This window comes from Gymnodraco acuticeps, unplaced genomic scaffold (genome assembly GCF_902827175.1).
Source record: "Gymnodraco acuticeps unplaced genomic scaffold, fGymAcu1.1, whole genome shotgun sequence".
NCBI classification, from domain to species: Eukaryota; Metazoa; Chordata; class Actinopteri; order Perciformes; family Bathydraconidae; genus Gymnodraco; species Gymnodraco acuticeps.
Genome location: NW_022992100.1, coordinates 649,477 through 757,511, shown reverse-complemented (window position 1 = coordinate 757,511; position 108,035 = coordinate 649,477). Strand labels below are relative to the sequence as shown.

General features: G+C 41.0%; 6 protein-coding genes and 1 long non-coding RNA gene across 12 annotated transcripts; 4 read left to right on the top strand and 3 right to left on the bottom strand.

The window, feature by feature from the left end:
• Positions 1-16,423: 16,423 nt before the first annotated feature.
• p2ry4 (pyrimidinergic receptor P2Y4) lies at positions 16,424-26,347 on the bottom strand. Of its 2 annotated transcripts, XM_034202869.1 has the most exons (3): positions 26,227-26,347; positions 23,857-23,990; positions 16,424-18,634 (listed from the first exon to the last, which is right to left on the bottom strand). In XM_034202869.1, the coding sequence occupies exon 3, from the start codon at positions 18,582-18,584 to the stop codon at positions 17,490-17,492; it is 1,095 nt and encodes a 364-aa protein (XP_034058760.1). In that variant the 5' UTR covers positions 18,585-18,634; positions 23,857-23,990; positions 26,227-26,347; the 3' UTR covers positions 16,424-17,489. The 2 variants fall into 2 exon arrangements, with proteins under 2 accessions (XP_034058760.1, XP_034058759.1); XM_034202868.1 differs by lacking the exon at positions 26,227-26,347 and having other exon boundaries at positions 23,857-24,168.
• Positions 26,348-27,136: 789 nt separating this feature from the next.
• On the bottom strand, positions 27,137-78,293 carry inppl1b (inositol polyphosphate phosphatase-like 1b). The gene is given in 30 exon segments (XM_034202898.1): positions 27,137-28,102; positions 28,487-28,602; positions 28,685-29,480; positions 30,144-30,225; positions 30,626-30,778; positions 31,262-31,349; positions 31,436-31,524; positions 31,605-31,718; positions 31,817-31,906; positions 32,967-33,048; positions 33,800-33,888; positions 34,060-34,159; positions 35,380-35,518; positions 35,616-35,712; positions 35,858-35,975; positions 43,554-43,666; positions 43,669-43,749; positions 43,855-43,957; positions 44,057-44,157; positions 44,249-44,363; positions 44,815-44,952; positions 45,172-45,249; positions 45,372-45,459; positions 45,644-45,784; positions 46,155-46,275; positions 47,008-47,146; positions 49,347-49,410; positions 50,739-51,910; positions 75,337-75,512; positions 77,976-78,293. Coding segments are annotated over 28 exon segments (3,666 nt in total). The 5' UTR covers positions 50,876-51,910; positions 75,337-75,512; positions 77,976-78,293; the 3' UTR covers positions 27,137-28,008.
• On the top strand, positions 30,610-33,117 carry LOC117537624. Its single transcript, XR_004567752.1, has 3 exons — positions 30,610-30,747; positions 31,798-31,909; positions 32,960-33,117. It is a non-coding gene; the product is annotated as an uncharacterized LOC117537624 (long non-coding RNA).
• Positions 51,095-78,519, top strand: arr3b (arrestin 3b, retinal (X-arrestin)). Of its 2 annotated transcripts, XM_034202900.1 has the most exons (19): positions 51,096-51,198; positions 73,187-73,341; positions 73,831-73,853; positions 74,836-74,866; positions 75,026-75,086; positions 75,182-75,226; positions 75,326-75,519; positions 75,680-75,739; positions 75,840-75,913; positions 76,043-76,178; positions 76,260-76,344; positions 76,530-76,602; positions 76,823-76,960; positions 77,083-77,160; positions 77,261-77,284; positions 77,391-77,440; positions 77,592-77,595; positions 77,706-77,735; positions 78,031-78,519. In XM_034202900.1, exons 3-18 carry the CDS (start codon positions 73,846-73,848, stop codon positions 77,716-77,718), a joined length of 1,074 nt encoding a protein of 357 aa, XP_034058791.1. In that variant the 5' UTR covers positions 51,096-51,198; positions 73,187-73,341; positions 73,831-73,845; the 3' UTR covers positions 77,719-77,735; positions 78,031-78,519. The 2 variants fall into 2 exon arrangements, with proteins under 2 accessions (XP_034058790.1, XP_034058791.1); XM_034202899.1 differs by lacking the exon at positions 77,706-77,735 and having other exon boundaries at positions 51,095-51,198.
• Positions 78,520-79,606: 1,087 nt separating this feature from the next.
• Positions 79,607-87,523, top strand: rab41 (RAB41, member RAS oncogene family). Of its 4 annotated transcripts, none has more exons than XM_034202896.1 (8): positions 79,607-79,854; positions 81,146-81,204; positions 81,556-81,609; positions 82,470-82,575; positions 82,897-83,008; positions 83,925-84,018; positions 84,796-84,862; positions 85,508-87,523. In XM_034202896.1, exons 1-8 carry the CDS (start codon positions 79,776-79,778, stop codon positions 85,570-85,572), a joined length of 636 nt encoding a protein of 211 aa, XP_034058787.1. In that variant the 5' UTR covers positions 79,607-79,775; the 3' UTR covers positions 85,573-87,523. The 4 variants fall into 4 exon arrangements, with proteins under 4 accessions (XP_034058787.1, XP_034058785.1, XP_034058786.1 ...); XM_034202894.1 differs by lacking the exon at positions 83,925-84,018 and adding an exon at positions 83,445-83,538; XM_034202895.1 differs by lacking the exon at positions 82,470-82,575 and adding an exon at positions 81,883-81,988.
• A 1,200-nt stretch (positions 87,524-88,723) lies between these two features.
• Positions 88,724-93,019, top strand: stard14 (START domain containing 14). Its single transcript, XM_034202921.1, has 6 exons — positions 88,724-89,066; positions 89,167-89,314; positions 89,863-89,966; positions 90,182-90,299; positions 90,397-90,449; positions 91,661-93,019. Exons 1-6 carry the CDS (start codon positions 88,914-88,916, stop codon positions 91,865-91,867), a joined length of 783 nt encoding a protein of 260 aa, XP_034058812.1. The 5' UTR covers positions 88,724-88,913; the 3' UTR covers positions 91,868-93,019.
• Positions 93,020-93,165: 146 nt separating this feature from the next.
• On the bottom strand, positions 93,166-98,691 carry pdzd11 (PDZ domain containing 11). Its single transcript, XM_034202922.1, has 6 exons — positions 98,582-98,691; positions 97,715-97,822; positions 97,321-97,461; positions 97,124-97,222; positions 96,790-96,850; positions 93,166-94,510 (listed from the first exon to the last, which is right to left on the bottom strand). Exons 2-6 carry the CDS (start codon positions 97,805-97,807, stop codon positions 94,476-94,478), a joined length of 429 nt encoding a protein of 142 aa, XP_034058813.1. The 5' UTR covers positions 97,808-97,822; positions 98,582-98,691; the 3' UTR covers positions 93,166-94,475.
• Between the last annotated feature and the right edge of the window lie 9,344 nt (positions 98,692-108,035).

The following is a 108,035-nucleotide window of genomic DNA, read 5'->3' as shown; positions in this document are numbered from 1 at the left end:
AGAATCAAATGGCGTGTTAGAATTAAATATGTATGCCTAAACATCATTCAATCTGGGGGATCAGTTTGGCAGGACTCGCAGAAAACAAAAGGTTTTTTTTGGTCGAAAAAAAGGGTCTTATTCTGGCCTTTGGGCCTGGAAAACAAAACAAACCAAAATGTAAGTTATATTTGCAAAGAGCTTTAAGGGAATTAAAATCCATTGAGCTCGACACAAAAACCCCATTAATCCCACCTTTGAAAACAGTTGAGTTCTCTGCATGTCCGCATCCTTTGCTCGGCCAATAGAGCTTTATGGTCAGACAATTTGAATTAATGACGGACAAAATACGCTCAACTTTAATATTATACGACTAGACACTGGCGTTGCATGTCTGCATGTCTGCCATTCAGCTGCAAATAAGTGCTTGTAATTTATGGCTTTTTTATTGCCTTTGTATCGTTATAAACTGCGTTTACAAGTTTTTTTATCGTTCTTTTTTTAACAATTTCCAAATTGGACAAAGATATTTTTTTACAATCGTAATCGCATATCAAACCCACAATAAACAACAATATTTTACGCGTCCATTTTAAACTCCACGACCCGCAGAATCAATAACTTTTTTGTTTCAGCTCAGTAACTGCGGACAAGGCCTTTGAGAAACAGTAATTAACAAAGAATGGGTTTTCAATTACAGCCACAATGGAGACTGTCTCATTAAGATTTGCATGATTTTTGGACCAGGAATGCAAATGAAGATGCAATTTACGCACGGTCTGCTGTTCCCATTGTGTCGGCGTGAATGGTTGCGTCCTCACAGTTCAACACAGGTAAAATAATATTCACGGGTCATTTAAAGGAATAAAAGTGATGCTATTATCACCTCTTTATTTTACAAAGCAGGGCTAGAACTGATGATGGTAATTTGACTTATTTGACCCAAAAATAGCTAAAAGTGTTTAATGCGTGTGTCTAATGCAGAAACATTTACTCTGACCGTCTTAGGGTTTTTACTCCAGACTCTTTAATCATCAATCATGGTTCATAATTGTATGGTAAGAAATTCTGAATAAAAACCATTATTTAAGACAAACATTTATTTTATTCCTGGATGCTCAGTTCAGAGAATAATATATATTAGCCAGTCCAGCAACAGGTACATCTGAATTTCTTAAAGACTGCATATAGAAAATCTTAGGACAGTCACCTAAAGTCAGTTTTAGTTTACTTACATTAACATTTTTTAAATAAAAGACTTTTCTCCAAAAAATAATGATATGAAAATGATTTTTCCCTCTGCACTGCATATATTTATGTTGAACTTTTATTAAAGAACAACCTCAATTTGGGAAAAAACAAAAGAAGGAAAAAAAACAAGAAAGTCCTTGATTTTTTATATCTAATTATGTTTCCCTAATAAAGATTTGTATTACTAAATAGGTCCAACTTGGGTCTGGATGAAAACCTCAAAAATTGTTATTGATTTGTTATAGATGGTGTGAATACTATTTACTCACTAGTATTGATCAGGACATTTTTGGATTCTTACTGCTGCCTGTCATCGTGTCCCCCATTTGTTGCACCACAGAGCAGCTGTATGGAGCTTAAGTTAGAGACAATGGAAAGGGATGAAGCGGGCAGGAAACTCACCAAATGTTGGGATGCAACCTGACGATCAGATTTTACTGTGGGCCCATCGGAGGCAGTGAAAGCATCTACGTTCAATCATTAGGTGGAGGGACTGTCACTCAAACCTTCAAAAAAGAAACACAACACACAAGGACAGATGCATCGATTTTCAGGAGAGCTTTGGTGGAGTGTTGCAAGTCTGTCAGGAGAACTCGAGGGCTAATGGAGAACGCTACATTTCTGCCTCCACTGTAGCAGAGTAATTTGTGTTTTCATTGTGGTGAAGGGGAAGTTAAGCCCAGGAGTGATATGTGTCCGTCACCTCGTTCTGCCCGGGGGAATGTGACTGTCTTGATTATTGACCTGGGCTTCTAAGACAACATGCAAAAAGCTGTTTTGCCTCCTGTAGCTGCCGGTGAAGAATGCTTCAAACTTTAGTCTCTTTTTCTCCCCGGCAGGCCAAGCATGTCCTTCCTCATTATGTTCCTGTGTGAGCAAGGCCAAGGCTGCTGACACAGACCCAGTGTAATCTCTTTAACCCGCCACTGTCATGAGCAGACAAGGCGTGACCACCCAACGCTCTGCTCCATCTCACTTAGCCAAGGGGAATAGTTTTTCACTCCATCACCTCACCCTCTTTGGGTTGTAGCCGCTTATCATTTAGGGATGCACATTTCAGACATATTTTATCAAGTATGCTCGACACACAAGTGCATGCAAAATTGCACACACTGCCGGGGTTAATCATTGTTACAAGACCACTTAATATAATCTTGTGCAGCAGTGTGCAGTTAAAAATTCATATACTCACTGACCCTTGGAGTTCCCATAATTGACACAAGCTTTTTTTCCTGCGGTTATTGACTAATGAAGCTAAAAGCCAATGAAATTATATCACAGCAGAGGACGTCAGTGGAAGCATTTTTAAATGAATACACAATGATTATGAGCTCCTCGAAGTCATTTCTTAGACAAAGACTCTTTACGTTTACTTGGCAGATTAGGAGGTACACTCATATTAAAACATTTGGTATATGATGCGTTAAATGAAAAATAAAATACTAAATTACTGTGAATTATAACCTCTTATCCATTGAAAGCTAATTTCAATTCAGTTTAAATTAGGCAGAAAATTTCAATAAATATGGTTTTGCTTCTGAGCCATTGGGCGAGGCTGGATTAAGCCATCTAGAGCGCAACATGCTCACTTCTGTGTTTGCTCAGGAACAAAGTCTGCTGCCTCAACTTCCTCAGCTAAAGCTCAGCTCACACTTGAACCTCTAATCTTTGCAATCTTCATTTATCCTATAGAGTCTTTGTATTACATCTAATTTGCCGGATTCAAGGGTTTGCTCTGCAGGCGTTTTCAGGATAAGATGCACCCTGAATAAAACCAAATGCTGTAAACGTGCAACACAAGAGAACTCAGTTAAAATTAGGCCTCCAGATGCTTTCTTTGCAGCCGCATTAAAAGTTATGATCAGTCTGTCAGCAAGCAGATGCCTGCCGCCTGTGAATGGCATTATCAAGCACCTCTATATGAAGATCATTTTAAATACTGTTATTGCCTGACTGGCTAATTACAGCACTCATTATTTTCCATGTATCTTTTGAATCATTGCCATGTTCAGTTTTTCCAAAAACAATGGAAACTTTCTCAGTTTTTTGTTTGGAAGAAACTGCTGAATCGTCACTTTTTGATTTGCGCCATGCCCAAGCAAGCAGCCCTCTTTTGTTTTAGCCATAATTGAGATCCCACTAATCTAGCCTCTTTAAAAAAAAAAATGAAACAGTCCCTTTGTCAAGCCTTCATTAGTTTAAGATAATATTGTGAGGATGCGCAATTAATTTGCAGTGTAACTTTAATTAATTAAATCCACCCAATGTTATAATATGATTAATGCCACCAAGTTGTTATCTGTATTCGCCTCCAAAATGAATATGTAACAGCGATACGGCACCACACATTAATTGCAGAAATTGGGGCTTTTAAGAAGCTAAAACTGGGTTAAGTAATTACCAGAGGTAATTTATTAAACCTTAAATAAAGAAACAAACAAGCATAAATTGATATATAAATCATGAGTACCATTGTGTGTAATCTGGCTGTAATTTGGGAGAAAATGACAAATCTTTGTTGCGTGCAGAGCACTTGATAAAGCAGATAGTGGTCATAAATGTAGCCCCAGTCAAGGTCTCATTAAAGGAGGCATAATTTAATTAAGAGTTAGCCATCGCCCTCTAAATATATTAATTACCTTGAGCATGACGAGATGAGTGCGGTGATTATTGCGTATTTCATTAGAGGCTTCGCGGGGAAGAGCTAACTAAGGTGGGAAGCTGACTGTGGTGACAAGGTAATGGATGGGCTGGTCTGAGATGAATTTAGTCACCTTGCTGTGGGCTGAGCTCAGAGGAGGTGAGACAGAGGACAGCAGGTCCTCCGGGAGGTCTTCGCTCTCTTTACTGGGGTTTACTATTTTCTCTGGGACTGGAAAAATATAGAGCATTCAGGTAAGTGTTTGAAAAAGGTTGGCCAAGTCAGACTTTCAATGATTTCTTACTACATTAAGTAATTAGTATATGAAGAATAGTAGGGTTTATGATAAAGCAAGCATAATAAAAATGTTAAGAATAAGTTCAGGGTAAATAATGATTTAGTGTTCAATGTGAAAAACCAATATTATATTACATGCGGGAGCTTTTACTTTAAAAGAGGTTTACATTTTAAATATGTTTCTATCAGACAGAAAATGCATCTATATATATAAGCTTTAGTGTCTCTTGTTGCTATAACCTTGCAATATGAAAGATAATAATAACATAAAAAAGATGTGAAAGCGTTACAAAAATAAATTGTGCATTATACTTGATGTAGCTACTGCCTCTTAGCAGCTCCATCACTTGCAGTGCATTGCACTCGTTTACTTAGAAAAATTGCTTATATCAACTTTCACTAACATAGATAACAAAGACGTACACCTTGGTATGCCACCTATTTGTACACACTCAGACACACACAGGAACACACACAAACACGCACCAGAGGACAGCAGTTGCGACGGCTCATTGCCCCATAGACTGATATGTCAATGAAACCTACAAGATGTTGCCGCTGCATTGGAGCGATTTCCAGCCTCGCTCCTCTCCTGGCTGACAGCGGGACAAAGAGCCTAAGCTACCATTATCTGGAAGCAAGCTCTCATTCTTGCTTTCATCTTTCTCTTCACTTACACAAACATAGATGTATGCGCTTGTGCAAACGCACCGAGCTCAGCATAAAGTCGCCGATGCATCCAGTGTGCATATCTGACAAACCTTTGGTATGGTGAGGGGTTTGAACATCAACGTTAAAGTATCAAAACGCTTATAGACTGTTTGGCGTTGTCATTTAAAAGAGGCCTAGCAGGATTTGCTGTCACTTTTGCACATTTTTGGTGCGTTACATGGGTTCAAATCCCAAAACTTTATTCTTCTGTTGTCATTTTTAATGATTCTGTCCAGATTGACGTATATGCCAGCAGGTAACATGATGTGTGATTAATAAAACATAATTTAGCTAAAGTCCGACAATGTCTTGACCAAATCATGAACAGAGACAGTAAACAGCTCCCTGCACCATCTCCCTGGACGCCCCCTCCCTCTTCTCTCCTCTCTTTGCTACTAACCTCCTCCCACTCTGGCCAGAAATTTGAGGAAACTCACCAGGGTCTGACTGGTCCCAATGCTGCTGCTGCTGCTCCCCAATCCCTCTGTTAGACACACCTTCAGCAGCTGGCTGTCAGCAGGGCCAGGAGCAGGACCATGGCCTGGAAGATAGCAGTGACATCCACAGCACAGAGCCTCAGCACACACTCCAACCACGGCCTTTCAGACGGCAGCAGCAGCACCATGGCAGCTCCCTTTGCAGCAGAGAAATATAAAGAGGAGAGAGCCGGGCAGTCGCTGGTGTGGTAGTGCACACTGCAGCCGAGCTCTCCCTGCTCTGGGACCCATCTCATTCAGCCAAGATTGCTTCATACAAAAGTTGACAATGCACTAGTCAAAGCCATTGTTGATATTCAACATTTTTTAAATAGCTTAGCAGAATAGACAACATGGCAGGCTGCAAAACTTGGCAAGGGAAACTGACCTGGAGCTTCCCGTTTGAAAGGGTTGCCACGCTGGGTGAGAGGAGAGAGGGCTATTGTGTTGGGAAAAAAAACCGAGAGGGAGCGCTGGTGTGAAAGAGCTAAAAAAACAAAACATCTCCCATCCCGAGAGAGCAGAGTACAATGCTTTCTGTGCAGCCGGAAGAGGACAATCACCTCGCATGGTCACAAGCATATAAGCATTACCAAGACAGGGCAGAACAATGAAATCAATGCAATAAGATCCATTTTTAAAACAGGATATTGTGTTTCCGACTCTAAAACCAAAGAAGGAAGCTCCATCCACACATAAGGCCCTAAACCTGAAAACACTGTGGTGTCAAACCCAACATTCAGACCCAACAGTAAAATGTCTCTAAGGTGTGAAGTCATTCCCTCAAAGTGCATTGGCTGGGCTAACGTCCAGAGGAATGTCTTCCAGAGGGCCATCTATTTCTCTAATGTTGCACTGATGAGGACGATACTGCCTGACGCTGGTAATGGTGTTCAGTTTCCGTCATTGTCAAGCTGACAAGGCTGCAGATTGATATGGATATTTAAGAAACCTTTAAGCTTACATTTGTCAGAACATCAGAGTGCCGCTCGTGCCTCAGAAGCTATCAAAACATCTCATGTTGTCTCTGTGTGTGTGTGTGTGTGTGGTGTGTGTGTGTGTGTGTGTGTGTGTGTGTGTGTGTGTGTGTGTGTGTGTGTGTGTGTGTGTGTGTGTGTGTGTGTGTGTGTGTGTGTGTGTGTGTGTGTGTGTGTGTGTGTGTTGTGTGTGTTTGTGTGTGTGTGTGTGTGTGTTTCCCTGAGGCAGCTCCCAGTGTTGTGTTTCGTGCATCCTCGTGTTTCTCATGGGGAAGCAGGGCGGGAGAGAGGGCCACAGGGAGGGACCAATGATTTTAAACCCCTGAAGGAAACAGCTGCAATACCTGAGACCCTTCTCATCCAGCACAATACACTCAAGTACATTCACTCATTTCATAACGTATCACAATACTGTAAACTCAAAGTGCACATCAAAAAAACTCCATGGAAGGATAACAAGTGCTTTTTGCCTGCTGATGAATCTACTGTTGCAAAACAAACCTACCAGCACTGAAACTGATGCAGCAAAGGCAACAAATGGCAATTCAAAAACGCAAGGGAATCGAAAAAGCTGCAAATACTTACTCCTGAAATGCCATTTTCTGATGTAAATGTTCTTAAATTATTAATCAATTATTTTAAAATAGACAAAGATTAGACTAATGAACAGGATAGATTGGGGTAAACGCTTCCCTAAAATCAGGTATCAAGACACTGAAGAAAAAAAAAATGTGGAGAAAAAAACAACATCCCAATAGACTTGGATTGGGAGCACTATTTAAAGAGTTCCATCAACTAAAACTCAAATAAAGGGCAGATTGTTTGCATTTCATCATATTTTACATCTGAGCTTTCTGCGAGCACAAACAGAAGTTATGCAACATTTTCTGTAGGGTATACCTAAATAATGAATTAAGATGTAAAGTGTATTTTTTGAGGTTGTAAACAAGAGCCTGATGTCTCCAGCATCAGGAACAGAGCATGAGGGTTAATCGAGTTATTATTTCAGCACTAATACTACAGTCTCATACACAAATGTGAAATGAAGGACTTCAGTAACAAAATCTGTCCGTCCTGTGAGAGAGACAAGAAGGCGCACAGAGAAACGAGACCGGTCTGGCCCTTTGACACAGGCAGGCCTGCAGTCGGAGATGTATAATTACATTGAGCGGGGAGAAATTACAGCTCTGAGGAAGAAGGCAGGGCCCACATAATCTCATAGGTGTGTCAGTGCTTGGCTGCAGGACAGAGAAAGGCAGAGAGAGAGAGAGAGAGAGGGAACCTGTGGCGTCTTTACTGGAAATCCACATCAGCGCCACCCATCACAAACTATTAGCTGCCATCAAAGCTCTAATTTTACTCTAGCATTACACCCCACTCCCTGTATCCCCCTCCCTCCCCTGCTGCTCTGGATGGTGCAGCCTGGTGGGAAAACGACATTCAATCCGCTGTCCGCCCCATTCAGGCCAAATTGGCAAATGACAGCTCTCCGCCTCTCAGGTTTCGGGAAGTAAAAGGTACCGCCACCACCACCACCACCACCATCCGAAGGTGGGGGGAGTATAGGGGGAGAGTGAGGACCGGCGAGGCCGAGAAGTGGACCGAGGTGGGTTAACAGCTTCCCTTGTCCTCCTCGATGGTGACGGTGCTGGACAGAGAACACAGAGAAAAGAGAGAAGAATGCCTACTCAGCAGATCAAAGGAACTTCCCCGAGACCAATGGGAAAAGTTGACCTAAATCCCCTAATCACCCACTTTACCAACTCGGGCAGATGGGAATACAGTGTTTGCCCTCATGGGGGTCAACAGTACTGAGAGGGCGGCACACACAGTTGAATTTAGAGAGATGCGCTGACTCTGGAGCACAAGCCTGCACTGTGCCTTAAGACCAGCTTTTATTGCGCACGTCATATTGAAATGTGTTTTATGTCTTATATAGATTTATGTTGTATTGTTACAGGAACCTATAACCCAAGATTTTCATTGCACAACTACACTTTAGCTGTGTACATGACATATAAAATCCTGCCGAAATAAGCTATAAACACAACAATACATGACATGTTTGGTCTGATAAGCTGCATAGGAAAAGAAACTTGCAAATAAAATATAAGGGACATGCAGCACAGCTCGACACATGTACCAGCGATAAGGTCTTTCATCAGCGTTTTACCATGACACACAGGAAAAAGACACAGAACATATTGTGTTAGACACTAACTGGCCGCCCGGCTGAATGGTACTCTTACTGCTAATTAAGTGCTAATGGCAGTTCCCCCTGCGGAGAATACTAATTAATGTTCCTTTCTTCTGCGGGCTGAGCGCGTACTCCAGCGCGGCCTAATGAGGGGAGGCAGGTACGTCTTCTCCCAGGCTGGGTTAATAAGCACAACACAGTGGGGTCCGAGTAGAGAGGGCCATACCAGGGGGCTGCTTCCTGTTCCCTAATCTTAACAGACCCCCCTCAGAACACTCACAATGAGCAACGGAGGTAATGAAAGGATTTGTCCAATAAACTCAGAAAATAGGCCACCTTGTTTGTCTGTGTGGAAAGCACCTCGGAAGTTTTGGTGTCTGCATTAATGCAACATTAGCGAAGAGGAAATTACTCATTTTAAAACAAAACAACTTGTACACAATGTGTGTCCATTTTTCACAGAGAAGGGTATGTAACTTAGTATATAACTATGAATGTATGTACTATTTGCACCCAGTATTGCGTAAGTATAAAAGTTCTTGAAAAACTGTTCCTTTAGTAAAAAAAAGCATTTTTACACTGAGTACCATTTCATATGGCGTATGTCTTCTTCTGTGTCTTCCTACAGAATTACGACCTAGAAACTGCTGATGTCTCTTAGAAAACAACTTCTATATAGTTCCCAGCTCCCCGAGAATATGTGCCACGGGAAAATAAATAAATACATTACCTGTTTGGATGCAGAAAGCCTGAGAATCAGATTCAAAGTGTTGAAGAATGAATGGATGTGCGAGCATGCGGGTGCGTGCATGAGCGTAAACATAGATTGAGGATGGTATTGGAATTACCTGAGTGAGATAATGGTGGTGCATTAGATTAACTTTCAGCCCTTAAATGCAACACATTTAGGCAATCTTGTCCCCAAAAAACATGTCAATGTCTGAAAGGCCTCCCTCTCGCTATCAGGAGCCTCTGGTCCCCCACACTGATGCAGCTGGCAAGGCGCTACCGACGACAGTCAAAACGCAGCGCCAGATCTAGTTATAAAATAATTGAATTTTCATATCAGAGGGGACCAGAGTCCCAGCAGACAATAGGACTGCTGAGTCCTCTCTGATATTGGCTCAGGCCCTTTGCCATGCGCATGAAATCAGTATGTTAATGTTCCAGGGTTTTCTTTTTTTAAGGGCACTTGTGCTCTCGCAATGTACTACCGATGCGGTTTCAAAAAATTGCAACTATTGATAAGTAGTCAGCCAGCAACCCCCTCGACCCCTCCTCCCAAGCAATATGCCCACCCCGCCTCCCCCCAACCCACCAAGGCTCTAGACGTTCTCGCACCCCCATCCTCCCCCATTATTAAAATTGTAATTTATTTTTCTAAATCAGAATGACAGCTTGCTTTCTTTTCTCTGCAGCAGGCAGTGAATCACCAAGCTTTAATTACTTTCGTAACTTCGCTGACCCTGTGAGCGTGCTGCTCTGCCAGAGAAAATGGGACCTCCAACAAAGGCCCTCCACAACCACAGCCGCCTCGGTTCATTCAAAATGCGGAAAATTGATCAAACTACGGATTTTATACGATTTTGTTAACATTTCACCTCCTATCTTTTTCACACTCTCCCAAACACCCCCGCTTGCAACAGTTCTGCACTCCCTCCTGGCCCACCTCCTGAAGAAACTCAGTGCATCAAACAACCTTTTCCAACTCTCCCTCTTTCCCTCTCTCCGTGCTTGTGTTGACTCAACAAGGTCTCCTCGGGTCAAAACGGCCAGAGGTCACACTACCATCAGTAACCCCCTCATATCCAGGCCGTGGCCCCAGCAGCAGGGATACAGGCAGTGCGGGGCCCCGGGGCCACAAAGCACAGATCAACAGGGATGAACGCCACATTTGATCACTTCCACAGATCTTTGGCCTGCAGAGATCAGGGTCAAGCTTTATTTAGCACGGCCTTCAGAGTCTATCACGCAGCTTTCCACAGCCTTTTCGGACCACAGGTCATCGCCACAAAGGAGTCGCTTCAGTGTTTAAAAGCATCCCTGAAACCGTCAGAAGGATCATGGCTGTGACACTGATGTGCGAGTGAGGCATGTGCGACTTTTAAGTCTATCAGGAAGACGGTTTAAGATACTGGCCTCTTCGGCTTTGTTGCTACAAAGTTCAGCCATGTTTCGTGTTCGCCAACAGATCCCTATTTGCTTGACATTATTCCCCACGCCTGACTTATTAAAGAAGCTAATATGTTGTAATCCCCGCTATCGCTCTCACCTTCTCGCTGGCACACCTCTGTTTTGGGCTGTGCCACTGTGTGAACCAGGGGTGCGCAGGCACGGTTGGTCTTTTGCTGACTGCCTGATAATTGAATGAGCGATTATCCCTCCCATTAATAGACAATGATACAGAAAGCACTGCCATATGTACGGAATATTAATGAGTGGCTGCAGCGGCCTAGATAAGAGAAGCGCCATGCGGTTGCTGTAATAGGGGTTAAAACAATTTGCTCCCCAACACACACACACACACACACACACACACACACACACACACACACACAACACACACACACACACACACACACACACACACACACACACACACAGCACACACACACACACACACACACACACACACACACACACACACACACACACACACACACACACACACACACACACACACACACACACACACACACACACCACACACACACACACACACACACACACACACACACCACACACACACACACACACACACACACACACACAACACACACACACACACACACACACACACACACACACACACACACACACACACACACACACACACACACACACACACACACACACACACACACACACACACACACACACACACACACACACACACACACACACACACACACACACACACTAACTAAGCAGGCTTCCACCATCATCCACCCCCCATGGCCTGGACTTGTACTTTGTGCTGACCTCACTGCTGCCAAGACCGACCCGCCATTGTGTGAGAATGTGAGCAGGGTCACTCGACAACAAAATGACATGCTAATGACGGGAAGTGGCGGGTGTTTAGTATTTATGTTATGAGATATTTTACAACAAAAGAGCTGGAAACACATGCAGCTAGGGCTGGAGGATATGGAAAGAAATATCAAATATCAGAGCATTTCTGATCAAATACCTAAACATTGATATTGAGATGATACTGTAGGGTTTATCATTGATGCTTTTGGCCCTTTTTTACACAATGAGCATTTTGTAAGCATCACTAATGGACTAAGTGGGTAAGGCAAATAAGAGCCACAACATGACAAGAAATTATATTGATTTATGGTCATTCTCATGGGATATTAAAATATCAGAAATCTAAGAAAATATCTATTCTCATATCACAATATCAATAAAAATATCGATATTATTGCAAAGCCAGGTTCAGGAAACTCAAAACCTCCTGTTGTTTTATTTTTTAAGTTGTCTCACTTCCTCTCAGTGTTTCTCTGCTGAATCAGTCTTCATCATCTTGCTGTCACAAGTATGTTTTCCTGATATTCAGCTAAAGTAAAGCTGCAGCTGATCCATCACTCCAGCATCACCTCCATCACATTTCATTAAAAGGTTACAGAGAATCAGGCAGGTTGGGGCACACTTCTATATGAATGACCATGCCAATCAATATCTAACATCTATTAGCATTGGAAAGCAATATTTCCCCTTTTACCTTGCAATAATTGTGCTTAATGCTGTGAAGTACCTTATCATAGGTCTGACGGCAAAAGAAAGGCCGGTTACCATGGTGACTGTGAAAGCCATTGGTTTCCTTTTCAGCAGAATAATGAACTTCTCTCCTCTGTGTGTCACTCTTCCACTCCACTCTCAGCCTCTTCGATTAAATTGAAGTCCACGCGTCCTTGAAATCCCTCGTCTCCGCCTTATAATTTGCCAAACAAGAGAAAAACACAAAAAAAAATGTTCCAAGGTTCAGCAAATGCATCGCTTTAAGCCGAGGCGTGGGTGTACCTCAGAAACACGGTGTATACTTTTTTTTTAAATGTTCATACAGGATGTCTTCCTAATAAAGATAATCTATATTTTTATGATAGAATAGGGTGACATCTCATTGACAGTGTTAAGGCTCTAAGATGATAATCATTTAATTTTCTATTAGAAAATCTGCATTCATTCTCTCAGATTAAACAGTCCAAATAATATTTAATAATTCCTATATAATCAGTTAAAATGGATTTTATTTTTAGGCTTTGTGTATTTGAAACTGAAATGCCTTAAACCCACCTTTTGCTGCAGGTAAAAATGTTATAGCCTACTGTAAATATATTTTACAGTCATCACACAAGGACAAGGCTACTGTCAAATGTAATAATGATGGATACATGGAGCTGAATAGACTTCTCAAAGTAAGTCTGAAACGTGCCCCACAGTCAGGTCAGTGTTTCTCTATTTCTATAGGAATACAAAAATAAATCTAATTGTTGAGAATCCGATCAGCAAGCTCAATCCACAGCGTCCTTGAGCCCATCCTCACTGCCGGAGGACATAAAGAGTTTTATTCAGCAATGATGTCTGCACGATGGTCGGAAATAATAAAAAATGTAGTCCTGCAAGTAATTCAAGTAACCCGAGACAATCCAGACACACAGATCCAATGCCAATTAAAATCTAGATTTGTATTTACGTTTTGTATTAGCTGAATATGGCAAAACATTATTTCGAAGTGATTAATACATTTGAAAACTTGAATGACATCAGCGATTGCTTTCTTTTTCACAGTGCAGAGGAAATGCAACTGGATTAAATGTTTTAGAGGAATATAGGTAGGTTTACCACATGGCATAAACAATGCATTCTTTCGTTTATTTTTTTCACGTAATGGTAATTTATGGAATGTTCCACCTACGTTACAACAGACAAGTCCATCTAATGCGTTGATTTAATGTTGTTTTCGATTCGTTTTTGGCATGATCATTATTTGAAAACTATGTTTATACAAATTAATCCTACTGCATTGCCACAATAAAAGTGACAACCGCTCCGCTAATAAAGTTATTGATCAAATAATCGCATCGTAAAAATAAATAAAAATAAAGACGTTTCATTAACATCTTATTATATATTTTTCCCGTTAAACTGCAAATGATAAACTCCTTAATGTAAATGATTCAATTAGCGTTTTCCCACAAATTCAACAAATAAACATGAAAACAGAAATACTGAAAAGGGCGAAAAATACCCGCGTTGCTGTCTTACAGGCGTGGGGTCAGGCCCGATCACAAACAACCCTGACATCTGAAACATAATCAAAGGAAACACAGCTACAGATCAATATTGACATAATCCTTAAACCGCTTGATGTGTGGCAGCAAATTAAGAACATATCGGTGAGTCGGTGACACTTTGAAAAAGGCTTCTCTTCGCTGTATCACCTAGCAATATTTTAGTCATTAAGAACATAGTAGCCTACATGGAAGCAGCAATATCAAGAGAACAATAACTTTCTTCTTATTGATAAAGGAATGTATAATCCGATCCTACAACGCACACAAGTGTTAACAACTCTGTTAGCATGAGAATGAATGAGACAAAGAGGTCTAATGTTGGCAATTTTTCAACGTAGGCTTTTAGTAGCCGAGTTGGGAATAAATTAACCTCCATAATATAACATACAAACTAATAAAAACAACAAGGCCTGGTTGTTTTGGCCGAATGGTCATGCATGTCAGTTTATTAAACTGTTCATTAGAGAGGGACTCTTCCTTCAGTATGACATACACGTTCAAAGTCACTAAAAAGTAATGTAGCCTAGCTCAATACTATTCAATTCAATCCAGATGCTTTTAATCCTTCAATGAGAATTTCCAAAAAGCTAACTTTTCTGAGATCAACACAACAAGGCCAAAACCAGCAAGTCAACCATACAAACTGAGAGGATGCAACTTGCTGAGAACAGTAATTCAACAACTTTGCACAATGCACCGATCAGATGAAGTTGATTAGAGGCATTCGCTAAGTAATAAAACATGTTTGCAATATCAACAATGCTCTGCTTTTCCTTGGTCATTTTAATCAGGGGTGGCCTCCATTGTAACACTCGTCACCTGCTCTAGGTGTCAATCGACAAATTACAAACACCACTCATAGCCTACCAGAGAAGGCCAGGCTCCTAAACTGCCCTCAGATATGCTTAGACTTAAAATAGAAACGAGTTTTAATATGAAATGTTGCATCCATATGAATGTGTTGCAACTTAAGCCCAGTCGATGGATGTGTCTGCGTGCTCTCATGAAGGCCTACATCTGCTATATTATGTTTCCATGTTAGTGTTTCAATGTTAAACACTTTATAACTTCACACATTCACAGCGTTTGTTCAGCAGATTAATAGCTTGAATGTCCTGAACATAAATCTTACCGTGTGTCTGAAGCGTTTATAGGCTACTTTCCTCTGGTCTCTGACAGCGTCCAGGGCCTAAATATCCAAAAGGGCACTTTTAGCGCACGAAAATGACGAGATAATGTGTTTGTTTTCCTGCAAAACGTTTTCTGATAATTTTTATTTCAGACGCTCAACTGAACATGTGAACTTCCATGACCTGAATGCAATTTCCTGTCAACACCCGCCACAGGGAGGCGCTCATGAGCTTACATGACAGGACTGAATGAGCTGCAGAGGCAAATGTGTCATTCGCAGTGAGGTCAACTGTTTAAAGGGAACAGAGCTGACATATGCAAACTTTTAAAAACCTTTATCTGGGGCTAATTGTAAAATTAATTATTTACAATTAGAGGATGTGTCAAGTAATCAGATCTTGGTCACTGTCTCCTTTTTCTGTTTTACATGCTAAGAGATGGTGGACTTGACTATGAAGTATAACAGTTGGATCCTGGTTAAAAGAACGTTTTGAAGGCTGGTTACTTATAGTAAAGAGTTTTGAGATACACTCAGTAATTAACTTCAGTTTTGAAGAGATCAGAAATGACTGGCAATGTAATTTGTGTCTAATCATCCATTGTTTGCAGACAATATGGAGCAGTATATCAAAACAGTCAACTCTAATGAAAGTTAAATATCTGAATTGTTTTGGTGTTCCGCATTGAACTATATCTTGTGTACATAGCACTGCATAATGCAATTGGCATTATCTCATGTCCTTCTGCTTTCGCATAACTCCCTCATTCTGACTGATTGAAGATTTCAAAAATAATTCTGCCTGCACTTCTCCAACATCAGGTACACTGCACCTATTCAGTAACAGCAAGCAGTAGTGCATGCAATACTCAGACCCTTTACTTAGTTTAACAAGTAATACCACAGGGTAAAAATACTCTACGAATCTTCCTGCATTTTAAAACTTTAAATATAATGAGGAACCAAAAATAAAAGTACTTATTCTGCACAACAGCCCATGTAAGAAAAGTATATATTATTTTATTGAGATATACTTATGGATTATTATTGTTATATGTTCTCCTATTCATCTGAATCTTAAAGTTAAGTGAAGTGATCAGATAAATGTAGTGGAGAAAAAAATACAATATTTCCCTTTCTGAATTAGTACAGTCCAAGAATATAGGACCAGGAAAGGGAAACACTTTAAAATTGTACTTAACGATAGTAGTACTGTCCTCAATGACAGCGAGCTGTGTTAGTTTCAGTCTGACTAAACACATGTGTTTAAGGTTTTCAGAACTGGCAGATATGATGCTGTACCCAAAATTCATAGATTACTTTACATCACTCTTTTCCTGAGTGCGAGTTATAGAAGAAGGAGAACTCAGATCTTAGTGATATCATAAGTGATTTTCACCCTGGCAAGAGAGGAAACAGTCGTTGCATAATGTGATCATGATACATTGCATACAGTACATACCAGTTACTTATTATGTAATACTTTATATTACATATCTAACTGTCATTACAAATACATCTTCAAAGACAGTGCTCACACCAAATATCACAAGCACAACATGTGACGCATAGCTTTATGAATACATCTGCTACACCATACAGTATGTCAACAATAAAAACCAGTGCAGAGGGAGAAATGCTCTGTAATTAAGTTTTGAACGCTGCTTTCACATGTTGCAAAACCATCAAGAAAAAAACGGGCTTAACATTCCATGTATCAATCCCAAAGGGAAAAGGGAAAATAGGAAAATCTCTTATCCCTTGAATGGGGCGTGGGTGGTTTGAAAAGATATGTCTCGTTCAGAGCCGTCTCTTTGCTTTTACTCCACAGTCAAACAAAAGACAGCTGTGAAAGTTGAAGGACAAAAACAGCTGGGACCCGGAGCTGAACTGACCAGAGCTGCAGTTTCTGGGTAACACACTGACATTGCTGATACAACAGGAAGGATTGACTCATAATTTCCTCATTTCTGAGGAAATAGCCAGACTGTCTGTCATCTTTGCTCAGACATTAACTTTAATATTAGATCAGTCATGGTCAAATTGATGACAACAATTCAGTTACTATAATTTACTTCAAGGCACCTGTGAACAACTAACAAAGTTGCTCAGTTTCTGTTCCCATAATTTAAAAGTAAAGATTTCTTCTGCCATTTTATACTGCTATTCTTTCTATCCTCACAAAGTACAGTATACAGCAGCGTGAATACTGTCTTTCATAAGTTGTGTTTTGACTTATAATCCAATTGTGGTAGAAGGGTTGTAAGTAAGGAAAGAGTTCACACTCCTTCTCACACAAACACAGTAACCTCAAAAGAGTGAGCGAAATTAAAACATGGTCTTTATGCCTGTTGAACACAGGCATTACACAACATTGATGAATTGAAAGCATATACTGTAAGTTAATGGTACAGTAAACGAATTGTCTTCTACATTTTTCAGTGCAAAAAAAAGGAAGAACAAACAGGCCACAGTTTGAGCAGTTACAAATGTTCGAAGACAAATACTTCAGATTCATGCAATAGTTCCCACTATTTCTCAGAATCTTCACTGGCTTTAAGAGCTGTTTTTTTATACGCCAGAGCGATGTCATGGTGATTTTTCGGCCGTGTTTGTGAACGTTCAGGTGTATGGCTGCTCGTCGTCTGTCTTCTTGCTCTCAGGACAGACATAATTTTGGACCGGTAGTGGTCCCCAGCCATGAAATAAAGGATTGGGTCAATACAGCTGTTGATGCTGGCCAGAGGCCTGGTGATCTTGTAAGTAAAGTTGACAATGTTGAGGAATTTACAGTCAAGATTCAACACACGGGAGGTGTAGTAGAGTGTCCGTGTGATGTGAAATGGAACGAAGCTCACAGCAAACACCACCAACACCACGATAATGAGTCTAATGGACTTCTGACTTGTGGCGGTGCCCTGCTGGCTGGAAGACAATCCCTGTCTGGGTCGGCACAGCGCCCGCGCCATCAAGCAGTAACACACCATAATGACCAGAAACGGGATGCCAAACAGGAGCACCATGACCACAGAGCTGTAGTCCACATACTTCTCAAAGGACCCTTGGCTGGTGGTGTCATGGCACAGGGTGTCATTGTCCCTCCTGGAGGTGGTGACGAAGATGAGGTTGGGCACCAGGCACACGCTCACCACGGCCCACACCATGCCGCACACCAGGTGGGCATGGCGGGACTTCACAAGGGTCAGCGCCTTGATTGGGTGGCAGATGCCCAGGTAACGGTGCACGCTGATGCAGGTGAGGAGGAGGATGCTGCAGTAGAGGTTTGCATAGAAGAGGAAGCGCACAATTTTGCAGGCGGCCACTCCAAAGGGCCAGTGACTGCGGTTGGCGTAGTAGTAGATCAAGGTTGGCAGGGAGAGGACGTACAGGAAGTCGGACAGGGCGAGGTGGAACATGAACACGGTGCTGGGGTTCCACGGGCGCATCTTCAGGAACACCCACAGAGCGGTGGCATTGAGCACGAAGCCCACCACAAACACCAGGCTGTAGGACACAGGCAGCAGGATGTATTTGAACTCCTCATCAAAGCGACAGCTCGAGTTGAATATTGTGGTGAACACCGACGACTGGTTGTGCGATGCAGGGCTGCTGATGAGTGTCTCCATTGTGATGCAACTTCTCAGTGTAGTACTTTCAAGGCAGCAGGTAACCGATCCTGCAAAGCAAGAGAAAAACTCTGTGACATCTACATTTCATTAAACTCAAGCAAGTATTCATGAGTGATCTGGTTCTTGTAGTTTTAAATGTGTGTTGTTCTGTCTGAGTTTTCTTGTTGGGTTCTGAGTTGTGTGTATTCATATAGGCAGGGCTGCACATAACTGGTGCACAGGTGCGCATGCGCACCTCCGCCAAAAAAAGAGCACCGGGTCATTTGAAACAAAGCGCATTTGCGTACCAACATTGAGAGGGAGAGAGAGAAGAGAAAATAGAGGAGAGAGGAGAGATGAGAGAGAGAGAAGAGAGAGAGAGAGAAAGATATTTGCGAGCTGCATATGAACCATGATATGAACTCAGGGCCGGCCCGTAGGACTGGTTAGATGTTCACGTAGGGCGCCAGATCTGGGGAGTCGCTGCGCTGGCAGCTCTGGGAGGGAAAACAACATTTTGACCGTTGGGGCTCATCCTAATTTTCGGCCTTGATGTAACAATATTCACAATTAAGTCAATGTAACACCCTTTTCACCCCGGTTCCACCTTTCATTTGCCCTGTACGATGGGCGCTGTAAGTGATGAAAATGGGGTATGTTGGCTTATCTGGCGCCCGCAGCTCACAGAGGTGAGGGAGGGTGGTACCAGCGCTGTTGTTATTATAATCTGGTGCCATGCTAGCTGCTCTAACAGAGATAAGAAGAAGATGTTTCTACAATAATGTGGAGGGAGAGTCCTCTCCAGTCAGACTGAGAGGCTGATAAGTTAACTACAGCTCAGTGAGGTAAAGGACTCTTAGTCTAAGTTCAAACGGTTTGGTCACAATTTATGTAAACACATATTTCCAAGGCACTGCTTTGTAATTATTGGGATAAACAGGTTTTAAATCATTCCAATGTATACTATAGGACAGTAACCAAAAATATCCTTAAAACTGGAGAGATCAAAAAAAAATGCATAAATAAATAAATGTTAAGGTAAAATAAGATATGAATGAACAACACAAATAAAATAAGTTACATTCATTTGTTATTGGCTATGGTAGGTTATTGGTTATGTTCACATACTTATTTGATTACATCCACTTGTCTAAGATGACAACAGAGACTTTCGACCCAAAACTAGCTGTTGACTTGTGGATGCAAGCAGCTAATCGCAGACTCAACCAGAGAGAAAGAAGTAGGCCTACATCATCAGCTACCATGTCTGACAGAGAGGAAGACAGTGAGGAGAACAGTCAGGAGGGTAGTGATGACAGCTTGTAGGATTACTGGTCGTGCTAATGTTGTCTTGTGTTCACCTCTGCATGTGTGTTATGTGTTCACCTCTGCACGTGTGTTCAGTGCCGTGTGTCTGGCAAATAAAGTCAAGACCCCCTCAAAAGTTATGGTTTATTTCATTTTAAGGATGAGCACCAAGCAACATCTCCAGGTGCTCCTTTGAGAACCAGGGCAACAAAGTTATGTGCACCCCTGCATATAGGTATTATCAGTGGTGTAAAGTAACTAAGAGCATTTACTCAAGTACTGTACTTAAGTAACATTTTGAGATATGTGTACTTTACTTGAGTATTTCAATGTTATGCTACTTTTTACTTCTACTCCACTATAATTCAGAGGTAAATTGTGCACTTTTACTCCACTACATTTATTGAATACCTTTAGTTACTTAAAATATTTGGATTAAAGGTGTGAACTATAATCAAAACTTAAATGAGACTATAGTTACACTTGGAGTAAATTCACAAGCTACCCTACAGCCTAAAAATTCATTAAAACTAGCTGCACCTTTACCAGCTTCGATAACACAGTAATGCATCAATAATCAAGACACAGCTCCGTACTATGGGAGACCGGGCCTTCTGCTCGGCTGCTCCCAGTCTGTGGAATGCTCTCCCCGACCAAATGAGAGCACCACAGACAGTGGAGGCTTTTAAAAAAGGCCTCAAAACCCATCTCTTCAAAAGAGCCTTTGCCTAGACCTTTTTATCACCCTTTTATTTATTTATTTATTTTTTATTGCTTTTTATTAATTCTACGGTGTTGTGTAATGTTTATTTATACTGTTCATGCTCACTACTTGTAGCACTTCGGGATTTGAAATCAAATATGAAGTGCTTTATAAATGGAACCCATTATTATTATTATTATTACATGATATATATTATAATTAAATGGACCAATCTGCATAATAAGTACTTATACTTTTGGTAATTTAAGCATATTTTGATGCAAATACTTTTGTACTTTCACTTGAGTAACATTTTGAACGCAGGACTTTTACTTGTAACAGAGTATTACTACACTCTGGTACTTTTACTCAAGTACAAGATCGGAGTACTTAATCCACCTCTGTGTATTATTGTACATGCCTATTATGTGATATTTTGTTTTGTCTCTTCTGCATTTGTTGTTAAGATGCAAGTTCTTGTAATAGAACAATATTATACTCACTTACTTACTTTAATAATATCATTGTGTGATTCTTATTTGCTAATGTTTACTACTTCTCACACATCTTAGCTAAGCTTGGGAACATTCCTTATTAAGAATATTTGTTGCAATGTTGTTAGTTACACTCTATGTGCACCAACAGTATGACCTTCAACTCAGGTGAACTGAGAACATCCTGATATGGCCTCCCTACCTCCCTAACTTCCAGAATGCTCCTTTCGGTATCACCAACCTCACCCCCTCCCTTTCTCCTCTCTCTTTGTTTAAATATGCAACCCAAACTCTATTGTCTTTCACTCTGCAGACTGTATGCTCTCTGTATGACTGACTCAACTTTCTTGCAAGAAATAAAATATGACAAAGACGGCTGAATGGTTTGATTCTCTTTCCACATTTGTCCGGCAGTGGCTCAATCAGTATGGGCTTGGACTGGAAACTGTAGGGTCGCCGGTTCAAGTCCCGACCAGACCTAAAATATGTGTGGACTGCTACTTGGAGAGGTCCCAGTTCACCTCCTGCCCTGCCGTGGTGCCCTTGAGCAAGGCACCGGGCACTGGACGCTCCCCGGGCGCTGTATAATAGCTGCCGACTGCTCCTATACTAGATTCCTGGATGGGTTAAATGCAGAGAACACATTTCACTGTGTGCTGTGACAACACACTCTCACTCCATAAACGTCCAGGAGGGTATGAGGGTTTTATCCCTCCCAAGAAAAAAAAGAAAAATCCCACCACAGTTCTTTAAAGGCAAATAAATGTGTAGGTCAAACATTTTTAGAATATTGGATCACTCCAATATTGAATGGTACTTTTTTGTGAATTTGTTTTTTTCATGTACTATTTTGCTTGATTATACATTTAAGTAACATAGTATTAAAGACAGTGTTTTTGTGGTTGGAAAATGCATCCTGTATTTAATTAAAGTAGTAATAGTAGCCACTGGGTAAAAAGACTATGTCATATCATATATCATATATCATATATATGTCATCATGCTATGTCTTTAATACTATGTTACTTAAATGTCTAATCAAGCAAAGTATTATACATCCACTTAAGCATATATAGTCCCATGGAGTGTTAATAAGAGTAATACAACAATATAGGAGGCTTGATATAGTCAGGGCTGCACATAACTGGTGCGCAGGTGCGCATGCGCACCTCCGCCAAAAAAAGAGCACCGGGTCATTTGAAACAAAGCGCATTTGCGTACCAACATTGAGAGAGGGAGAGAGGGAGAGAGAGAAGGGAGAAGAGAAAATAGAGGAGAGAGAGAGAAAGAAAGATATTTGCGAGTTGCATATGAACCATGATATGAACTCAGGGCCGGCCCGTAGCGCTGGCTAGATGTTCGCCTTGGGCGCCAGATCTGGGGAGTCGCTGCGCTGGCAGTTCTGGGAGGGAAAAAAACATTTTGACCGTTGGTGCTCATCCTAATTTTCGGCCTTGATGTAACAATATTCATAATTAAGTAAATGTAACACCCTTTTCACCCCGGTTACACGTTTCATTTGCCCTATACGATGGGCGCTGTAAGTGATGAAAATGGGGGATGTTGGCTTATCTGGCGCCCGCAGCTCACAGCCAAAATGCGAGGGTGCACCGGTACCAGCGCTGTTGTTATTAGAATCTGGTGCCGTGCTAGCTGCTCTAACGGATATAAGAAGAAGATGTTTCTACAATAATGTGGAGGGAGAGTCCTCTCCAGTCAGACTGAGAGGCTGATACTACAGCTCAGTGAGATAAGCACTCTTAGTCTAAGTTCAAACGGTTTGGTCACAATTTATGTAAACACATATTTCCAAGGCACTCCTTTATAATTATTGGGATAAACAGGTTTTAAATCATTCCAATGTATACTATAGGACAGTAACCAAAAATATCCTTTAAAACTGTAGAGCTAAAAAAAAAGCATAAATAAATAAATGTTAAGGTAAAATAAGATATGAATGAACAACACAAATAAAATAAGTTACATTCATTTGTTATTGGCTATGGTAGGTTATTGGTTATGTTCACATACTTTTTTGATTACATCCACTTGTCTAAGATGACAACAGAGACTTTCGACCCAAAACCAGCTGTTGACTTGTGGATGCAAGCAGCTAATCGCAGACTCAACCAGAGAGAAAGAAGTAGGCCTACATCATCAGCTACCATGTCTGACAGAGAGGAAGACAGTGAGGAGAACAGTCAGGAGGGTAGTGATGACAGCTTGTAGGATTACTGGTCGTGCTAATGTTGTCTTGTGTTCACCACTGCATGTGTGTTCTGTGTTCACCTCTGCATGTGTGTTCAGTGCCGTGTGTCTGGCAAATAAAGTCAAGACCCCTCAAAGGTTACGGTTTATTTCATTTTAAGGATGAGCACCAAGCAACATCTCCAGGTGCTCCTTTGAGAACCAGGGCAAAAAAGTTATGTGCACCCCTGGATATAGTATTCCTAATAGTTGCCATTATTATAGATGCATGTAAATGTAACTTGGTGCTGTAGGAGGTTATGTTGGAGCTATTCCTGTTTTTACTGTTAAATAACTTCTAACAAAGTGTAACCATTAACTAGCTCTAAAAGGAAGAAGTAAGAAAGTAAGCTAAACGTTTCCCTTTGACATAGTGGAGTAGAGGTACAGCGATAAAGTGAAATACAGCAGTAAGAGCTTCAAACGTACTTGAATAAATCAATACACTTTCCACCACTGTTTGTTTTTGCAAAAATCCTTATCCACCTCGGTCACACAAACATAGGAACCGAGTTCTCGTGACACTGCGGATACTCACCCCAAACGGGATCCTAAACACGGGGCTGGCGTCGGGCTGTTGTCGGTCCCGTCGCTCCAGAGAAGTCGTCTTCACTTTTCAGCCGGGATCCACTAGCTGCTCCTCTCCCTCTGTCGTCTTCGTCAGCCGTCCAGCTGGAGCACATTGGATATGCACTAAAAGTTATTTTTCGGTTTAAATCTTATGGGGGGGCACATGCAGCTCTACAATGAGCACAGAGAGCACTGTGAGGCTGAAATGGGAAGTTACATTGCCGAGTGGACAAAACTACCGCCCCAAAACAGCCTTGAGTGTGTAAATCACTTTCAATTTGGTGCACCTCGTATAACTGGTATAGGATTTACTCGTTAACACAACTCCCTTATTTTACCTGAGGCGTTTGGTTACTTGTAGCTGATCCTTGCGTTTTTCTAAAAACGACTTAACCATCAATGTATGTCCTTAAATGTCCTCATTCTGGATTAAAATGTGTGTTGCAATTCAAAGGTCATTTCACAGCAGTTCAGGTAAATATTATCCCTTTTAATACTATTATATTTTTAAACTTTGGGTTCATGGTATAATGCAACACTATGGAATAATCCAGCCAAACGAAGTATAAACTATACTCAATATAGTCTAAAACAGGAGGAACCAGCCCTCTACTATGGAGCACTGAATGCATAACTCCATTGTGATATTGTTACTTTAACTTAAGTACAATATGTGAAAACGTCACATTAGTGCCATTTAGGAGAGAAAAACGAGATGGCCAATCATAGGCATGTGGTGCCCTTTTAGTCCCGCCCCTGGCCCTTGGACAGCCTCAGTTCACACCTGCTTATTCCCTTGACAAGACTTAATGGTCCTCAATGCTATATAAATTATTCTTTGCACAGCTGTACAGTACAGCTGTAATTTAAAAAAAAGCAACATTTGCTCTATGGAGCTTTTAGGGATCTACTGAATCATTTCTCCAGTTATCTTTGTCTTCTCAGGCTTTTCTGTGAGATTCACGTGACAAGGCGTGGATTTATAAAGCCTGGTCATAAAGGAATAAAAGTAAGGATGAGCAATGATGGTGTGACAGATAAAAAAGAAAGATAAAGATAAACAGCTGTGATGTGATGGTAACTTAATAAGTTACCAAAAAAACTCAAGTTTGATTGACCCACAGTTGCATACAAGTTCCTATAAACACTCCAATGACCCAGAGACTATAAACACATAAGGATTGAATTACCCTTTTATGGTCTACATTCAGTTAGACAAAGTAATGTAAAATATGACTCTGTTCATGTGCAAAGGCATTTTATAATGGCCTATAGGACTCAAATGTGGAGGCTAAATACCATATCTAAAATACTTTAAATCATTTACCCTGTTCAAGGATGTAGCAAGAACACATGTGTATATGTGTGGGGGGGCGGGGGGTCTTAGTGGTACGTTTCTGTGCCGTGTCCGTGTGTTTGGGTTTCTGTGGTTGAGTTGTCAGGAATGTGAGTGGGCAACGGACAAAGCCTGTTCTTCATCTGTAACCCGCTCAAAGCACATTTGCAGACCCTCACAGTCTAAAATATGTACACAAACTACTTTAATCGGATTTTTAATGAAATTGTTGATATTAACTTGTTTTCTTAATCCCTGATTTGTCCTTCTGTCCCCTGCCTCCCCAGAATGAGCACATTATTACCTTACTAGGATGTTTGATCTCCATTTTGCAGAATGATGTGTGATTTGAAAACGAGTTTGTTTGGTCCTTTAGGTAACACCGAAAAGGGTGCTGTGGGACTTTGAAGTCACCAAGTGCACAGACCATAAGAATTACATTTTTACCATTTTGAATATACATATTTACATGTTAATCTATGCTTTTGGACTGGAGTAAGAAGGATGTGTAATTTTACTTTATGTTTGATAATTATATGACGAAGACTATTTTGAGGTCTGGAAAATAATATCAAGCTCAATAATCATTTACTAAAGCATGCTGCTGTTTAATAATGGACCAAATGCACAAGCCTCTGGAATCCCCTGCCTGTCAGCTCAAAGCACAGTCAAGCACTGGTAAACTATAAAAAAAAACTTGGCCAGAACAGTAATCATGACACCAACATTATTTGTGTACTTTAGTCAATGATTTAAACATTTGGTGTCCTTGTTTGTGTGTGTGTGTGTGTGTGTGTGTGTGTGTGTTGTCATGGATGCTTGTTTTTGCTTATTCTATTTACTGATATAACTATTTTAAACTAAATCCTTTCTTATATTACAAAGATCTATCTAGGGACTTGTTTGGGAAGTTAGCTCTGCCAACAGCCTCCTCTATGGTTCACCTGCAAAAATTCTCAACAAACTTCAATACATCCAGAACTCCGCCACCCGTCTACTCACCCACACCCGAATCCGTGAACACATCAAGCTCCACTGGCTCCCCATCCCCCAGAGAATTCAGTACAAAATCCTCCTAATGACATACAAAGCCCTCCATAACCTGGCCCCATCCTACCTAACTGACCTCCTCCACAGACACACTCCCACTCGCTCCCTCCCCACCCGGACCAACCTCAAGTCCTGGGGCGGCAGAGCCTTCTCCGTTGCTGCACCCACCCTCTGGAACTCACTACCCCAATCCATCAGAGATTCTTCCTCCCTCACAGCATTCAAAACATCACTCAAAACCCACCTGTTCAACACTGCATTCAACCACTGACCACCCCCCCCCCCCCCCTATTTTCTGTTTTGTTTATCTCTTTTTGTATTTTTTTTTATTTTTTATTCTCTGTCAAAGCGTCTGAGTTTCCTGAAAAGCGCTATACAAATCTCATGTATTATTATTATTAAATAAACAAATACATACAATCCAAACTGTCTGATCTACATCAGTAGTCAGTAAACCTCATACCTGCTGCCAGAACACAGAGGGATGTGTTTGGTCATGCCCTAATGAGTAACTACCTCAACTGAGGACTACAAGCAAAAACACAGACACTCCCACACTGAGTGGATTACAATACGTAGGAGGTATTTTAGAGCCAGATCAAGGTTGTATCATCTCTTTCTGCTCTGGTCTATATTTACCTGAGCTGACAAATACAACTTTCATGTTTGTTTATGGAGTTGGCCGTTATCTTGGTCACCCTCAGTCACAACTGTAGTCTTATATTTACACTGGGATATCATGGTTAGTAATTCAGTCTTTTAACTTTATTTTATAGGCATTTTCTAAAAATAACCTAAAAAAAAGCACTTGCTGTTAATTGTTAAAAATGTGGGTAAACCTAGCTAGTAGAAAAGTATATTGGTAATTGCATGGCTTTTATTGTAAAACAAAACCATTAAATAGGCTTCGCCATAGAGTTAGGTGACATTAAACAACATAGTATAAGCAGCATTAGTGCATTGAATTGGAACATATTTGAATTGTTTCTCTGTTTCCAGCCCCTGACAGCATGAAATAACACTTGTGATTGCTTAGTGACAGCCAAGAGTTGCTTTATGCACTTTACTTTAAAAAAGAAAAAAAAGAAAGGGGTGCACAAAACACGCACAGTGGACATTGGTACCGATTAAGTGACATGATAGCAACAGTAGGACACAGTAAACACACTTTACAGACAATGTTCCGGTAGATATGTACAGATATTGATTGTATGCTCCATAGGTTTAATAGAGGGCTTTTAGAAGGCAGGATCCAGGCTCAATAATAGCAGAGTAAAGGAAAGCACACAGTAAAAGGGATGAAGGTGAATGGTAAACACTAGCCTTGAGTGAACACTGAAAATTGAAGGACTATATTTTTATAGTCATTGAACATCCATTAAACATGAAATCAATACCATGATCAATATTGGTTTATGTGTGAGTAACTCGAGATACGTGTCAACGCTTCCTGTCATACCACCCACAGCTTTCTTTATGTGTCAACATGGATAGATGGCTATAAGCCGACTGTGCAATGAGTACTTTCTGCGTCATGTTCCCTTTACTGTATTGACAAACTAAGGTTACAGTATTAATCCAGTAAATAAAAAGGCCACAGCAGTGTGGCAAAGTCCAGCGGATGTGATTGATTTTTGATCAGTCTTTCTGTCCATTAAGATCTATAACAGTCATTCCAGTTTCTAAATGAGCGGACTACGAGGTTTCGTACCAGCAGTATTTTTTACGTGTATTTCAGTTCCAGTTTCTGGGCAGGTTGTCGAGGATCCTGCGCCGATGTGAAGGGTTTGTCACTCCTGCGGCGCGTAAATCCTCCTCAGTGATACCACTGCAGGGGGGAAAATGGCACAAAATCAAACCTGACTGAAACTTCAATAGTTAATTACTTAGTTCGTAAGGTTCCTGTAATCATGACCAGATTTATTTCCACATTTGTGCCTCAGTTAGGCTCTAACCGACATGTTCAGTCATCCTGACATGTTCAGTCATCTTACTTAAAATGAGCATGACTGCAACATGCACGCAGATCATTTGACCAGGCCTACAAGTGACTATTGCAAGTGTCTCATTACCACTGAGGTTATCTGTACGGACAAACACATCTTGCTCTGAGTAGTCACAGCCAGCCACAATATTTGTGTCTGAAGGTGAAATGCAGTAAATAGCCTACTTAAGTACAGCTTGGGAAACACGTTATCAGAAACAATTGTACCTGAAGTAATCCAGATCATCCCAGCCATTGAGGCTGAGTCCCAGGGTGTATTTCTGGAGACCCAGAGCGCTGAGAAGCTCCCGCACGGTTTCTGGTGCACATTGGAGGACCGAGACCTGCGTGGAGAAAGCAGACAGAAGTTTTACAGAGAACAAGCCACGTCTTTTAAAAAAACTGTCTTAGAGAATATTGACCTACTTCTTTCTCCCAGCTGTAGCCTCTATCTCCATGCATAGAAGGTCCATTCCTATAATTTGGCCTATGGTTGAGTATAGATGGGCCTCTCTGCATAGGGGGGAAGAAGTCAACTTCGCTGAGGGACTTGGCCATCTGCAGAGCAGTGAGCGAGTTGTCTCCTGAAGGTCCAGGCGGTTGCTGATCCACTATCCAGGGTACAGAGGCCTGAGAGTGTGCTGAGGCAGGGGGGGTGTAGGGGAACGCTGACGGCACCTTGGAGGCCCGGATAGGACTGGTTCTCTCTGGGAGAAGCTGATGATGATCCCTTCTGGTTTTTTCCCTGATGATTGCTGATTGGTTCATATACAAGTTCCTCAGGTTCTTGTCTGGCAGTACGGTGTCTTGAACGTTTTTCTTACATTGGTATTTGTCTCTGGGTTGTGAGGTCTGTTCCTGGTACTGTGACATGGTGTTGCCTGAGGGTGGAGGTATGGGAGATGGGGTCTTGGCTGGGAAGAGCTGATAGGAGGAGTTGGTTTGGGGTGTATGATGGTCAGTGGTTGGAGTGTACTGGGGTGGGATGGCTGGAATTTCAATCTCTGTAAAGTCTGATCTGCGACAGGGTCTTCTGTCGAAGCCCTGACGTCCTGAGATTTTTGGGAGCTGCAAGGCCTCATTTCCAGACCAGATGACCTGAGGGTCCCTCAGCTGAGGGAGAGCCTCCTCCACCTTGCGTGTCACTGACACACCTTCAAAGATGAAGTAGGCTGGGTTGGTGTAGCTGCTTGCAGTGAGTTTAGGAGGAACTGCCAAAGACCTGCAATGAAAATTAATACTTTTAGAATGTTTACGATTGAGTGTTTTTGTACTAAATGTGACCTCTATTCTCAATGAATGTCTTTGCATTATTTTTGTTATCTTCTCTGTAGTGATCATATAAAAAGTGTCACTGTGATAAAAAATTGATTTGGGCATGTGGCTTGAGTTACAGATGGAAGATGAAATACAATCAAAGAGTCATGCTTGAGTCATACGGCCATGATTTTAACACTACACACCAGCGTAGAAAAAAACAATGTTAACTTGAAAAACCATTAAAAGTTTGTGGTATAGTTTTGGAAATATATATTGTAACTATATTCATAGGATTTAGGAACTGAGGATTCTTTAAAAAGTGAGTCTATCTCACTCAAGTCTAGCTTGGGTCAGTGCCATTTAACACTGATAGTGGTGGCTGTGGCTTGGGGGGAGGGTAAGTGGGTGCCTACCAGGAGGTCAGTTGTTTGATCCCAAGCCCTTGCAATCAACATGTCAAAGTCTCCTTGGGCAAGATTCTAAACACCACATTGCTCCAGAAGGTCTAGGGTACTCAAGGGTATGTAAGTTGTGGGAAGTTTTAAAAAAAAACTTGGGAGAACTTTTCCTTGAGAGGCGTTCTGCTGCCTTACCCTGATGCTCAGAAACATTAAGAGGTGCTCACCTGTTTATTGGGACACGTGTAGATGCAGGAGACATGTGTCCTCTGGCAAGACCTTTGTCATTTTTCTCAAAGGAGAACCACTCTGAAAAAAGTCAAATCAGAGGAAATAAACACATTTCATAATCAGCCACACTTCCTTAAAGTCTGTTTGATGCCTGTAGGGCAAGGCCATGCCAGTTGCCAATCACACAGCATGGTGATGTTTGTTGGAGGGTCTGACCTGGTGACATACTTTCAACCTGCCCTGTCTCACTGTCTCAGGATGCATCTGTTCAGTGTCAGTCAATCAGGAGCCAAAAGAGGAAGCGTTCGAAAGACCAGCAAGGATAAAGTCAGGCCAGGGGTTATTAGGAAACCAAATAGAGGAAGCAATGGGAGACTCACGGGGGAGTCAAAGAAGTCAGGGACAGTGCAGATGACAGTTTAGTGGGAAGTGATAGTGCAAGCATAGCAGAGGGTAGGAGAGGTTCAGGTTGACGCACCATAGGTCTTCTCCCGTGTTCCCCGTCTCTCCTTGGGCACATGAACCCTGACGCGTCCTCTTATCGAACCCATCTCCTCACCTCGGTGACTCAAAAAGGTCTCGAACTGCTCAGAAGCACCGGTGAGTGAACGCAGAGCCACACAGCATTCCCCTATAAAACAACATTTATAGATTATTTATAAGATCAATATGACATTTCACACTGAAACAAAATGTAGAGTGCAATCTATTCTAGATGGTTGAGCGGGATTTTCTTAGACCTTGACTGACTGTTGTTAAACTACATTGAAGGTCAATCAAATTTGATTTGGAGCACTAAATCATATCTTTATATACAACACTTAGTGCCTCAAAATACAGTATTCCATCCACTTTAATCTGAACATTTCCTGCTTCTCGTATAGATGAAAAAACTCTCGGTAGGAAAAGTGATTTAAACCTTTAACAAATCAATGTGCCATTTTGAAAGATATTCAATACAACGTTTTGGAGGTCAAGTTTAAATTAAATTAGCCAAATGTATCAAAATCTAATTAAAATGTCTAAAATAATAGATAGCAATTGTGATAAGAGTGATAAAATAAGACAATTTCATGTTATGAGTTTTAGACAAAATGAATTTGCCGTGACCAACCGTATGACTCAAATCCGTCACATGACTTGACAGACAACAGCAGGTGCTGGTCCTGAAGATACTCCATGTCAGACTTGATTGGAAAAAGCTATGACAGACATAAAAACATCAAGGTAAGACATTGATTTAAAAAACAAACAAATATTTTAAGCCGTTTCCAAATGAGTCTCTAACCTTTGGCAGTTGTTTGAAGGACCAGCCCAGTTTAAGAAATCTGGGAACATCACAGCTCTGTGAGTCATTCTCACTTGATCGCCGTGTATCTGCGAAGAAGACAGGAAGGAATCTTTGCCACTGTGATGCATAATGGCTTTTCTATTTAAAAAAAACATTGTAACCATACCTTCGATGCAAGGAGAATGAAAATCAATGAAGAATTTGGCCTTGCTTGCCGTCTTCACAATGGCCTCGATGCCTTCAAGCTCTATCCAGGCCCTCTCCACGCCTGACTTTGTTTCTGTGCGAGACAAAGGCAGAACAACACTGTTCACTTGATGAAGGGGTTGAATCATAATCTCTCTGTTTGTGTCCAAAAGGCAACAACAATGACAGCACCTGTTTTGGAGCTGAACTGTGACGTGACTCCCACTTGGAACGTGGCAAAAACAGGAGAGTGATCGCTGGTGAATATGTCATCCGTGCAACCTGGTGGGACACAAATAGAACTTTATTATGAGAATTGTAATCAAAACACTCACAATATCTGATATGTATTATAGCTAAGCATGAGAGGATATTAAAATGCACATGTCGTAAATAGATAAGCCAAATAATTGTGATTCCTAATTCTGAGTATTTTTAATTCCTCACAGATTTGACAAAATCCTTTTTAGTTGAAAAACAAACAATCCAACCAAATGTGATAACAATAAATCATAAGTTATCCCTGCATATATACTGTATTAATGTTCTTTCTTACAAAATACTTTCTGTTTCTTTAAAATCAGGGTCCATTTTTTACACCCTTACTGTAACCACGAGATAGACAGCATTTTCAAGTCACTAATGTAAGGGTGTTAAAGATTATCCTGAAAATGAAAATGTATTTTAAGCACTATTGTGCTAGTGATACATTTCTATATAGTCGCATCTGTAACTAAAATCATATAAATTGCAAAGTACTGTAAGGCAGATAAGCTGTCAGCCATCCTGTTTTTCACAAAATGTGACAAATGGGGATACAAGTACTTTTGCTACTATGCAGGAGTTTTAAAGTTTTCATAGTTTTCTGAGGTTGGAGACAGAAGCTCGGGCAGAATGAGAGGAAATGACTGTGTTCCTCCATGGACCATTACATTACATTGCATTTAGCTGACGCTTTTATCCAAAGCCACTTACAATAAGTGCGTTCGACCAACAAAATACAAACTTGAAGAAAACAGAATCATATAAGTACATCAGGTTTCATAAAGCAAAAACATTTCAAGTGCTACTCAACTGGCTTTAGGTAAGCCAGCCCTTTATTAGACCACAGACCAGGATGTAGGGTTTGACCGTTGTTCTTTTAGGGTTGCTCTCAATTTGCAGTGGTACAAATAAAGAATGACCACAGATATCTAATTCGAGAGTGCTGCATCAAAATCTTTAGCTATGTCTAGACCTGTGCGCACTGATATCTGATGCACTTAGGTTATGCATGACTTAACTATTTACTTTTATATTAAAGCTTATCTGAGCTTGTTTTGTCCCATTCTCCAGGTCTTACCATACGCTGTGCAGAAGATGTGTGTCTCTGGGTAAGACTTCCACAGAATTCGATCACACCACGATGGCACATTGACTCGTACCTACAGGAACAGATTCAGCTATAAAACACCAATGTATTGTACAACAAATAAAATTGCCAGATGTAGAAATGGTATGCAAGGAATGGTGCTTTCATTCCTGTTATGTCAGACGTATCTTTTTTTTGACTACAGCTATTTTTAGGGATCATGGCAGCTGCTGTCAGTCACCTCTCTCTACAGATCTCTTAAATTAGATCAAGTTACACATAAAAATATCTTGAGGCAACTGTTTACGAATTGTAGAATTTAAACATTAGTTGTTCTTTGCTGGTATAGAATAAATTGTATATTTAGCATCACAGTCTAAAATCCTTTTGCTTTGTTTTAACTGGATATTAGCTTATCACGCTATTATGTTAAAGACATTGTGCTGCCATTGTATGGACACACTTACCGTCCTTTATAAAACAATAGACACACACAATAATTATGTTTTAAATTGATAAAAGAAACATTCAATCATTTGAAAACTCATGAGTTGTTCTTCATCGGGAACTTATTATAAACAAGTAAAAAGTTGTTAAGAAATATCAGTCGGGACCAAAAAGACAGACTAACAAATGGCTTCAAATCTAAAATCCTTGAATAGTTTATGGCTTGTGTGTCCAGACATTTTGCGTCGACTACTCAGAGGTGCGGATGTAGCTTTTATTATAGGCGTCTGTTCTCTTTCCTGAAGCTTAAATATTTTTTGATGGACATGTCATCCTGTTTTTCTGTGTTGCGTTTGTGTTAAAAGAAAATGACTCACTCCTGAAGTTTTGTACTTTTGCCAAAGGTAGCAGTCTCTGGAGCCCCGCTCATACCGGTAGGTGGGTGGGAATGCAATCTTCTCTTCCTCTTAACCACGATAAACAGGGATAGAGAGAACAAAGTCAGGTAAGCCAAAGTAGAGCCGACACAAAAAATGGCACTTATCAACATATGATTAATTATGGAATTGCAAATAGCTTTAAAGAGCATTATATATTTTAATAAAGAACAATGGCAAATTGCAAAGGGAAAACTCACTGAAATTGAGAAAGGACTTCCTCTTGTGTCTCTCTCGGGTCAGCTGGTCTGCACACATGAGATCCTCAAACTCCCTCTTAGAAACATGTTTCAGGATGTCCTAAAGTGAGGAACAGAAAGAAGCAGTTACATTAATGTCTGGGGATTTTTTAATAATACACCTTACACTAAAGTGGGGCATTGTGCATAATGACTCCTATTATTATTGACAATTCAAGTCAGTGATCTCCAAAAGAGGATCTGTGACAAAGGCTCCTCTGAGTTACTGCAGGGGTGCTGCCAAATTATGGTTTGATAATGTTTTAAAAACACATAACATTTACATAAATCCAACATATTATGCAATCTAGCAAAGGTAAATCGACATTGATAATAGGCTTACTGTTGCCCATGTGTTGTGTGGAATCCTTTAAACTAGCTTATTTATGCAAAATCACTTTGTGTCACCTATCCACAATGGAAAGCTAGTTAGATGGATACATTCAGTTTTATTATTTTAATGGCAGAGAATGTAATGCACCATAAAACTATATATTTACAGATTACAATTTAGGTCGCCTCACTTATTATTATATTACAGCTTAGTGATCCTTAGTCAAGGCAAGGCAAGGCAAGTTTATTTATATAGCACTTTTCAACACAAGGCAATTCAAAGTGCTTTACAAAAAATGAAAGAGATTAAGAAAATGGCATTTAAAATCAGTCATTAAAAGAAAAGCTAATAAAATAAACATTAAAAGAAAAGAAAAAAAAAAAAATACATGGCAGTCAATTAAACATTAAAAGAAAAAAGTACATGGATAAAAGTTACAGTGCAGTCTAAGATATGAATAGTTCAATTAAAAGCAGCGACAAAAAGAAAAGTCTTCAGCCTGGATTTAAAAGTAGTCAGAGTTGCAGCGGACCTGCAGGTTTCTGGGAGTTTGTTCCAGATATTGGAGCATAATAACTGAACGCTGCTTCTCCATGTTTAGTTCTGACTCTGGGGACAGAAAGCTGACCAGTCCCTGAAGACCTGAGAGATCTGGATGGTTCATAATTTAGCAGGAGGTCAGAAATGTATTTTGGGCCTAAACCATTCAGTGCTTTATAAACCAGCAGCAGTATTTTGAAATCTATTCAATATATTAGCCTACATTTTTTTTTAAAACCCCTAATTTAAGTATATTTTGATGCTAATACTTTAGTGCTTTTACTGAAGTAACCATTTGAATGAAGAACTGAGTACTTCTTCAAACACTGCCATTAAGTCAGTCTTCAAGGGTGCTAAATCAAAACAATTAAAATAGAGCGATGAATAATAAAGAAATAAAAACAGACCTGTACGTCCAAGTCGAGTCTGTAGTTGAGGTCTCCGCACCAGAAGAGATGGGAGAAGTGCAGGCTGAGGTCAAAGGCCCCGAGCTGTTTGTCCCCCAGAGAGAGCAGCCTGAGAATGTCCACAAAGTTCTGGTTCCTCCTGAACAGGACACACATCATAAGAGACAATTGTACTATTTTATGTAATACAAAGAAATTAAACGAGAGCACACACATTTAATGTTTGTCCACAATACCTTAGGACTTTCTCACTTCCAGAGGTCAGGTGGCAGTTAACAAACCCAAAAGATGTCCCGTTAAAGAGGAAAGACACACCGACTGCTCCCTTGTTTCCTGAAACAACAGAGACATTCGGTTAATATCACATTGTATTCTGTTAATCATGTACTTTTATTCCTGGCTGGCAGCACTGATACTGTACATTTCTGTGTTTGCTCCGAGTGTATTTGTACTTGTGAGATCATGCAGGGCAGTTTACCCAAAGTGTTTCCCAGGCCAGTCTTCACACTGGCCGTGTTCACATGGCTGATGCGACTCTCGTGCTCCGGCTTCACAAACACGGCCAGCCTCATGTTCCAGAGGGACTGTACTGCCACCTACAGGACAATGCTCCACATTACAATGAAGGACAGGAAACGTTTCCAACCAGTCAAATAAAACATCATTACTGACTTCTCAAAGGATGGGATCAATTTCTATAAAGTCAGCCTCCAAATCCAGTAGACACTGCCAGTGAAACATATATATACTCTCACATCATTCAAACAATCCCTCAAAACTCACCTTTTCACTCTTGCCTTCAACTCCTAATCAACTAACCCCTTGCCCTTATTCCTCCTAGCTTAGAACTTTCTACTTTTGTTGTTATTTTGTTTTACTTGCTTGTAAGCGCTTTGAGCACCAGGAAAAGCGCTTTATAAATGTAATGTATAATTATTATTATATTTATTACATATTTGTAATTAAAAAAATACCACCATATAAAATCTGTCGTTGAGGTGATATTTTCCAAGAATACTTAAAAATATCAAAAAAAATATCAAAACCGCTCATAATCCTTTCCTTTAGTTTCAGATGTTGCAAAAACATTTCATTTTAAGTGAACAATGTGGTTCACGCTTAATGCGCAAAATTGTCTTTCAGATGTAATATTTCAAGGTTAATCGTGGGGCTGGATTCCTTTTGAAAGGCTGAAGAATGTGTTTTTATCTTTTCACATGTACAAAACTAGAATGAATTAAGCACTGATTCACATAAGGTCAACATAATAGCAATCTCACACTAAAATATCAGGATTGACCCCACCATTGCAGAATGTATAACTTAATGCGGCAGTTTATATTGAAGAAAGCTAGCTCGTCCAACAGATTGCACAAATGAGAATAAATATTGTTAGAAAATCTTAACCCCATGATTTACCGTTCTCATTCATAACACTCCGTTCGATGTCTCACGATGGGATGCGCCTCAACGCGTATGCAAACAGAAGCATCAATCTCATTACGCCAATCCTGATTGGCTGGTGATCTTGACGTCAACGTCAGGGAATCCACCCACCCTTTAAGTAGCTTGCGCTACGTCGCAGCGTCATTCAAACACCTCTTCTTGCTTCAGAGCTCATCTCGAATATCAGTAGCCGGGCTAGCTTAACCGTCCACAGACTGAACCCAAGCTAACATTCGGTCGACGGGCGCTTGCCGGTTACTTTTTTGCTTTGCAGAAGAATTGAACAAATATTAACACACCAGTTAATATTGTAATCTGCCCCGCCGTTTTTTCTTTCGAAATAACGGTAAGGTTTGATTTTTTCTTCAAACAGTAACATACCTGTTGCTAGTTTATCCCTCCGCGCCGACACCACGGCGAGCAGGGACGGACTCTTCTCTCCCTCACACCAGAGGAGACGGAGATAAGAAAGATATTAACACACCAGTTAATATTTTTTGGAGAAAAAAATCTACCCCGTCGTTTTTTCCTTTCGGAATAACGATAAGGTTGGATTTATTTTCTCGTTAACATACCTGTTACTAGCTTGTCCCTCCGCGCCGACACCCCGGCAAACGAGGATGGACCCTTCTCTCCCTCACACCAGAGGAGTCGGAGGCTCGGCTCTGCGGCTGCGGGTTTAAGATCTCGAGCACGGACTCACACCAGGTCTGCTCGTCCTGCCTTGAGCTGGAACACTCCCAGGAAGCTATCGATACCCCCGGTTCGTGCGGGCATTGTGCTCGCTTCACCATCAAGAGCCTCCGCCGACGGCTAGCGCGCCAAGCTAGCCTGTCGGGACAGGACCCCTTCATGTCCGTTGATTCGCCGGCCGGCAATCGGGACATGGTGGCGACCGCCGCGGAGATTGAGCCCCGCGCTGTGTCAGGCTGGGGCTCAACAACGGCGGTAGCTGCGGAATCGGAGCCCCGCGCCGTGTCAGGCTGGGGCCCGGTGGCGGCAAGAGCCGCGAGAGCGGAGCCCCGCGCTGTGTCAAGCTGGGGCTCCCAACTGGACCTCACCGTGGTTCCACCCGCGGAGGATGTCCTACAGCTGGATTATATGGAGGATGCCTCTGAGTTCCTCTTATCCGACTCGGATGAGCACGAAGATGACATCTTCGTTTCATCTGCCCAGGCTGCCAAGCCGGAGGCGATGTCCGCTCCGCCGGGCGAAAGCACACCAGCTTCACCCTGCCTCAGTATGGACTTGCAGGCCGTGTGCCAACGCGCTGCGTCCAGGCTGGACATCCCCTGGCCTGAAGTGGCCAAGGAGACCTCCGGATCTCGCTATGAGGGGAAGAACTTGCCCCAAGCAGCGAGGATGAGGAAGCAGCTTCTCCCAGTCTTTCCAGAGATGCTGGACGAGGGTGTCGGTCTCGTGGATGAGACCGCCCTTTCAGCAACAAAGGCCCCAATCCAGGGTGCCTCCTCTTTGGACTGTGGCGGCATGGAGAAGCTCGGCCTGCTCCGCATGCCGCCCATGGAGCTGCTGGTGGCAGCCCACCTCCAACCACGGCTGGCTTCGGCACCAAGCAGGAACCCCACGCTACCGGCAAAGGCAGACCGCTTCCAGTCAGCAATAACCGAACGAGCCTATAAAGCCGCAGCTTTGTCCGCCAGGGCGCTCAACGTCTCTTCGCTGCTGACCGCCTACCAGGCGGAGCTCTGCGAGGACATGACGGTCAAACCTGAGCCTGCCGTGTGGGACGAAATCGCAGCGATCACGGACATTTGCCTCCGTGTGCAGCGCTGTGCAGTCCAAGCCACGGGCAAAGCACTGGGGATAATGGTGGTACAGGAGAGAGCCAGGTGGCTTACCCTGACGAACCTTCCAGACCGGGAAAAAGAGGACGTCTTGGACATGCCTATTGTTCCCGAGGGCATATTTGGCTCCGCTCTAGCTTCGATGCAGCAGCGGTGTGAATCCAAAAAGAAGGATGAGGCTCTCCAGCTTTGTCTTCCCCGAAGGGTCCAGCCGCCGCCCTTCAACGGCCCCGCTGGCAGTCCTTCGCTCAGGCTGCCTCACGTCCTGCCCGTTTCAAGATCCCGAAACAGCAGAGGCCACAGCCCGCCCCAGGTCTCCAGCCCAGACACGAGGCGAGGACGGGCTGGCCAAGAAAGTCTCCGGTTCCGGCAGCAGCCGCTCAGGCACAGCCGGCCCAGACTTTCAGCCACCAGGCGAAGAAGAAGAAGAGGGCGGCCTGACAGCCTCCTCTCCTCGATAAAAGAGCTGGAAGTTCCCTCTTCTCCAGCTCCAGAACACGTTCCAGTGTTAGATGCTCATGTGTTTCCGGGGTGCAACCATGCCCCCATCTTCCCGTCGCCTTGAGTGATGTCAGAACGTCATCCTCAAGTTCGCGCTATGAGGGAAATGGACTTAACATCAACGACAGCAAGCTCCGCTGCTCGTTTAAGTCACACAAACACATGTCATCAATATTGTCTTTTAATAAATCATTTTCCACTGTCGTTTCCAGGCTTAAAGCCAAGGGCGCAGTCAATAAAAATGAAAAGAAAGACAATAAAAACAATAAACAGTCTGACGTCTACCCCCCTTCAAAGAGTGGCTGCTACCTCTCTCAGAAGGCGGACGATGGACGGGGCTGTGAAGGCATCACCGCCACACGCATGCGCAGTGTCGACCGGGGTTGTCAACCTGGGGTACCACCGTGTTCAGACACTAGAGGGCCCCATAACACAACAAATAAAGACACAGAGGGCAGACGACAGGGATGTGACATCTCCACTCGCTTTGAGATGCGAAAAGTGGAGGATGCTCACAGATTCTGCTTGGGTTTTCAAGACAGTAACACGGGGCTACAGGCTCCAATTCGCTGTCACCCCCCCTCACTTTTCGGGCATTCTGCATTCGCAAGCCCGGGGAGAGTCGGCCCATATTCTAGAGCAAGAGATCCTCTCGCTACTAGACAAGAAGGCTATATCTATAATATCCTCCGAACAGAGTCAGAGCGGCTTCTATTCCAAGTACTTCCTCGTTCCCAAACGGGGAGGGAACGGGATTCGGCCCTATACTAGATTTGAGGGCTCTGAACAAATATCTCAAAAGATACAAATTCAGAATGCTCACTCACACATCTCTGTTGCGTCTCGTGCGCCAAAACGATTGGTTCACATCAGTCGACCTGAAAGACACGTATTTCCACATCCCAGTATATTATCCACACAGGAAATATCTGAGGTTCGCCTTTCAGGGTGTCTGTTACGAGTACAGAGTACTTCCCTTCGGTCTGTCTCTCAGCCCACGAGTGTTTGTACGGTGTACGGAAGCCGCAATAGCCCCGTTAAGACAACAGGGTATTCGCCTGGCAACTTATCTGGACGATTGGCTCCTTCTCGCACAGTCGGAGCAAGAGGCTATTACGCAGACGAATGTCCTCGTAAAACACCTGCTCGACCTGGTTTTCGTAATAAACACAGAAAAGAGCATGTTGTCCCCAGCCCAGACTGTACTCTTCCTGGGCCTACGCCTGAATTCGGTGCCCTTTACAGCCCGCCTGTCAGCAGAGAGAGTGAAAGCCTTCAGGGCTTGCCTCGCTCATTTCCAGCCACACAAATATGTTCTCTTCAGATCATGTCTGCGGTTACTGGGGCTCATGGCGTCAGCCATCCTGGTGGTACGACTGGGACACTTACACATGAGGGAGTTTCAGTGCTGGGTAGCTGCCCTCAGACTGGACCCTGTGCGTCATGGCGCGCGGAGAGTGATGGTCACTATGAAATGCGTAATGGCACTGCGCCATTGGCTGCACCCGACTTTTCTAGTACGGGGCGTGCCTATGGGTGCTGTCCTATCGCGGAAGGTGGTCACCACAGACGCATGTCTGACGGGCTGGGGGGGTATATACGAAGATCGACCTGTGAGGGGTCTCAGGAGCAGAGACCTCCAACGGTCACACATAAATTATCTGGAGCTTTTAGCGGTGTTCCTCACCCTGAAACGCTTTCTGCCTTTTCTCAGAGGACATAATGTCCTCGTGAGGACAGACAACACGACCACAATATCGTATATAAACCGCCAAGGGGGTTTGCGTTCTCTCCAGTTACACATGCTGGCACGCAAACTGATCTTATGGAGCGGCAGACGTCTCCTCTCTCTGAGAGCGACGCACGTACCAGGAGTGATGAACCTCGGGCAGATCTGCTGTCCAGAGGTGCACCACTATATGCAGACTGGACTCTACATCCAATAATTGTGAGTCAGCTGTGGGTGCGTTACAGCCGGGCTGCGGTGGATCTGTTCGCATCAAAAGAAAACGCTCAATGTCAGCTGTTCTTTTCAATGCGCGATTTAAACGCACCGTTAGGCGTGGACGCGCTCACGCACGTTTGGCCTCCGGTCCTTCTGTACGCGTTCCCACCCCTGGCTTTGATACCCCCAACTCTGGCCAGAGTGAGAGAACAACGCCACACACTGATCCTAATAGCTCCACACTGGCCTGCAATGTACTGGCTGGCGGAGATATATCAGCTGCTGTGCGGGCAGCCGTGGCAGCTCCCACTATGCAGGGACATACTGTCTCAGGCGGGGGGGACGATTTTTCACCCACACCCAGAGCGCTTGGCACTATGTGCCTGGCCCGTGAGTGGTATAATCTGAATACAGTGGGACTCCCTCAGAAGGTGATAAACACTATTCAGAGTGCAAGAGCTTCCTCCACCAGGTCCCTCTATGACTGTAAGTGGAGGGTGTTTGAGGAGTGGTGCCTTCAAAAAGGACACATCTCTTTTCAATGTCCTGTCGGGGTGATTTTATCATTTCTACAGGACCTGATTGATTAACACAGAGCTTTCTCTACGATCAAAGTGTACCTGGCTGCTATTGCTGCGTGCCATGTGGGCTTTGAGGGAAAGACGGCTAGCCAACATCCCTTGGTCTGCCGTTTTATGAAAGGGGCTCGCAGGCTCCTCCCTGTTTCCAGGTCACTGGTGCCCTTATGGGACTTGGCAGTGGTTTTAGATGGGCTCACTCGACCTCCATTTGAACCCCTGGAAGAAGCTGACATGAAACACCTGTCACTGAAAACAGTGTTGTTATTGGCTCTGTCATCTGCCAAGCGAGTCAGTGACATTCATGCGCCTGGGTCCCGTGTTGAGACAGGGTTCTACCTGTTAAGTTCTGGTTGTTTTGGTGATTTTCGAGATAAGCATGTCTAGCAATACAGGAGTTTCAATATCCCATAGTGAGACATCGAACATCGAGTGTTATGAATGAGAACTCTAGGTTACTTACGTAACCCCAGTTCTCAGAGTAACATGAAGTGAGATGTCTCACCAGACGGCCCTAAGGCGAAGGGTAGATTTTTTTCTCCAAAAAATATTAACTGGTGTGTTAATATCTTTCTTATCTCCGTCTCCTCTGGTGTGAGGGAGAGAAGAGTCCGTCCCTGCTCGCCGTGGTGTCGGCGCGGAGGGATAAACTAGCAACAGGTATGTTACTGTTTGAAGAAAAAATCAAACCTTACCGTTATTTCGAAAGAAAAAACGGCGGGGCAGATTACAATATTAACTGGTGTGTTAATATTTGTTCAATTCTTCTGCAAAGCAAAAAAGTAACCGGCAAGCGCCCGTCGACCGAATGTTAGCTTGGGTTCAGTCTGTGGACCGTTAAGCTAGCCCGGCTACTGATATTCGAGATGAGCTCTGAAGCGAGAAGAGGTGCTTATTTTGAATGACGCTGCGATGTAGCGCAAGCTACTTAAAGGGTAGGTGGATTCCCTGACGTAGACGTCAAGATCACCAGCCAATCAGGATTGGTGTAATGAGATTGATGCTTCTGTTTGCATACGCGTTGAGGCGCATCCCATAGTGAGACATCTCACTTCATGTTACTCTGAGAACTGGGGTTACGTAAGTAACCTATAGTTTTTAGCTTGAGGAGAAACCATAAATAATTTTTGAAAACATGTTTTATTTTAAGAGTAAGATAGCTGCATTAATTATTTAAAAAAAATGCATCTTAGTTCGAAGAAATGTGTCAAATCTATTTATTTAAAGTATATTAGTGGGTTTGGCTTCACTTTGGGATGTTTTCAGGATGGGCATATTTTATTCAATATATTATTTTTGCATAAACTAAAATTAATTACAAAATGAATTACATTAGTAACGTCTGTTGATTGGGTATATACATATGCATATACATCTTTTTATATACATTTGTATTTTGTATTCCTCCGGATTGTGGGAAACGATATTTCGATCTCTCTGTCACACACAAACTGAAAGATTGACTATAAAGTTGACTTTGACTAGATGATCCCCAGTGATGTAAATCTTATTTTGAAAATAAATGAATAATGTATCGTACCAGTAAACCTTTGCTCTTGCTTCAAAAGGCAACTGTAGGACTCACAATGAAGAATACAAAAATGAAAAAAGAAACAATTGGATAGTGAAATCTCATTAAGTTTACCAGACTTCACACTGGAGCCACAAAATGCTTTTATACATTTTCCTTTATGCAGTCGTACTCCCTGTGACCATGAAACATCCTTTGATGTGTTTCCTTTAACTATTCAATCCAAGTAATATTGTGAATCTTTCTTCTGTGAAATTATGGTAGCTTTATGGATAAAAGCACTCCAAAGATGTATTGTGCAAAGAGAACCTTTTTTGCTAAAAGAATTTCGATTTGAAGTGGAAAAAAGTTGGGGAAAAAATATGTACTTGTTTGTAGTCGATGTGAGTATAGCTGCGAAGAGTTGTTTTGACATGTTCAGTCCATTCTCTCTCCCCCTGAGGGTTTTCCTGAGTCCCCAAGGCGTAAATGTCATGAGGAGCAAGGCAGTGGAGGCGTCGGGGGTGTGTCCCAAACCGCAGCAGGTCACCCACGACTGCAGGCTGCGAGGAGGAGGAGAACCACCTGTGTACAAAACATAATACAATTACTATAGGAAATACAGTAAACTTCTCCCTCTAAATTCAACCCGTGTTGCCTGACAGTAAATTAGACAACATCTGTCGTTACCCATGTTCCAGGTGCCAACGAACACAGAGATCACATCAGGTTCACTCAGATGAGAGTGTCTGGTTTTCATCAGCTGCAGAAGTTGGCAGAAGGCGTCGCGTTTCTGAATGAAAGGAAAGCCACACAGTCAATTATGGGAAAAAGACAGGGGATTCCAGTCAATAAAGCCAAATATTCCAGGCAAAATTACTACTTTCCTTACCCGTGCACTCTCAAACGTCATCTCCCGTGGTGTGTTGTGGTGGCTGTCCACCACCATGCGTACCTTGGCCGGACTGCTTTGGAACTTGACAATCTGAAAGACTGGTACACAAGAAAAATGCCAGCAGGAAATTAGACGATATATCTGCACAATAGAGAAATGTTACAGGAGCTAAAGAGGATATTTTCTTACTTCTGTCATGTGAGACTCTCTCTATACCAAATGAACTAGCCTTTCTGTCAAAGAGCAGCACTCCTGTGTCCACGTCCACAGAAACCGTCTGTCTGCCATACCTCACCATCTTCACCTGGACGCACCAAGAAAGAAAAAAAAAATTACATTTACATGGTTAGAGGTATCGCTGCAAGTAAGTATTATTTGTATTATGGATTAATCTGCAAATTAATTTCTCGAAATATTAATCGTTTCATCTCTAAAATGTCAGAAAAAGTTTAAAATGTCCAAGGTGATATCTTTAAGTGCTTTCGTTTTATCAGTCCAAAACCCAAATATATTCCCTTCAATATGCTTTAAAACACAGAAGCGGAAAATATTCGTTTTTGAGAAGCTGAAAACAGAATGTTCTGCCTTTTTTGACTTACTTTAACACAATTAATCAGTTATCAGTGTTATTGCCAATTATTTTACTAATACATTGTTTTGACAAATCATTGCAGCACTGGTCAGTTGAATAATTTGTGTTAATACATGTCATATTTGATAAAAATATAAACTGTTACTTTTTCAGCGTGATTTACCTGAAAGGAGTGGACTGGCAGCTGTCTGGCCTGGTTCTTGACGGAGGTTACGATGATGGATGTCGGTTCAGGAGGGGGCGGGCTCGGCTGCACTGCCAGATTGTGATTGGTCACTGCATCTTGTAATGCTTTCAGTACCTTTATGAGCAAATAATTGGCAGTATTACAATCTAACGTGTTGTCCATCACAACCAAGAGTTATTTTTGTTATCTCTCACTATGAAAACATCACTATTTAATAACCACTGCCACTAAACGTTAAAAGAGGTGAGCCATAGTGTTGGTAGACATCACCGCATTATCATCCATGAATCCTGTGATCATCAAAAATATAGCTTTGTGCAATTTCAAACATACCTTTTTCTCCAATGAAGAAAGGAGGCTGACCAAAGCGGAAATCTTAAACAACACGCTGTCTATCTCCATCTCTTGGCCCTTATTAAAACAATTTGAAAAATAAGGCACAATGAGTTGACACATATGACTGCTGCTTTATTATTAGAAAGCACAGCTAGTTACAGCTCTTTGGAAAGCCTAATTAATGTTTTGTATCTTACCTGTGCTTTGGTTTTTGTTAAAGAGCAGCTGGGATGGTCAAAGACATTTGCCAGGGTTTCCAGACTTGAGAGAGTCAGGTCGATCTCACTGTAGATCAGATCAATACACACCTTTAGTTTGATGACTTATATCCATTTACAAACATCTATGTTTATACACTGGTACTGCAAATATTTAATAAAGACTCAAATCTATTATTGAATTATTGTTCTGTATCATCAATTGATACTATTTGTTTTAATATTCAGTTTAAAGATAAAAACATGCAAACCTGTTTAAGCCTTGGCACGCAGTACCCAGAGTACGCTTGAGGTGGCACAGCGTCGTTGCACCTTTGTGCACGTTCTCAATGTCAAGAGGCAGCTCACTGAAGAGGTAGTCATTGAGAAGACCGATCACCTCCCCCGCAGTACTGTAAACAGGGTTTTAAAAAGACAGAATTCAGACTGTAATATTTTAGATACTGTGCAAGCCACTTTCACTCTTTTGATATTATTGGCAAAAACCACACATAAGATAACAATCAGCTCTGTTTATTAATAGGGAGTGTTTTGCATGTTGCTTTATGCTTGATTGCAAACAGGTGCGTATTTAAATAAGACTTATTTTGTGAACATAACAGATGGCTAACATTAATGTGACACTAAATAAAGAGTCACATATATTTATCAATCCGATACTGTCGCATAATTAGCAGCTCTTTATTAGCAACACAAGCAGCACAGATGAGCGCTATACAGGATTATCTTCTGGCAAACTGCATGTATGGTTCTGTGTTGTACCTGGATGTGTTCACCTCCTGCAGTTTATCCAGGAACAGGGTATGAGGGGCTGGTTTTGCTGGTGGTCCAGTGGACGGTGTGGTGTGGACAGGGCCAGGAACTGGAGCCGGCTTCTCATCATCTGTGCATGCATGAAACATAAAATCAAACTAAATCAATACCAATACATATTGCAGAACCTGAAAGTAGCACAGATGTTAATATGTATGTATTTTGTTATTGCATATGCACAAATACACAATTCAGTGAGTCTGTACATGCTATACAGCAGGGCTGTCAAACTCAATTTCATCGCGGGCCACATTAGCATTATGGTTGCACTCAAAGGGCCGGTTGTAACTTTAAGACTATATAAAATATACATATATAAATACATAATATATATAAAATAATGTATTATATTACATAACTGCAAATAATTGCAAGTCTCTTCATTGCGCATGTCACAAAATGAGATGCATCAGAATCAGAATATTACCAGGTAGGTTTACACATACGAGGAATTTTACTTGTGTCGTGGTGCATACATAAAAGTAAAACAAGAATTAAAAACACAGGTAGAGAACTACAAAAATAGTCAAAATAATAGAAAATATTGTAAAAATATAACAGTATTTACATTGCAATGGAATGGAATAAAAAGGAATAAAAGATGGAATTGGCAGTAATACAAAAAAAAGAAGATTGTGGGACATGTAGTTTATCGGCAACGTGCTTCTGTTCAGCGGCATGTAACTGTATAATACATTTATTATATTATTTGCAGGCCACATAAAATGGGGCGGGCCTTGAGTTTGACACCCCTGCTCTACAGTGTTGGGTGATGTGCTATGACAGCAGCTAGAGGGCCCACCTGAGCTCTCATCCCCAGTGTCTGAATCCCGGGGAACAGCGTAGAGCAGAGGAGTGACCAGGCCCTTGTGCGGATGCTGGTACCCCAACACGAGATCCTCCACTGTCCGGAAACAGTTCACCTGCACCCCCTGTGTCGTCTGTGAGACACACGCACATAGACACAGGGCAGAAGTCATTGCATACATGTACAGTGTCACATGAGCGTCTGTGCTGCTTACAGTCTGTCATTTCTTTCAACAAAAACTGGAAAGACCACAGAAACCGTACACAAATGCACTGTAGATGATAGAGTCATAATCTACACACGCAATGCATGCACTGATGTTGTATGTAGAAACATTTTTGGATATAAATGTAGGGGTATAAATAAATGTTTTGCTTTTGATAATCTTGCTTTGTGTGTGTCTAAGCGAAAAAATACACGTGAGCATGGTCTGCAGTTTCAAGGCCTCGCTAAAAATGTTTGCAATTTCAATTCCTTATTTGTTCTCAAACTTTTTTTAAAACAGACCTAATCAAATTATTTCATATGAGGCTTTTTGAAACGACACTAAGAAGGCCTACTATGCTGTCATAGTATGTCTAAATATTATATTATCTAACTATCTATCTATATATCTATCTATTTAACTCTCTATCTTAAATTAACACAAATGCAAACTTGTATACTTTATGTGGTTATTATAGCGGATGCCAGCCCTCTCTCGGAAATCTTGCTTGATGGAACAAAACAGAAGCATTCATTTGCATGATAGAAAAAGGCATATGTAGATGATTTACTGTGATAAAAAGAGTCCCAGGGGAGGTTAGAATGCTCTGCCCTGCACCAAACAGGATAGGTGACATCACGGGTTTACTTCCTGGCTGCAGCAGATGTTGGCTGTCATTTTTTATTGTAGCTCAACATTCACAGTTAATCTAAAAAGCCATCAAAATAAAGATGGCAAGGAAGTTTCATATTCACATTCAAGCCACAATCACCTTTCAAACGTTCCAACAAAAACCTGAACACTTCAGTGGCACTCAAAAGCAGTAAAGGCAAAAATGAAGATTAAATAAACACACATGCTGTGCACAGGTGCTGCATGCATATATTAACAATGCTACTGGTCACATGCAAGAACATCAACATGGTTCACATTAGACCACACCGAGAAGGCTCTTTTCCTGTGCCCTCGTTTTAGACCGTTTTTGTTTTCATTTTGCGGTGAAAGAAACAGTTTTTTTAGCTCGAGCTAACCGTCTGTTTTGCCAGGACCTCTTCAAATAGTATTCTTTGTACCACAAGGATCTCTTGAAAAGCAATTAAAAAGAAATGACAAGGAAAGAGAGACAGTGAGAGACAAAATGGGCCCTAAAATATCTCCATAGCCATCTTGGAAAAGCAAAAAGGCAAGCATGTGACTTGTGAGTTAGTGGACCAAATCCAGGGAGGGAAAATACGTACTGAAGGTTCATTCTGATGGCAGTGGAAACACAACTGAAATAGCAACAAAATGTAAGGCCCTTCTTTTGAAAGCAAAGGATTTTCCAAGTCAGAGGCTTAAATACGACTGCCAGACAATCATTATTAAACTTGGGCTTTAGAATGCAGACATTGTTTATTTTTCTTTTGAAGCCGCAGATAATTTGTGGTTTTAGGCCCCGATATTGTTTATTTCTCCCCTTATATTTCTCTCTCCCTCTCTTACTTTCTCTCACCAACTGCGAGTGTGTGTGGTGTGTGTGTGTGTGTGTGTGTGGTGTGGTGTGTGTGTGTGTGTGTGTGTGTGTGTGTGTGGTGTGTGTGTGTGTGTGTGTGTGTGTGTGTGTGTGTGTGTGTTCATTTTCAAATAGTTAGATCATTTGCTGACTAAATGGCCCCCTGCTCAGAGTTTAAAAACCATAGTCATACCATCACTGTCTTAACGATGCCACATCCAACAGACTCATTATTTCTAATACAAACACCCCCATACATAACAAATAAGCACACCCAGTGGTCAATGACCTAGTGTGTGGGTTGCTGAGTAGGAATCTCTGAGACATTAAAACAATTTCTCCTCTGTGCTGCTCAGCTTAATGCTGCAAGCATGCAACCACATGGCACTGGCAGAGATGCCTTTCAAACAACAAGGCTACAGCATTCGCAACAGAGCCTGTACAGAGAGGAAACACAAACATTCCTGTTCTCCCTGAAACAGGCAATAACAAGCCATTGTTTGATCCCTCTAACTCCATCTGACTGGCTGTGTTTCTCTCTCTGTGTACAGTTTGTGCCAAGACATCGAATGTGTCTTTCCTCAGGTTGTCCTTGTCAGGCAGGGCACGAGGATCTGTGAAGAGATATAAACTCACCTGAACTGCTAGAAGGCCGTCTGCATCAGGAAGAATACGATAGGTGTGAACATGACGTTGAAACCTTAGGAAAACAAAATAGCTCCTATTAATGCCATGGCAAATTACTACATACGCTTCTGAGCAAACATTCAAAGGGAAAATATACTTAAATGTATTGTTTAAATACTGACCAGATGTCTAACTGTAGTTAAAGACATTGTAACTTTCTTAACAAGGCGCCAGTTGTTTTACAGATCACTAATGACGTGTTTTGGTTATTAAATGTGTGAGAGACTTCGATCATCATCTCCATCAATCACGTCAGAGGCAGTTATTTCAGGCAGCACGTAACAATGAGGCCATCTTTTACTAGTCAGCTACTGTATATGACCTGAACAAAAGAGAACCATGACATCTTGATGAGCTCATCAAATGTGTGGAGAAATGTAAGAAACTAAAAGAGGGGAATGACATATCAAGAAAAGAACGAAGGGAAAGAGGGTGCACTGCGAGCGGCCCGGCTCAGCTTTCAGGAATGTATCTGGCTCGGGCTGATGAGCAGACAGCGTAGTGCGGTCGCCGGGGCTCCCGCCCTCTTCAGAGGCCCCAGGGAAGAAATAGGGGTAAGAGGGGAAACAGGGAGTCCTGGGCCAGGGTTTGACAGGACAGTTAATCTGGAGAGGGTCTATGTGTGAGGTTGGCCCAGCCTGTACGCAACACTCGAGCCATTCTTTGCTGGCAGATGACGGTGAAAGTGATGGATATGACAATGTGAGTGAAGCTGCTGAATCCATTTACAGATGAAGACATTCGGTAGAAATGTTAAGTTTATGACTAGTTTCCAATCTTATACGCCAACATCTAAAGGTTTCACAAAATAATGTGATTGGGCATAGTTTTACACAAAAGAAGAGCTTTCTTATTCCTCTCTCATGGGGCAGCATTTACTACTTCAAGGCATCCTGCATGAATCATTCATTAAGTATTTTCAAGTGGGTGGAGCACATCAAATTCTACGTATAAAGTAACATTCAGTAACTTAAAAAAAAAAGGATTTCTAATGAGTGCAGAGAGTCAAATTCCCTTTCGTTTAAGCACGAATCTACTGTCAAGAGCTACATTGCTGACGAGAGGTGATTTACAAATAAATGTACAAGCTTGCAGGTGCTCAAACAGAACATACCATCTAAGATAATAATAGCTTGGTACCTTGGATTTACGGTTCATTGTGATTGGTAAGATATGTCGGTTGTTCTCTAAGTAATAAATGTGTGTGTGTGTGTGTGTGTGTGTGTGTGTGTGTGTGTGTTGTGTGTGTGTGGTGTGTGTGTGGTGTGTGTGGTGTGTGTGTGTGTGTGTGTGTGTGGTGTGTGTGTGTGTGTGTGTGTGTGTGTGTGTGTTTGTACTCACAGCAGGCACAACGCATAGGCTCCTGGCACAGACTCACTGTCTCTCACTAGGTAGCTGCCATCCCTCCCTGCCCGTGCCAGCAGATCCTCAGCATGCACACGGCTGATGTCACGATGATACCATGCCGCCGTAGCCATGGCAATCAATGACGGGAGATATGTTCATAAAAGTAATCCACATGAGGTGATGAACTTGACGTAACACAAATGTAGCCTTTAAGATTTACTGTCTGACTTGCTTAGATGGCATAACGCTGTCATTCAAGTTGTCAGCGCCAGAGTGTGTTGAGTGGTCGACCTCAGGGTTTACAACTTTCCCATGATCCTTTTCTTGCTAGTCAAAGTGTCAAGCCATCACTTTGTATATAGCAACTACCACTTCCTGGTCCTGGTTGGTTCCTTCTGGGTCACACATCCTGTTGAGTGGAGGAATAAAGAAGAAACATCCGGCTGATTGTGAGGTTAGTCCACTCCAACAATAGACTGCTCCTTGACAGAAGCTCCAGTCCAGTTTTCCGATAATATCCGTGAGTAGAGAGATCCTGTTTCAGTTTTTGCTTGCAAGTAGCTGCGCCCAGGTGGGTGTGTTGCTCCAACAAACACAGACCATCACAGCAGCGCGAGGGCGAGAGGTAGAGGAAAAATAGTGAGAGGTGCTGCTGCACAGTCTGAATGAGGCAGCCACCCCTGAGGCAATGACGGAGCCTGTAGCTTAACCACAAACACGAGTCCTCCTCTTGTCCCAAAACAAAAACCCCACACGCAAACAACGGGAAAAGAAGAACCAAGAATGGCAAAACAAACAAATCAAGCCGCACACACGGGGCCCACACACTCACACACGAACGCACAGCAGAGACAGAAACATACCAGATGGAACTCAGTCAGCACTAAAACCAGACAGGCATGCAACAAAAACCAGACTAATTCAAATGATTTCCCAGCTCTGTTGCCATATAAGGGAAAAGGAACAACCTCCAAAAAGTTCAGTTGATGACTGCAGTTGTCTTTGCTTCTTCCAGGCCCAGATTCCATTTAGAGTGTGTCTCTGAAGTTGGATGGGGGCTGCTCCGGGGGTCTCACTTTCATGCTGTATGTTTGTGTGCTGGCTCGTGTGTCTTGTCAGTAGAGTCCCGTTCGCACTGGTGTGGTCTCCAGCGGTTCTTCAGAGTGCTGTCAGAGCAGAGGGAGGGAGCAGAGAGGACAACCCTGTTAGAGCGCAAGGCAGACAGAGGAAGTGACTCGACATTCCAGATGGCGGACATAGCCAGGAGAATTCTTGCGAGGGGCTCAACTTCACCACCAGTGTGTGAAACAGCAGACTGCTTCCTTTCTTCTTCCTCTGTCCTCTCTTTATATCTCCCTCACTCAGCCCCTTTACTCAAATTCAAAATAGAAAACAGAGCATACTGCAGGTGAGCTGCCTGGCTAATCCCTCATTGTTTTCATCATCTTTATCTTCAGACGTTCCATCCTTTAGCGTGCATATTTACTTCCTTTTAACCTTCTTTCTCCCGTCCCAACCCTTTTCTTTTCGTCACCCTAACCCTAAACTGCTCTTCCTCTCTTGCTCACTCCTTCCCTCTCAGCAAAAAAACAGCCTCCATAGCCATATGGTTATGATCATCCTTCACTTTCTTATTTTTGCCCTCCTAGTACATCGCCCATGATTCAGCCCTCCTACTTCCCTCCTTCTCCATTAGCTGGAGCGTATAACTCTGTGGGAAGCTGTTTGATCCCATATTTACTGTTCTGCCTCTCGCTACTCAGCAGAAATGTGCCGGCCACCAACCGCAGGCCCCATAAAACAAATAGACATAAGTCCATCCCAATCTGATGACATATCAAGTTAACTCTTTACCCATAATCAGTTATTCTTAATATTGCTATGAGCTCTCAACAGCTTATACTTTAAAGACATATCATATGACAGGATGTCCAGCAGCGCTTTCAATTATTTAAATTAGCACCAAACACAAAGTACAGCTGAGGCTAGGAATATCATTTGTTTTGCTGGTATTTGGTCATAAATCCTACTTGGAATACCAAGATCATTAGGATTCATCCTTTGAGGACAATGGGTATCTGTCAAGGGGAAACCTCCATTCATTAAACCTGAAATATTTCGAATGACCAGCAGGGGGCGGCTCTGCTGGTTCCAACAATAAGTCTAAATTCATAGAAGTCTATGAGAGAATAACCCCTACTTTTGCCTTGATTTATCCACAACAGCAAGGATGATTTTGTATATAGTTTCTAAGTCTGTGTTTGTGTCATCATCACATGTCACGCAAGTTAAGTTAAAAAAACTTGGCGTGGTCTGAAGAAGGGGGGCTGAGAGGCCATTGACCCTCCCACCTTACGCCCATGGCTAATATGCCATCAAATAAACGTTAAAAGTGCGTAATTTAGATCAAAATCAAGGAGTAAACATTTTACCAATGAGTTTATGGTCTCAACTGTTAGTTTCAAATCTTCTTCAATACATATATTTGTTAATTTAAAGTGGACCTATCATGCTATATTTGAACAATATATTGTAGGGCCATACCTATATAAGGTATATAAATATAGTTTTTTTTTCAAAATACCAAAAAGATCCTGCATTTTAGCCATGCCTCATTTCACTCTATTTGCTCTTTCCAGCGCTGTTTTTGCAGGGGGCTGATTCTGTGAGCTGCAGCTGACCACGCCCCCCTGCAGAAGAGGGGAGCGTGCTCTGAGATCAGCTGCTAGGCTGCAGCGGGGAGAAGAGGGGGACAAAAAGAGATCTCCGTCCACCGTGTTTTATTCTTATAGAAGTAAGAAGAGAAGTAATGGGGCAGAAACCCTCCTTTTTACGCAGCGGTCCAGACATAGACATCAAACGGCGACACATATTCAGTTGCCAGTTACTTTGGCATTAGGGCAGGGATATCTAGATACTTTCCAAGGTTTGACATAATGAATTGTGCTACTTTTAAAGCAAGCAACGATGTTTTCAAATCTGTAATCAAAAAGCTCCTCAAAAACGCTGTCGAAGCAGTTCCTGCCGTTGCTACGTTAGTTCAAACAGTAACAACGGACTATTTTTCTTAGCGGATGGATGTCAATTTAAATCAATACAACTATTTTTTAAATCAATAAAATCATTTTCTAACTACAGCGCCACTTACAGGCCTGGCATATGTACTACAGCGTCTCCAGCGCTTTCGAGCAGCAATGGCCGGTCGTGGCCCAACCTCTCATTCCCCTGATAGGTGGAGAATTGGCCAATAGCCGTAGCGCGACTTTACTGACGTCAGTAAAGTGTTCAAATCTGGATCAGTCTGTATCAGATCCGTTGCAGCCCCTTTTTTAGAGATTTGGGTATGGAGGAAAATAGAGAGGGTTGTGTTTTCTGACACTTGGTAAGTTCCCTGGAACACCAGGGACACATATTCATGTATAAAATACATACAAAGTGCATTTTGCACGATAGGTCACCTTTAATAAATGTAGTAATATAAATCAGTCAATAGGTGTTAAGTATGCTTTAGGTTTAGGGTGTGTTTACCTTGTGATTGACCATGTGTTACCACAGTGCCGTGGTACCCCAACTGGAGTAAGTTGCTATCAGAGCTAGCTTAGCTTTAGAAGAAGAATTGGTACCACTTTACAATAAGACTACCCTTATAAAGGATGCATAAAGGGTTTATAATGAGGTTATTAATCCCAAATTGGGATCAATAAAGTATATCTATCTATCTATTTAGCTGCTAACGGTACTTTGCCGTCTCGGGCCTCACTCCTCTCCAGCTCCAGTGGCGTAACTATCGACGGTGCAGCCGGTGCATTGCACCGGGGCCCACAGCCGTCCAGGGGCCCATGCAAAAAAATAAAATAATAATTATATAATTTTTTTTTATATATATTTTTGGAGCCCCAATGATATTTGTTGGGGCCCCAATGGCATTGACTGGTTCACGCAGTCTTCAAAGTAACCTAGCAACCTAAATTAATGTGTAATTTGTCTGTCCAATGACCTTGCTCCCTTTCATGTCATGTGATACCTTGCGTGACGAGCGAACCGTTAAATCAACATCAAAAGTTATATGTACTACATAGCTATAGCAGCAGCAAGATCGGCAGAATTATAACAAATTGAATAGCTAGCATTTATAATGTACAGCAAACCAAAACACAAGAGCGGCGCTCAAAAGAGAAAGGACAAGAGAGAACAAGGAGATGTAAAGGCTAAACTGACAAACTTAGACAGTTTTTTTTGTCATACATCGTCCTCGAAATCGAACGTTAACGTTGGTAATGTTGACGTGCAGCGGCAGCCGGAGGCTAACGATAGCTCACCTGCCTCACCATCGTCTAGCTCCACAAGTGAAGCTGTGTCCGTGGCTATGCGACCTTCTTCTCCAGCCATGAGCCAGGAGGAGAGGATGGATTTGGCTGTGCCCGGCGGTGGTCCTACAGTTCCCGCAAGGGCCCCTTCCCCAACCGATAGGGGACTCTATGGCGCTATTGAGAGCTCCGACGCCAAGATCAAAGGCTATATTATAGCAACTGGCCCATGTAGGCCTACCGGCCCATTCCCCAGAGACACACATCAAGGAAACAGGTGTTTCTCTGAGATCTATTACACCACCACTACCAGAGCAGGTATCAAACTGCCACGGACATGGCTGTGTTACTCCCCCACCCTGGACTGTGCCTATTGTGAGCCGTGCTGGCTGTTCGCAGACCGAGGTGCACCGTTCTACAGTGATGCGTGGGTCAAAGGAGTTCGTGACTGGCAACATTTGTCTGCGAGGATTGACTCACATGCACAATCTCAGGTCCATGTCAGAGCGTGTGTCATATATGAACAGTGGAAGAAAAATGGGAGAATCGATGCAAACATGGAGAGGAATGCAAGGAATGCTGCTAATTACTGGAGACAGGTACTTGAGCGTATTGTCAACGTTACAATCACTCTGGCCACTTAAAACTTGGCTTTTAGAGGACATAGGGAGATTCTTGGACAGCCCAACAGTGGAAACTTTCTCAGTATGATAGAACTTTTAGCATGTTACGATCCGGTTCTGAAAGAACTTGTTGAGCGACCACAAGGTTCTGTGAAATACTTGAGTCCAGCTGTTCAAAATTAGATAATCTACATAATCGCAAAGCGGGTGCAGTGCGACATTCAAGTAGAAATAAATAATGCTCCGTTTTTTTCTGTGATCATGGACACCACCCAAGATATATCTCACCATACCTGTCACTGTTGCGACCGCAGAACGCTCATTCTCAAAGCTCAAATTGATTAAGACGTATTTAAGAAGCAGCATGGGACACGAACGACTCAGTGGATTGGCAACACTCTCAATAGAGAACAGCAGGGCGCGGAAGTTAGACCTGAGCAGCGTTGTTGACGACTTTGCTGAGCGCAAGGCCCGCAAGATTAACTTCTAATGGTGAGGAGTAGCTTTTCTCTTGTTATGGAGAGGGATCGGAGATTTAAATCTGTAGCAATGTAATTGTGACCTCTCTTATGTTGGAAAATGCGCATGGTGCGCACCTAACCTGTGTCTGTGATAACATTTGGCCGCTGTGCCATGATGAAGAACGATTCATTCTGTGATTGTGTGACTAGTTCGCTGTGCCGTTGTTTTTTGAAGCATATCTTTTTTGAATATAAAATAATTGCCAGTGTTATCAGTTGCAAGTAGGGGTGTAACGGTTCACAGAAGTCACGGTTCGGTTCGTACCTCGGTTTGGGGGTCACGGTTCGGTACGGGTTCGGTACAACAAGAAAAAGCAAAAAAAAGGTCCCCAATGCATAATTCCAGGTTTGTTGTTATTTATTTTTGAACAGTAGTGCAAGTTTCAGTTTAAAAATAAGGAACTCTGACATTTTGAATAATTACTTGTATTAAATAGTTAAAAACAAACCACAAACAGTACCACACACTCAGATGGCCATATTATCTATAATGGCTGATGTCAAACAAAAAGGTTCAATAAGCTGTAAAACTAAAAAGAATGTCTTGAAAATATTACATCATAAATAATAAGAAAGTGTTTCAAGAGCGCAAAGTCGTTGAAAAACATATGCCAAAAGCTTCCGTTATTTATTTTGGTCTCTCGGCTCTCATGTCTATTGGCTTATTAAAAACAGCGGGGATCAGCTGTTGAACAGCTGTTGTCTTTTGCCGAGCTCCGGTGATTGGCAAATCTGGGTGATGCCTTCTGATATGATTTAGCATGTTTAGCGTGTGTTACCATTAGCATACTGCACTGCTATCGAACAACGCCGACACACCGTCCTCGTCCGATCCACCACTCCCACACTTCATCGTTATTGTAGTCCACAGGGAACCCGAAATGTTCCCACACAGCTGATTTAAAAGAAGCAGGTGGGTTCTAGCTCCTGTGGCTGCTTCTCAGGTCGACTATTTTAATTTCCTCGCTCCTCGGTCCTCGGTCTCACCGGAAGTTGATTTGCCTGCGCCATCTTGAGTACCGTCCCATGGCTCTTATTTCTGCCGGAGGACCGAGGACCGAGGATCGAGGAGCGAGGAGCGATCATGGAGGAGCGATAACCGAGGAACCACCAGACCATCCTCCGATTAAATCCTCAGATACTCACCCCGCCCCCTTACTGTGTATCGCTCACTGATTGGACGAGGCAGTGCATGCACTGATCTCATGCTTCTTGACCAACCCGGGCTGCTTCTCAGGTCGACTATTTTCATTTCCTCGCTCCTCGGTCCTCGGTCTCACCGGAAGTTGATTTGCCTGCGCCATCTTGAGTACCGTCCCATGGCTCTTATTTCTGCCGGAGGACCGAGGATCGAGGAGCGAGGAGCGATCATGGAGGAGCGATAACCGAGGAACCACCAGACCATCCTCCGATGAAATCCTCAGATACTCACCCCCGCCCCCCTTACTGTGTATCGCTCACTGATTGGACGAAGCAGTGCATGCACTGATCTGATGCTTCTTGACATGAGAGCAATACCCCAGCGGAGTGAAGAAAATACATGAACCTCACGGGACTCACTCCTCAGTTTATACTGTGTTTTGTTTCAATTCATGTATCATTTAGTTACAAATATGTGATATATCTGAACAACAAAGTGGTCAAACATTTTTTTATTCATTTATTGGAAACATTTTCATGATCGCTTTTTTCATTTATACATTTTAAGAATGGCGTTTATCTTTTTTGAGAATTACTTCTTATTTTATTTCATGTATTTGGATCTACAACAGATGATACTAATGTTTATGTCAGTAAATGTGCACTAACAGAGGCGGGGGTGTTTGTGGAAATAACGGGTACAGAGCTGGCTGCTGCCAGACGAACAGCTGTGCAGCGTCATCACAAACGGACGTCGCTTCACGTGACGCTCCGGAGGAAAGGACGTCCCATTGCTCTTAAAACTCATTTCCCTGCTTCTCGTGGTTTCCTTGCGTCCCTCCATGCTTCCCTGGTGGGAGGGACTAAACGCAGGGAAACGACGCAAGTGAGGGAAGCAAGGATTTCATTTAATCGACCTGAGAAGCAGCCCAAGTATCACGGTGAGACGTGAACATGTGACGCTTTACCATTGCTGGGAGACGTGAAGATGTCACGGTTTCGTCTTTTCAAAACGTGAAAAGCGTGACAGCTACACGGTATTGTTAACCCATGTTAACCAGTGGAGAAATAACCGGAAATACCAAGCAAATGCTACCCCGACGTAATGATTTATTTTTTAATAGTCACACTCGATTACAACGATTTTCTTGTTGCCCCAGCTGGTCGACACCTCTTTTAGCAGAAACAAAGGCTACATTAATGTATTAAATCGATGTTAATCCATGCGTGTGGATGTGGAATTAACGGACGTGACGTTGTGCGATTGAGTTGCCAAGCAACAGCTTCGGTTCATGTTAATTTACAAACTATTCAACTACAACCGTAGTTATATTTAAAAACATGTTAGAAGGCCTCACGAAATACTTTAATGCACATTAAAATGTAAATGTGAAGGAATGTGTGTATAACAAAATACATCGGTCATTAAACGAAACCGGAAACAGACGTAGGCAAGATCCTCAGCTCGATGATTGGATGGTTATCCGTAATGCATGCTGGGATTTGTTGTTTATGTGATGTGAAATCTGAAAACGTTTTTTAAAAATACAATAATACTTTATTCCTAGTGTGCTTGCTTTACTCTTTGAAAGTCATCACATAACGGCATTGTAATACACGGTTCGGCTGCATTAAATATTACATATCTGCCGTAGTTCTCTATTTATAGAGCCCTGCTATGAAGACTTCTGGACAAACAGGAGAACTGCCGCCAAAACTGAATAGTGACGTTGATCATAAATATATAAGCAATTATACAACATCTTACATTTATTTTCACACAATGCGTCTCCTTGCAGTATCAACACTAATTCGGCTGACTTTTATATTTGATCCAATTGGTAGATAGGCTGTATTTAAACCATAACCGTGCAGAGCTGATAGAAAGGGACACCTGGTGGTCAAAGCACGTTATTGTATTTTATTATTAGATATTAATAGGATCTCTATAAAGTATATTCATTACCCGTTATTCTCTACTAATAGTTCATTAAAGACTGTATATAATGACTAGTTTGAACATCCCTTTCAAGATTTCAAGATTTTATAAGCTAAGGTTTATTGACATATCATATTATACACAATTACTGTGTAGTTATGCAATGAATGAAAAACTTGGGTCGCAGGTTCCTCAACACAACACAAGACATCTATCAATATGTGTTTATACTCCACCATTAAACTGTCATTCTGCACATTTCTTATACTATCTACATACATCTTATAAGAGTATAATACATATGTATAATATCAGTTTAATAATAAACAAATAAGTGCTTAAACATAGTTAACATTGCAGGAAAGCAATATATTAGACGTTAAGTACTTTGTCAGGCTTAATATTTATCTGTAGATACAAATGTCACTGTGTGTGCTGTGTGCTCTGCATGTGTGACCATTAAAGAATCAGAATCAGAATACCTTTATTAGTTCCACAGAGGGGAAATGTGCAGCGTTACAGCAGGAAAGAGCCACAGACAGCTTAGTGTTGCATATCTTACATGCGTTAAAAAAGTACTAAGTTAGAATAAAATAAACAATATGCTAAACAAGTACTAAGTTAGAATATATTAAACAATATGCAAAAAAAAAGATAAAAAGTTACATAATTTTCAAAAATACAGATCAAAAACAAAACGGCATATATATTGATTTAGTGGCCAGGTATAAATTACACAGTTATTAATGGCATATATATATTGCACATATTGCACAAAGTTGGTTTGTATTTAGCAGCAAGGGGTGTTATAGTCTGTGTTGTGGTGTGTGTAGGAGGGTCTACAAGGGGCAGTGCTGGTTGTAAAGTCTGACCGCTGCAGGAAGGAAGGACCTGCGGTTTCAAGAGGGTTTCATCCCTCCATATTCTTCTTAAAGCTTTTTTCTTATTCAAAATAAGACCTTAACCTAAAGTACTCTTTAATGTTTAAATTAAGCCTTATTAGTTTGTCTGTTTTGCACATCCTCCTATTAATATCTAATAATAAAATAATACAATTCAATAACGTGCTTTGACCACCAGGTGTCCCTTTCTATCAGCTCTGCACGGTTATGGTTTAAATACAGCCTATCTACCAATTGGATCAAATATAAAAGTCAGCCGAATTAGTGTTGATACTGCAAGGAGACGTATTGTGTGAAAATAAATGTAAGATGTTGTTTAATTGCTTATATATTTATGATCCACGTCACGTTTTCAGTGCCTCATGTTTGTCTAGAAGTCTTCTCATCAGGGCTCTATAAATACAGAATTACGGCAGATATGTAATATTTAATGCAGCCGAACCGTGTATTACAATGCCGGTATGTGATGACTTTCAAAGAGAAAAGCAAGCACACTCGGAATAAAGTATTATTTTATTTTTAAAAAACGTTTTCAGATTTCACATCACATAAACACCAAATCCCAGCATGCATTGCGGATAACCATCCAATCATCGAGCTGAGGATCTTGCCTACGTCTGTTTCCGGTTTCGTTTAATGACCGATGTATTTTGTTATACACACATTCCTTCACATTTACATTTTAATGTGCATTAAAGTATTTCGTGAGGCCTTCTAACATGTTTTTAAATATAACTACGGTTGTAGTTGAATAGTTTGTAAATTAACATGAACCGAAGCTGTTGCTTGGCAACTCAATCGCACAACGTCACGTCCGTTAATTCCACATCCACACGCATGAATTAACATCGATTTAATACATTAATGTAGCCTTTGTTTATGCTAAAAGAGATGTCGACCAGCTGGGGCAACAAGAAAATCGCTGTAATCGAGTGTGACTATTACAAAATAAATCATTACGTAGGGGTAGCATTTGCTTGGTATTTCCGGTTATTTCTCCACTGGTTAACATGGGTTAACAATACCGTGTAGCTGTCACGCTTTTCACGTTTTGAAAAGACGAAACCGTGACATCTTCACGTCTCCCAGCAATGGTAAAGCGTCACATGTTCACGTCTCACCGTGATACCGGGTTGTTCTTGACATGAGAGCAGAGTGAAGAAAATACATGAACCTCACGGGAGTCACTCCTCAGTTTATACCGTGTTTTGTTTCAATTCATGTATCATTTAGTTACAAATATGTGATATATCTGAACAACAAAGTGGTCAAAAATCATTTAATTCATTTTTTGGAAACATTTTCATGATCGCTTTTTTCGTTTTACATTTTCATTTATTGTCATTTCCATTCAGTCGAGTCATTAAGTGCTATTGAAATGTTAATTTACTACATATCCAAACAAACAAACAAAGTGTGCAATCCAATTAATGTTAATCTAACTGGGTTTTGATAGATAACATATCTATTTTTCTTCTCTCAATTATTTTATTTCTATTGTGCACTCTAATCAATATTAATCAAACTATTGTTCGTTTATACATTTTAAGAATGGCGTTTATCTTTTTTGAGAATTAGTTCTTATTTTATTTTATTTATTTGGGTCTACAACAGATGATACAAATGTTTGTGTCAGTAAATGTGTACTAACAGAGGCGGGGGGGGTGTGTGGAAATAACGGGGACAGAGCTGCTGTCAGACGATCAGCTGTGCAGCGTCATCACAAACGGACGTCGCTTCACGTGACGCTCCGGAGGAAAGGACGTCCCATTGCTCTTAAAACTCATTTCCCTGCTTCTCGTGGTTTCCTTGCGTCCCTCCATGCTTCCCTGGTAGGAGGGACTAAACGCAGGGAAACGACGCAGGTGAGTGAAGCAAGGATTTCATTTAATCGACCTGAGAAGCAGCCTGTGTGTTATCTGAAATCGCCATACTAACTTTTCTTCTTGTATTTTGTTCGTTTTGTTTCTTCTTGTTCTTCATTTGTTGTTTAAGGGCGGCTGGCAAACAGCTTTTAGGCGCAATACCGCCCCCTGGATTATAAATAATGTAGTGGATACTGCCCTGAAGGACAGACTTGTTTCCCACTCGTAAAAAAAAAGGTGTATTCGTCGTGTGACTGCGCGTGCCGAACCGTGACGTCCGAACCGTGACGGTACGGGACGAATACGGATACCGTTACACCCCTAGTTGCAAGTGTGTATTTGTTGTAATAATGACGACTTGATTTGAAGCCTGTGAGTGAGAGTGAGAGAAAGAGAGATAGAGCGCGTTGTTGCGACCTGGCTCAAAAGGCCACAACAAAAAGGAGACACAACATGTCAACGGGTAGGTAAAGGTGTTTATTTGCACAACACTGTTCAAGTCAACTCATGGTTTATACTCATCAGAGCCGGGTGCCTGCAGGAAAAAGCAGAGAGAGAGAGAAGACAGGAGCAGAAAGGCTTTAAAATAGCTACCAGACCCAGGTGCCCTGAGTTACTGCAATCAGTGCGATCAATGCAGCCAAGACAGGACAGCCACACCCTCTCCACTGATGAACCCACAGGGGCATCACAGCCCCCCCCTTAAGACGGAGGCCCCAAAGGGATCCCCGAAACAACACCAAATATCCAGAGCCAGAGAGACTTCCTATTTGCCAACCAGCAGACTAGGCGACGCCCAACTGAAGAACGACTGTACTGCAATCTGATTGTCCAACATGTACTGGACCTCAGCCTCCAGCACCCTACGCTTATCTGCAGGACAACGATAAAATTGCTGCTTAATTGGAGGACTGTCCCCCACGTCGATATCATGCTCCACGAGAGTTGTGTGCGATGGCGTATCGCCGAACAGTACCACAAAATTCCCGATTAAAGCCGCCAATTCATCTCTCTGTGCTGCCGGTAAGTGACTCAACAAGCGATCCAATTGGCATAACGACTCCGAATTCCTCAGCCTACCAGACATAACAGGTTCATCTGGTGCCTTAACATCACACTCCTCAGCCAACCCTCGATCTGAAAGCACAGAATCAACCATCATTATGGGGCCCACACCCAACTTTTTAGCCATGAAGCTATCCCCAACGGTATCACGAACATAGTACGGTTTCAGGAGGTTGACGTGACACAGTTGAGACAACTTCCTCCGATTTGGAGTAGCAATCAAGTAATTTTGATCTGTCACTTTACTCTCAACAGTGTACGGGCCGACAAACTTGGCTTTGAATGGTGAGACCTGCAGTGGCATTAAAGCCAACACCTGATCCCCTGGGCTGAATTCACGATACTCTGCTTTACGGTCATAGAGTCTCTTCATATTAGCCTGAGCACCAGCTAAATTTGTCCTTGCCATTTCCACCGCTATATACAGGCGATGACGAAAGCCCCTACATAGTCCACTACATTTTTAGGTGGCTCACCCTCAACCAAACCATCCTGGAGAACAGATAACACCCCACGCACCTTATACCCAAAGACCAAATCATTAGGGCTGAACCCTGTACTTTCCTGAACGACTTCCCTGGACGCCAACATGAGCCATGGAAGTCCCTCCTCCCAGTCGTTCCCCATTTCCATACAATAAGCACGCAGCATGGACTTCAATGTTTGATGAAACCGCTCTAGCGCCCCCTGGCTTTAGGCATGGTAAGCCGACGCACGGTTATGTCTGACCCCCAGCTGCTGTAGGATCTGTTTGAACATATGGGAAGTAAAGTTGGTACCCTGGTCGCTTTGAATCACACGTGGGATCCCAAATGTGGAGATGAACTGGGTTAAAGCCCTAACTACTGGCTTCACTGAAATGGAGCGCAAGGGAAACGCTGCAGGATACCTTGTAGTCTGGCACATTATAGTAAGCATGTACGCACAACCGGACTTAGATGGAGGCAACGGCCCCACACAATCTATGATCAAATGCTCAAAAGGTTGACCAAGGGCTGGAATGGGACTGAGGGGTGCAGGCTTCACCACCTGACTTGGTTTACCAGTGAACTGACATATGTGGCATGCTTTAATATAACTTGCAACATCGCGCTTTAACCGAGGCCAGAAAAAATAGCGTAGGACACGGTCATAGGTTTTTTTTATCCCCAAATGTCCACCACTATCATGCGCAGTTTGCAATATCACATCACGAAAGCTACTCGGCACCACCACCTGAAACATTGCCTCCCCCACAGCATCACCAACACAGGGCACCCACTTACGCACCAGCAAGTCCCCCTGAACAAAGTAACCAAAATCCCCCATTTCTGTCTCTGACGAAAAAGGCAACACTGACTCAACAATGAATGAGTATCTAGCCGCTGTATCACGCAACACCTTAATCGGCACATATCTGTCACTACCGACTACTGATACAACGGCTTCAGTGATGAACGGCTCAAAACCAGAACCCGCATCCGGGTCGGCACAAACCGGCTTCTTATCAGGCACCATGCCCGAGCCTACACCCAACGGTTTTTTATCCAACACGGCAGAACAACACATGGCTGGAGCATGTGGTGACAAACGAGGCTTCCCCTTAGTTTCCAGCAACGGACACTGCTCCTTCCAATGACCCCCTCCTCTGCAATAATGACATAGGTCCACTTTGGCCCCCTCGGGTCGCCCTGTACCTACAAATCTACGGGAGGAGCCTGGTGAAAACTTTGCACCACCGCGGGCATAGCCATTGTCTTCTCCACATTTCCAATCACCCCTAGAATACTTCTCAGTAAAACTGCCCTTATGTGTCAACACAAAATCTTCCGCTAATTCAGCAGCTCTAAACGCGGTGAAAGGTTTCTGTTCATTCACATAAGTGGCCACACGCTGAGGGAGAATGTCTTTAAATTGTTCCAAGACAATGAGCTCACAACGACCGTCAAAACTTGCAACCTTTGCTGCCGCGCATCACCGCTGAAAATGAGAAGTTAAATCACGGATAAACTCCACATGTGTCTGCTTATCTCCCTTGACCCAACTTCTGAACCTTTGTCGATACGCTTCAGGAACCAGTTCGTAAGACTTCAACACCGCTGATTTTACTCTATCATAGTCCAAAGCATTTTCGCCACAAACAGCTGAATAGGCTTCCTGTGCTCGCCCAGTGAGTACACACTGAAGTAACAGCACTCTGTCCTAATCTGACCAGTTTCTTGCCTCTGCTATGCGTTCAAATAGAGTGAAAAAAAATTCCGGGTCACGCTCATTGAACTTTGGCACTAATCGCAAGTAAGAAATGATATCGCCACTGCCTGATGCCGACCTATCACCACCATCCTCCCCTGGAGAAAACTTGCCCTCTCCCATCAGCCGTAATCTAGCATGTTCCACCTCACATTTCATCTTTTCCACCTCCAGCACCTTCTCCACCTCTAAACGCTTCTCTACCTCCTGCTGCTGACCCCTCATCTCCAACTGCAACTTCTCCTGCTCCAACCTCAACTCCAACTGCAACCTCTCCTGATCAAACTGCATGGCCAAAAGCTCCTTTTGCTGCTCGAACGTCAAACCAGCTGTCTGAACCACTACCGGCACGAACCCTGCCGCACCAGACTCATTCTTCTGCAACACCCCCTGCTCAAACAAAGATGACACAATGACAGTTTTAATGTCATGTTTTCGCTTGCTCCCCACAACAGCAATGTCATAGTGCTCTGCTATTTCGACCAACTGCGCCTTCTGGCAACCATCTAAGAAAGACACTGAGGGCGCATCCACAAACGCTGACAAAGAAGTCATAATAGCCAATCAGAAAGCAAAGTATTAAACTGCCAACACGCATGGGCATAAGATTAACCCAACAGAGAATTTCCCCCTAACTGCCTAAACAAAATCTTCCTAATCTCACCTAGTCTTCATGTGGCTTGCGGTGGGTAATTACGCACTGGAACCCGGCGGAGTTATGGAGCGACCTGCACGCAGGTAACACCAAGAACTCACGCGGACGTGCCCCAGAGACAGCTGTCCGAAAACAGCTGACACTAACCACGTCACAACACTATGAAAACACAAAAAAAAAACAGACGCAACCCAAGGGGAAACGCCACTTAAGCCTAGCGGGGAAAATCTCTTCTACAAAAGCGTAACAAACAGCAACATCTTACCTTCTGATTGGCACACAAAACCTGACGACATGTCAAACACCACAGCTTCCTGAAACCCAAAAGACATGATGTGTCCCCCAAATAGCAGCGACAAGCCAGCACACAGCTGGACCACAACAATGAATCAGCTGCTCAATGACACCATGTGCTCTGAGCACTACACAAACTTTTTAAACAAATAACCCGTTGGACGAACCCCCATTTGTTGCGACCTGGCTCAAAAGGCCACAACAAAAAGGAGACACAACATGTCAACGGGTAGGTAAAGGTGTTTATTTGCACAACACTGTTCAAGTCAACTCATTATTTATACTCATCAGAGCCGGGTGCCTGCAGGAAAAAGCAGAGAGAGAGAAGACAGGAGCAGAAAGGCTTTAAAATAGCTGCAGAGCACCAGACCCAGGTGCCCTGAGTTATTGCAATCAGTGCGATCAATGCAGCCAAGACAGGACAGCCACACCCTCTCCACTGATGAACCCACAGGGGCATCACAGCGTGCTCCAGGAATAATGCCGAATAGGCCTAATCAGAATCATTTCAAGTCCAGATTCAATGTTGTTTGCATAAGTAGGCTATATTTTTAGTTTCGTTTATCTATTAAGTTAATTTCAAGACAACTTTGGGAATTTTGTTTGTTTGATATGAGTTTTAAATAGATTTTGAAAATGGAGAGAGAGAGAGAGAAAAAAAAAAGAAGCAAGCAGCGCTGAGTTGGGGGGGGGGGCCCCAACACATTTTTTGCACCGGGGCCAATCACAACCTTGTTACGCCACTGTCCAGCTCCACCCTTTTTTTCTTAATATGGTCAATTCTGGTTCCAAAAAACTAAGGTGTAAAAGGCCAAAATGCACATTTTGAAGCCACAATCCGATGGCTGAGCCCGAAGGGGCTAAAATTAAATGATCAATCATTTGGTTTGAGCAATTTAAAAAAATGCATTGTCTAAGAACCAAAGTGGTTAGTGGGGGCAAGTGCCATTCCCCTTCTTTACAGAAAGATGACTTCTCTCTCATCTCAAACCAGTTCTACCAAAGGCCAAATGTAGGCAAGCAGTGGATTAGACACTGAGACAGACACAGCCGGGATAGCAACATGTACTCCATATCTCATAGCCGGCTGCTCACGTTCATCTTTCATGCCAGCTGTGAGATCAGATTTAGAATTGAATTACATTGTTTTATTTAACTTGATTCAGACCCCCTATCTACAGAGATACTTGAAGAGCAAAGATAAATACGATTACTTTATATTATATAATCAAGGGCCGGGTTCCTGCCTGGCCTTGATTATACAACATGCAGGCAGAAACAGTGGACAATAACAGTTAAGTAAGGCATTTTCAATGGAAACATGCAGTGCAACCAGAGCATAAAATAAAATAAACTAGATGTCTTTAAAAAAACATTCTCAAACAGGAAGTGTTGATTTTAATTTTGGAAATATTACAAACAAAAAAAGTAAAAGTCCACCAAATGCCTTGCAACGAATTAGCTATAGAATGATGTTTAGAAAAGTGCAACACAATACTACTTTAAGTAACATTACGATAGTGATGATCAAGGGCTCTTTGTGAGCACATAACACGTAACTTTCTAATCGATGGCCGCAACCCTTTAAAGTTACAGCATCAGGCACGTTGAGTTGCAGCTGCTAAAAATACAGTTGGCTTCTGGCTTAATAGACAGAAAGCTAACAGGTAAGCTCTCTATAGTGAGATCATGCTGAGAGTAGGTAAAAGTGTGTAAATCATTAAAATAATTTATGTTCACTGTAGTACTTTAAATCAACAAAGCTTTGTTTAATTTTACAGTGCCAGCACTTTCTTGTCTCAGTATCTAGAGAGTCTGTCCCTCTAAGTAACAAACAGCATTAATGAATCAAATTAGCCACACACTTAAGACTGTGATGGTAAGAAGTGGTAATACCATGATGCTGTAACACACTGTGACGAGTCAGCAAGCACTCTCAAGGACAATGTTGACTGTCTACATAATGAGCTGGCTAAAAACAGCACCAGATTATAAGGGGCTTATGTAGCTATATGTAACCTCACAAAGATAAAACTGGAAGAAGGAAACCCCAGGTGAGAGAGAAAATAAGATTAGGATCGTTTGTTTTAGTGCCTTCATCCTAGAAGGCAGACTCTTACAAATAATAATACAGACCTGTGTATAGCTCGACCATTAGTACTTGACTTGGTGATTAGAGTAAGTTAAATGTCTGACTTAATTCAAATCCAAAAAATACTGTGTACAAGGAAGGGCAATGCATTCATATCCTAACAGATCCCGTCTTTCAGTCATATGCTTCCATTTGATCCCTTCAACTCTTAACTCATAATAATCTCGGTACTCTCTCAACAAATATGTTGTAACGGTACATTCCATTATCTTCCAGAGCAATATTTACATGGATTAATCTGCACCACTACGGCTGTTTAATGGCCTTATTTAAGGTTTTACTTAATTGTAAATGCTCTTAACTACTTTAATTGAATCTGTTTTTTTAATGTATTTTATTTGTATACTTCACTGTATTTTTAACTATGATTTATCATATAGTGTTGTTTCTTTGTAACCTGTTTTGTTTGTTTACATTACTTTACAGCTCAACATCATTTTAATTAAGGATATGCTCTCAATGTTCTTTCAGGGTAAAATAAATAAAAAACTTCACAGTACATAAATGTCTAATAATGACACCTATAACCTGCCTTTGACCCAAGAGGCCTGTGAATACATGTTATTAATACACCAAAAGTGTTTATTAAGCATGCTGGATGGAGTGTCAGTTTTTAAATGTTCTAATTAAATGCCCATGAGATGTAAAGCTTTGAGTCAGTGCTGTTTGGCTGCTTCCACCCAGATGTGTTTTGTTTGCCCAGCGAAGCGCACAGAGTCTGTATCAAAATGACTGCGGAAGACACAGAAGAAAAGCTTATAGAAGTGTTCAGGTTACCTATTTTATATAACAAAGGAAGAACAGGGTATAGAGCAGCTTAAAAAGCTATTGCCTGTGAATTTAAGCAGAACCTGCATATGTAATATATGGGACATAATAAATTCATCATTATCATTATAAACTCATACACAGATGAGAGATATTATTTACACACATGTTACAGCATTTTTTTTATATTGAAAGATATGAGGTGGGAGATGGAGTTTTGGGCCTTTAAAAGGAAAATACTGAGCTCTTTTAGTTTTCTATTTTGAAGTTACATTAAAGGTCCCCTATTATACTGTTTTTCATAAATATATTATAGGTCTCAGATATATATAAAACACGTCTCTGAAGTGTTTGGCTCAAAATACCAAACAGATCATTGTAGCATCCCATAAACCCCTCTGTTTCAGCCCTGTTTAAAAGTGCTGATTCTCTGTCTGTTACTTTATATGAAAATAAGGTGCCACTCCCCACGCCCCTCGTATACCTCATTCAAACCAACGGTGTTTCAGGGCCGGTTCGGAGCTGGAGCTTGAAAAGCACCGCGTTTTTCCTGTTCAAACCAAAGCGGAGCAGCCTCTTAGCTCCGGAATCCGGTTCGTTTCAAGCACCAAAAAATTGTCCGGCTAGAGCAAAAGCACCGCATACGTCACGCTTACGTCGAGGCGGGGGCAGGGGCGGGATCAACTCCTGAACAACAACAAAAAGCCAGCGTTTTATCCAGTTTGTACACAACGATGGAGAAACTTAACAAGCAGCAGTGGTCCACTGAAGAGACCAGCTACCTACTGGGAATCTGGTCTTCCGAAGAGGTACAGAGGAAGCTGGAGCACAATTGGTTGTTGTTGTCGGTGTGAGCTGTGAGGGGTTTCCGCGCGGTTTGGCTTTATGAAGCAGGCACGGAAACGGTTACGTCATGACGCTAACGATGACGCAATGACGCAGCACCAGTCGGACTCTGGTGAAAAGAGCCGGAGCTAAACCGAAGAACCGGTTCTGAACCTGAAAAGCTCTAGCACGGAGCTTGAACCGGAGTTGCGTTGGTGTGAATGAGGTACGAGAGATATTTGGTTACAAAAAACACAATGGTGCTCTAGGAGGAGATTCAGGTGATAAGGTGGGCTGATGTTACCATGGTTGGTTATTGGCCAAAAAATCGTTATGACATCATAAAGTGGCCAAAATCTGATCAGCTCATTTTTATATAAATGGATCAGGACAAAAATTGAGTGAATCTTTTTTCCTGAAACTTTCAGAATCTCTTTACACAGAGGGGACACATGTTGATGTATAAAAGACACTAAATAGTGGATTTTGCATAATAGGTGACCTTTAATGTCCCTATTTTACATGAAGGAGCTCACATTTCAGCCCCTTCCAAAAGCAATCGTTTGCTTGAATTTCATACAGTGACATCTGGTATATTACAGCCATCTAAATCATGCTTTCCAAGCTGTGTGGATTTTATGGCACTGATGTGAATATTAAAGTCACACATATAAGAGTGACGCTGCTGGTTATATATGGAGCACTAGAATAGAAAGCTTAGGAGAGCAGCTTTAATGCATTGAAGAGCATTACTTTGTATTTGTGAAATCCTGGCTGATGATCCGGCGTTGCAGTCTTGTCTGGGTTGCTTTAAAGAGACCTTAACCCTTGTCCCCTTATGACAGGTCAATTGAGTCCAATGGGAACATCCACCAATCTAATTCATTAAACTTGACCCGCCAATGTGTGACAATCGCTCCACAAAACCGGACAGGCAATGAATTACATCTAGCTGTGGAGGTGAGAAGATCCTCGACCAATCCCTCAGATTTACCTCTAAAGCCGGGTGCCAAGATGGAGTACTGTACTAAAGGTCACTGCCAGTGGCGTCGCCTGGCCTGGGCATTCGGGGCTTTAGCTCTGTGGTCAAGCTGCTGTAGTTTTATTTACAACAAACTTACTCAGGGTGTTAATGGAAGAGTTTGAAATCAGACAGAGGTGGAAGAAGTACTCAGATCTTGTGTAGGAATACTCTGTTACAGTAAAAGTCCTGCATTCAAAATGTTACTCAAGTAAAATTAGAAAAGTATTATCAAAATATAGTTCAAGTACCAAAAGTAAAAGTTCTGCAGATTGGTCCATTTCAGAATAATATATATGATATGTTTTATAATGATTGAGCATTAAAGTGTTATCAAAGCTGGTAAAGGTGCAGCTAGTTTGAATGGCTTTGTATACTGCAGGGTAGCTTGTGAATTTACTCCAGGTGGAACTAAAATCTGATTTAACACTTGATTATATTTCACATCATTCATCCAGATCTGTAAAGTAACTAAAGGTATTAAATACATGTAGTGGAGTAAAAGTACACAATTTACCTCTGAACTGTAGTGGAGTAGAAGTACAAAGTATAGTAAAGTACAAATATCTCAAAATTGTACTTAAGTATACAGTACTTGAATAAGTGTACTTAGTAACTTCCCACATCTGAAATCAGATATGACTTCAAGTCATGTGATAATTTCTTAGTATTTGATCCTTCAAATTGGCCTCAGGAAATGCAAGGACTTCACAGTTTTGGCAACACGTTTTGGAGAAAGCAAATCGGAGGCTTAAAAAGAGACAGGGAGGTGCATCTTCATCATCTAGCATGCAAGAAGTGTAAATAGAGAAATAGAGTGAAGGAGACAGGAGGACCACGCTTCGTGTGGGGTGAGTACCAAACGCTGTCTCCTGGTACTTTAAAAGGGGAGTGATTTGTAAAATATCCATAAAGAAAAAGTAAACCTGTTTACAGTTCTGTTTCATATGGGTGTTGAGAGAGATGTATCAATAGATCTCTTAATTTTGCTCTCAAAGTGCACCAGATTGATGCTTTTAACTTCAATATTTAAAACAAAATCTTCCCAGAGGAGCATGCCCCCGGACCCCCCTAGAGGATGTTAGGTCCACTCCCACTTGCACAAAATAGTACTTCGCCCCTGCTTACACCTAAGCAGGGGCTTAGTGTTGCAGTAGAAAATTCCACTGTAGCCCGGTACCTTAATGGGAAATGTTTGAGCACCCTCTATGAAACGTCAAGCTACCCCACAGCACCCCCAAAAGAAAATATCTGGCGCCGCCACTGTGGGCTAAACCCCGAATGTTTCCAGGTCCAGGAAACGCCCCTGGTCAGTCACTGCCAATGTAAGCGAGTCCTTTGAAAAACCCGATAAAGGAAAGAACACCATGCTAAACCTGTGACTCCTTAAATAGCAACCACAAATAAATAGAAGTAGCATTGAAGGACATTATGGTTTTGTAATTGGAGTGACACTAGATGTAAAGCCTTGCTTGCTAAGTAGTAAGTCGGAGATGCCTTGGATTTCTGTGAACCTGCCTTGATCACAGATTGCACAGAGCTAAGTCGAGGTGCCATCTGTCCCTGCTACCATAACAACCAAAATCCAACTAATACCACTCGACTCGGGATAAGCTATAAGAAAGGAAATCCTTGAACATTCACGCATGGTTGATTGACGAGACAATCCTTTGACCCTAGTGATGCTCAAATAGCATCTCAAAACTTAAAGCAAATAACTTAAATAAGTATTTTACCAGTGAACCACTTGAATCAAGTCCTCAGAGACATGGACCTCGAGAAATCCCCTCCAGTTATTCTATTAATATCAGTGGAAAACTTGGCATGTGCCCCACCATTATTTATAAATTAGGCTTTAATAAGAAGATTGTGCAAAATGTAAAGTATAATATTGTTCACATCCTGCAGAACACACTCATGTAGAAAATCTGAGATAGATCCAAACTTCAGCAAAGTGTCCAACATATTGTCACTCCAAGACATTTGTTTACACTCATGTCTGTCCCGCCCACACAACTGCATGTGTGTCTGAGCTTTTTCTCTTGAAGTAACAACACAACATTATTTTTACACACACTGTGCACCAAAACAGTAATGTTCTAATCAACTAATCTGACTTTCTGCCATCTTTTTCAGGCTGGATAAGCTGAGGGGAGGACTTCAAGGTTGGGAGGTCACAGTATAAAACCAAACTGCAGGTAGGGGCTGGCACTCATACACTTTACTCGGTGTTCGCTGACAGTGCAGGATTAAAGAAGGCAGCAGAGAAGACTCATTGACAGAACTGAACGGTAAGAGAGCTTTTTCTCTTGCTGACCAACAGCATATTAAAATACACATTGTAATGATGATAATAAACTCGCAGAGGAGCATCAGCATTTATTGAATTGTTTAAATGTTGGTAATTCATAGAAAAACACAAGCTTTAAACAATTAATCAAACTGACAGGAACAGCATGCTTGATAATGCCAAGTTTGAGGAATATTATGTCTTTAAAAGTATTTGGTAAAGTCAGAAAGGCACTCTTTCTACCACAGAAGAAATCTAGATGTATACGGCACAACAGTCATAGGTAATTGATAAACGTAATCAGTATTCTTTATTATTAAATGAACTGGGATTAAAACGTTAAAAAGTGGAGGACATATTCTTTCATCATGTTTTTAAAAAAGCTAGTAACATACTAAATATATTGATTAATACAAATCAAACAATGCTTCCACAAGTGTCTTCATGTTTTTGATCACTCAAAAGTATTTTCATCTTTTTTTATTTGCAGACCGGATCTATCAACATGACAAAGTAAGTATATGAGTTTTGCCAGATTCGATTATGAATTTACCGGCTATCCTCACATAGTAACTGTTTCACATTAGAGTTTAAAATGTCCCCTTGTGTTTTAATAAATGAATACATTTTGAAACTTGATTTATTCAATGAAAACCAGAGAGGCTCAGGATGCAGGGTCAAAGTAGAAAAGAATACTTGGCAGAGGCATGTAAAAAGAAGCTCTGTAACTCTTATAACACTTCAGTCTTACAGGTTATGGGTAAATCCTGATTAAAGTGGATTGTGTCGATGTGATCCTTGAAAAGAGGTTTACGATACAAAAGTAAAGTTAAACAAGATTACTTGAGACACCTTGGAAGGAGGCCAACCCCACAAAGGATTACCTGCTTGTTTGTGGCTGTTTGCATGGAGCAAAGAGACTGCGCTCGCATGGTTAGGAAATAAATTGATCAAACAAATATTTGGGATATCAATTTTGAGTATTTCACATGTTTACAAGCAGTATTCAACACTAGATAGAGGAACATAGGATTAGTTTTCAGGAAAACGCCATTTCCATGAGTGTAGTCTAGGCCAAGTATAGAATGTATTAACACAAATCCAAACTGTGATTCACAATGGGATTTTTTTCCTTTTGCATGTGTTACAAATAACAATGCATTGACTTATTAAAACACATTTCGTTTTATGTCCAGATTAGACTCGTGCCAGCAGGTGACTTTCTATCCTGAGCACTAATCTCTGAGCTGTGGGGAGGGAGGGGGGTGGGTGCTATCCTAATGGGGGATGGCACTAAGAAGTCACAACACTATTGCCTGAAAATAACTAAATTATTGTAAAGCAATAAGCAACAAAAAATGGCATTACAAGGGGGACATTTGGACTTGATCCTGAAGGTGTCCTGGTTGTTTCTAAATGTATTAAATTAGCTGTAAATTAATGGTGTAAAATGTAAAGACTGATTCAATGTATTTTCCATTCTTTCTCTATTTAGGGTATACAAGAAGACCAGCGGCAACGGAGATGTAAGTGGCCTCTATAATATAATCATTACAGGGAACCTCTTGGGCTTAGGGAGGAGTGCATTTTGTATGGACTTATATTCCAAATCCAGAAATAACTTCCAAACTCTTGTAACCTTGGCAGAGGAGTAAGTGTTTTCCTCTTTTCTCGGTTTCCCTCAGATTGCCCTGTACTTGGGGAAAAGAGACTTTACGGACCATGTGTGCTCAGTGGATATAGTTGGTGCGGGGCTCAATTTCTGTTTGAACTTCCTGAAATGTGCACACGTACACTCTATGGTTTAATCTAATGCTTTTGTTTTTTGCTCTCATTTGCAGATGGTGTTATTAAAGTGGACCCTGCTAATCTTAATGGCAAAAAAGGTATTTGGACCACTTTCTTTCATTTGCTGTTAATGATAAAGGTTAACCAGCATGTATGCAATCCAAAGACTACACTAAATATGTCCCTTTTCATTACAGTATTTGTCTACCTTGCTTGTGCCTTCCGCTATGGAAGTGAGGATTTGGATGTTATTGGGCTGTCCTTCAGGAGAGACATCTGGATCCAGCGTGTTCAGCTGTATCCTGCCACAGGTGGAAGCCCAACCCTGACACCAATGCAGGAATGCCTCATGAAGAAAGTTGGGGAACAAGGATATCCCTTCTCCTTCCAGGTAAAGAATCACAACACAATCAGTCACTATTTTTAGAGCATAACAACTCATTTCAGTCAAATATTAGAGTGATCGCCAACAGATCATTACTTTGCTTTTACTTTCCAGTAATCACATTTAAAACGTTATTTGTTGATGTGCTTTGTTTTATTTGTTGTAGATGCCAACAGATCTCCCCTGCTCAGTCTCCCTACAGCCTGGGCCAAATGATACAGGCAAGGTACTACTAACTCCCATTTGTATTATCCCTTTCATTCAGTTTTATAAAGTACTTTGAATGTTGGACCAATAAATCATATGTGGGTTGTGTTGTTTTGTAGGCCTGTGGTGTGGACTTTGAGGTTAAAGCATATATTGCAGACAAAGCCGACTCTGCAGATGAACCAGCCAAGAAGTATGTATGCTCAGAGTCAAACCGTCAGCCCAATCATCTAATGCATTAAGCTTACACTGCAGCAGAATAAAGGACATATAGAAAGGCTAACCCTGACTGTCTTTGTGTGTCTTTTTTTTCTGTTCTTAGAGACACTTGTCGTCTGATGATTCGCAAAATTCAATTTGCACCAATTAGCAACAAGCCCGGACCCAAGGCTGACGTATCCAAACAGTTTATGATGAGTGACAAACCTATGAACCTGGAGGCCTCCCTTGAAAAAGAGGTACATCAAAGTCTACATACTATATTTCTGTTGTACTAAACTGTTGCTAAAATAATTAGACATAAATTATTATTTTTGCAGATTTATTACCACGGAGAAACAATCACTGTCAGTGTGAAAATCAACAACCAAACTAATAAGGTTGTGAAGAAAATCCAAATCTCAGGTGAGCAGTGAGTAAAGGTTTAAAGCTTCATTGAATTGAAATCCGTAATTCTGTGTTTGTATGTAGATTGTAATTGAATAAAGATAGAAAAGATTATAAGGGTTAAAGTATGCATGTGTGTATTTATTGTATGTTCAAGAGATATTTTCATAGATCATTCTAATGAAGCTATTTTTTTCTTTTAGTTGAGCAGCTAACAAATGTGGTGCTCTACTCATCTGACACTTACACCAAGGCAGTGTCCACTGAGGAGTTTGGGTAAGGCTTTCACTGTATCTAGAGACTTTCTGCCTAATTATTCTTAAAACATATGCTATATAAGGTATATTTTCACATTCCAATTCCCTTATATTGAAGTAATAAAGCTACTAAAAAGATGAGTCATTGTTACATTTCCCTATGTGTTGAAAAAAGGTTAATTAACACAAATAATGTCAATTTGTAATTTGTAATCTATGTATTTCACTGCTATACACAGGGAGACAGTTGAATCCAATGGTACATTGGAGAAGTCCTTCCAAATAACCCCCCTGCTGGCCAACAACGTTGAGAAGAGAGGTCTTTCAGTTGACGGACGGCTAAAAGACGGCGACACCAACTTAGCATCCACAACCCTGTAAGCCTAGTTCTCTCGTCAAAGGGCTTACAGTGAGCCCAGGAGAGGGTTTCATCCTCTTATTGTGTCTTAGACCAAACCCTCAAGCTCTGAAAGGTAAAACTATTTCTGCCTTCTCGCAGGAGTCAAGGAGAAAAGGAAATGCAGGGAATCCTCGTCTCCTACAAAGTCAAAGTCAACCTAATGGCGGCTGGCGGAGGGTAAGTTTTAACTGCATAGAAAATATTAGCGGAGAATACTTTTACATTTAGTGTCAAATTGTGCAGACTAAAATGTTCTTCTTCTCATTTCTCACAAAAGCCTGCTTGGTGGACTTACAGGAAGGTAAATATTGACCACCCATCACCTTTGGTCAAGTGTTATTAGTTTGAATAATACATAATTAACTATTCTGTATATTTTTTTATAATAAAACCTTTCTTTTTTTCAGCGATGTCACAGTGGAGCTTCCTCTGACTCTGATGTCCCCCAAACCCGCAGGTGAGTGCAGTGATTTTTCCCTTTATTGCAATTTTATTGAGACACTTCAAACATTAAAACAAATATAGAAAATGTGAATTTATTAACATGTTTCATTTAATTCCCTTCCCTTTCATCCTTAAACTGCTTATCATTGGTGTTTCCTGAGCAGAAGTGTAAGTATAAAACAGTCTTTAAGAAAAACATGCATTCGCCTGTGTTTTTTAGTTTGTGACATATTGCTTACACTTTTCTGCTGTGTGTTTGTTTGTTTTCCTAACCACAGCACTTTGGATTAAAAACCTATTTGGTTCAGGTGAGGTAACCACTGATATAGTATGTTTACGTCAATGTATGTTAACTTCTTCAATGGCTGCAATGCATGTATTTTCTAATAATAAATACCGTGTTCCATCTTTCATGTGAAAGATGAGCAATTGCAAAGTTAAGGTTATGAGGACTTCGGAAAGAAACTAAATGTGATGGCCCTTGATTGAGTTTGACCTTTTAACTTTACATTTGTATTAAAAATGACATTAATAAACATTAATATTACCATTTTATTGTAGTGTCGGACTCACAGAATCGGTTGTTATGTTTCATGCCAACAGGGCCGACATCTCAATCGAAGCCATGGAGGGTTGAGATGACCATCGAAGGAAAATCACCTCTCTGACAAAAACTCAGAACACAAAGGAAAAAGCACAAAGTGTCATTAAGCCACTAAATGTTCTTATTTCACATGTTCATATACAAGAGTTACTGAAAAATAGTCTAAACTCTATGGGACATTTACATGAATTCCATTAAAGCAATAATTAGATACAATAATATTTTCTTGTGTAAGGAAATGAACATTAGAGTAGACTCTTCTTTCTGTGTGTTAAGATTGACAACCCTTCAATTAATGTTTATTGCGTTGTGTGTGAAATTACCAAAATACTCCTACTTGTGTCGTTCTTTTTGGATAAGAACAGGTGATAAATACATTGTTTCCCCAATTATTGGATTATGTTTGTTTATAAACCCCAAAAATACTCCTACTTGTGTCATTCTTTATTGGTCAAGAAAAGGAAATAAAAACATTGTTTCACCAGTTATTGGATTATGTTTTTTTTGCTACAAACGTTTATGTTAATAACTATAATTTGCTTTTGAAACTATAAACCTTCCTATATAAACCAATAACTTGATGAAATGCCAAAATGTGTATGATTAATCTATTTAGTTTCTATATTGAGATAATTTATATATTTTTACTTTTATGTTAAACACTTATATTTCATTTGTGACTCAAATGAACAGCCACACATTTCTCTGTAAATAGTTTATAATGCCCTGCTCTGGATCATATAGCTAAAGATTGTGACTCAAATTGAAAACCATTGGCAAAGAGAGTGTTTTTATGTATGTTCTTCTTCATTTTCTTTATGCCTTTATTTAAACAAGTTTTTTTGTAAATGTCAGCTTTATCAGAGTAATCTACCTGTAGGTCTAATGTCAGTAAATATTCACCAATTGTTTCCAGCACAAATCTATTAAAAAATATTCAACAACATACATTTACTCAAGTACTGCACTCGAGTACAATTTTGAGAGACTAGTACTTGAGTATTTTACATTTGTTTGCTGCTTTGTAGTTCTACCCCACTACAATTACGATGTAAAAAGTGTACTTATACTCCACCACATGTATTTAATACCTTTAGTTAATTTGCATATTTTGATTAATCATGTGAAATGTAAAAAACACTTAGATAAGACTTACTTAGTTACACCTGGAGAAACATTCACAGACTACCCTGCAGTATACAAAGCAGTTAAAACTGGATGCACCTTTACCAGCTTTGATAAAGACATTAATCCATCATGATAGAATCAAAACATATCATATATTACTCTGAAATTGGCAAATTTGCATATTGAGTACTTTAAGTATATTTTGATGCTAATACTTATGCTAATAAGTAACTACTGTATACTTAATGCTAATACTTGAGTAACATTTTGAATCCAGGACTTTTACATGTAACATAGTATTCCTACACTATGGTAGGCCTACTTCTACTTTTCCTTATGTACAATATCTGAGTACTTCTCCCTACTCTGAAAATACTTAGGAATAATAAAAGAAATAGCAATGTATCCCAATGAAATTGTGGACATTTACGCTTTACTTTACCATTTCTGTTGTCTGTCAGAAGTTGCCTCTTGGTTGCGCTATTTCACTTCTGAACGTGTAAGAAAACAATAGCCCTGGCTAGTGCAGGATAGATACACACTACTTGCCTCTCCGGTCTAGACATCACATCATTAGCATCAAGTCAGCTAGTTAGCTGTTTATTTTCTGTACAAAATGTCAACTACGACCGGCGGCGGAGAGTTTGGCAACCCTCTACGAAAGTTCAAGCTCGTCTTTCTGGGCGAACAGAGTGGTAAGCAAGTTACGGAGTACTTGTACCAAGTGTTCATTTGGTCTGATGTGAGGAATATGTTGTGAAGATGTGGCTAGCATTAGCATAGCTAGCCGCCTAGCATCTCCAGCTCGTTCGCTGCTGGCCAGCAGGATAAACGTATCCAACGGTCAATAACGGCCAGTGATGATACAGAACGAAATGTTAACAGTTCGCTTTGAACAACGTGTTAAAGAGAGTGTAGGATCAAAAAAATATAATTGTCATTTTCACACCCGTGATGATGTCATTGCAACGTTACATCTGTAAGCTAGGCAAACATTTCGCTTTTAACGATAAATGCTTACTATAAATAGAGTTACCCTTTCATAACATCAAGATTTCGGACTTATTTAGTTGATGGTATGTTGTTTGATTAAAGCAGTGGTCCTTACTGTGGTCGTTAGTTCAATGGGATCAGCATCCTCCTACTGTAGCTAATCGTAGCTGGCTAACTACTTTTAAGCTAACAGTTAGCTGTCCTAGTATGAAATACATTATCACTAGTGGAAGCTAATACCTTATTTAACTTCTTAATCAAAACACAATTGTTGCTTTCAGTATTGTGGTGGGAATATTTCATTTCAAATATGAGACCACCCCATACACGTCAAGGTAATTAAGTGAATCCGTATCTGTCAGTGTAGCTTTTCAACTCTTTACCGCTAGCTGTTAGCTTCCTACGGGAGCACCTTGCAGAGCCACGTCGGCCAGTGTGGCTCCAGACGAGTCGGCCTTCTCACATACCGTTTAACGTCGGTTTTTAGACACTCATTCGGACATTTTATAACGTGGTTGTATTTTAGGGATGATTGTCTAAAACAGCAGTGACATAACGTTACTGTTTATCTAGAATATTACAAGTCAAGCTATTTTTATTTCCCAAAATGTTGTGGCTCCACCCATATTGCCAGCTCAGCGTGTGGGTTCAGCAGTCCACATTGCATCAATGATGATGGCACTTTAATTCAATTCAATTCAGACAGCTTTATTGGCATGACGATAATGTATTTAATGCATAGTATTGCTGAAGCGGGTTACAATTACGATATCTATACATAAATATACATTTGGAATGTACTGTTATGTTCATAAACATTTTGAAGAAAAGCAGAATAACATGTTTTCTTTACATGAAAAACAATATACCTTTGACAAAAAAAACACAGAACAATAGAATAAGTGAAGAGGAGTTGTGCAGGATAATGCTGATGGTAAATTCATATAATACATAAGGAACAAGTCTGAACGTGTCTGTTTCTTTGATTTACAGTTGGGAAGACCTCTCTCATCACACGGTTTATGTATGACAGTTTCGACAACACTTATCAGGTAATAACGCATGTTCATTACAATATGATGCCAATTAAGTTTAACAAGACACAGATGTAATGGTTAAAATTGTGTTTATTTTGAATATATGTAATAATAATGTATACTATTTGTTTTAATAAACCAGGGCCCTTTCATGATCTTCCAGGTCTTTGCTAGTGTGTATGATGAATTATTTATGATCTATACAGAGCCATATTAATGTTTTAGTGTCAAAATGTTCTGAAAAATATCTTTAGGCTTATATAATATTCAATATACAATGAGGTCATTATGACATTTTATATGGATGTTATGCATTGTCAAGTGCTCTCTCCATAACCATGTTTTTATGCATTGATTGTCTTACAGGCAACTATTGGCATTGACTTTTTGTCAAAAACCATGTACCTAGAAGATCGCACGGTAAGTCCTGCATATTTTATTGTTTACTATTCATCATTCCCATTGACATAGATTAAAACGCATGCACTCAGTGTTTAATAGCCACCATTTCATTCCCATTCACCAGTTCACATTGTTTTCACATTACCTTAGATGTAACCATTTATTTCTTTGTTAGACGTTTGATCATGTTATTAGACTCCATCGTTATTTGAAGTTTTTGTTCTCCTTCCATCCCCTGGCTGGGTCATGAAATGCTCCCCCTTCCCACATTCATTTCACGGCTGGCCACAGATTCGGCTGCAGCTCTGGGATACAGCCGGACAGGAGCGTTTCCGCAGCCTCATCCCCAGTTACATCCGCGACTCAGCCGCCGCTGTGGTGGTTTATGACATAGCGAGTAGGTATCATGGGCTTGCCTCACCTCCTTGTCCTTCGCTTAGTATGTGAATGGGCAACAAAAAAAAAGAGCATTTACTAGCTTGGCAAACCCCACTGGACAGCATGATATTGGAGACTGTTTTTATCACAAAGCATTTCTCCAGCAGTGTCCAGGGGGGTCTATGCTTTGTAAATGTTACATATGATGGAAGGAGTAAGGGAATATCTCTTCTGATGTCACCTCATTGGCAGAGATCCTCTGAAGCCGCCCTCAATTCTGAATCACCAGGGCCTATTTTAACATGTCTTAACAGCATAATAATGCTGGTCATCTCTGACCCTTCTGAATGATTCTCCCCATTCCTCCAATAAAAAAGCCATTTTCATCTCTACTACTTGGCTTGCAGTTCCTTTATGACTGTCCTATTCTCCACTGTCTTGTTCTGCCTTTCCCCTCTTTATCTCCTTGTCCTTTTCTTCTCTTCCGTTCCAATCCTCAGGTCCGACTCCAGCTTTGGGACACTGCTGGACAGGAGCGTTTTCGTAGCCTAATTCCCAGCTACATCCGTGACTCTACCATTGCCGTGGTTGTTTATGACATCACCAGTGAGTCAGGGCTGTACTCTAACCTTTCTGTAGGGCTCTAGAGCAGTTGGAAGGAAGCTATTTTCTTTTGCATAGTTCCTACTTTATGTACTGTATTTCTCGAAGTACATTTTCCTTATTCAAGCTTTTCTTATTATTACTCTTTCTGACTAACACTTTTCTACAAGCTTTAATTACACAAGATGCTCTTCCTTTTTAATGAAAAGTATTACTGCTAATGCAATCTTTTAACTATAGCTAGTATATCAAATATTTTATGTCTTTAGGGGCTACATGATGTGATGTTTGCTGTAATTTTGTATGGGGGTTTTTCATCCACAGATCTGAATTCATTCCAGCAAACCTCAAAGTGGATTGATGATGTTAGAACAGAGAGAGGAAGTGATGTCATTATCATGCTTGTTGGGAACAAAACAGACTTGGCGGATAAAAGGTACATGGTTGTGTGAGATGTGTGAAAGATTGTAATGATTTTCTTATCCTAGTTACAATACTTAATAAATAGAATGCATTTTTATAATTGTATTACATTAGAAAAAGCTTAGCATGAAGTATTAAAGTATAGTTTATACTGCCAAAGCCTGGATTCCCACCTTCTTCCCTTCATTGCATCCCATCCAACTTTTACTTTTATCATCCCATGGCATTTTACATACCCCAGCCCTTTTTCTGAGTGATTTTAGTGACTATTATCATGTATTTTTTTATTTCTAATGTTTTGATCATATTTCTTTCTTTTTCTTTTACTTCTGTGTCCCCTTTCCTGCTCTGTTCTCTCCATGTCATTTTGATTTTTTTGTTTTGTTTGTGTTTCCCTCAACACCACACTTCACACCACTCCCCCCCCTCCCTCCCCGGGACCATGGCAGGCAAGTTTCTGTTGAGGCGGCAGAGAGGAAAGCTCGTGAGCTCAATGTGATGTACATAGAGACCAGTGCCAAGGCTGGCTATAACGTCAAACAGGTTGGTGTCCAGTAAAGCAGTCATAATACTGACAGTAGTCATGATGGTTTTTAGGTTAGGGAGGCCAACCTGAAGCTTCTGGGATGTACAACTCCTCCCATGTATTCACTAAATGGATCAGAGTGCGACTGTTGAGTGAATGAGTCGTTTCCCTTGCTGCTTCATCTTTACTCAGCACAGCAGCTTCCCTCCCTTCGTCTTCCTCTCTGTCCGTCTGTGTTATAACTAAACTAACCTCTCTCTTTTTCCACCCCCAAAAAACAAGATTCTGTGTTGAGCTCTCTTTGTTTCTCTCTCCATCTCTTCACTCTCCCTCTGGCCTGTCCTCTTTGCGATGTTTCTTTCCATGTCTGTCTGTTCGTCCATCTCTGCTTCTACCTGAGCAGACAGATCACCACGGAGGAGGGTGAGCAGAGAGCAAAGGAACTGAATGTCATGTTCATTGAAACCAGCGCAAAGACTGGCTACAATGTCAAACAGGTAGAGATTCTGCTGTCTCGAGGTAGTTGAGCTAATTCTGCCCTCAAAGTCTCTTAACTCCTTCTGTCTCCTTTTTCCCCTTCTCTTGGCTCTTCGTGACATGTCTTGGTATTCTTAGTATATACTGTATCGGTTGTGTTTCCCCCCACAGGCATTGCTTGTAGATGTTTCTGCACAAGTTTACTGCTACTCTGTTTTTCTCAAGTACTTTTTGTCCTATTCACTATAACTTCTGCAGCTTCAAAGTGTTTCTGTGACTGCTCAGTGGAGGAGGCTAGCAAGGCAACCTTCACTTTGATCCTTTTCTCGCAATAAGCTAAATCACATTTAGTATTCCTGCTTAAGCTGCTTCTTGTGTTTGCCTGTGATTCAATGAAATACATATATTTATGAGTGATTTCTTACAACTTTGATCAATTTCTCTGTCTACTTTGAATTGCCCATGTGACAGTAGGGGTGGGTGATGACTAAATATTGTGAGTCAATGTAAATCTGTCCATTCAGATAGTCACATTACCGAGGTAGATACCCCTCAATATCGCTTGTTGTGGCCATTGTTGGAACTGATTTAAAAAAGGTAGATATTCCTGTGTGGTTAATATATATTTTACATTTTCTCAACATTTCCAGTAAAAACAAAAACTATATTACAATAAACATCAATGTCAATTTAATAACATGCAGATTGTTACCAAATCACTCACCCCTATTTGCCAACAGTTTACTTTAGCTACACCTTTTTTATGTGTTTAATCATTACTTGTTTCTGTTTTATAGCTGTTCCGCCGCGTTGCTGCTGCACTGCCTGGGATGGACAGCACACCAGAGAAAAACAAAGAGGACAGTATCCTTTTTAAAGATGCTATCAACAGAAATTATTTTAATACTACTGTCAAGTTATTATTGCCATGGCTTGAATCCTGTAAAAATAGAATCAGAATTCCTATATCAGTCCCACAGTGGGGACATTTACAGTGTTAAAGCAAAAGTGGCATAGCAGGTAAAAAAGGCGAGCAATAATAAAAAGGAAATTGGCAAATGAGTTATAAAATGAAGAGAAATATACACAACCATGGCTGACAAATTTAAAGCAATTAAAAAAAATCCAAGTGACATCAGAATAGAGTTCATTGCCTGGTACGTTTAGACATGCAAGGTATTTGCTTTGGTATTTTTAAGAAACTATTTAGCATTCAAAAAGAAATAAATTTACACCAAATGTAAATAACCTTAAAAGTTAAAACACTTAGGACAATGAATATTTGGCAAACTACAGTGTATTATGTTAGTGGAGTGCTGTGCATGACATACATATCATATTAAAGTATTGAGACCTTATACAATTAAAAAATATATATATTTTACATAAAAAGCTTGAAGTTCACTCTGCAGAAAAAAGGGAACTTCCACTGAAGCAATAGCAGCCAGATAGCGCACTGAAATAAAATGTGCAAATTCATGACGATGTTACTTAACCAATTCCTCTCAGTGATCGACATCAAACTGGAGAAACAGCCAGAGATGACTGTCACCGAGAGCAGCTGCTCATGCTAGTACACCTCACCCCCCCCCCCGCCTATCTCCTCCCCACCAACAGCTTGTCTCTCAGTGGCCACGCTCTCCACCCTTGGCACACTGCCATTGGGATGGAAGACCTGTCTTTTTTTTTCTTTTCAACTCTGACTTTTCAGAGTAACAGTGTGGATGTGCATTACTGTATTCAAACAGATTATGTGGTGGGGAAAAATGGTTTCAAATATAACATTAAGGAATAAGTTAAACGATATGTTAAAATTCTCATCCAGTTGCATGGCATTATATAGCATTGCAGACTGACATAGCTAACTGCTAACATGAGTTATTGCACAGTTGGGAATCTTAGTGCTGTTACTCTTGTCATTGTTGTAAAGTTAAACTGCTTGGGATTATTTAAAATGGCTTTGCAAGGTTGAGTTCTCAGCCCATTGTATTTTTACTTTTTTTAATTTTAAATGCAGAGTTTGTACTCTACTGTTCTGTCTCTCAGATAACTGATTATTTCTTGACTTTGTCTTATTTTGAGGAAGTAGAGACAGGATCTTACCAGTAAATTAACATCATTGCTAACTGCCATGTTACTACATTTAGCTCATATGGACCCTTTTCATTGAGGAGGGTCAATGGATCATTTATTAGGTATAATAATACCAAACACATCTGTAGGCCTGAACTGCCAAATGCAACAGTGTGTTAGGAGATCAAATCCACATCATTTGAGACCTGATCTAAAACAGTGCAAAAGGGGTGTGTGACCAAACAATGAGGTAGTATATTATCAAAGGGAAACCTCCCAGAGTTGACTAAAATGGCTATTAACCTGAAGCTATGTCTGCATTAAAACTATAGCAACTCGTTTTCCAGTGTTGTTGAATTAGCTGTGCACATATTAACATATCTAAGGAGGAGTTTGTTATTAGATACCCCTAATATAGGAAATTAAAAAAAGTCAGTGTTTAGTTTATCCACTCCGATAAAAAGTTGTCACTTTGGGCGCTAGGACGTTCCCACCATCTCATCGATAATTTGTGTTGTGTTGATTACACTATTGCAAGAACATGCAGCATGCTCACCATGCAGGATGTATATGGATAAGAACACAGATGCCTTGCTTGTTTGTTCACCAACGTTGTGCACTGAATCAAGCCACAATATTGGAAAATACATAAGAAGCCTGCTGACTGGTTCATGCCTTCATTAGTTGTTTTGTAGAGCTGGTAGATAAAAGTTTGTCCTCAGATGCAGCCAACGCTTACTAACACCCTTGCTGTAAAAAGTGCAGAGAAATTAGTCTCAGTATCCTTTGCTGTAATGCTATTGCCTGTGGCGGACTCTTGGTTTTATGTGTTTATTTATTTTGTTACTTTGACATACAGATAACATTGTATGCTTGACCAAAAGTACAGATGCTGACACGCATGTTGAGATTTTATTTATTGTTTGCGTGTCTGCCGGGACTCCACCTTGAGGCGACACTTGGGTGCAGCAACGTTTTTTTCTTGTCACACTGCTATAAATTGCTTTTTTGCAGTGTGTCGTCAGTAGCTTGGTTTACAGTCACAGGTCAAGGCTGCACTGTCTCTAGATACACACACACAAAAACACACACGCACATATGTGTAACACAAACCAACTAACTAGCCATAGCACAACAAAGACACTGGTCGTTTGCTGTAGCTTGTTTTGAAATATCAACGTTTTAAATGGATTTAAAAATGTAAGTATATAATTTCATCAAACAACCATTTTAACATTAGCAGCTCTTCTATTACTTGTCACTGACTAAATACTCAGCTTTGTGCCATTCTGAATTGTGTCTGTCCATTTGAAATATGCTGTCTACTCGTGTTTAGCAACGTTTGTGTGAATAATGTGCTATTACTATCTGATGTATAAAAAGGAGAGTTAATTAAACACAAGTGTAGGCCTATCACATGGAATAAAATAAAGATATTTCACCAAAATGTAACATGTCATCTCTTTCTTTAATGAATCGCATTCATAATTATCTTTTTCAACTGCTATGGATAAACCAACACACTTGTTCTGTACATGCTTTCTATGAGCGATAATATTCAGTGGTTCAGTTGAATGTGAGAAACCTGTTGTGTGTGTGTGTATGTCGTCAAAGTGACTGAAACTACTTGTTAGGTAATACATCAGAAGCTTGCAATGTTACAACAAAGGTGTGTCCAAGTATGAACGTTCTAGATGTACATTTTTCGTTTAAAAGCTATTGGAGGAATGTGAATAGAAACTGAAGGTATAATCTGACTTTACGTAAATCTTATTGCCAATGTTCAAACATAACAACAATATTTTCTAAATCTACACTTTAATAAAAATACATCAAACATGTTTTTGTATTATAATTGGATGATATAGGCTGGAATGTATTGCAAATAGTAGTTTCAATAAAACGGCCATTTATCTAGAAATACCCAAGAAAGATTTCAGAATCAGAAATGCTTATTTGATCCCTGAGGGGGGATTTAGGTTATTATACAATAGAGAAGTTATAGGAACAAACATGTAAAAATATGTGCATTCTACAATCTGAAATGAATCTAGATAAGAAATGTGTAATAATAACATATTAACAACAATATATAACAGCGTAAATAATAATATTGAAAAACGTATATGATAATGAACAATATATACAAAGAATATACAAGTACAGTATACATAAATGCATTGTTAATAGTAATGTTAAAGAAGTTTGAGGAACTAAATATTGAAAATATATTAAAGCTAAAAGTAGGCACGAGGATAAGTTCAAGCTTGATTAATTTATTCATTTTGTAACCTTTTTGGTTGGTGTTCGTTTATTGTTTAACATTTATAGTCGTGATGGTACTCATCAACACTGAGCAATTCTCACCAACCCACTCCCCTGAGCAGCCCACAGTGTTCAGCCCACTTGCTATGCTATGTAACCTGTTTTCACACTTTCTGACAATAAAAACACAACACTGTTCTTTTTATATTCATATTTTAATTGGTATAAACTTTGACCTACATTAGCTCTATAATATTATAGAAGTGAATTAGTCTAAAGCGGGACTTCTTTTGTTTTCCTCTACGCTACCTGCGTAACACACCTGTCTTCAGGAAGTGCTGTGACGTCAGCGGGAGGTGGTTGAAGGTATGACTCAGGAATTCAACTCAGAAAAATCCTGCTCGACTTGAAGAGCGATCAGCTCGTATAATAGTCTCGCCAGAGGCTAAGAGACACAGCAGACTTAAACCTCCTCACGAGTCGACTGGGTCCAACACATTGGACCGAGCAGGTGTCACATTCATTCTTAGGAAGTGTTTTTTTAAGCGAAAAAGTTTTATCACAAAGATACTCAAAGATGTCTATTTTACCTGATGAGGCGGTGTTTGCTGACTTTAAAAAGCAGTGTTTGTCTACGGACAATTGGGCCAACAAGTACGATAAGGAGGGGATGCAAGTGTGGGTCGAAACTTCTACTTCCCAAAAAAAAAATCCTGTTCACAAAATCAAGGTAAGTTCAATATCCACCAACTTTAGAAGTCACTTTTGGGATATGTGTTAAATTGACAGCGGTTTATTTGTATAACACTTTAATGTAATGTCTGTTTCAGTGTAAAATGACAATGAAAGCTGTATCAGCTGCCACAATGTACGACGTCCTTCACGATAGCCAGTACCGTAAGAAGTGGGACCCCGCCATGTTGGACACATTTGACATTGCCCGGCTCTCTACTAATGCCGATGTGGGATATTACTCATGTGAGGACTCCTTTCTATTCAGTCTTTTACCGTCGCTGTCCGTGTGTTTGTCTCTGTTTAAAACGTGATGCACCACAAACCTGTTAGTCCACAGCTCAGGCCTGACTCAGCTTCAACTGTTGCTCATTGAAATTACACACACACACTGAAAAGGGAAAGTGCATAATAAGAGTTTGATTTTGATTTTGTAAAACTGTTTTTATATGTAAAAAGTGTGCTATATTAAGGCATGATTTAAAATCGGAACTGATTCATATTTGTATTTATGTTTTATAAAAGTGCAGCACACTCTAGATGTAATATGCACCATAGTGAACATTATTTTCCCATGAGCAAGATATGATTTATATTTAAATTCCCAAGTGCATTGTTACGCCATCTCCTTTTAACTTCCATGTCTATTAAAAATGTTTCTTCTGAAGCCCTCAGGGATGCATAATGAGCACCCTCTTGTTTCAGCGGTGTATTTATTGTCATAACAAGGGCTTGTTGTGTAGTTTAATGAAGGGAGACATAATGACTAGATTTGTATGTCTATTTTTCTGCAGGGCTGTGTCCAAAGCCCATAAAGAACAGAGATGTGGTGAGCCTGCGTTCCTGGAAGGTGACGGAGGAAGAGTACATCATCGTTAACTTCTCAGTCAAACATCCGGTATGCCACCTACTATTTCCTATTCCCAACATGCCTTTTGACATAGTGTTCTGTGTGCATTGATTTTCTTCTTCTACACACACCTAACCGAGGTGATAGTGTCACATGTTAACATTGCATAACTTTACCAACATCGTGAAAGAGGAGTTTGTAGTTAAAACTGGATAGTTGTAGTTTTTCTAAATTCTCTGCAAACTGTTTTGATTTAATTCCAGAAATACCCTCCTCGCAGTGACCTTGTGAGGGCCATTTCCGTCCTCACAGGATATTTCATCAAGCCCATTGGACCAAACAGCTGCACTTTCATATACCTTTCACAAGCTGACCCCAAAGGTAAGACCGACACCAACAACAACACTATTTTTGCAAATGGCGGATTCTTGCTAAAACATTTTAGAGCTGTATTTAAATGTTGGTCTCTTATCTCCAGGTTCTCTTCCAAAGTGGGTTGGAAACCAAGCTTCTAAAGTTCTCGCTCCCAGGGTAAGTAATGCAACGTCAGCAACTTTTTTTGTTTGTTTACTTTTAGTCAACAGCAGCCGAGGAGGTGCTAAGGTCAATAAATACAAGTGTATCAGTATATGGGGGTGTGTCCACAAGGCAATTTTTTTCAAAGGTGTGTGTGTGCGTGCGCATAATGGAAAGAGGTTTTCATCTGTCTTAAAGGACAATGGTAACCATAGAAACCCATTTTGAGTGCCTGCTCTGGTAAGGCTGCTGACAAAGGAGTATCTCAGCTCGAGCTGTTGCTCTCTCTCGGCAGAACTCGTTCCCCAGGTTTCGTATCCTCCGTCATTTGAAACTATTTAGACCAAAGTGTATCAACGTGTGTGTGTTAGGAGCTGCCATTGACCTTCTTTACTGAGTAACAGTGATTTATAAAGACAAAACTATTAAAAGGCAATGACGTATACATTTGGCCAAGTAGTGAACATTCCAAATTAGAATGAAAATAATGTAGTCCTTAATTATAGATGCCTTTCCATGTCTTTAGAGGAGTGTAAAATAAAATGTAAAATCAATAGAAGAAACAAGAGTTAAATATCAAAAGGATCTGTTTAGTCATTTAAAAGATACTATTTTTGAAAGGCTTTGGTTATTCAATAAGGGATAGCAATGAACGAAACACCTCTAACAAAGTGCATTCAAGCAAGTCGAAAGGGTTTTTGAAAGTAGCTGTTGGGACTGGTGGGGTCAGGAAAAGTGCTTGCTTGCCTAAATCTTAGAGACTGGAGTATTGTTGCAAACAGTTTTCTCATTGTTTAATATTGTAATGATTTATGTTTTCTTTAGTTGTTGCATTTTACTTTTATGTAGATTGTCAGAGCTGTAAATATTGTCTGTAGCTGCTTCCCACCTAATCTGTTACTCAGTGTTTTCTGACCGGCTTTATTTACATTACATGTTACTTGTTAGACGCTTTTATCCAAAGCGACTTACATACTCAATACTGTGGGCAATCCCCACAGGAGCAATTTCGGGGTGAAGTGTCTTGCCCAGGGACACAACGACATGCTGACTGCAGTGGGGTTTGAACCTGTGACCCCCTGGTCCAAACACCAACGCACTAAACCACTGTGCCACACACCTCCTTTATCTTCAGCTTTGTTGACTGAGAATGAAGGTGTGGTATGACCCTCATTCAGACCTCACCCTTCTGACAATGGTATTCTCTCTTTGCCAACTCCTTGCAGGTGATGAGGAGTGTACACGAGGCGGGACAGAACTACCAACAGTGGAAAGGGCAGAACTCTCCGGCCCAGAAGCCCTGGTTGTGCCCGGAGCAGAACGTCCTGCCCATGATGGACCCGGGCGAGCTGTCCATACAGAGAGCAGACTCGCTAGAAAACGTGGACGAGAGTTCAAAGATCTCCACTCAGGAGTGCGAAGACAGCAGTTAAACCATATCTAAGTGATGTGAGGAAGGGTGGTCTAAGAGGGTGAGACCGGAGGACAGACTGTGTATATACTGACAACTTTAATAAGACTTGGGACCTCCCACTCTCTGTGAAGTCGCCCTTAGGCTCACAAATATTGATATGGTTTTCCAAACGCCACGTGCCTTTTGGGATGAGCATAAAGTGTTTACAGATTTCTTACCAGGCAGAAGTTAAATTGCCATTCACCTCGTTCTATGTTGATCCAAGCTAAACATCTCGCCAGTGTTTTAAGCAAACTATTGTTTTAAGAACTATATTTTTTACATTGTAAAGGATTTGCGGTGTCAGGGTTTAAAATGTATCAAAGTTACAGCACTACATTTACAATAGGTTCTCTGTCAGCTGTTTTTTAAAGCTATTTAAAAAAAGATATGAAGTGTGGTTCTCCACTTTGCCTTTACAAGTGACTGAACGGAAATAAGATGAGTTACTGTAAGTGGTGAAAATAGAGTGATGTGAAATCATTATTTTTCTTTATTATATATCAGATCAAAATTAGGAGCCTGATGGTCACTTTTATTTAGTTTATTCCCATTGAGGCTGGTTGCAGATCACAGCACGAGCTCAGCATGAAACCTTTTTTGAAGGTGAAGGGTTCAGGGTTGCACAGCTCTGGGCGTCAACCTGTTATCTGTTATTCAGAAACACAATGTTATCTAGCCAAATGCAAAAGAAAAGACACTTATTAAATGTGAAAATTGTATTTAATAACCATTAGTTCATTGTATTTAGACATGATTAGTGACGCTGTGTTTATATCATTCATGTGTAATAACAAGAAGACTGTTTGAAGGTTTGTTGTATTTGTTCTCTTTTACCATTAAAGGTTTATGCAATGTAATTCTTTGTTAAGACCCAAGTATGCATCTGTTACGGTTGATGTAAAATGTACATACCAAGTTTGCATTTTGTCAGTTGACTAACACTGAAAGACTGGACCAGGAAATGTTTTGTTTTATGTATTTTTGAAGTTTATTTTGTGCACTCAATCATCGTGATGGAGTGAACATGCTGGAATGAAGCCCTGCAAGCTGAGCTAGCTCTTTCTTCAGAGGATATTTGATGTAGTGTATTTGATCAAATAAACCTAACAAGGTTACCGTGCTATGATAACCAATGCCATTCACTGAATTCCCGTAAAGATGACAATTGAGTCTCAAGAGAAACCATCCTCCATAGTAGAACAAGTTTAGCCGCTTGAACCAGAGCAAACCGGTCCCTTTCTAGCCGGTTCAGGCTCTCCAAGTAAAAACACAAGGTTACAAGGGTTCAAAACGTTTTATTACATTTACCATGTCAAAGTAGTGCTGGAAACCAAGATCATCAGATGGAAAACCAAAAGCTAATCCTATAGTGAAAAGTATTGGTGTACAAAGAGTTGAGATGCAACAGGCAGGTATAGCATATGTACTAAATGTTTAAAAGCATGCAGGAGAAACATCCAGAGGTATTCAACTGCTTTCTAGAAATGTCTGGAGATTTCATTTACACCCTTATCTTATCTCTGCTAATTTTACTGATAAGCACATCTACAAAAACATAGTACAACATGATAAAAGTACCTGACAGTCTTCTGTCTGTTGTTATGATGTATAATTATACAGTTCCACACCTTATACACTAGTTTACAGTTCATAAATTAAATAATTGCAATATTTTTTAGCCCAAAGCAGGTTATGAAATACCCATAATACGTGAAAAAAGTTGGGTCCCCAATAGAAGTCACAGAAATATATATATACACATCTTAACATTTAATTACTCAACTTTGTTAAATATAAAAAAACTGGATTAACATGATATTCACAGTGATATTCAGATCAGTGATATTTACCAGAAGTCTTGCACTATCATTTGCTCTTACAACACGTAAGGCCCTGCTGTCTTTGTTCCATGTGTCAGTGCATACTAAAATCCAAGTTATGTAATTTTCTAGATCTACACTCAGTTTTCCAGTGAGAAACATGATGCTGACTGAGCATGACATTATTTTGAAAGCTCCACAAACTCGTTTGAGAGATTCTTAAGAAATGGCTTAAACAAAAACACTTTTCATGAAGACACTTATCAGCAAGTTTATGTATAGGACTGCATTAATTGTAGCTATCTGTACATGATAAAGCAACTGAGTGTATATGCATTTCTACCTTATACAAGCGTGACCAATGCAAATGTGTTCAGTAAACACAAATGCTACTCTACTTGATCAAGAGGTATGTCAAAAGCTACAGTAAAAAACACCTGATTATATGGATGGAGGAGAAAGATAACCAAACTATAGATGGTCTATAAATGCTATGCTTGACCGGAAAATATTATACATAATTTGTTATGTGAAATGTCGGTTGAACTAAAACTTGCTTCACTTCCTGTGAACACACCCTGATGGAATGGAAATCATCCTGGATCACAGTAGATGGGAGGAAACAGAGTAGATGCTGTCCTTACAGTGAGGACTGTGAGTGAGGGAGTTAGTCATACATCTTGACGCTGAGACGGCCAGAGTCTGTGGGAGGAGGGTAGTGACGTGTGGTGACGCAACTGTACAACTCTCTCTCTTTACTGCCACCTAATGTACAGTCCTCTCCTTCTGCCTTTGGTAGTCTAGTAATAGGAGAACACACAGAGAACAATGTTACAACACTTAAAAAGGGATGCCATTATATAATTTCCTTCCAGTATAATATAATCCAGTTATTTCAAAACCAGTTTTTTTTTTGTTTGTGAATATATACAGCGAGATCAGCCAGTTAGATATCACAGCGAAAGTATGAAGGAGGTACTAATCGTGCCAACAAGTTTCAAATTCTTGAGGTTTAGTCCTAGAGCTACGTAGTCTATGAAAGCAATTCTGACTTTTTCTTAAGGCCTATAACAAACTGCATACTTCACTTGAGCACACTATGGGTCTAATAAAAGCAAATCATGTTATGCATTTAAAATGGATTGGAATCTGCCCAAAAGTAATCAACTTCAGCTTTACTTTTCTTAATGTTAACTTCAGATAACAAACTTTCAATTCCATTCTCTCTGCCTCCCCTTTTCAACACTGTATCTTGAATAGAAGAACTCTGGCCCACAAAATATCTTTAACCTATGTGCCAATATCTCATTGGAAAATGTATTTACATTCGCCCCAAAACAACAAACAATAAATTCAAGAGATATGATTACTAACTAAGCAACTAACTACTGACTTAAAAAGAAAAAGGTATGACATACAGTGGGGCAAAAAAGTATTTAGTCAGCCACCAATTGTGCAAGTTCTCCCACTTAAAAAGATGAGAGGCCTGTAATTTTCATCCTAGGTAGACCTCAACTATGAGAGACAAAATGAGAAAAGAAAAAAAAAAAAAATCCAGAAAATCACGTCTGATTTTTAAAGAATTTATTTGCAAATGATGGTGGAAAATAAGTATTTGGTCAATAACAGAAGTTCATCTCAATACTTTGTTGTATACCCTTTGTTGGCAATGACAGAGGTCAAACGTTTTCTGTAAGTCTTCACAAGGTTTTCACACACTGTTGCTGGTATTTTGGCCCATTCCTCCATGCAGATCTCCTCTAGAGCAGTGATGTTTTGGGGCTGTCGCTGGGCAACACGGACTTTCAACTCCCTCCAAAGATTTTCTATGGGGTTGAGATCTGGAGACTGGCTAGGCCACTCCAGGACCTTGAAATGCTTCTTTCGAAGCCACTCCTTCGTTGCCCGGGCGGTGTGTTTGGGATCATTGTCATGCTGAAAGACCCAGCCACGTTTCATCTTCAATGCCCTTGCTGATGGAAGGAGGTTGTCACTCAAAATATCACGATACATGGCCCCATTCATTCTTTCCTTTACACGGATCAGTCGTCCTGGTCCCTTTGCAGAAAAACAGCCCCAAAGCATGATGTTTCCACCCCCATGTTTCACAGTAGGTGTTCTTTGGATGCAACTCAGCATTCTTTCTCCTCCAAACACGTCTAGTTGAGTTTTTACCAAAAAGTTATATTTTGGTTTCATCTGACCATATGACATTCTCCCAATCCTCTTCTGGATCATCTAAATGCTCTCTAGCAAACTTCAGACGGGCCTGGACATGTACTGGCTTAAGCAGGGGGACACGTCTGGCACTGCAGGATTTGAGTCCCTGGCGGCGTAGTGTGTTACTGATGGTAGCCTTCGTTACTTTGGTCCCAGCTCTCTGCAGGTCATTGACTAGGCCCCCCCGTGTGGTTCTGGGATTTTTGCTCACCGTTCTTATGATCATTTTGACCCCACAGGGTGAGATCTTGCGTGGAGCCCCAGATCGAGGGAGATTATCAGTGGTCTTGTATGTCTTCCATTTTCTAATAATTGCTCCCACAGTTGATTTCTTCACACCAAGCTGATTACCTATTGCAGATTCAGTCTTCCCAGCCTGGTGCAGGTCTACAATTTTGTTTCTGGTGTCCTTTGACAGCTCTTTGGTCTTGGCCATAGTGGAGTTTGGAGTGTGACTGTTTGAGGTTGTGGACAGGTGTCTATTATACTGATAACGAGTTCAAACAGGTGCCATTAATACAGTTAACAAGTGGAGGACAGAGGAGGCTCTTAAAGAAGAAGTTACAGGTCTGTGAGAGCCAGAAATCTTGTTTGTTTGTAGGTGACCAAATACTTATTTTACAGAGGAATTTACCAATTTATTCATTAAAAATCCTACAACGTGATTTCCTGGATTCTTTCCCCCCATTCTGTCTCTCATAGTTGAAGTGTACCTAGGATGAAAATTACAGGCCTCTCATCTTTTTAAGTGGGAGAACTTGCACAATTGGTGGCTGACTAAATACTTTTTTGCCCCACTGTATGTCAAATCTTGAGTATGGATAACGCCTATGATATGATTTAGTAGAGTAAGACTTACTGTAAGGAAAGAAGCGAACCCTCATCAGTATCTCTCGCGCAGTCTTCAGAATCTCTACAGCCTGAAGAGGAAACAGAAATGAACTTGATACAATATACTAAAAGGGCTTTTTCCTAGAAAGAAAACAGCTGGGGAAACATGATGACTACAATGCAACATGGGCCCAATCTATTGAGGCATTTTATTATTATAAATAGTTACATGTTTTAATGGGAATATAAAATATTTAACTGGCACAAAACCTTTTGTGCCAGATATGGTTTAATGGTAATACAAATAACACGTTGATTAAAATGTGTTTGGATCTCAGCATGAAAATAGAGCTCTGACTTACTCTTGAGTGCTCTATGTCTTGGAAATCCACCTCATTCACAGACAGAACCTGGTCTCCCTCTTGTAGTCCTGCTCTGTGGGCATCTGAGTCTGGGACCACCTGCCAATAAAAACACAGACATCAGAACTCACAATGTGGATTCAATTAGACCGCGGAACAACAAGTAATATTGCCAATCAAATCCATATCACACACACCTTGGAAATGAAGATGCCAAGCTGTGAAGCCTTGCCCCCTCGGATGTTGAAGCCCAGCTGTGCTCCGGGAGGTTTCTTTAATACGACAGTACGAGGCAGGAACTGGGTGAGCTCATTGTTGTAGTCAGGGTGTTGAACCCGCTGAAAATAAACAAAGAAAAAGAAAAGTGTGTATAACAATCGCATAGTATGTATCACATCAATGTGAGCCTGATTTTTTCACATGTGGGTTACAGATTGTAACACACAGAATACTTAAATGAAGTGGGGAATTTATGCTCTGACAAATACTAAAATATACAGTTCAAAGCTTTAGAAAAAAAGTTCATTTTTCCCTGTCAAAGTTAGAGATGGATTAAGGCAGAAAGTGAGGTTCTACTGATTTGTGTCTTACCTCCTGTGTGGGTATCCATGCTGGTGGGTTTTCATAAGAAGGCAGGAATACCACTGGGAGCTGGTAGTCATCATAAGGAATTTTCTGATCCATTGTTTATAAAAGCACCTAAATACAGAAGAAAAAACATTGTTATGAAGAAGAGTTCCTTACTTCCTGAGTCTATATTATAGATGTTCTTATTTGCTACAGCACATTTGTCAATTCAGAAGTTATATTCTTATAACAGTTCACACGCATGTGAAAAACTAAAAAGTTGGTTTAGTTTACAAGCTTTTAATAGATATTGTTCCTATAAGTCGCGGTTAGATTTGTTTCCCACGGTCATAGTTTGACCAAATATGCACTATCAACAGTATTTGGTTAAACAAATGTAATGTAGGGTTTTTTCTATGACATCAACATATTTGCTATGGACACGTCTGTTGTACTAAGTGGACCGCAGTGTCGTTAAGCGTGTGTGAAATGTTCGGTATTACTTTAACATTATGTGAATATGTTAACTACAGCTGAGACCAAAACGCACCCAGCTAGTTACGAAGCTCTACTGAAAAAGCAGTTTCAAACCACAGAAATTATGCTGAAATTATACACATGCTGAAATGTATTTAAGTACTGCTGTACTTATCGGTAGATAGCAATGACATTATGTAAAGGGTGCTTTAGCTGACAGAAAATCATTTTACACTGCAATTTACAAACGAGATAGCTACAGTTAGCTTACAAGCTAACTTTGAAACGAGCCTACTCTGCTCTGTTGAACGCATCATCCATAACATTCACTGTTGTTGTCATTTGAACTATAACTAGTAATATAGTGTATAACAAAATTTAGAATGACAGTCAAAAAATGACAAAGTATCTTACCTGCTAGACTGAAGGCTAGCAACCAGCTAGCAACAGCAACAAGCCTTTTTTGTGTTGCATTAAACAATTACTGGTATTCTGTGGTACAGCGTCACCTGCTGGTGTGGAGGGGTCACGGCAGTTTGAGAATATACAATTATGCATATTTTATTTTGTGTGCATTCATTTGTATATCACTTACATTTTACATCTGGTCAATTGAAAAATGTTAATGACTTTATACTTCTGGGTAATTATGGCAATACATCTCATTTGAACTTATAATAATAGATCATGATTACTCATAACATTAATGTGAAGTAAGTGTTTGGAGTTAATTTTGAATGCTATTATTGTGATGAAGAAAACTGAATGCATGTTTTGTTACCAGAACATATTTTTTGTATCATTGATTTAACATTTTCCATTCTCTTCTCACCTTGCCAATTCCCAGGCTACTGTAAATGAATTGCAATATATTTTAACGCAGGACAGTGAGTGTTTCATTTCTTTAGTGTCCTAACACAAATTACACATTTCACTTGGATTTGATATGATGGCCAGGCAAGGACAGCCAAGTTTATTTATATAGCACCTTTCAATTTAAGGCAATTCAAAGTTCTTTACAAAAAGGAAGAAGCATAATGATATAGTGTACCGGAATTACATCATAAAATGACATTCAAAAATAATATTTAAAAAGAGAATACAAAAAAATATAAATAAATGTAAAATAATACAGGTATAAAGTACAATAATAAAAATGACAGTGCAGTGTACACATGAATAGTTATTTTATAGTACATATATGTGACTTCATTTAAGAATTTGTCTGCAAGTTTGTCAGCAAAAATATGTATGAGCATAAAGTGAAACATGTTAGAGCGCCACATTAGTTCAAGTCAATTTGAATCTTGTTTAGAAAGTTTGAGTACTTCAAACTGTTTATTTTGATCGTCACAAAGACAGGGACAAAATTGCCAAAATTGAAATGTTTTTTGTCTCACAGCAACCATTGAACATTCAACTTCTTCAGATACATTTGTGCAGCTTTCCTCATATAATCACACAATTTTAATATCTGACGTGTATTAGATTTTTATTTGATGCAATCTCTCATTTACAACATTTTTCATCATCAGCTGACAACAGAATACAGCTCAGGTTCTAAGTTGTGTGATTTGGCATGATCACATAGTAGCCTAATATGCCTGCATACATGTAATTTAATTACATTGTTGTTGCATCTACTTCATTTCAAAGTGAAGACTGATTTGCTAGGTAAATCGAAAATGTTTTATAAATGAACAACATGCCTCCTCTCTGAAGAACCAACACCTTACCGTGGTAGAGAGGTTTGTGTGCCCTGATGAACCTGGGGGCTGTGTTGTCTGGAACCTTGTGTTCCTGGTAGGGTCTCCCGCAAATTGGTCTCAGGCAAGGGGCCAGACTAAGATTGGTTCAAAGACCTCATGAAAGAAAAACCAAGAAGTGAGGATACCCGGCCCGGAGGAAGCCCGGGGTCCCCTTCTGGAGCCAGGCCCAGAAGGAGGATTCGTCTGCGAGCGTCTGGTGGCCGGGCTTGCCACGGAGCCCTGCCAGGCACAGCCCGAAAAGGCAACATGGGCAACACCTCCGCTTCTCCGTCCCGCGGGCCCACCACCTACGGGAAACAGCGATGGGGTGGCAGAAGGGTGGCAGTGAAAGCAGAGGGTCTCGACGGACCAGACCCGGGCGACAGAAGCTGGCTTTGGGGACGTGGAACGTCCACCTCTCTGGGGGGGGAAGGAGCCGGAGCTTGTGCGGGAGGTGGAGCGTTACCAGTTGGATCTGGTTGGGCTCACCTCTACTTCTTTGTTGGAGTTTACCCCAGTGGACGAGAGGGTCGCCTCCCTAACCCTGCGGGTTATGGGGGGGGAAACTCTGACTGTTGTATGTGCTTATGCACCAAACAGCACATGTTCATGTGCGTTGAAGTCTCCCAGCTGTTAATTTATCATTGTACAATTCCTATGATGATGTTTTATTGTTTTGTCAAGCACTTTGTAACTTTGTCTGTGAAAAGCGCTTTATAAATAAACTTTACTTACTTTACTTACTTACATGTGGGCAATGATGGAGACACTTGGAGGGGCGTGATTGGGAGGAATGGCCCCCTTGATCTGAACCGGAGTGGTGGTTTGTTACTGGACTTCTGTGCTAGTCATGGATTGGCCATAACAAACACCATGTTCGAACATAAGGATGCTCATAAGTGTACGTGGTACCAGAGCACCCTAGGCAGAAGGTCCATGATCGATTTCGTTATCGCATCATCGGACCTGAGGCCGTATGTTTTGACCACTCGGGTAAAGAGAGGGGCGGAGTTCTCAACTGATCACCATCTGGTGGTGAGTTGGGTCGAGTGGCGGGGGAAGCCTCTGGACAGACCTAGTAAGCCCAAACGTGTAGTGCGGGTGAACTGGGAACGCCTGGGGGAGGCCCAAGTTCAGGAGGCCTTCAACTCACACCTCCGGCGGAGCTTTTCGGGCATCCCTGTTGAGGCGGGGGACATCGAACCAGAGTGGGTGGTGTTCAAAGCCTCTATTGCCGAAGCCGCGGCGGGGAGCTGTGGTCACAAGGTCTTAGGTGCCTCAAGGGGCTGTAACCCTCAAACCTCCTGGTGGACACCGGTGGTCAGGGAAGCCGTCCGACTGAAGAAGGAGGCCTTCAGGGATATGTTATCCCGGGGGAGTCCCGAGGAAGTTGCAAGGTACCGACAGGCCCGAAGGGCAGCAGCCTCAGCCGTGGCCGAGGCAAAGCAGCGGGTGTGGGAGAAGTTCGGAGAAGCCATGGAAAAGGACTTTCCTGCGGCACCAAAGTTGTTCTGGAAAACTGTCCGACACCTCAGGAGGGGGATGTAAGGGAAACTTCTGTGTAGCTATGCAGTGGGAGTCACCGACTCAGGAAGGAGACACGGTAGGAGCAGTAGCTTTGATGTCAAAACACTGATGATTTATTGGAGTTTCGGCCGGAGCATTCACATCACAAATCACAGCAGTCCCCGTGAGACTGCACGGGTGGGTTGTCACGTCAATTCTAAAGAACTCTACCTCAGACCCATGTATTTAACTAGTTCCGAGAACATCATCAAACTGCTGCATAACAAGATAAAATCATAACACCTCTATCAGCTGACGTCAACAGGCAGGAACATAGAATCATAACACCTCTATCAGCTGACGTCAACAGGCAGGAACAGGGAGACAGAACACTGAGAGCACAGCAGCCAAGGTTACGAGGTGCGTGTGCTCAGTCAGGACAGTTTGAACTGATAAACTGGGTCAAAGTTATGGGCCTTGGAAAATATTTCCACAACAGTTTCTTCCTTTTTATCAATTTTGATAATCTAAAGTTCCTTTCTTTTTATCAATTTTGATAATCTAAAACCCTTAGTCTAATAATATTTAGTTCAATACTTAAATCAATAGGAATCTTCAGATTTGAGTGTGGACTTACACAACATCAATTACATCAATAACAATCACATTAAGATTGAAACATTCAATCACAATGATTGATACAGCCAATCATAATAGAAAAATCATCTCTCATCAGTGTTTGATCATCCTTTGTCAAAATAATAATGAACACACATAAAACACAGGTGCACAATAGCAAAAATATATAATATAATATAAAATCAAAACCAGCTTGCCGCTTTAAAGATTTACTTCAAGGCAATCACTAGTCAAAAGCATTTTAAAACTCAGGACTGTAAGAGATCCAGCTAAAAATTCACAGTTAGAGTATATAATTCACACTGGTGATTTGATCAATCTGTAATCTGCAAAAGTGCAGTGTCCTCAATTTTAGGATTACTTTTACGTTTACTTAAATACGCTTTAGTCAAGAGTAAGGCACTTAGTGAAATCAATACATTCATTTTAGTCAAGTACATTGTTCAAAATCTGAAAAGGAAAAGTCAGGCAAATATTCAAAGACTTTTGTAAAAACCTGGAAAGGAAGGATTAAACATTCTTAAAACTTGAATTATTACATTTGTAAATGCTACCACTGATCTGTACCAAATTAAGTCTATCAATTATTCCTATTAGTCATACTTACCTGAGCATCTACTTATGGTACTTGGAAAGTATTCTTCTGTGTTTATCTAATGTTGAATATAGAATATCAATTTCTTTAAATTATACTTCTCTAATTCGAGGATCAAATATGCTACATAATTGTTATATGAAATATTATAAATATTTGTTTTGGGCCAAAACTGAAATTAATCCAGTACTTGAAACATCATTGTAGGTATTTCTGTGCATGGATAATACATTAAAGAGTAGTGTTGTTAAGCCTGATTGCTGGACGATTAAGGATATTAACATTATCTGTGATAATAGTAGAAATATCTTATGATTCAATACTTTATAATCTGAATTAATTTTGTTTAGTGCGAAAGTGTAATCTGATCCGGCAAAAATATATTAATCACCACTATTCAACACATGTCTGGTCATTGGAAATATAAAGACAGTCATTAATTGTACATCTGTAACCATCCAAGATATAAAATCAATTCAAAGATCATCTTTGTACGAGAGCTGGAAAAACGTGTCCTTCAGTCTTTCTGACTCGTTCTCCTCCTCTCTTTATGACAAAGAGTGTCTGGTGTGTAAAGGCATCCTGATACTGTAGATTAGCACTGAGGTGCTGATTGGCTCAAACTCTTCTTCATCAGAGCGCCATATTTAAACCCCCCAATTGCTCTGCTTTTGTGTGGCTCATTAGTGAGCACTGTAGTTGATCCCCCCAGTGAAACGGAGGCTCATCCGCCTGCATTCCTTCTGCTATCTGCTTGAGAGCAGTGCCAGACAAAACTGCGTATTCCAAGTGGCGCATCCAGGTCTCCCCCCGTGATGGGAGAGGTTAGGAAGATATCTGCCCCCCCAAGAAACAAGGAACCTTGTATGAAGCCTCTGAAGTCCTCGCTCGTCCCGCAGGGTTGTCTGCCTGAGCCCACCGCGCAGAATGGTGAAGAAGCATCCCATCTCCTCAGATAGTTGAAGATTAGAATCCTCTCATCTCGAACGACCTTGTGCCTCCTTGCCCGTGGCTGGGGGTGCCCTCTGCAGCCGGAGAGTGTGACCCTCTCTCTCTGACCCTTGGCCTTCAGAGCTGTCCTAGTTATTGGGTTAACACTTGATAGGGATGTTTTCCTGAGTGCAGACAACTCAAGGTAATGGATTAGCACATTATCATTTAAATACAAAAATAGGATAGGCCCCTCAGAATTATTTGGGAGCCTTCCTGACCCATGCACATGCATAAATGTAAGGTTTGTGTTAGTCATTTAACATGCAAGAATCATATACTCATCAGTCCAAAGCAGAGAAATGTTATTTTAAGTTAAAGGTGAGCTAGTCCCTGTGGATATAACCCTTTCTCAATGATTCTAAATGTTATATTAATTCACCATTTACCGTTTGATAACATATTAGTTTATCAGAAATATTTTCCTCTTCCATAAAACAGGTTTGAGAAATAAATGTTCCAATATAAAATCAATTACTCAATATAATTGACTCTTCCCTCCCTTTTCTTACATATGTCACATATGAAATAATAACTTAGGAGTCTATTTAAGCATGGTGTAATCTATTACTCGAGAAGACTCAGTATCACCTGTGTGCAGCTTGCAAAAAAACAATTGTGAGAAACATATATTATGCAGGAACTGTATACCTTTGTTGAAAAACAAAGCATATCTGATTTGGGAGGAAAAGCTTCATCCCCCTTAACATCTGAGTTACCACTGAAGGCATAGCATGAATGATAGTGGGTGTCTGAGGGTGTTATTACTGAGAAATGTCAAACAAATTCAAAACCTTACATTTGAAAACAGGTTTGCATTCCTCCACTTAAAATTACGTTATCATTGGAAACAATAAAAGCTAATTGTTTTGATGTAGAATCTATCAATTGAATCGTTAGAGCAGAACAGAATGGTCGTATTGTAGCCTGAGTACCGTGCAGCCTTCAGTTTCACCAGGTGGAAACATTGTCCATATAATGTGAATACATGTAGAACTAAGAGGCCCCTGACATTATGCCTATTTTAAAAATAGTAGGGGCTTTTAACAGCTTGCCAACCTACAGGCAGGGACGGGTGGCGCAGTGGTCTGTGCATCTGATCATCAGATCAAGGGGGGTGCTGGGGAACTCCAGTTCGAAACCCGCTCCTGCCGCCACTGCGTCAGGCCGTTGTGTCCTTGGGCAAGACACTTCACCCGGATTTGCTCCTGTGGGTAATGTCCACAGTACATGACCATTGCATGTATGATATGTGTAATGTGTATTTGTAAAGCGCTTTGAGCATCTGGAAAAGCGCTATAATAAATGTAATGCATAGCAGTATGAATAGTCTTAAAAAAACAACCCACTCTGCGGTAACGAGTCATATTTCTGAACCAAATGCCCTAAGTTAAGCCGTTAGTCCCATCTGACTGACCCAAGGGTTGGTGCTGGTGTGACCGGGAGGCTTCCAGGTATTCAAAGCAGATGTCAAGCTTTCAGTTCATGGCTTGGTGGGGGGAGTGGCCCACGTGAGACAGTATTGTTCAGTTTGAGGAGCGTCATTGTCTCTGGGAATGTCATTTCATGTAGAGCAGCCATAGCATCTCTGTGACTGCACTCAGCCGGACTGTCAGAACTGGGTGACTCTTAGTGAAATCGTCCAAGGCCATAGACAGAATGGAACCACGTACCAACACAAGGTCATCAATGTCTCTCTTTACCATTGGCCTAATTGCACAACAAATTAGTGGGAAAAATGTGGAGCACTAATCCATCATGTGAAATGTTGAGTTAATCTAAATAATTACTTATGGGTTGAAATCAAATAACATTAGAACTAAAGTCAGTCAAAATTGGACTTGCACGGATCAGAATCTAATCAATACACCATTTCCCCAGCTCTGTAATGAAAAGGATAACAAGATTAGGTACATTACAGGAGTGTTAAAACACCCAAACATGCACACTTATCTTATTCTAGTAGAGATTAGAGGACAAGGTCTAATGTTGTGAACAAAATGATCAAGTCAAAGTTATTTTGTTTATTATATGTTATGTACCTAATTTAATTTGATAATTAATCTTGAATTACTAATAACTTTAAAGAAGGCAACAATTTACAATTTGGATAAAGTGATTACTCATCCAAAGTGTGTGTCTGTGTGTGGGTGTGTGCTTGTCTGCCCAAGGTTTAAAACATTTGGGACAGCACAGCAGTGAGAATGTTATGAGAACCAATATGTTGCTTACACTAAACTCGAAGGAAGCTAGACTGGAACATTTTAAATAAATCAAAACACTTGCACATTAATTAAATACATTTGACATTTAGCTCGAGCTGGGTTCAATACTTTTCTTTATGTTATTTCAAATTGGGCTCGAGTAGAACCCCTGGATTTGGCTTGCAACTCAAAATGATACTGAGTTTCTGTAGGACTTGGAAGTGTTATGATTCAAAGTGTGGGCCTGTGAAAGACAGGTCCTTGGAAAACATCTATTTTTTAATTGTAATTACTTATTTTAAAGAGATTGCAACATTATACTTTTAAAGAATTGCTCAATTAATTTAACATTTATTATGCACACAATAAAAACTTCAACAAATATATTGATCCTGGCTTAACCAGCGACCTTTACTCTGTTGTTCATAAGCTCGGTTTCAGAAAACTTGTCAGTAGTTTAACAACTATTTTAATTTTAGTAATGTCTATGGAGACCAATTGGTTGATATGAGAAATAATTTGAAGCAGTTTAATAAAGAATGTTAAACTATTTTTAAAACTGTAATTGAACTTCAACTTATATTAATTATCTGATTCCAGTGGCCAGTTGGAACAGACAATCAACACAGTTTCCATTTTGCAGCAACAGCGCAAAAGGTTTCAACAACAATTAGTATTATGTCTGAGTCTAGTTCTGTCTTATCTGCTTTGTTTCGGAATGTGTTCAATACATTACGTTTTTATTCATTATTACTATACAATACATAGATTAAGAATAAATGAAACAAATAATACAACATTGACCTACAAAAACAGATTTTGCAACCCTGATCTCCTCAGGCAGGTCTCTGAGGGTCTCGGGCGCAGGACGGGGCATAGGGTTTATACAAGGTCACAAAGATATCTTAACATACCAGCAATACCATTTAAGAATGGATTCTTAAAGCAATATAATCTTCTTTTCTTCTTACACCTAGCGCTCACCCTGAACAGTGGGCTTCTTGTTTACATTTTCCCCTGCACACTCAGAGTAGGACATAAAAACACTCTTTTGCTATTTATTTTCATTTTGCAGCACATTTATACGACCAGAATTTTGCTTTACATCTTTATATTATTTATTTTTCTCAAGTAATTAACTTTTGGTGAGATAACTAAAGTTTAGTTCATTTTACCCTGTCTATGGACTGATTCATTATTAGTTGTTACAAAACATACACAAGACGGCGGGACAAACCAATATAGACCCCCCATACAAACAATCAGACAAACAAAACATGAACTCGCAATAAACACCAGCGCGACAGCAAAGCTCATCCAGCTCAATTTAGTCCGAATTAGGAGGTTTTCAGAGGGGGTAGAGAATTATAGAAATGGAGCACCTACTCGCGCATCCACCCTTGTACAAGTGCTAAGATCGTGCCTGAAGACCGTCCAAAAGCAATAACTAGCTTATCCTCTTGCGACAACCACTACTATATTCTAGTGGCGCTATGAACCCCCGACCAGGAGAACATAGACTTTTTTTTCTCTACCCTTTCTCTCCAAAAACAGCCCAGTTAACTGTAGTCCTACTCGACCAGCCTATACACCCGCCATCGAGTTCATCACAACGATGAAACACAGTTTTGTTCTACACTTGCTTGCCACTGCCCACCTGTGATCAATTAGCCTATAATTGTTATGTATGCACCCCGGACCGCCACCAGCTGGTCCAGCAACGTAGGCAAGACTTTCCAAGCAACGTAGGAAATGTTCCTCCAGCAGAGTAGAGAGCTGTGGCGCATCGGGCGATGCACGCATCTCGCGCTGCCCCAGCCTTGCCAGCAATGCAGAAGACGGTCACAACCACGAGTGCTTTTAGACCATCCCGTTTTTAATAGGGATGGCGGTGGTGTGAGTTAAAGATATAGACAAAAAGCTGTGACTTTCTTCCTCTCAGCTGCACGGCCGCAGCCACCCAGACACGGGGGATGTTTACACATACATACACCCGTGGCTGCTGCTGGAGCCGTGCTCACAGAGGCGATGGGGGAAAATATCTCTGGCTGCTTATTTTTAACTGCTGTTTTGGCCACTGAAACCCCCAGAATTCGGCGATTTGTCCAATAACAAATCTTTTACATTGCTTTCAATTCACACAGAAGCTCCACTTCACTGATGCCTTTCTTTAAGGTCTCTCTAAA

Bases quoted from the DNA above. Each gene is read 5' to 3' on its own strand.
- p2ry4 (XM_034202869.1), bottom strand. From the start codon at position 18,584: ATGGAGACACTCATCAGCAGCCCTGCATCGCACAACCAGTCGTCGGTG.
- pdzd11 (XM_034202922.1), bottom strand. From the start codon at position 97,807: ATGGATCAGAAAATTCCTTATGATGACTACCAGCTCCCAGTGGTATTC. The intron at 96,851-97,123 runs GTAAGTCAGAGC...TTTCCTCTTCAG, and splicing joins AAGACATAGAGCACTCAAGA to GCTGTAGAGATTCTGAAGAC. The intron at 94,511-96,789 runs GTAAGTCTTACT...TCCTATTACTAG, and splicing joins GGTTCGCTTCTTTCCTTACA to ACTACCAAAGGCAGAAGGAG.
- rab41 (XM_034202896.1), top strand. From the start codon at position 79,776: ATGTCAACTACGACCGGCGGCGGAGAGTTTGGCAACCCTCTACGAAAG. The intron at 82,576-82,896 runs GTGAGTCAGGGC...TTTCATCCACAG, and splicing joins GGTTGTTTATGACATCACCA to ATCTGAATTCATTCCAGCAA. The intron at 84,019-84,795 runs GTAGAGATTCTG...TCTGTTTTATAG, and splicing joins CTGGCTACAATGTCAAACAG to CTGTTCCGCCGCGTTGCTGC.
- arr3b (XM_034202899.1), top strand. The intron at 75,520-75,679 runs GTAAAGAATCAC...TATTTGTTGTAG, and splicing joins GATATCCCTTCTCCTTCCAG to ATGCCAACAGATCTCCCCTG. The intron at 75,740-75,839 runs GTACTACTAACT...GTTGTTTTGTAG, and splicing joins GGCCAAATGATACAGGCAAG to GCCTGTGGTGTGGACTTTGA.
- stard14 (XM_034202921.1), top strand. From the start codon at position 88,914: ATGTCTATTTTACCTGATGAGGCGGTGTTTGCTGACTTTAAAAAGCAG. The intron at 89,315-89,862 runs GTGAGGACTCCT...ATTTTTCTGCAG, and splicing joins CGATGTGGGATATTACTCAT to GGCTGTGTCCAAAGCCCATA. The intron at 89,967-90,181 runs GTATGCCACCTA...ATTTAATTCCAG, and splicing joins ACTTCTCAGTCAAACATCCG to AAATACCCTCCTCGCAGTGA.